Source organism: Anas platyrhynchos, chromosome 3 (assembly GCF_047663525.1).
Source record: "Anas platyrhynchos isolate ZD024472 breed Pekin duck chromosome 3, IASCAAS_PekinDuck_T2T, whole genome shotgun sequence".
NCBI lineage: Eukaryota > Metazoa > Chordata > Aves > Anseriformes > Anatidae > Anas > Anas platyrhynchos.
The window spans coordinates 23695258-23838156 of NC_092589.1; the positions used below are offsets into that span (position 1 = coordinate 23695258).

Below are 142899 nucleotides of genomic sequence, written 5' to 3' on the forward strand. Positions count from 1 at the left end.
TTTCCCAGACACTCTTGTTTGCATTTGTTGCAGGGCGTGAGGTTGCCTTTCTTCCCTTTATCCTTCAATGTGGCTAGCAGAATGCAGTATCTGATCTCCTATTGTTATTCTAAACAAAAATGGAGACGTAGGGGTGTGGTATATTACTGCATAAGTTAAGCTACAATTTTTATCTAAAGAATTCTGCATTTTCCTAAGCACACTCAGATTTGGAACATCACTGGGATTGCAACAGATTCTTAATGGCAACAAGAAACTTTGTGTTTACATAAAGTCTCTCTAGTGACTGTCTGGTTTCTTGAACATGTGGTAGCATATTTGTACTCCACACCCTGCATGAGTGATATAGTTATTGTAGCCTTCTTACAAGTGTAAATTACAGAATAAAATCTGCATTCAAAGTAACTCATAGCCCTTTCACACTGCCTGTATACCTGCCTGCTTTAGGATTCCCTTGCTCTACAGAGGTGTAAGAAGGCCTTAATGAAAATGAAACTCATGGCCTACTACTTTGATCGTCTCACTTGTCTCTCCTTGACGTCACCCTTTCAACTACATAGCCAAAGAGAAGGTGGGTGGGAGGAGGGGGGGTGTTGCGATCTAGTGTTTTGCATTGCAAAATGCTACCTAATTTGTGATGACACTTTTTGCAACGTTATTATGGTGATAATTCCTAAATAGGCCTGTCCATAAGTAATGAAATAATGACGAGCTAACGCTTTGAAACTTCCTACCTCATCCTTGGGACATTTAGAAATACTGAGAAGCTGTGTTGGCTTGTGATTTCCACGGGAATTTCCATGCTGTCTGCCTGGCGTCAGGCAAGGGAGAGCAAGAGACGCAGAGACTCCACATTTACAGATTGGTTTTCTGCTGCCCTCAAGCATGTAGGTTGCTTATAGCTAACCAAAGCAGGTAAAAACCCTGCACATTTGTTGCTTCCCTGACACATCTAGCCAGGATGTAGTCACTTTTCTGCCATTGAATACAGTGCCTTGCTTGATTCTGCCTTGGCTGCTTGTCCTACTGCAATTGTTTATGTAACTCTCCTGGGCAAAGCAATCTATGAGTTTGCTCATCATGTACCATTACGTACCATAATGAGTGAACACACTCTGGGAAAATGCATGCTGAGTACAGGGTTTGGGTCTATAAAGTGACTTTCACAGAACTTTGGGGAGTTTGGGTTAGAAATCATTCCTAATTATCTGCAACAACTTTTGACAGCGCGCAAATTCCGATGTACATGCATTAAAGGAATAAAAGTAATACTTCGTACTGCTGGGGGTATTATCATTATTCCAGATAATGTGCACCATCACAATACTGACTTAAAATTGGCTTAGCACTGAGTAATACATGACTTGGAGCAGTCATTGAAAAGTCTTTGCGAATTCTGTGGCAAAGGCTAATGTAAATAAAGGAAGATCAAAGTAAACTTTGAAGTAGGAAGGGAGCCTGACATAGCCTATCAAGACATACTGTACTCAGGCATAACCCAACAAACTGGAAATATTTCATTTTCAATTTCCTGCCCAAGATACCAGCCTTAAGCCTTACTTTTTTTATTATTATTCTTACACTTTTTGTTTTTCACTGCCATTAAGTAGAAGCTGTGCTGGCAACTTACTTTACAGGTTTTTCCTAAAGATATGGGGTATATTTTCTTTTTTTTTTTTTTTTTTTGGTAAGCACTGTTAATAGCATTTTACCATGCAGCAGAACAGTGCAGCTTACCAGCTGCAGGATGAATACAGTCAGTGCTGCCCCAAAAACACCATGCAGCAAACAAGGATTAAAAAAAAAAAAAAAAGCATAAAAGAAGGTGCCAGCATATAAGTATATCCATACATTTAGCAGTGTCCTTTCATTCACCTCCATTTTCATCTTCACGTAAACCTTTCATAAATGCTGTTTTGGAACCAGCTGTGCAGAGTCTTATTTTCCAGACCTGTCACATACACTTAATAAATTCTCAGCTTATGGTTCCAGCCTCATATGTCTGTGCAGGCTTTTATGGGAAGCAAGACCTTTCTTTGTAACCATACAGGTCTTTGCAATTCTCCATCTCCAATGCTGGAGGCTCTGCGGGACAATCTTTCTGCCTCTTAGGCTCCCCAGTGCATATGGATGGGGCTTTCTCTCCATCATTTCATTCCACTGAAGAAGATAAATAACCATTGTTTTCCTGTGTGACATGATTTAGGTGTTCCTGCTCCAGCAGGGGGATTGGACTAGATGATCTTTCAAGGTCCCTTCCAATCCCTAATATTCTGTGATTCTGTGGTCAACTGCAGAAAAATCAGCTGCAAAAATCTCCATCTACTGTAAGTGCATGCTTCCACACACAATCACACCTAAAGGCAAACTGCTGGAGTGTCTTCTTGCTGATGTGTAATGCAGCTAATCGACCACTGGGCTATAGCAATGAGCTAGTGAGAAGCAGAATCTTTCTTGGTGAGTTATGTCTTTTGGAGACAAGCCCAAGCAAGAAAATCCAAATCCTAACCTGGATTTCTCCGGAGCCCTTGGGCATTAACATCCCACAGGTTAATGGACGTCTTTTATTGCTGTATCATAGACAAAATTTAAGTGAATTGGATGTATCACTTGGCAAGCCATTAGTAATGAATTCTGATAATTTGGTGATGTGAAAGTGGCAGAGATGTCCTGCCCTGTTTGCTGCTGGAGGCCCTGCAGGGCACAGTGCTGGGGGAGCGGTGTGGCTGCTTTCATCCGAGCAAGACCATGAAGAGCAATCTGGCAGCTGCTTGCCTTCCCATCTGAAAGCAGAAGGCAGAAAACTCCTTTGTACTCCCACTGCATAGCTCTGCTGCAGCCAGCTGCACACCTGGAAATCAGGACCCCCTTTTGAACTGTTCTTGAGCATATGGTGAGAGCAATCACCATGAGAAAAGCTCTAGATCAAAGTGATGGCCAGTAGATCAGCTCTAGCATAAACACTGCCATTTCCAAACAGACCTAGCTTCTTGCAGAGATTAAAGTAAATCCCATAGTATTTCATCCTAGCTATAATCCTAAATAACAACAAATCTGGATGCTCTGTATAAAATTATGTAAGTCTTCCATTACTTTTTGTCTTCCCTGTCTCAAAGAACATCAGGAGCTTCAACAGTCAGGTAATCAGCATCGGGGTGCACTCAAATGCCAGATGCGTTGTTCATATGGAGGAGCGGCCACCCCCTAACATGCAGTGCACCACTCACTGGATTTATTTCATTACATGCTGTCTTCTAGAGAAAGAAACTACCCCCAGCTGAGCAATTGCAGGGCCTGCACTCCCAACTACAATTGCTAGGTCAGTGCTTTCATTATTATGGGTTCTTGGTGGAGGCATAAACCACCAGAGCAGAGAGCTCTTGTGGTTTGTACAGCTCAGCAGAATGCACAGGCTACCTAGTTTAGATGTGTTTTATTAACACTTGAGCATTCACTTCATGGATAGATAGCTTTTGACACTGTGGGCACATATGTAACAGAGCCCCTGTTATGCAATATATTTTTTGGGGAAAAAAATGATTTTCTTTTTTAAAGGCATGTGCCTTTGCAATGTGAGGTGTTGCTGTGTCATCTCTCTGCCTTAAGGGTTGTGGTATGACTGGTATATCACTGCTTGTAGGAAACCAGACTCTGGGGATGCAGCAGTGTTGCCAGAAAGTCTGCACACTACAGACATATCTTTTGAGCACTGCCAGTAAGCTGTGACTGTGACTGCATCCCTAAGGGTTCCTGAAGTGTTTTGGACTGTAGGTGTAGCTCTGTGCTGCCAGAAAGCTTTTGGTTGTGGATGTCTTTGTCTACAGGGCTGAGAAGTTGTGGGCTGTTGATGTATCAGGATGGGCTATAATAAAGCCTGGGTGCAGAAAGTGTCTCTGTCTTCTGCTAAAGGCCCTTGGGCCATCCTAGAGGTATTTGCCTCCAGAGAATCTGGGACACATGCTGTTATGTTTGCCCTACCATATCTACACGGTAATAACGTTCTACGTGTGATAACAAGTTTGTGGCAACTTACCCCCTCTATTAGCATATGCGCCATCCCTCTGAGGATCTTGAGACAAAACTTTTCTAATTAATCAAAAATAATCAAAAATTAATTAAATTAATTAATTAGAATTACTTACTAATTAATCAAAAAATTCTAAATTTTCTGATTAAGCTTCTTACACAAGTAAGGATTATTATTCCCATTTTACAGATGGACATTGCCATGTTTGCCAGAATGCCAGTGTGCCGCCTGCTGGTAATGTTTTTAAAACCTTTGTGCCTGTTCAGGCTGACTAGCTAGCTCTTAACCACATATAGGACTGATCTGAATAGCAGCTGAAACTAGCACTCTGCAGCAAATAATAAATCTTCAGCTGGAGCTGTTGGCAAAAGGAGCTTAGTTGGCGTGTATACAGCATACACAGAAAATACCACAGGCGTTCTTTTTCCTTTTTTTTCAGGAACAGCATCTTATGGTTCAAGGGCAAGCCCCAAATGCACACTCTTGCTCCAGATCTTGGGCAGCCTCAGCAGAACCTAAGCACCAACTTGGGCATGACTTTGTAGCACAAGATAGCGGTCTGTGCTACGCGCAGGCCCAAAGCAATGAGTTACCCTGCAGGACACAGTGTGCAAAAACCTAACAGGGATCCCATCCAAATCTTTGTACTTCTGCCTGCTGCGTACTTCCCCCTGAACAATTAATTGGCTCTAAGGCTGCAGTCTAGACAACACTTTCTTTCTGAAGTTAAAAATAAGGAAGTGTGAAAAGGTGCTGAATCTTTGCTGAGGTGGAACAGGCTAAAGTTTTAAGAAGGCTGTGGGGATTCTGCTTTTTATGTTTGCTTATTACAGTCGCACCTTATGTTTTTTCCTCTGCGCTGGAAGAAACAGAGGTTGCCTCATTCAGTAGTAACATAACGCTGAGTACTTTTTTCCCTGAGTACTCAAAAATACAGATCCTGATATGTGTTTAGCCAGGAGATGTTTCTGATCATGTGCCCAAATGAAAAATCAGGCTCCAAATACCCATCTGGATTCAGAAATAAACTCGGCACCTCAGGCTCATCACTCATGGAAAGAATGACACATACAAGCATGACTTCATGGTCATAAGGCCTTGAAAACGTACATCCAAAATGTTTGTAACAATGTACATTTTATCACTTTTGGAAGATGCTAAAAATAAGAGCCAAATGATGAAACAGTCTGGAGTATCTGCAGAGAAAAGGTGCTTTGTGCCAGTAAGTCAGAGATATTAGCTTTTGGCTCACAAGTCTGAATTATTTTCTGGCCATACACCCAAAGGTGGATCATGCAGATCCTGCAGAAATGCAAGAAAGCAGATGCCATTTGCTTCCTTATGCTCAAACCCCATTCTAAAAACTCTATCAAGCATTTCATATTGCATATGTTTTTACCTGTTTCTTTTTCCTTGAAATAAATATAGAAAAGCAGTCAGTCTTATTAGATGGACTCAAAGTGAATTTCCAGATGCTTTGATTTTTATTTCTTTCCTCGTCTGCCTTCCCCCAGGTAAATCTGCTCTATTTTTCTAACGAAACCTGCAGTATGAACTCGTTACTAATTTTTTTTTTTTTTTTTTTGCGATAACTATAGGAAATAGAGCTATTTTTTCCCCCTAGAATTGGGTGACTCTTGCAAGAAGTTTTTACATAAATATTTTCCAGTTTGAGTCTTTAAATTACCATGCTTCAGGCACAGCTGCTAAGTAGGCAACTGCACTAGAGTTGACAAGCTGGAGAAGCCCAGGAGGTGGCTTGTGAAGAAAGAGAGCGAGCAGTGGGGTTTGTACTGCTCACGGCTGAGTGCATGCTCTGTTTCACTTCCAACACCAAAGGACCAGATGAGCTGTGCTAGCCCCCTGCTTTGTTTTGAGTAGATCTCCACCCATTTTCTAAGCACTCCAGTAAATTAATTTAATGGCATTCTTGCGTGGTAACAATGGCATTATAAGGAAACACCACAAAAAGATTTGTTTTTTGTTTTTTGTTTTTTTTTTTTTTGAACCTGCAGCCCTGCCGATTTACCTTGCAAAGGTTTTTCTAAGAGCTACCTTCGTTCCATCGGAGAGCAGAGCGATACCTTGTGAGCTTTGTGTCAAGGCAGCTCAAAATGGGAGGTGCCAACATCCCAGTGAGCCATAAATTGTTTCTTCATCCTGCACAAACTCAGCCACATGGGGCACCCTCAGCTCCCCCTTCAGTTACAGATGAGCCTACTTCTCCCTCCCTGGCCCTGCTGAGGAAGGCTGGCACTGGTCCCAAACCTCCTCCAGCTCTCTCCTAAGGCTGCTGCAGCTGACCTGCCAGTTGGGCTGAAGGCCAGATTGCAGTGCTCTGTCCTCAGGCAATGAGCAGTGAACCCTGAGGAAAATGGGTGAGAACCACGGGGCTGGTTTGGGGTTTCTTGACCCACAGAAGAGCAAGATTCTCCAAACAGGGCTAAGGGCATTGTAGGAGACAGGAGAGACTTCAGCCTGTCCAGTACAATAGGAGAACCGTATTCCAGGTCACCTTCAGGACATGTAAGGGAATAATGTGGGGAGAAGAAAGGGAGCAAATAGCTTGGAGGATCCTGAGCATCTTTCAGGCAGGGAACAAAGTGAGGTGACAGCCGGGGACACTTGGACTCACTCTTCTGTGTCTGTCCCAGACCTGCTCCATCTGCTCCAACAGCTTCCAAGTGCTTTATCAGCTCTCGCAGCTGTGAAAGTGGTGTGTGAATCCCTCTCTTTAGCTTATTTGTAATCAGCTACATTTTTGATGTGCTGCCAATACTCTTCTTTCAGCAATTCTACCAGGAGTGAGGAAATAGTAAGTATTCAATCATTTACACCATGGCGATACCTGAAGAGAAAGTCACGGAACAAAAAAAGGAGGTACTTGTCTGTACCGACTGTTTTCCTCCTGCCAGATTTCAAAGCATGAGACGCATAATAAAGGTGTTGGGATTCCTCAGAAAGGGCGTCAGGAATCTTTTACCTCATGAAGCGGTGGTGGGGATCCCTGTGAATTGCCTGTGTCTATAAAGCTGACATCTGAATTTGGCCCACGTGCATTAAACAGGCTTAGAAGGTGCTAAGGGGAATTTAACCCTGTGTTAACAAAACGGCGCGAAGCTCTCCACATCAGAAACCCTTTTGTGAGAAACGCCACATCTGACAGCAGCGATGCCCCCCTCCTGTCCCAGTGCCACCCTTCTGCCTGCAGGTGAAGGTCACAGGAGCAGACAGGCCACCAGAAGGCTTTTAGCAGCTTCCTATTGCATCACACCAGGCAACCACCAACAGGAATATTAGTGCTAGGTGAGCTGCTATGACATCGGTTTTGTTCTAACCCCAAAGCCTGTCTAAACCTATTCCATCAACACTTTTTGTCATGTATGATAGGTGTAGTGATTAATGTGGAGAGACTGCGTTGAGAAGGGCCGGCCCACACCCTCATCCACGTGCTATCAGTTCCCATCTACAGAAAACATGTCCAGGCAAGACTGGCCTACATTAGTGTGGTGAGGTGTTTTCTCAGGAAAATAATGAGATTATTCACCCAGAGATTAGGGCGCTGGGTTTAACCTCCCCACGGAAGGGCAGGCTCCCCAGTGACCCAGGCCTCTCCTGATGATGCCATGCAGCTGTGTCTGCTGTGCTGGGCCTCAGCCTGAACCTCCTGGCTCAGGTGTGCGGCTCCTACCAGATGCTTTTCACTCAGAAAGCAGAGCTGGAGGCTGCACAGTGCTTTCTAAGGATGGTTGCAGTGCCCAGCTTTCTTAGAACAAGTTTAACTGATTATTAAGGTGTTTTTTTTTCTTGAAACAAATAATCACTGCTGCAGATGCATGAAGATACTTCTTACCAGGGAAGAAACTATGGGTTGAAGAAATGCCTTTACAGTACAGTTGTTTGTCATTAGTTTGTGCTACTCTTTCAGATTTACTGCTGTAGTTAAAGTGCTTTCATCTGGAAAAAAAAAAAGTTTTAATTTTTGATGGCTTATTCACTGAATTAAGCTGGCATATTTTTGAATTCCAGCATAGACATTTATAAACATTTGTTTCCTTGATGCCATCAGTTCCCTCAGCCCCAGCTCCAGCACGGAGGTATTTTTTACAGTGGGAATGTAGCTATTTTCACTTAATGTGATGTTTATTTTGACATTTCTGCCTGTGCCCTTCCCCAAACACTCACTCTGGGGCACCTTCACAAATGCTTGTTGCACAGAACATGCTGAGGTCCCAGTAAGAAAAGCAGAGCAGAAAGATTTAATTTCAAACCAGGTCTCAAGGCAGCGGGAATTTTAAAGAGGCAAGCACATATTTGTTAACTTTTTTTCCCTCTTAATTGTCTATAATTTGTCATTTTGTTTTTTAGTTTCTTAAGGATTGTTATGAGAGAAAGGCAAACGAGTAAAATGCAGTGCAGCTCAAAGCAGACTGACTGCCAACTAGATTAAAAAAAAAAAAAAAAAAAAGCTGTAATAAATCAGTGAGTCATCTGGCATTCAGAGGAAAAATGTAGGATGTACAGTAGGAAGGGAAAGTACACCACGGAAGAAGTTGCTGCAGCACGCCCCATTTTCCTGCCGTGCCCATGTTGATGACTGGAAGCAGGCCACTGGGCTTGGGCCTTAACCAGCATATAAGAAAGAAGCTGCTTCTCCAACATTTCAGCAATAGCAAAGGGAAGAGGAAAGTTTGCCACTTTCATCAAGGGTATTGCCAGAAAAAAAGGCAGAGAAAGAAAAAAACAATATGAATTACATCTAGGTATTTGTATGTATGGCATAGATTGACGTAGATCGGAAAACATTTCAGAAAGCCAAGCAGAAGTAGTTAGTGACTGTGGCAATGGGGAGACAGTAGGGCATGAAGAAAAATGTCTTCTCTTTTAATTATACTGTAGACTTTTTCCCTTGGGTTCTCTCTTGGTTAGAGTATTAATGCTTTGTAGTTAATTGGCACTTCTTTCCTTGAGAGCAATTGTATTATATTAATTAATATAGCATTGTTAACCTATTAATCCTGCCAATTCGCTTGAGGTGTTGCACAAATGGTTAAAAACAAATGATAATTAAAACGGATCCGCTATTTGTCAGAGTGTTTTAACATTGAAGTAGACGACTCAGCCCAGGAAACAGAGGCTGCGGGAGCCCTGCCTGTAGGGGATTCTCTGCAGGCACACTAAAGGCAATTTAGAAATGCAGGTTCCAGCCCTGAGATACTGTCTCAGGTGAAGTTAAGTCCTGATTCAACAAGCCTTTTCAAGTCATACATAGCTCTCAAGACGTGAACTGTCTCACAGGAATTGAAGGAATTAAAAGATTTCCAGAGACCTAAGTGGTGTATTGCAACCCCGGTGATGCTGACCCAGCTATCAAGGTTCACTTCAGAAGGATTTTCATGTGCATGTGGAGCTACAGCATCAAGGCCACTTTGGCCATCAGATGGCAAGAATTGCTCAAATTTTCGAAACAAACCTTCAGACATCATTATAAAATGGCTTCTGGGAAGATGTGGGAGACGGTAAAGCAGGAAGAAGACTTGGTTTTGAGACAACCAGTAATTTAATGTTCTGCAGAGGGCCATCAGTAAAATATAGGGAGTACTGTGGTTGAGTCTAGACAGCACTTGCACTGAGCTATACTCGTGGTATGACATATTGGCACCTCCTGTAAGCTGCTATTTTATTCTTCAGAAACTCAAGCTTCTTTAAAAGAAATATAGAAAGATAGAGAAAATATGTGTATAAATAAAAACGCACAGTCTGGGCAGAGAGCAGGGCTGAACTTGCACAGAGTTTGGGACACTGCCACGGGGAGGTCAGAGGAGTCAACTCTGCAATGATAGATGAAATATCAACATTTTAAGTGCTGTATTTGCTTGTGTAATGGCTGGGTGCATGGAACAGGCACACCCTGCAATCACACCCCCGGCTGACAGGGAACAAAAGATCTTTGGTAGTTTTAGAAGGTGTGCATGCAGCAGCAAAGCTGTCTTTTTAAACTAAAATCACAAGGTCTACCCCACTCACTGTTACTTGCCATCTTGTTTTTGATTTTTTTTTTTTTTCCTCCTGTAAAGAAGGGACCAATCCTTCAACATCTACTGGAGTTCTCAGGTCCGTTTGACACATCAGGCAAAAGCAGAGTTCTGCCCTGTAAAGCTTTCCATCCTCCCAGGTGAGGATAATTTTCCAGAAAGCTGTGGGAGTTATTTGGATGGGTCAGTTACACGTGGAATTTTATTTTGAAGAAAAGTATGTTTCTGACAGAATACTGGCAGCATTATTTTTTGTATTATATTGGACAATAACCTGTAATGCACTGCAGCCCGGTTTTAACAGAGAAGCTTCACAGTCATATTATAAACAGGAACATTAGCAGTTTTATCATCTTGTTCCAGGTAATCATCTTGTTCCATGTAATTATTAGCTTTCGCTTCTTGGATGAAGTAATCTTTTAAAATCTGTTCCTATTTAATTAGCCACATTCCCTACTGACTGCCACAGGCATCTCCTGTGCAGGTGTAGTCTTGAAGCTGTAAATTCACTTTCAGAAGCGATTCCAAAAAGGAGCTACTCAGGCTGGAATCAGCAGCAGAAAACCTTTTCTCCGTAAGTCTTGCCATTCAAGACAGGAAGGTGATCAGGATGTGTAACAAGGATTACAGCTTACTTTTGGGCAGGAAACCAACCAAGCAGTGAGACCTTGTCAGGGGTAGGTGAAGGGATAATCATTTCAAAGATGGAGCAGAAAAGAGGGCATGTTGCACTGCGTTGGATTGTACTGCAGACTGTTCTTGTAATGCTTCTGTGCTCAGTACTTAGAAAGCTTGATTTTAGCTCCCATGTTACCTTGGGTTTAGGTGTTCTTATCATCTTATCACTTACTTAGCATCATCCAAAAGTACATGTAGATCCTAATTAGCTGATCAAAAGGCAGGTCTCCTCGTGAATAGTAGCCTGGGGATGGGCTTTATATCTCCACTGACTGAGGGATAAATCCAGTGATCACACATGCACATTCATATCCTGCCCTTAGTTCATGATGATCTGCTCCATGTCATCTCAGGCTTTAATGCCAATGTAAAAGGCATTAAAACTGACAGCAGCGTACAGCCACTCCCAGGATTTCAGCCTGTTTCCTGACTGGCTGTTTTTTTTGTTTGTTTGTTTTTGTTATTGTTATTCAGGCAAAGAGGGATGGTGCAGCTCTGATTGTCGTGGAAAGAAGAGAGTGGAAAGAGAATTGAGGATATGGGAAAAAATTGGGGCTTTACTATATTGCACAGTAAAACACAAATCAGTCTTTGAGCACCTCTGCCATACCACAAGGTAGGGCAGAATCAAATATATTCAGTTCTACCAACCACAGTGATCCAGCATTCTCCAGCATTCAATGACACCAGTGTCTGAGGGGAACAAAAAGGAATGGTAACCCTCTGTCCTGGTTGGACCCCTTAAGGAGATGCTGCTGGCAAGTGTGGTATCCCTGCATCGAACACCTTGTCCATGAGTTTCCTGCTTGCTATCTCAGTACATTTGTGCCTACTCTGAAGCAATAAACATTGCCCAAACAGAGCTTTAGATGATGTCTGACTTAGTGAAGGTAATGACCATATGCTAAGAAATATAAGCCACTTTAAAAAAAGGAAAGCTGAGTCTTACTAGTGGTAATTTTTTCATCTCCACAAGCAGATGATTTTCTTTAGGTGCTACAAAAAGAGACTTCTGGGTCCTCTGTAAGGGAGAGGCTGGTAAGTCACATTCTGGTCTGTGTTCAGAGCTAGAATAAATAGCCTAAGGTAAAGGGAATCCTCCTCTGCTCAAAAAGGTTTATTCTCCTGACCCCAGGCTATAGCAATAAAGAAGTCCTTTGAAATTACTCCACAGTCCATGATAACCTTTGTGAATCCCACATCAGGAAGGGATCTGGCAGAGTTACAGCCACTGGTGGTGCCATTATACTTTCTTTGACCCCCATCCAAAGCATCTCTGTATTGCAGTCCTCGCTGAATGCCTCGGTACCACGTGGGTGGGGAGAAAGCCATGAAGGATCTCCTTCTCTTCTCTTCTCTTCTCTTCTCTTCTCTTCTCTTCTCTTCTCTTCTCTTCTCTTCTCTTCTCTTCTCTTCTCTTCTCTTCTCTTCTCTTCTCTTCTCTTCTCTTCTCTTCTCTTCTCTTCTCTTCTCTTCTCTTCTCTTCTCTTCTCTTCTCTTCTCTTCTCTTCTCTTCTCTTCTCTTCTCTTCTCTTCTCTTCTCTTCTCTTCTCTTCTCTTCTCTTCTCTTCTCTTCTCTTCTCTTCTCTTCTCTTCTCTTCTCTTCTCTTCTCTTCTCTTTGCTCTGCTCTGCTCTGCTCCTTGCTGCTGCATTTGGCTGCAGTAAGGGTAAAAGACAATCTTCATGCGATAGTATCATAATTATTATTGGTCTTGGCTGATATCCCAAAATGATATCAAGCTCACTATAACATATAAGAAGTCATTAAAAGGATTAAACCAAAGTTAAGCTCGGTCTAGTTCTCAGTATCTATTGCCTACATACTTTCATCTGAAATGGAAGAAGACTGTTCTTTGACAGAGAGCCTGTTTTTATTTCCACAGAAGGAATTTCACAGAGGTAAATCCATCAGTTTCAGGAGAGATGCTCTTGGTTGGAACTAATATAAAAAGAATGAAAATCAAGCTCATAATATTAATTTTATATTAACTTTCTTCTTGGTAACCACCACCAATCCTTATCCCCACCATAAAGATATTGATGCTGGTGTGATTTCTGGACATAGTTAAATGGAGGCTAATCAATTAATTTTCATGTAGGTGGATTGGTCACATACCATTCTGTGCATGTGACTGGCATGAGTGAAGGATCATCAGACCCCTTTTCTGCTTTTTCTACATATTTTCTTTGGTAGCCTGACAGTGTCTGAGCACTTCAAAAGCATACAGGGGTTCAACCTCACAGCAACCTTGCACAGTGGGATAGTATCCCAGTTTACAGGGGGTTACACATCCACACTGCCAAACTTTAAGCTTCTCACTTGGTCTATAGGAGCCTTAGGCTCCTTAGAGAGTCAGTTAAGTTTCAAGCCACCTAAAATAGGTATTTTTAACTATTGCAAAGAGATTAAAACCCTGACTTTCAAGCATGGTTTCTGATATGGGGAAATGCCATTTCTTACTACTCTTGAAGCATCTTGACCTTGACGTGCTCATAGGAAAAAATGTAGATCCCATGGACTTCAGCTGGAGTTGGAGGCATTAAAGGCCAAGCCGCAGGTAGATCAGACTGGGCACACACATACAAAAACAATGAAAGTAGAAGCCACTTTTGAAAACAAGCCCTAAAGCTTTCTGCTGAAGGAGGTTTGGGGTAAATAGAGATTACTCCCCTAAATTTTGAGCCAGATGGCATGCCTTCACCACAATATTGTCCTTTGCTCTTCATCAGAGAAGCTGCAGAAAAGTCTGAAAGCATGGCAGGTCAAGCCAAAGTATTTCATATATTTTTTAACCCATAATGCAGACCTCTGAAAAAGAGCGTATGGCAGGTATGGTCAAGTACTTCCGTCTGGGAAGGTACTGTCCATGTAAAGAGGGGCAAAATAATTTATTGGGAGTGGAATATATTTGGCATCTTCCTACAAATAAACCACTTGTTCATAGTGACAAAAATATGAATAAGCATGTTAGCTTCTTGATCTGCAATTATTGATTTTTTTCTGTAAACGATCTTGTGGTTGCACTGTCTCTGAGAAGTGCAGGGTAATATTGATCATTATGGAGTTGTTAACTACTCGGTAAGGTCTCTATCATTGATCTTGTCTATTATCTTTTCTCTCCTCTGTTTCAGATTTTCTTTCTCTTTCCCAGAAATTCTGCCTGTCTGCTTAATATTGTACTCTGCTTTATATTTCACTGCCTACAGTGAAACATATTTCTCAGATACCATAAGCTGTAACATGTGCTGGGCCATGCAAGTAATGTAGCTCACATGTATTTGCTGCATATCTTTGGTGCACCAAGCATCAGTCACTGCTGGAAACATGCATAGTCTAAAAGGATTTTCTTGTGATGAAGGAATAGGCAGGAAGCTAAATTTTAAGGTGGAGATCTGCGTTGTGTCCTCAGAATGCAAGGAGAATGGAATTCAGAATAAAATACCATGTAACTGCAGCAGTCAGCACTTCTGGATCCCTGTGTAGAACTGACAGTGCAGGTGAAATAGCATGAAATGTGAGAAAGCAAAAGCTATGCAATGTGCTGGTATATATTAAAGCTGAGGGAAAAAAAAAACATATTTTTATTTTTTTCCCCATTCTCTTCCAGTTATTTTATCATCAGACATTGCTACAAAGAATGGAGGGATGAAATAGACTAAATCTTGGCCTTTTCTTAAGTCATTGAATTATTAATGGGAAAACAAAACAGTAACATCCCTATTAACCTGTATGAAGCACCTCTTGACATAAACAAAACAAAAACAAAGCCAGTAGGGAATCCTGAAATTGCTAGCATAAACTACTTGATAGTGTAGAAAGAAAAGCACTTTGAAAAGACTTCTACAAATCCTCAATAAGTCCCTATATCTTATGTAATCCTGAAATGCCTAACGGAATGATATAGATGTAAACTTTCATATCAGGGATCAAAGGTAAAATCTATCCCCAAATTCCTCAATAAAAAATCTCCAAAGTCCTCAACTTCTTTTGTGAATCTGGTCCACATTCTTTAATCTCTACTTCCTGAGCAAGCAGAAAACTAGATGAGTTGTAAGTCTAGGGACAGGAGAAGATTTCACAAGTTCCAAAGCACTAGGTTTCTCCTCTCTGTTTTTAAGGCTATCTGCCTTGAAAACAAAACAAAACAAAACAAAATTAAGCTGTGTCTCTTTCTCCCTTCCTCTCCCTCTTTATGATGTTGAAAAGAGGCCTGAGAAAACTGAACCTCTAAATCATGTTGCCTTGCTTTCCTTTCACCTCATACTATTTGGATTGTTGATTCACTGTCTTTACTAGTTTTGCATGAAGATCTGTTGGCATCTTGTAAGGGTGTGCGATACATCTCATGTGCAGGAGGGTGATGCAAAAGGAAAGATATGGTTGGTGCTGAATAGCTTCATAACAGGGACTTCCTTCCACCAACATGTTAATTCAAAATCAAAAAAGATAGAAGCACCTGCAGCTACATCTAGGCTTGGATTTGGGCAGGTTAGAGAGCACCTTTCAGGTAATCATAATCACAGAGAATTAAAAAATATATATCTCTTTCAATGTTTTTTAATTCTGTACCTCAGGTCACTTTCAGATGATATTCTGTGGGCGGCACACAGACTCGTCCTGTGTTCTCACCTTCAGACGTATTTGCACTTTTTAAAGAAGGCTGTGTTGCTCATGTCTGTCATCACTTGTTGCTGTAACTTTTTAATTAAAAACTGACAACATGAAGAAGACTGAATATGCAGTTGTCAGTGATTGATTTATATGAAGTTTCTTGAAAGATTTCTCTATGAATGGAGGCTCTTTGTTACTCAACCAAAAGGAGAACGTGCAAGCCATGGACATGTTCTCAGAATCTGAGGAGGCATTATTAGTCATGACAGAGCGTGAGCTTTCATTTGAAGTGCTCATGAAATTTGGCATGATAGATTCCATTTTAAAATCAATCTGGTGGATTTATAGTTTCCCCAGGCAACTAGTCACAAGTAATGCTGTATAACTATTTTTGAGGTAAAAGTACCATGCAGTGCCCATCATTTTATCTGCTCTTCACTGGTGCAGCTAATCCTTTTTCTCAACCTCGGGGGCACAAAGTGAGACATGGAGCAGAAATTTGACATCATCCAGTTGTCTGACAAATCAGATGACTTGTAGGATTGTTACAACAAAAAGCTGGGATCGGCAAATGATTCATAGCACAATCCAGCTAATGATCTATGTGGAGTCTCTGGAATATGAAATCAGTCAGTGGCACTTTTAAGAGACCAGCACCATGCTCATCTTTAGCAGTAGCTGCTTGTATTTGCCTCCATTTCTTCTGTTAAAATTATCTGTGCAATGCTGTTGGATGACATCAACAGCAGTTGACAGTGATGTTCCTACAATATATAATGCTGTGATGATTTGTTCAACTTCCTAATTAATCTTCTTCCACTTTATTCGTTATTTGGCCAAAGAGAATTGATACAGTATTTTTGTTCTCCTAACTCTGTATGTTCGTCAAATTACTTCATCAAACGATAATCAAAGTTCTTTTTTTTTTTTTTTTTTTTTATCATAAGGAGATCAATATGTCCCCTTTAAGAATGCTAAAATGAAATTCAGTATTACTAGGTACTGGTATCACTTTAGCTTGAGATTGTGAAATACACCACTGTCTTTACTGGTGTTGCAGGCAGGGTTAGCTGGCATGGTGGTAGAAGCCTCATTACCAACCTGTAACAATTTTACTTAAACTTATGCAGTGGAGTGGCCTGAGAGATTTTAAGGGAAAGCTTAGTGAAGATGGATCATTTATGATTTTAACAAAGCAGCCAAGTTTTACCTTTTGGATCAGAGCAGGAGATGTGTGCATTGGTCATGTAGCTTTAAATCTCCAGAAAACACCCAGCATGTGAATAGCTGCATGGAAGGTTACAGAACCTGTATTTTCTCACAGAGAGGCAGGTAGCAATCTGCTATAAACATGCAAATATTTAGTCTGAAGAAATCAGAACTAGCTGCTCTGGTAACAGAAGTGCTGACTATGAAGTTACAGTGTGTGGCTAGTGACCACTGCAGGCTGTGATATGAGAGGATATATTCAGTCCTGCAGTGGTGCTAAGGAACAAATCTGAATTGATGTCTTAGAGTCTTAAAGCAGTTTTCCGAGGTAAAATGAAAAGTAGCAGAGCATTAAGCATGTGTCATACAAGGTTTGTAAGATATTTACTGTGAGGAAGTAGTTACCAAAAGCAACCAAATCCTAATGGCCCAGCAAAATTTCTGTAGTTAGAACCACATCCCCCCTACATCTGTTTCCTACATTGGCTGCTGCAGCTCGTGGGCTCGAATATGGGCCACAGACACTGCCACCACACGCTGTCGCTGTTGGCAAGCTGTGGGTTTGGGACTTGCCAGGTTCCCCAGGCTAGGCTTAGATCAGGAGATAGAGGACTTGGGGTCAGACTTCATATAGGGATAGTTTGGGGGTCCCCAGGTTAGAATATAATGTGTGAAGTTACCACTTTTTGATATTTTAACTAAGTGTCACTACCAGCATTGTACCAACTATGCCCTAGCATGTCTTTTCGATGAGCTAAGGTTTCACTGGCATTCCTCCAGACCTTCACCATCTCTCTCAGAAGAACCACCAGAACATGGAGGCCTTTAAAGAACACTTCCAAGACAAATAGGGAATAATGAAGACACTGTACTGGTTGCTCTATCCAGGCAAAGCTAGAGAACACCAGGTGAGTTACCCACCAACAAGATGGACCACCTTTTTCCAAGCATTGCAGGAAGTGACTCTGAACTTTATGTGGTGGTTATCTATTCATAAAGTACCAAAGACTGCAGATCAGGCACTGAAGGCAGCAAAACAAACAGTGTAAAACCCACTGAAAGCTCTTTTGACCTTGTGTATGCTTTGGGATTCAATCAGGAGACTTACGAGCAGACAACACTGCACAAACCTTCTGGGCTGAAAATTGCACAAGAGCACAGCACAGAGAGGAATCCTGAAGCCACTAGGCTACCACCGTGATGAAGTCCTTTCTCTTGCATAAGGCCTTTGTAAGACTATGATTCCTCAGGCTTGCCCTCACTGTAAGGTCCTCCTACACAAAAAGAAGCTGGGGTCACAAGGGAATGACTGATCTGCAGACCAATGTCCTGTATTTACATGAAATACTATGATCCCCCTCCCCCCCAACTAATTACCCCTTGCCCTGCCATGTTCCAAGGCATCTCATCTTTGCTACACGAAGCCCTAGAACAAGCACAAGCGATTTGCATTACACCTCACTACCACGTCTGGACTCCAGAGTGTGAAATGAAGACAGGGTGTTGATAAGGAAGCTGAAGCATTTTATTGCATTTGGCCTGTGACGGCACCCCAGACTGCTGCACTCTGAAGAAGGTAATATACCATTTAGGGGTAAATGGAGGGGCCTCCCACAACAAGAAACATGCAGTCCCACCCCCTGGAGGACAGAGGAGAGCAAATGCATTACCTGTATTGTTGATTCTTAACCTTTTTGATTTGCAGACCTCTTAACACTTTTCCAATGGAGGTCCTGATTTATAAAAAATTAATTTGAACCCTCTCCTTGCTTTATTACCTACCTACATAATTACCAAAAGGTGAATTCACTAGAGAATTATTATTCAAGACACAATGGGCTGCTTATACGTTTACATTTACGTTCTGTTATTATTCATCTTGAAATAAGGTTATCCTGATGCCACTCAGTTGCAAAATTTCATTGCAATATGACCTATAAATAGTATAATATCCTTCTATGCTGTTAACTCCAAATATGAGTAAATGCAAACACATATTCTTGGTTACGCGACATTCCTTCCCTCCAACTATTTTCTGGTCTCTAAAAGCAGGCATAGGATCCTGTTTCCCTGACCACATTATACAGCTCACCAATGTACCCTCTTTCGCTTACATATGTCCAGAGGATCTCTTGACCTACTGTTCCACACAATCCTTCAAAATCTTTCTTTTCCACTCACTAATGTACAAAAAACATCAGGCAGCTAGCATCACAGGCTCATAAATCTAAGACACATCAGCTTTTACTCAGCGTTTCCTGCCTATTTCTGCTATTTCAGATCATATTTATAGCACTCTGCAAATACATAGTTCAGAATTAGACCACTGTTTTCCCCTGCCCAACCAACAGGCAAAAAGTTTCAGAAAGCAGAGATGCATAGGGCAAGCTGTTTTTTTTTTTTTTTTTTGTAATGGTATGGAGCACTGAACTGACATGTCAAAAGCCACTAAGAAATAACCATTCTCACTGATGATTCCATTACATGAAGGGTGTGAAAAGAGTTAGGTTTGCATAAATAACCTCTAAAAGAAGGAAACCAGGGAGGTGATCGTCCCCCTGTACTCTGCTCTGGTGAGGCTGCACCTCGAGTGCTGTGTTCAGCTTTGGGCCCCTCACTACAAGGACATTGAGGCCCTGCAGCATGTCCAGAGAAGGGCTATGAAGCTGGTGAAGGGCCTGGAGCACAAGGCCTGTGAGGAGTGGCTGAGGGAACTGGGGTTGTTTAGTCTGGAGAAGAGCTCAGGGGAAACCTTATTGCTCTCTGCAACTGCCTGAAAGGAAGGTGTGGGGAGCTTTTGTGTCTGTGCCTGTTGCTGATGCAGGCCTGAGTGGAGCATTGAGCTCTCCTGGGGAAGAGTTGCTCTTGTTGGTCATCCTTGGAGGGTGTCCACACCGCACTCCACTCACCTCTACACCAAAGCTGGTGCTGCCCCGAGCCGAGCTGTTGCAGACGAATGCTCTGCTGCAGTACTTGCTCAGTTTCATCATGACCAACGCATAGAGAAGAAGCAGGGCCATTTGTTTCCACTTCCCCAGCCCCCTACACTTTGTGGTGGCCACCCCATGGTGTGCTGTGAGAGACATCCCCAGGTACAGGATGAAGTGGTATTATCACCACAGCAGGGGCTGTATTCCCAGAACACCATGCTGTTCATTCAAGCAAGATCATAGCTACGTAAACACAGTGGTCAACAAGGAGGATACTAAAAGCCAGCACTGTGGCTTGGCTATATTTAAACTCCACAAAGTTTAACGAGGCTTGAGCAAACAAAACAATGCAGTGCAATATCTGTGTGTAAACGTGTCTGTCACAGAAAATAACGCAGCGCTGGTTCTACAGGGGAGAACCCTCACCCAGATCCAGAGTGACTCCTGTGAGCCACTCCAGCAGCCTTCGCACAAACCTGCCTTCCACTAGAAAGAATCGCATGAATGCAGCAGGCGATATAAGTTCAGATGTAGCTCATGGAAAATGTTTCAGAAGCCATTTGGCCTTGATCCAGCCTTGAGACAGCTGAGTGCCTGTGTGAGCTCCGGGCTCCTTGCTGCAAGTGTTGTCCCAGTGCTGACAGCGCCACGACACGCCGAGGAGGCTTGGCAGGACATTTCACTTTACTCAGTTTGTGCAAAATATTGGTGTAACATACGATGTTTTGGAGTAACCATCTGAGTTATCAGTAAAGCTCTTTGAATGTGGTGATATTCCTCCACTGCCTGAGGCGTGCAGAGCCATCTGTTTATCGGATGCGAGTATGAGGGACTGGATCACGCTCCAGACATTTTTCATGTCAGCCCAGCACAGGCTGCCTTAAGAAAAAGAGAAATTGAAAAGGAAATTCCTGAATAAAAGCAGAAAGTTCATGCCATATATAGTCATGAGCATTTGAGGATGACATGACGATAAAAAATGAAGATTAGAGTTGCACAGTAGATTATTGCCAAGTGTTCTGATGAATACTTTTGGCATATCTCATTTTATGGTGTCTAGAGCTTCTAAAGTGTTAAAAAGAACTGCTCTAGAGACAATTAAAATAAGTGGGATCCGCCTTGTGACTCCTTTGGGATTTGGAACTTAAGTGCTAAACGCTGTCACCGTTTTATCACAAGCTTAGGTACTTCCTAGTGAATGTTACGTGTCTTAGATTTGAAGATCAGAAGCCTTGAACAGATCACAAGAATTCCAGAATGAGACAGGCAGAGAAACCTTGATAAATATATAGGATAGGAAACAGATAGATCCAGTATACTATAAGCATGACAGACATGGGCATAAATAAAGATGCCATCATGGTCAATATCTTTTTTTCTTTTTTTTTTTTTTGTAATTGACTAATTGACTTCTAAACTGCCAGGGATGAGACTCTTGCCCCACTGAAACCAATGAGATTTGTGTCACTGACTTCAAGACAGACAGGATTTTACCCCATGCAATTAGCTATGAAACAAAGCCAAATCCCATGTCTGCCTTGAACTTTGACTGACTTGAAATCCAGTTTTGAACTTCATAGCCCATGTTCAGCTTTGTATGTAACAGACGCAAAGCAGAGGCTGTCATCTTGAGAAATACATCCGTAGGGGAGCTAGTCCCAGAGACAGCTTTAGGAAAGAAGAAAACCACAATCAAAAAATCTGGTTTTCATGTTGGTCTTGCTACTGCAGCTAACTGTACTGGAGTGTTTGTCTCCGCTTCTCTCCAATCCAACTGAATTTTTCCTCCTCTTGAAGGGAAGCATTTGAAGCCCCCAAAATATTGCCCCAAATCTGCCTGTTAGTATCCCAGACCAGTAGGAGTGATTTTTACTAACACAAGATGATTTATGACCATATTTAGAAGACAACCAGGTTCGTGATATTTTCATGGTAGATGGGAGTTTCCCTTGGAGAATCTTCCCACATCCAAGCCCCCATTTAATAGAAGAAAAAGATTCCTCTGTTGATAATTCTGTAACATAGAAGAGCTTGGGTTTTAAAGTGCATATTTAATATATATGCATGATTTTATTTGCAAGTGTAATAGCTAGTTGTACATAAAGGAAGGTCTGTATCACCTCATTGGTGGTAAGCAATAAATTATTGACAGTAAGAGTATGTGCCCAGTGGCTGGAATTCCTAGAGGGAATATGGAGGGACCTTAGTTTCTGGAGGATGTCCCCAGGTGCAATAATTAGTCGGCTGTTTTCAGTGTCCTCTCTCCTTTCCATCATTAGTCTTCTCACGTCCCTGTTCATTGTACATCAAACTTGGTGGAATTTAATCTCAAATGAAGGGTAGAGTGACACACAATGACACCCTGCTGTGGGGAACTGGGGAAAATATGCTGCAATCAAAAATTAATAATGGATTTACTGGCTTGTCACAGCACAGACTTATCCATCTTTCTAAGCTGCTAACTGCCGAAGCGACAGTACAAGGAGCCAGCTGAAAGTTGGGGTGCATCCTGGACTCATTCCTGACTGAGAATATTAAGAAACAAAAGCTGCCTGGGATGAGAGTACTTGCAGAAGGCTGTTCATATGATTTGCTGATGGATTTTGTTATAGTCAGGCCATGACAGCAGTACCATGAAAATATTTAGCAATAATATGTTTCCTTTATACTCATAATATGCTTTAAGACAGCTATCCACACACTGTTGCTCATCAGTCGCATGCAATTATCAATATTCTTTCCCACGCATAGAAAAGTAAAAACAGCAACTTTCACCTAAATGTCATCTCTGAAGCTTTTTAGCAGTTGTATATTTCTGTTTAGTAATTTTCTGGATTTTATTAAAATCTCAGTGGTAAAAGCACTCCACAATATTTTATTATATTTTTTTTTCTTTTTATTCTGTACTCTAGAGCTCGATAAAATATTTTGCCACTGGGGAAATACAAGTGAGGTACTAATGGAAGCACAAAACTGTATCATGGATATGGTATAGGCTGTTTACCTGTGTCAAGAAGAAATGACACGCTGCAATGTGTGTTACCATGAGATAACACATGCCTTCTGGGAATTAGGAAACACTGCTTTGCTTGTGCCTTCAGCACACCAGGAGGAATTATCTCATGATAATAAAATAAGTAAACCAAAATGTCTAATTCCTGCGACAAAATGGCAAGGAAAAAATAAACAATAACTTCATTGTTATGAAAGATCACGTTCCTTCCCAATGACAGAAACATTAGTAATTGAAGATGTCTTTGGGTTTTGTATGAGCTATCTGTAAGCCTGTTGATAATATATCCATGTATGTGCTATTTATTATGCATACAGATGTAAATATATAGTATTATGTACCATTTTCAGATGTGTGCAGACATTTGAATGACACCATTTATACCTACACCTTATAAATTATGCAGATCTTTAACTTTGTAACTGTTTAACATGATGTTACCCTTTAATTGGAATTTGGAATTGTTTTGAACACATAGCACTATCGCACCTCTTAAAATGCTCTAAATGCTAATGCTGCAATAGAAGAACAGAGCTTTTCACTGCCAGGATTTATGCACGGGCTTATAATTCAGTTTTGGAAACATTTGACGATATTTAATTTTGCAAATAATTAAGTAAGCATATTTAAAAGGTGATGTCAATGTAATTGTTTCTATAAATGGATTTTTTTTTTTTTTTTTTTTTTTACAGAATGGTAGAGGGAAGCAGCTTTAATCCACAATGGAATACCTTTTGAACTCAACTTTTCTAGTTTTATAGGTACTAGTTATTGAACTTTATGTTGCTTAGAGTACCCTGCAGGATTCTGACACATTGTAAAGCTCTTAACTTTTGAGCTTACAGGGGACTTAGATACTTGAAATACCTCACAGAAAGTCAGGCACATGGCTCTCTCATTGTTCTCATCAGCTCTAGGTAAAATTCTACCACTCTGGACCATGGATTCTTTAGGAGTTTGCTGGAAGCCAAAAAACACTTGGGAGGAGAGGAGAGGAGAGGAGAGGAGAGGAGAGGAGAGGAGAGGAGAGGAGAGGAGAGGAGAGGAGAGGAGAGGAGAGGAGAGGAGAGGAGAGGAGAGGAGAGGAGAGGAGAGGAGAGGAGAGGAGAGGAGAGGAGAGGAGAGGAGAGGAGAGGAGAGGAGAGGAGAGGAGAGGAGAGGAGAGGAGAGGAGAGGAGAGGAGAGGAGAGGAGAGGAGAGGAGAGGAGAGGAGAGGAGAGGAGAGGAGAGGAGAGGAGAGGAGAGGAGAGGAGAGGAGAGGAGAGGAGAGGAGAGGAGAGGAGAGGAGAGGAGAGGAGAGGAGAGGAGAGGAGAGGAGAGGAGAGGAGAGGAGAGGAGAGGAGAGGAGAGGAGAGGAGAGGAGAGGAGAGGAGAGGAGAGGAGAGGAGAGGAGAGGAGAGGAGAGGAGAGGAGAGGAGAGGAGAGGAGAGGAGAGGAGAGGAGAGGAGAGGAGAGGAGAGGAGAGGAGAGGAGATTATGGGATTTGATTTTAGGATTAGGAGGGTTTTATGTTAGTTATTTATTTGTGTCATTTAATGTATATGCTGTCCATTGAGAATGAAAAGACAGCAGTGGACTACTTACATTCCTTCCTTCAGCTAACTGACATTGATAAAAATATTAATAACAAAAAACAAAACAAAACAAAAAAGCATTATTATCAGTAAGAGACCAAAGCACAAACCTGTAAATACATGAGCTCCATAAATTGGACCATCAAGACACATTCCTTACACTAGGGTACAGGAATCAGCTCCTGCAGCCCTTGCATTGCCTTGCCTTGCCTGGCCTTGCCTGGCCTTGCCTGGCCTTCCCTTCCCTTGCCTGGGCTTGCCAGGGCTTGCCTCGCCTGGGCTTGCCTTGGCTTGGCTTAGCTTAGCTTGGATTGGCTTGGCTTGCCTTGCCTTGGCTTGCCTTGCCTTGCCTTGCCTGGGCTTGCCTAGGCTTGCCTTGCCTTGCCTCGCCTGGCCTTGCCTCGCCTGGGCTTGCCTCGCCTTGCCCGGGCTTGCCGTGCCCGGGCTTGCCTTGCCTGGGCTTGCCTGAGCTTTCCTGGGCTTGCCTTGCCTGGGTTTGCCTTGCCTTGCCTTGCCTTGCCTGGGTTTTCCTGGGCTTGCCTGGGTATGCCTGGGCTTGCCTGATCTTGCCTGGGTTACCTTGCCTGGACTTGCCTTGCCTGGGGTTGCCTTGCCTTGCCTTGCCTGTGCTTGCCTGGGGTTGCCTTGCCTGGGCTCGCCTTCCCTTCCCTGGGCTTGGCTTGCCTTGCCTTGCCTTGACTTGCCTGGGCTTGCCTTGCCTTCGCTTGGCTTGGCTGTGCTTGGCTTGGTTTGCCTTGCCTTGCCTAGCCTTGATTTGCCTTGCCTTGGCTTGCCTGGGTTTGGCTGAGCATGCCTGGGCTTTCCTGGGCTTGCCTTGTCTGGGCTTGCCTGGGCTTGCCTTGCCTTGCCTTGCCTGGGCTTGCCTTGCCTGGGCTTGCATTGCCTTGCCTTCCCTTGGCTTGTCTTGCTTTGCCTTGCTTTGCCTGGGCTTGCCTTGCCTTGCCTTGCCTTCCCTGGGCTTACCTGGACTTGCCTTGCCTGGTCTTGCCTTGCCTGGGCTTGGCTTGGCTTGGTTTGGCTTGGCTTGGCTTGCCTTGCCTTGGCTGTGCTTGGCTTGGTTTGCCTTGCCTTGCCTTGCCTGGGCTTGCCTGGGCTTCCCTGGGCTTGCCTGGGCTTGCCTTGCCTTGCCTTGCCTTGCCTGGGCTTGCCTTGCCTGGGCTTGCCTTGCCTTGCCTTGCCTTGCCTGGGCTTGCCTGAGCTTGCCATGCCTTCCCTGGGCTTGCCTTGCCTTGCCTTGCCTTGCCTTGCCTTGTCTTGCCTGGGCTTGCCTTGCCTTTCCTTGCCTGGCCTTGACTTGCCTTGCCTTGCCTTGCCTTGCCTTGCCTTCCCTTCCCTGGGCTTGCGTTGCCTTGCCTTGCCTTGCCTTGCCTTGCCTGGGCTTGCCTGGGCTTGCCTTGCCTGGGCTTGCCTTGCCTTTCCTTGCCTTGCCTGGCCTTGACTTGCCTTTCCTGGGCTTGCCTTGTCTTGCCTGGGCTTGCCTTGCCTTGCCTTACCTGGGCTTGCCTTGCCTTGCCTGTGCTTGCCTTGCCTTGCCTTGCCTTTCCTTGACTTGCCTGTGCTTGCCTTGCCTTGCCTTGCCTTGCCTTTCCTGGGCTTGCCTTGCCTTGCTTTGCCTTACCTTGCCTTGCCTTGCCTGGGCTTCCTTGCCTTGCCTTGCCTGGCCTTTCCTTATCTTGCCTTGCCTTGCCTGTGCTTGACTTGCCTTGCCTGGGCTTGCCTGGGCTTGCCTTGCCTTGCCTCAGGTGTTAGTCCTGCCATCAGGTGTTAGTCCTGCTCTTTGAACACCAAGAATGAAGGTGAAGACACAGATTGGAAGGGATGGGATAGTTGGGGAATATCCTGTTAAATGTGTTTGGATGGAATAGGCTTGGAAAGTTGCTTCTAGAAGGTTGTGTTAGGAGCTGTGCTAGCACGAGGCAAGTATTGGCCACCCAGGCTAGGATAACCCATGAGGGCTGTGCCAGCCCCAGCAGCCTGTCTCCCCAGGCGTCACTGCTGCTCTGGGCCTGCTCTAAAGCTTCCCAATTGCATGAGATATGAGGACTGTTACAAACAAAACAGTCAGGTACCAAGGTAAAAGTAGTTGTGTAAGTACTTGGACAGGATTATATGCCTTCTCACCTTGTTAAGGAATTTCCATATTCTTTGATAACATTATCACAGAATCACAGAATTTCTAGGTTGGAAGAGACCTCAAGATCATCGAGTCCAACCTCTGACCTAACACTAACAGTCCCCACTAAACCATATCCCTAAGCTCTACATCTAAACGTCTTTTAAAGACTTCCAGGGATGGTGACTCCACCACTTCCCTGGGCAGCCTGCTCCAGTGTCTAACAACCCTTTCAGTAAAGAAGTTCTTCCTAACATCTAACCTAAAACTCCCCTGGCGCAACTTAAGCCCATTCCCCCTCGTCCTGTCACCAGGCACGTGGGAGAACAGGCCAACGCCCACCTCACTACAGCCTCCTTTAAGGTATCTGTAGAGAGCAATAAGGTTGCCCCTGAGCCTCCTCTTCTCTAGGCTGAACAAGCCCAGCTCCTTCAGCCACTCCTCGTAGGACTTGTTCTCCAGGCCCCTCACCAGCTTCGTCGCCCTTCTCTGGACCCGCTCAAGCACCTTGATGTCCTTCTTGTAGCGAGGGGCCCAAAACTGAACACAGTACTCGAGGTGCGGCCCCACCAGAGCCAAGTACATGGGGACAATCACTTCCCCAGACCTGCTGGCCACACTGCTTCTTGTACAAGCCAGGATGCCGTTGGCCTTCTTGGCCACCTGCGCACACTGCTGGCTCATATTCAGCCGACTGTCCACCATCACTCCCAGGTCCTTCTCTGCCTGGCAGCTATCCAACCATTCCTCTCCCAGCCTGTAGTTCTGTTTGGGGTTATTGTGCCCCAGGTGCAGGACCCGGCACTTGGCCTTGTTGAACTTCATGCAGTTGACCTCAGCCCATCGGTGCAGCCTATCCAGATCCTCCTGCAGAGCCTTCCTACCCTCGAGCAGATCGACACATGTGCATAGCTTGGTGTCATCTGCAAACTTACTGAGTGTGCACCAATGCCCTCGTCCAGATCATTGATGAATATATTAAAAAGGATTATTCTGAATCTAAATTAAGGAATAGTCATTTGCCAGTCATTAACATTTTCCTTGTTGCTGGCCACAGTAAATGAGCCTACAGTTAGCAAGTGATTGTTAAATATTAGTCAATTTTGTTGGATCATCCTCCCTAAACTGAACAACCTTTTTCTTGGCTTTGTCCCTTTGTATTTCATTTTCTCCCTGTTACTTACTATGCCCATTTATTGCATCATTTGCATTTTAGACTGTCCTTCCACTTGTCCTTCACATCTTGGCATGCTGTGTACTGGTGATAATAATAACCAAGATCTAGATTCTGAGCCTGTTAATAGAAGAATAAATCTGAAGCATCTGTGTTGGCCTCAGCTAAGGTTTACAGAGCTTGCAAGGACCATGATCTTGACACTGAAGTACAAATATGCATGAGCTTTTAGCACATATAGTGCTGTAGCATCGAAGCTTTTGTTTGTACGCAACCTTAAAAACACTAGGCTCCTGATCTCTGAGTGTTAAAACAAACGGGTGTTATAAAGAATTAGCAGCACTCCTAATTAGCAACACAGCTACAATGAGAGTGGAACCTATCAGCATGCACCACTTTGTTATTATTACTGGGAATTAATGCTTGCTTTGGCCTGTAAAATGAGTCACGCCAAGGTCTGTCTGCATTAGGGATGACGGGGAGCAGATTGCCTTCTGGTATATACTGGGACAGCCCCAGTGGGGTCAACAGAGAGGAGCTGTCTCACAGCCTCAGGGGTGATGGCCTTAGGGACTCTGCCATCAGCCTCACCGGCAGCAGGATGAAGTCTCCAGCGTGTTTTCTCCAAGAGTGAAACAAAATGAATAGCTAACTAGGAACAAAAACTAGGGCAAGAAAAAAAACACTTCCACAAATGTGCGGTTCACTTTCAGTGATTCAAGTTTACTGTACATGCTACATCAAAACAAACCTTTGCAATTAAATTTTTCTTGGGGGAAGGGAGGTAGTTTTTTCTGAACTCCTACACCCTTGTTAAAAGCTTAAAACAGGCCAAGTTGTGCAAGGATCTGTTGAGACTGATGTGGCAGGAAAGCGCGCTGTGACCACTCCCATCCGTGTGAAAGAAGAAAGGACCAGCTCCTGACGTGAAGTCTGCCCTCGCGCAGCTTCATCTTCCTCCCACATGCTCGTGTCAGCAGTCCTGATGCGGGAGCAGGAGCCCTATCCAGCCCTTACTCAGCAACAACTGCTATGGAAATCAGAGGGAAGGGTGCGTGCTCAGCTGCTTTTTATCCATCAGGATTAAACTACGGCGAGTTTTGTTTCCAGTAAGAGCTCTCTAACAAATGACCAGAAGGCCTTAAGATTTGGTCGGGTGGACTTGTAATGTGCTGCTGTGGGGTAAAATCAGCAATGTAGTAAAAATGCCAAACATTAGGTTTGAGACACAAATCTAACCTGAAAAATGTGTATACCTTTTTTGCAGCTGGAACAAACTCTGGTGTTCTCAAAGCTGGGCTTGCAGACCTTACTGGAAAATTGGTTTAGCACTCCAGTGAGATCTTCTGACCCATGCTTCATGCCAAGCATATCAGTTCTCTGTTAAACAAACAAACAAACAAAACTATTTTCTTAAGCAAACCATTAGTTTACTAAACTTACTCTCTTCTATTTTAGTTATTTTTTTTTTAGTGCTCATAAGATGTGCTGGACTTTATGATACTTCAGTTGGGTGTCTTTAATTTATTTTACATCACTATCACTAGCACTGCTTAGCTGTGTTTTGAACAGGATATTCCAGAACAAAGACTGGCATTTTCCTCCACCCGTGTGATCACTGGCATCACCCCACAGCATTTTCCCGGGGTCTGAATGGAGCTGATGAGTTACAGAGGGGACAATTTCTGTAGCAGCAGAGGCATACTGGGTGACAGATAGTAATGACTGGCCATGCTCGACCCTGACGGATTTGAGTCGTGACCTAGATGTGGGAAGCAGCGGATCACCTAACAACATGAAATACAAACATAATCCATTACCTTTATTAAATACAGTGTTGCATTTCTTCCTACTACAGATATATAATGACCATGCTGTGGGCAAAGATGAAAATAGAATGGTTGACATTATGCATTTATATAATACATAATAATGCTTAGCATACATATAGCACTGTTCATTTTCAAAACCCACAAAATCATTGAAAATTATATAAAAAAAAAAAAAGCAAGATAGTATATTGGTTCATAATTTAAAATATTCCCCCCACACACACTAAAACTCACATGTAAATGCATCACATGAAGGAGATCTATGGCCAGATTCTGATCAATTTTTTTTGGTGAAAATATTAAGCATCTTTGAAGTCAATGGAAAACTCCCGGCAATATAACCAAAATCAGAATCTAGATCCTATTTCTACATGCCATAAAGCTGAGCTGTTACTGGATAGCATGGCACATCTAAAAATAAACCTTTAGGTTTATTTTTAGCTCATTCTGGAATTGTGTTGACATTCTTTCTTTCTTTCTTCTCTGGCTAATTTAAAATGTTAGATCCAATGCTGTGCTTCTTTTCTTGCCTTTCATGTTCTTGTATCTGTTTCCATGCAGCCTCCCTTCCGAGACTGGGTGAGCAAGATGATGTGTCTGCGCAAGACGATGGCACTGGTTGCAGACTAAGGCCCTGCAGGGTCACTTATCACATCTCAGGGGGGACATTTTAATATGATATTTAATGCGCCCTGAAAATGCACAAGATGAGACCTTAAAGTACTTCTGGACAACAAGGCTCAAGCTAGCAGTATGGTTGCTTGCTAAATGTTGTAAGCTCTTTGAAGGAGACCTCTGGAACCTTTCCTCCTTTATAACCATCACTAAAGCCTTGACAGGCAAGGATATTACCAGCTCCGGCTCAGCTGCTGCTACAGGATGTCTGATGGCCTTTCTCTGCTCCCAATAACCTCAGAGAAGTCTGTACAAATTTCAGTCCAGCGTTCAGTCTGCTGTGAGACGTACTCAGTACGGTTCATGGCAGTAAGCAGTTGTTTGCCATTTTGTTCCCCAATCAAGTTCTGGGAGGGACAAAATTTACTTTCTCTTGTGGGAGTACCTCATTCATTTCAACAGGCCGTTGTGGTTTAACTGTTAAAAAGTCCAAGAATGCCTGAGTCAGATATTTCCTTCCAACATTTTATTCCATCCTGTCATTTTGTCAATTATCTTTACGACTATTCTGCCAATTTAATGCTGTCAGCATAAAACAAAACAGGAGCACTGCAATTTTTTCAGGGGGAGGTGGAAAAAAAAGTACCCAACTTCCCAAGACATTTGAAAATGGCAGAATGACTCAGTAAAAAATGAAACCCAGTCCACTCAGCAAGGTATCTTAACCAAATAAGATATTATAAAAATAAGAAATAATAGTAAAATAAAAGTTGTCCTGAATAGGTAAATAAATAAATTCACTCATGGAGACACACATGCTTAAATCTTTCAGTCAGAAGTTTATCTAAAACCTTAAAGCAAGAAATAATCTTAAAATCTTCACCTGTGGCACCTTCTTTGGTCAGCTTATAATAGGAGAGAAAAGACTGCTGGAAGTGACACCGGACTCACTGGAGATTGCATAGGGTTTTTGCAGTAGTTAAAGACTTCCCTGCATCAGAATAATTCATTGGATTAATTCTTACCAAACCCTGAAATTATTCGTAGATAATAATCCATTCTAGTTTGGATCTGAATACACAATGCTACTGCAGGATAGTTTTACACCTTTCTGCATCAACAAGCTCTCGTTACGCTACCACAACATGCATCTTTGGAACAATCAGATCCTGATAGGGACAGCAGCTCCATTTAGCAGAGTTTCTGTTTCCACAGAAACCACACCACTGATGTCTGCAGAGGGCAGATGCAGAGTGAGAACATCTGTGACCACTTAGGTTAATTGCCTTTCCCAACTCTTCCCCCACTTTTGGTCTCTGATGGCCCTCTGAAGATCAATGGCAGATCACAAGGCTTCTTGTTGCAGGCATTCTGCCATCCTGCCCCATCTCCTGGGGTTATCTAAATCTGGTTTTAAATCTGTATCCCGAGGGTCTCAGAGGACTACTTATAGTCTGCTGTCTCCTTTGTCCCTGGCTTCCTCTCTGCTTGTCAGACCTACAGCTGTAGCAACAGCTAGAGAAGCTTCCCTGATTCACAAGACTAATGCACATTATGTCATATGTGGCAGGCTCAGGCACAGCTTTGATACAAATCATGCAAGTACCTGCTTTAAATAGTTATTTTACTCTTTAACTTACTTTCGTAGCAAATAAATATTTTTCAGATAAAGACACACTAAAGTGTTGCCTTATGTTACAGATGTTTCAAATGCACTATATTACCTAAATTTATCTTTTCATTGTTATTACTTGCTGGATTATGTTGTAGTTTTTTCAAAGAATGTTAATGTTTAAAAAAAAAAAAAAGAAAAAAGATATAGACAGTGATGATGCATGGAAATGATTCAAGCCTTACCTCCTCTACCATTATACTTAATCTAAATCCAAGCTACAAAAAGAAAAGAAAATGAAACTTCTAAGAAGTGAGTTTGAAACCACCACTGAAACCCACAACAGTCAAAAAAGGGAGAGGAAAATGAAAACAAGTGCTTACATTCGTGCAGTTGCCATTGCCCCAGGTTTTGTTGTGGTTCTACCTCAGTGCTATGGTGGCTTGCTAGTTTCCTTTTTGAAACTCTTCAGATGTGGTAAGAAGTTGGCTGTGGCTGTAGAGACTGGGGGAGTCAAAGGAAAGATGAGATATCAAAGCTGAAGAAAACAATTTCAACTACTTACTTTTAGCAACGATTATTAAGACCCAGTACAGAGCTCTTTAGCAATGCAGGACCCATTTACAACCCTTTTCTGTTTTTCAGAGAAAACTGTTTCTCTGTTCATCAGAGGCATGCCCAGGGACAAGGGGAACCTCTTCGCTAATGGTCCTTCAGACCATTGGCAATGAACTAGGACTGCCCTCACGGCTTGTTCCTCAAGTTTACAGCTTATTTTAAGGTGCTCTTCCTTCTGTGAAACAGATTTGGTAATACTGTTTTAGAAGCTTTGGAGATTTACAAGTGCAAGAAAGCTATGTAAATACAAAGTGCTTTTAGGATTTTATTGTATTCCTCACATGGATCCAGAGCAACCTGTGATAAATGCTGCTTTTATTTACTGTTTTCACATTAAGTTCTTACATAGACATTCTTATAGCAGTTCCTTATAATGGTATGGAAACAATAAAATCTTCAGTTACCTAGAAAATGTGAAGAGACAAACTTAACTATAGTCAAATCTCAGTACAATTGACCTTGAGATGAGTTTTGGCCTGTTAAATCTGTGTAAACTTCTATTTGCATACACACAATAAAATATATACAATAGGTATGTATTCCTATTAAACTCAAAAATATTTTTTTTATTTTTTTTTTTTAGATTTGTTTGGAGGCTTAAAGTACTGGGGGCAAGTTAAAGTATAACTTTCCACCAACACTGTACTTCCCAGTGATTCTTGTGGCAAAAACAGAATCTTGACTGCAACTAATAATATATTTACAAAGCCTACACACATACAATAGTTGTCTTTCATGAAAGTAAACAATCCATGGAGCCTTGTATCTGTAGTTGGTAATGACCTCAGGAGTTAATGCTATTGCAGACTTATTACATACAGATAGAAATATATTACTTCTTACAAATTTTATCATAGAATGATTTGGGTTGGAACGGATCTTTAAAGATGATCTAGTCCAACCCCCCTGCTGTGGGCAGGGACACCTCCCACTAGATCAGGTTGCTCAAAGCCCCATCCAACCTGGCCTTGAACACTTCCATGGATGGAGCATCCACAGCTTCTCTGGGCAACCTGCTCCAGGGCCTCAACACCCACACAAGAAAGATTTTTTTCCTCATATCTAGTCTAAGCCTACCTTCTTTTAGTTTAAAACCATTGCCCCTTGTATTAACTCTACACTCCCTCATAAAAAGTCCCTCCCCAGCTTTAATGTAGGTCCCCTTTCAATACTGGAAAGCCACTATAAGGTCCCCCAGAACCTTCCCTTCTCTAGGCTAAATTAACCCAGCTCTCTCAGCTGTCTTCATAGGAGAGGTGCTCCAGCCCTCTGATCACCCTCATGGCCTTTCTCTGGACTTGCTCCAACAGGTCTGTGTCTTTCTTGTGCGGGGGGCTCTGGAGCTGAATGCAGAACTCCAGGTGGGGTCTCACAAGATCGGAGTAGAGGGGGAGAATCACCTCAATATCTACCTGGATATTGAGCCTTCAGGCATGACTGTAAGAAAGTGCGACCATCCAGCTAATTCCTTACCCACCAAGTGGTCCATCCAACAAATCCATGTCTCTCCAAGTTAGCAATGTCATGCAGGACAGGGTCAAATGCTTTGCACAAGTCCACGTAGATGATGTCAGTTGCTCTTCCCCTATTCACCAATGCTGTAACCCCATCATAGAAGACCACCAGGCATGATCTGCCCTTAGTGAAGCCATGTTGGCTGTCACCAATCACCTCCTTATTTTCCGTGTGCCTTTGCACAGTTTCCTAGAGGAACTGTTTCATGCTCTTGCTGGGCACAGAGGTGAGACTGACTGGCCTGTATAGTTCCCTGGGTCTTCCTTTTTTCCCTTTTTAAAAATGGGGGCAATGTTTCCTCTCTTCCACTCAATGGGAACTTTACTGGACTGCCATGACATCTCAGATACGATGGACAGTGTCTTAGCAACTTTACCTGATAATTCCCTCAGGACCTTCCTTTTTCAGGTCTTTCATTTTATTTTTCACTATATAGTAGATGTTCCGGTATAATGAAGGGCAATAAAGACCAAGATTTAGGTCTATTTTGTTCACATTCAAGTGGTCACACAATCACTGTGTTATTTCTGAGCCTCACTCATTTGATATTGAGAATCAGATTTGGAAAATTTGGGGGGAAAAAAAGTTCATTCAGGTTAGTGCCTGAAATTGCTAGTACAGTTGTGGATAATACTCAGGTTAAGGTGGTGGAACATCCACCCTCCAACCCTGAAGTTCAACCCAGTTACCTAATGCATTGTAGAAGACTCCAGGCCATCCCAAGGCAGTAGGCTCATGCTGGGGAGACATTTCTGTGCTTGCGCTTCCCTGTACGTGGCTCCCAGCCGGCACATCCCTGAGAACACAAAGTAAAGTGGGCCTCAGAAGCAGCCAGCTGGCTTCTTGAAGGACAAGGCATTTGGGCTTGGCTTCAACAAGACACAAGGCAATGAGTCCATTTGCCTATGAGCCAAGAAGCTGAAGCTGACTCACTGCTGGAGCTCCCCTTGGGATGGACAAGTGCCTACAGAGCCAACTGACACCTTAATTTCCTTACTAAACAAAGTTGTCTGGTCATAAATAAATGTGATATTTCTGGGAAAAATGTGGAGAATTAGCACTTTTCAGAATAATAACGGTGTAGGAGCTTACATCTTGTACTCTGCCTCCTCTCTCTTTGCCTAACAAGCAGCCAGGAATAAAACAAAAACAGGTACTCACCCAGGCTCGAGTAGGGGCCTATGCAAGTTTCTTAGAGCTTGGGCTAAAAGTTGAGATCCATCCCAAACCTGCCTATTTACACGAGTGTGTTCCTCTCACTTGTGATGGGAGAAGTAAAGACTTCCTCCAGCCTCTCAAAACACAGATCCCAAGAGCAACACTCCTTCTGCCTTCCCACTTTCACCAAATGATAGCTTTGGGCTTGCAGCGTACTGCTCGCAGCCCTCCATCCCTGCAGAGGCTGAGTGCGGAGCTCTGCTGTTGCTGGCATCCCAGCCCTGCCTGCGCTTTGTGACTCACGCTGGGCATGGAGTGGGAGTTAATGCTGCTTGGAGCAGCAATAAGTTTCTGCATATTTTAGGGCAGGTCTCTGACAGTTCAGAGCATCCTTCTTGCAGGCTATTTTTGTGCTCAGCCCATGTTGAGCTTTGTGTCTCCAGAGAGCAGGTGAGGGATGGCAGCATTACCTCTGTAGCTGCTTGCTCCTCCATACAGCTCCTCAGCTGCCCTCTCTGCATTTTCTCACTGGGGGGTGGAAAGGCCTGTAATAATAACCAACAAAAATTAGACCAAGCTATTAAACAAATGGGTGACCTCATTACTGTGAAAGACGCAGGTGATAAGAGTAACAACCATGGCCAAAACAACTGCAAAGCAGGTCTGCAGGTAACAGGAATTATTATGTACTTTCAATTTCTGATGAACCAAAATGTTCATATGTCTTACTGACTGAAACATTCAAGCTGCAAGGCAGGAAGTCTTTCGAAGCTTTCCTTCAGCCAGTGGTGCCATTAAATACATTTAGAAAACATTTGAGTTTACACTGCTTTCTTCGCTGACCACAAGCGCACAGACAAATCTATACCACGGCGGGCTGGCATCAGGGGGAGCAGTGACCAAGGAAGGGTTGCAGAGCCAGGCCCCACACACAGCCCTAGACACAGCTTTGTACTTATTTGGGATAAAAGTGAGAGCATTTTGATGAGCTAAGCAACCAAACTGGGTTAATATCCAGTTTGTCAACAAACTTGTTTTGGCTTGCTGGTGAGACCACGGTTGTTTACCCCAAGTAAACCCAATCTTGGCTTATTTTGTTCCCATAAAAATGAAGGGTTGGGAAAGTCTCCTCACAGTTGGTAGTGCCAGCAATGATCTAGGAGCTTGCTGAGGTGCTCACCAAGATTTCAGAGGCTTTGAGCTGAGGAGTAGCTGGGAAGCTCTGCCTTTCCAGACAGACAAATCATGCATGCTCAGAGCAACGTGATGCTGAGTGTGCAAAGAGAGACTGGGCTAACACGGAGATGTCCTCTGTGTGTGCGTGTGTCAGCAGCAGAGGAAGAGCTGCGCTCCCAAGCATCTGGAAAACTGGTGTCGGCTGAGCAGTTGCTGAGGCTGTTTTTAGGCTTGGGGTACCTCCTGAATGACACCAGAGGTAAATCAGCCAGAACTGAACACATTTGTAGGTAAAATATAACAAAATACCTCCTTTCGCAAGTGCACAAGGGCTTCCTGGAGATAGGTGTGCAGTGTATCAAGTGCACTCCGGAATATTTTTTGTAAATAGTCTTTGAGACTAAGGATTGTTTGCTGAATTTATTAGCATGTTTACAAACTCGGCTATGAAAACCCTGAGCCGTCGCAATGGAAATTCAGGCACACTGTTCTCCTTTTGGTTCTGGCGGTGGGGCACTTTTCCATTTTCCCGGATTATTTTTAGAGGGGCTGGTCGGTTTCCTACCAAAAGCTGCTGCCGCGTAAACACCACCAACTTCTCCAGGGACAAAAAAAATAAATAATAATAATAATAAAAAAATGCGTGCGTGTTCCTAATTTCAAGCCCATGAGCTCACCAGCTAAGCCTCCGAGGGCCCGGCCAGGAGCGGGGGGCCGCGGTGGCCGGGTGGCGGCCGGGGGGCACACACACGCCTAGATGCGGGCAGGTGCTGCCAGCCTCCGCGGGGCTGAGGCCGGGCGGCAGCAGCAGCAGCAGGAGGAGGAGGAGGAGGAGGAGGAGGGACGGGGAAGGCCGCGGCGGGAGGAGGAGGAGGAGGAGGAGGAGGAGGAGCCGCTGCCGGATGCTGCGAGGAGGCGCCGTGGCCGCCCTGCGCTGCCGGCCGCTCACCTGAGCGGGCAGCAGGCGGGGCAGGAGGGGCCGTGCGGCCGAGCTGCGCGGAGCCCGGAGCCCGGTGGCTGCGGCGGTGAAGGGGGCGGGTGGGCGGGCGCGGCCATGGCGCCGGGCGCCTAGCGGGGCCGGCGGGCGGCAGGAGGCCCGGCCCGCCCGGAGCGCCCGGCTGCCGGCGGGGCTGCGCGGCCTAGGCTGAGCGGGCGGCCCCACCGCCCCCTCCCGGCTCGCAAGATGTCCACCCGCACGCCGCTGCCCACCGTCAACGAGCGGGACGCGGAGAACGTGAGTCCACCCCCACCCCCCCTTCTCCGGCCCCGGCCCCTGCCCCTGCCCCCGGCTGCACCGGGGAGAGGCCTCCGGGCCGCGCCGCCCCTGCCCGGGCAGCCGCCCTTTGTTTGGGGCGCACCTTGGCGCTGTGCTGCTGCCGGCCTGTTGCTGCCGGGCTGCCGCTGCCTGGCTTTGTGTGGCGCCGCGGGGAGGCCGTGTGCCCGGCTCCGCTCCCTCCCCGCTGGGTTCTTGGTGCCTGCCTTTGTGCTCGGCTGGGGCGTCCCTGCGCGCCTCCTCCCGGGGTGGGGTGGTGGGCGCTTTGTGGCGGGGTTCCTGCGGGAACAGCCCCGCTGCCTCGGAGCACAGCGCCCGAGAAATCCCCAAAGTCCCGGACTTTGTCTGGCCCTGAACGCCCGGTGTGAGCGCTTAGCCAGGCGGTGGGATGGGAGGTGTGAAATGTGCCTCTTAGGTGAGGGAGCCGAGATTAAACGAGGTATGCTCGGCATGCGCCCTCGATATCATTAGCTGCCTTCGGGAGAAGTGGCAGGAGCGGCAGTCATATGAAATTTCACACAGGCAATTTTACCCGGCCTGTAGCTGGAGGGAAAGCGATCGGTGAGGAGCGCGGGGCGGCGGGCAGGTGGCTCGCTCGGGTCCTGCCAGGGCTGCGGGCTCCAGCCAGCACCAGGGCCTGGTTGTGTGCAAGGCAAAGAGGCAGCGTCTGCTGAATAGGTCACTGAATTTGGAGAAATAAAGAGTAAATAGGAGCAGAGACATTAGGAGGTGAAGGTACCAGGAATACAGTTAAAGGAACGAAGGCTTCAGTTTCAGTCGCCCAGTGGAAGTGTAATTGACGAGGCCGTGTCTGTGTGGTTCCCAGTTAAAGCTTAAAGCCAGTAGATAGATCCACTTGGGCTGTCCTTTCTATTCATTCATGGGCTGATGAGTCCTCTATTAGTGTCAGAATGGAAGCAAGTCCTTGAGATGAAAATGAATATTTAGATTTAATTAAATGACAAGGCCCAGGTTTGAGTGATGCATGTTGCTTAGGAGTTTCCATTTCAAATGTATATAGGAATGTAGACAAGGGGTAGATGACAAGAAGAGATAAGAAATATTTATGCATGTATCCAGTAATACAGTGCATAAGACTTGCAAAGTGCGTTTACAGAAGGCAAATGGAAATATTTTCAAACATCGTCAACTTCTGTAGAATGAAAACTTCAATTAAACTGTTGGTAGTTCATTTATTAAATGTGCCAGTTTTGAATGCTCTATTTTGACAACTAGATGTAAGTAAGGATATTTTTTTTATTTATTTTAGAGAAGGCAAGGGTGTCTAAAAATCAGGTGTGTACAGGATATCAAAGTCCTCAAAATTGCACATTTGCTACTGAAAATCTTGGTGTAAGTCTGTAACCTAACACTAACGAATATAATAGTTGGTCAGACAGACTGTAAAGAGCTGTGCAGCAGTACGTTCCCAAATCTGCACAGTGATTCTTGTGCTGTTGTTAGCAGGGTGTCTGCTGGGTTTTGGGGCAGGGTTCCCCCAAGGCTTTTGTCCCCTCTGTCCTCTGGGTATTGGGCAAGCCCCCTCGGGTACTGCTGGTTGCCCTTGCCCAAGAGCTTTGGCTAAAGTGGCAAGTGTGGGAAGAAGGAGCTGGCCTGTTGTTGACTTCGGGGACAGCATAATTCCTTGGTTTAAAATGGACTCTGTGAGGGTGAGGTGAGACGCTTAATTTACTCTTAATGTGCTTCCTCCTGTTAATAAGCACTAATGGACGGGCAGAGTGTTTGTGCTGATGGGCCTTGATGCTCAGAGGTTAGCTGGTGAGCTCTGGCAGCTGGGGTGGCAAGGTGCTGCATCTGCCGGGAGAAGTTACTTAAAAGAGAGGGGCTGGGAAAGCAGGAGTTAAATTAGAGCAGGGTAAGTCTGAGTGTTCTTGGCCTGGTGAACTGACTCCCTCTTTGTAGTGCATATCTGCAATTCCCAAGCACATATATTAGCGAAGCTCTCAGAAGTTGTGCAGTTAATGGTGATCTTCTGGGTAGCAATCTTTTCTTCCTTCCTTGTGGCCATCTCTCAGAAATGTTGCTCCATTGTGTGACTCTCAAGGGATAGATTGTAGCTCTGCATCCCCGAGAGAGCTGATTGATGGGTCTGAGTACAAATCTACGTCCGCGTCCAGCTGTGCTTTGCACATGGTGTGAGATCGTTGCATGAAATCATTGGGAGCTACCCTACCCCTGCCACCCCCGGGTTCTCGGCAGCTGCTTTCCCTGTTCTGTTTTTTTTTTTTTCTTGTTCTTAAGAAGAAAAGAAAAAGTTATGTGTATTTTTGTATATATTTCAATGTAAACTGTTCTCACTAAGTATGCAAGCGTGTGTTCTGTCATTTGAACGAAATAATAAAATTGGACAGAGCACCTGTCATAAGAATATACTCCCCTTGAAGAATTATGAGAGTTCCTGGCTGGATGTGTGAAAACAGCACACGGTTCCGTAACTGGTTGTGCCTTTTACACCGCAGTGCCCTTTGACAGTAGTCCAGAAGGGGTAGGGTCATGCAGCAGGTTACCTGATAAATTCTTATCAGCCAGCTTGAGTGAAAGGAAGGAGGACCAATGGCAATGGACAAACAACAGGTGGAGGGGAGCAGTCATTGTGAAACCGTCAGTATGTGTATAACTGATAGGCCTGCGTGATATAAATTCACACCCAATCTTTTTTTCCTTTTTGCTGTTCTTTTAATCTCCCAGTGCGATGTTTAATTTTTCTAACGCATATGCCCCTAAGTGTTTTGCGCTGGAAATTTTACTTCTTTCACCATAGCTATGTTTAAGGAAACAAAATACAGTATGATTGTCAAACATTTTTTCTTATTGAATGGTTTATTGGGAAAGCTGAGGAAAATTGATGGGTAGAGGCAGTGCAGTAAACATTATTTTCATGCCTATTATCAGCTTTCTTTTTTTAAAATGAGGGGTAAGAGTAGTATTGAAAGTAAACACTTTCCTGCGATTTGATTTCGTATGTGTAACTATGGTTTCCTCTTGATAGTGATGTGTAGGCTGCTGTAGGTAATGTTTCAGGGCATTCAGACAGTTGGAGTTGGGGTTAGTTTGGGTGAATGGAGCTTCCCATCTCTGCTGAGGCTGGAGGAGGAGAGGGATAGGAATCTAAAGCTCTGAGCTTGTTGTAGCTCTTTTGTTTTCATTGAGTTGCTATTGAGGCTTTTGTGTTTTCTCCTTCATATTGTACTGTATGAAGTGCTTAAATTGGGGAACATTCTTCATGAATTACAGTAAGAGAAAAGAAAGGTGCAGGTAATACATGATCTTGAATGCTTTCTGAGAGGTCTGTATAAGGAAAGACGCGTGGAGTTGCAGTGGTAGGCTGTATGCCACTTTGTAAAATTAATAAAAATGAGAAGGCTGTATTTTGCTTCTTCTGACATAAAGGCCTTGTAGGCTGGTGTATTTTTTTATTTTTTTATTTAAATTTGTTGGTAAATGTCATTCAGTCTTTGGAAGCTCTTGCTCTTACTTGTGGAAGTGTGCCGGGACTCTCTTTGTGCTGTGGCGTCACCACTCCCAGCGAAGGCCCAGGGAACTGTTTTGCCTTGTACTTTTCAGGCACGCAGAAGTTGGTACATCCTGCTCCGGAGATGGCGCGTGTTTACTGGAGGAGAAGGAACAAACAAGGCGGGAGAGCCGGCTGATAAGGCTGGCTGGAGCTGAGGAGGAGCGTAGGAACTGCAGCGTGCCTTACCCAGCCAGTGCCCTATCGGAGTGATTCAGAGATGTCATGGCAGGGGGGGGTTTAAGGCATGATAACACAGCGATTTACAGTCATGCGATCAACTACATTATCATAGAACTAATTGTGATAATTCTGACACACGCACACCCCGCTGCAGGTTAGCGAGGGCAGGGTGATGTCTGAGATGCCAGCTAAAGCAGGTGTGGTGAAGGATGGCTCGCTGATAGCGGAGGCTGGGAGACAGCTGCATTTTTAGAGGGAAACAAATTGAACGGGGCAAGAGATAAGAGGATGGAATGAAGTGGTGAGGTCAGGGAAATAATAATTATACCATGTTTAATTTTTTTTTTTGCCTGGATTTGCTTTTGCACAATAAGAACACATGGTTTTGATTTGGACGGAGGGGGCGTGGGAGAAAGTATCTGACAAGAATTCTTTCTTTCAGTGCCTTAAGCAGAAGAATGGCCTAGTTTCCAGGCCTTGTGGGTTCAAGAGTACAGCTGTATCTTTCTTATCCACAAGAGATGGGCTTTAGCAAAGTGGAGAATGTCTGTGTTTTTTCCATGCAAGATGAGTTTTCTTGATCATAAGAACTCCATTAGGCCATATGTTTGTTTGAATGGTAAGAACAGGGCATGCTCTCCTAATCTCACTTTGAAGGTTTGTGTTTTCTTTCTGCTTTTTTTTTTTTTTTGGTTCAAGTCTTGAGCAAGCTCCTACGTTGTGGGGGAAAACACATGTTTAGCTCCAGCAGTAAGCACAAGGGAGAGAACAAGGTTCATTTTATTACAAAGTGTGTTAACCGCTTCGCATTTAACCTTCTGCAGGAATCGCAGCTGGGACAGGTGGTGCACGTGTTTAGTGTCCTTCTTCTCCCTTCCTGTAAAGGCACATATTTTGGAACAGATCTGCCTGTATACAATCTCATTTCATGCTTCAGTGTTCTTCCTAGGTGTCATAACAGAACGTGCTGTTACAGTTTAGAAAGAGTTAATGCAGTTTGATTGTACTGCTGATGTCATTTCATACTTCATGGGTTTTTGGAGGTTCATAGGTAAACATAACATTTGATTGTTTGTGGCTGGTCTTCTGAAAACTGGACTTACATGGGCAGGGGAGTGAAATGCGTAACAAGAACAATGAGGTTAAGTTCCCCATAGCCTTGGGAGGGTGCCTCTGCCATCATCCTTTCTTCATCCTGCAGACTTACTGTGTGTTAGCACAGCTTTTTATTTTCTATCTCTGCACTTAAAATGTTTTAATGATCAGTATAGACAGGATTTTTTTCTAGTAGTACCCAATTCTCTTTGGAAATTAATGTTTCTACTATAAATGTGGTACGCTGCAACTCCATGACAGTTGCTCCTGTCGAGCTGAAGGAGCTCCTGCTACATCCTGATACCAATAGCTTAAACCCTAGAAAAGTAATATTTCATTTTTATTTTAAGTGCATGTTCTTGATCAGTGACTTTTATTTGCACTTGCAGGTTTCTTGTTCTCAGAATTTAGTATAGATCTACTCTTGAAATCGTACTGATATTTGAGAGAACTTCTAAAACTTTTTCAGCAGAGCAAATTTAATGAGAAACTATTGTGTAATTAGGATAGAGATTACTTTACTGTTAACATGGAGCTAGAAATCTGTTTCAGGGCTTTATTTGCACCACAAATTGCACTGCTAACAATTTGAGAGGTTGAGCAAACCTTTCAAATGTTTAGTGATATCACAGAGAAAGCATTTTATCACTGGTGTTTAGATATTATCTATTAGTAGCTATGACTCTTTTTCCCTCTTTTTAAATATACATTCATGCTCTATGCTGCCCTCCAGGTTAAATATGCTGCGACTAAGTTGCTGCAGACAGTGGTGTGTTTCAAACTTTGCTTATTTGTATTGTGGTCATGATGTGATCTGTTGATTTCTGTTGTTGGAAACAATGCTTGCTTTTTGTATATGATTTTTATCTTTCTGGAATTTCATAATCACCATTTTTTTAATGACTTCAGTAATTCTTGGTCTTTAGTCTTGAATGTTTGCTTCTCTTTAGGTAGTGGTAAATTAAGAAGAAATGGTCTCCAGTCGAATGTTTTTGAAAACAACAAAGAAAGCAGGAAAGTTCCATCGAAACATTCATATCCTTCAGCATAATGAACATAATGCAACTGAATCTGAATAATAAGCTCTTTCTCCACAGTTACTAGCAAGCCTTTGCTTGTTAACATTTTTTCACTTTTTTCAGATTGTAAATCAACATTTTTATGTTCTTTCTGTTCAGTTCTGAACTGTGAATTTTAAATGCAGAAGGTAATATTTCATCTAAGAAAGAAGTTTCCTTGCTTTTTTTTCTGTGACTTAATAGAATAAATAGCTAAAAAAAAAAAAAAGTGAAATCTAAGGATTGCTGAGATCTGTGTCAGTTTACAGCTCATTGGTGATGATGCAGTTTAGGCAAAGTTCTGGTGGGCATCCTAGTGAAGCTATGGGTAAAAATTCCAATTTCATTTCCAAATTTCATCTTGTTTTACCCAAGTAGTGACCAAAGTTGCTTTAACAATCATGGTAAAATAGTTTAAGGCAGGAGCATTGGCAAGTACTCTCTCTGCTTCTTTGTGAACTGACATGGCAGTAGAAAAACACATTTTTTTCAGGTGAGCATTTAGTCAGGGGTTTCTTTATGTAAGCTTTCATGGGAAACACCCACTTAGGCTGAAAAATGTGTGTTTACATTCGTAGTAAGGCATCCGCACAGTTAAAAATCAGCCGGGTTACAATTAATCTTTAAGGCAATGGGCTGGACGTGCTCATGGAGCAGTGCCATGGGTTAGACTGTAATGAGTGATCAATAGAGTGTACTTACGTAAAACCCCAAAGTGCAGGTTTTCTGTGCATCTGTGGAGAACATAGGATCATTGGTATTCTAAAATTCTTCATTTTAACAGGACAGCTGATCTACCAGCACTTTTACATTCACTTAAATCATTGGTAAGCAGGCTTTCTGTTCTGCTGAAATAAAGGTGTTGTCTGTGTGTTCACGTCTCTTTTGTTTTTTCTTTGCTGTTGTATTTGGATCCAGTAAAAGTCATTTTGCTTCTTTTATCTTGCCATTCCTGTGCTTGTGGAACACCTTAGGTGTAAGCTGTGGGTGAAACCATCAGAATTGGCCTGTGCTCCGCTTACCTTGTTGGCATTAATGTGGTTTTCCATCAAAATGACTTCTGTGAAGACTCCTGAGCAGATCAAGATACAAGTGCTTGGTATCCCTGTCTCCTGACCCTTTGTGTGCCAGCTGTTTCAAGTTCGTGACATTTTACAAAAAATGTAGGATGTTACAGAAACCTGCACTCATAATAAAACAATCCAATGTGTTAATGTGCTTTGGAAAACAAAAGGGAGGGGGGCTGTGTTTTCATATCTGCATGTTTCTTAGCACTGCACTTCAAAAGCCTGGTAATATATCAGAAAGGGGGGACTTCTGGTTATAATAAACTCCAGACAGTTTCTTTGTTTTCAGTTCCAAGGTGTATATCAAATCCAAAGAAGCACATACAAAAATGAGCAGTAAACCATTCTTTAAATTAAGTCATTTTACATGTCCAGTAGCTATATTAGCTGGATACGTGTGGTCAGAGTCCTGAGGATTTCTCAGGTAAAGATAGATCAGCAAGGTTGACTTGCACTGAGGAGAGAATGGAAACCCTTCCATAAAACATGATATATTATAGATTCAGTATGAGGAGCTTTTCCTAGTTGTGTTGCAGTACTGTATTTTAAACAAATATAGTTGTAAGGTTGATGGCTTGAAAAATAAGAGGGCACAACTTCTTCGCCTCTGATGGAAAGCGCTGCTGAGTTTACAAAGTTACTGGGTAGCCTATGGCAGTCCTTCGCGAGAGCAGATAATGCTGCTATCACTGGTGACAGCCTAATTGTTTTTGTATTATAAAGTAATAGCAGTGCATGATAACTTTAAAATCTCAAGTAGAGACAAAATTAGTCGAGGTTGTTAGGTGCTATCTTGTATTAGCTAGATGTGGTTGGAGAAATCAGATGAGCTTTCGGATAGATGGGGCTCCAGCAGGGCTTGCAGGAAAGGCTCTTGCCCCAGGCTAACCTCGTGGCGGAACCTGTAGTGCTGCTGCCCTTCTGGGGGAGGACCCACGCCTTGCTCGTGGTGCACTGAACACACACACACACCTTCAGAGTGAAGACGCAGCCTGAGTCACAGTGGTTGAGGGCTATTTTCAGCTGCCGTGGAGCCTTTCCTCCTGGCTTCCTCCTTTTGCTAATGTTGGGTCACGTCTTCTCCATCTCAGCCATGTACTTAGCAAAAGAGTGAAATAAAAATAAAGAAAAAAGCTTTTTACTTGCATTTAAGCAGCTACCTTTTTCAGAGTGGAGAAGGCCTCTTAATTGTCTTCTTAAGGGTTATTACTTGGAGCAGTTTTATTATTTAGTCCCTCAAATATTTGATCAGGGTCATTTTAAACCTAGTGATAGTTGCTAACCTGCTGTCACAGCCCCTTTTTCATGACATATTTCCCAATATCCATCTTTCTGAGATTCCGTCAATCCATGTTCATTAGCTGCTGGCCACTTAATACCTGTAATTTCCTATTTTTATCACCTTTTCCCCTCCCCTCTTTGTTTTTCCCTACATTTTGCTTACTTAAGTGCTTTTGTGCTGGAGCTTGCATAGTTGTTGCCAACTTCCTTGTGCTTCTCACTCTTTCTGGGACCTTTTCCAGTTTTGCTCGTGACATAACCAAAATCAATAGAGCTTTACTAAAGCCGTGTAGTGTTATCTCCTGGTTATTCTTTGAGCAGCGTCCTTTTGTTTGGATCTCAAGGAGTATAGGAATGATCTAAGTCGCAAAGTTAAAGGGAGCTTGGCAATTTCTGAAGGTGCTAGCAAAAAAAAGAGTGTTACAGCTTAAATATTTGCCTCTTAGAGGTACTGTATGTTTCCCACTTTACATTTCCTTTTGCCCCCCAGTAGAGTTACTGTGCTTTATTCTCTTAGGTGGCAGCTGAGAGTAACCAAGGTTTTGTAATGATAAGTCAGGAAGGATGTACAATTTTATAATGTCCTCTGTAGAGGGAGGTTTCCATTGTGAACTCGGTTGATATGTCAGGAATGTATTGTGAGAGAAGTGCAGAGCTAGGGGAGCTAAGTGTAGGAGATACTGCACTATGTGTAGCAGCAGCGTAAATTACTTGCGCTTAAACAGTAAATATCTGAAATTCCTTTCGAGAGTGCATGCTTGGCCTCAGTTGTATATAAGTATCTTTCTAATTCTTAGATGTTTCTGTCATTACTTAAAATAAGCAGAGGCATAGTTCAAAAACTCAGAGAACCTTGCACATTAAGAAGAGTCTGATTTGTGCCATGGAAATTATGGTTCTGTGTTAAATGTTATGTTGAGTTTTTACAGAGGATATGGTAGTTTTCCCCAAATGGATTGCATGTGCAATGTACATGTATTTGCTCATCTCTGTTTCAGATAGTATTATCGATTGAAGGCAATAGAATTCTCTAAAGCACTTGGGTTTTTATCTAGAATTATTTTTTTTTTTCTCACAGTAATCAGATTTTCTTCCCCATGCAATTACTGTAGTAGGGACTGTCTACTGGTGGTTAAAAAAAAAAAATCAGGAAAATATTGTTACTTGATGGAGTTAAAACAGTATTTTCTCCATAAGATCAGACTCAAGAAGGAGCGGCAATTGTAGTCATTAAACACAATGAAATTTATACAAAAATTATTAGCAATACTGTCTCCGAGCAGTCTTAACCATGTGTACATACATACAGTAGCTTTTCAAATTTGTTTCTCTTAATTCGGTATTAAACAAGGCTGCCTTCTTTTTAGAGTTCTGTCTTCCAGTGATGAACGTAAGATGCATATAGAAAGTATACAAGAGCACTTCACAATGAAACTCTTGCTCCGTCTGCTGCATAGTCTAGAGCAATCTTATCTATAGAAAGTTGGTATGAGCGATGAGGATCAGTCTAATATAGATGCTGGAATTGGCAATTCAAGACCTTGTTATCAGAGATGTGGCTGCAGTAGTGTTTGTGAACAGGATGAGAGAAACCCGGTGGCTCAACCTCTGCAAAGAAAAGACGACTGATGAAATAAACTGCATTTAAAGGTCCTTTTTAATAAAGTTATTCTCACTTATCTGATGGCTGCAGAAATACAGTGCTTATATCAAAATCAAGTTACACATTTTTGAAATGCTAGAGGATTTTATTTATTTTTGGTTGTGTGATCTTTTGGGGAAATTCATGTTTTGGTATTGTCTACCAGCTTTTTCAACGTTGCTCACTAAATCCTTTTCCTACTGGCATGTAATATTTTGTTTAAAAAGAATTATTTTCAAAGTGAGTGGTGTCAGGAGTAGCACAGAAGAGACAAACTGCACTTCTGTATCCATCTGTTTGTTCTTTTCCCTTTCATATAATAGTTCTTAATCTGGAGAGGCTAAACTAAATGGAACAGTTGACTATCAGACTAAAGTTACGTATAATAAAGTGAAACATGAATGGTGCATGAGCTGTTTTCCTAATATTATCTTGGTTTCATTGGAGATATTTCCAAGACTAGCTCAGTGGGAGAGCAGCAGAACAAGGAAGTGAGTGAATTGGGAGACTGGAAAGTACATTGACAGGTCGCAGTAAAGTTTTTACCTCCAGATAATTTTTGAGAAAGGACAGAAAGCTCTGCCTAGCTTCATGTCAGGTGGAACATGAACAGCTTCTTTGTTGTCTGCTTGGTGAAAAGAGAAAGATACCTAACATGAGAGTTCTCATCCCTGGAAATGGAAGGGTTAGTAGTTAATTTGGTAAATTGAAGGAAGAAAATACAGACTGAGTTCACAGTTAGCTTGCAATGATTCAGGCATTGCAACATTGTGATTGCATCTCCCTAGGGGCAAGGAGCATCTTAGGACTGCTGGTGGTAAGAGAGAGCATTACTGACCAACCCATCCTGAGGCTTGGAACAACGCAGTGATGGCCATCTCCAATGTGTGTAAGGACAGCTCTCCTTATAAAGTTTTGAGGATGGATTCCCAGTCCCTGAAAGGGGGATTGGTAGTCTCTGTGACCTGCTGACACTGTCCTCAGGTTCCCGGGATTTCTGCTTTCCTCACTTGCCCTTCCTTATGACTGAATTAAATTAATTCCTGCTTTAATATGAGACACCATCTGATCAAGCAAACCACTTAAACTGGAGAGTCCCAAACTGTAAAATGCAGTGCTGTACTGCTTGCCAAGCTGGTTCAAAGCATGACCAGTTCCAGAGATTGCCAAGAGCTGCCTCTGCTTACGGCGAGCTGGAAGCTGCCATTGCTGCTGCCAGCTATTTGCTGTCCCTCACTGTCCTGATAAAGGAGTCTGGAAATGCCTGACCTTGACATCTTGCAGGCAGGCAGTAGTGTCAGAAGGCCGTGGCTGGGGATCTGCGATTCCTCACACACAGACTGTCAAGGACTGGAGAGAGAAAGCCATAGCAATTTTTTTGTAAAATATTTTTTCTGTTGTTGGATTGGGTATTTCTTTTTATGTCTGTGTTTGTTTTGAGTAAGTGTTAGTTTTTGTTCGACCCTTTAATCATAAATTCTTTATATTCTTAAGCTTCATCCATATATATATAAAAATACGCACACATATAACATTTCTTCCAAATTTTCTTACCTATTTATTTTAATGGACAGTAAATCCAGCATATGTTGTTTTCAATATTTTCTTTGCATCCTGCAGTGTTTTTTCTTTCCTGTCTTTTGGTGAGTTTTGTAACCTGGACTATTTCATTAGTTATGCTTGGTCTTTCTCTTGGGCTTGGCTTTTGCATTTCTTTTCAGTGCTTGCACGTAACTTCTGTTCATGGCTTGAATTCAATACATTGACAGATGTCTGCAGTATATGTGTGCCTGTTAATATTCATAATCTACTGTATTACTGTATCAGCCTGTTTAAAACATATAAGGAAATACTATTTTTAGCTATAGTACGTACTTTGCAAAATCTTTGTGGTATATTGCTGTTGGCTGCTTTTTTCCTTTTTTTTTTTTTCCTTCCCTAAATTGTGGTAGCCTGTAATGTTAAATAACTGAAGCCCAAAGGTTAAAAGATACGATTGCATGAGTGTAGAAACAAGAGGCTCTGAGCAGATTGTTGTCTGAGCACTGCTCAGAGCATGCTCTTGGGTTGTGAGATATAAGCTGGTCCAAGGGGCAGACTGTGTTTGGACAGCTTAAAGTTAAGCATAAATCTGTGCAAGTCTGGGAAGATATTTGCTAAGCTGAAATGTGCTGTAGCATTACCCACATGTAGGTAAATCGTTACCACAGTCCAACTAAGTCCATGTTTTCTGATCTGATATTAACACTGCTATTAAAACAGACTAAATCATCTATCAGGGGAGCCTCCTTTTAGAAGGCAGTTGGTTTTCCTGAGCCAAAGATACATTATTTGCTCTCCTCAGAAAGTCAAACTTTGTATCAATGCTTATGAAAAAAAGATGTCTGCAGAATGCTGAGTCTGATAAAATCCTGTCTTAAAACTGCATTTTGGTGGCTGAAGGTGTCCAGGAAACACTTTGCACTTCAGTCCTCTGAGGCAAGACTTGCTACTGACATCAGAAGGCCTTGCTGCAGCGAGGTGCACCAGGAAATACTGGCAAGCCTGACGTGTAATGAAGTTAAGCTGGTAACCTCTAGCACAAAGGTCCATGAACACGCTCTCCGGATAAGGAAGGATCCTTTGCCAGTGCCCCGAAAGGCATAAAATACGCCCTATTAGTCCATGCAATGTTTTTCCTCTTCTAACTGTCAAAATTAACAGGTTGCCTAACTACTTTTGAATGCGTTTGTATTGTATTGTTTGAAGGGAAATATTAAGATCAGTCTCTGTACCTTTTAAATTATATTTTCAGGCTCCTTAAAAGGAATGACAGAATGGTTCGGGTTGGAAGGGACCTTAAAGATCCCCTAATTCCAACATCCTGCCATGGGTAGGAACACTTCCCACCAGGCCAGGCTGCCCAAAGCCCATCCCGCCTGTCCTTGAACACCTCCAGGGATGGGGCATCCACAGCTTCTCTGGGCAGCCTGTGCCAGTGCCTCACCACTCCTTTGAATATCTCAAAGGAATATTCCAAAATTATTCCAACATCCTCCTCGGTATTGGAAAACTACAACTGAAATGCGGCGGGACATGTGCATCACTCACAGAACTGTAGGGTTTGGAAGGGACCTCCAGAGATCATCAGGTCCAACCCCCCTGCCAAAGCAGGTTCCCTAGAGCAGGCTGCCCAGGTAGGCGTCCAGACGGGCCTTGAATTTCTCCAGAGAAGGAGACTCCACAACCTCCCTGGGCAGCCTGTTCCAGTGCTCCGTCACCCTCACCATGAAGAAGTTATTTTGCATGTTGGTGCAGAACTTCTGTGCTCCATTTTGTGGCTGTTGCCCCTTGTCCACTCCTCACAAACCACTGAAAAGAGGTTGGCCAAATCCCTCTGTCTCCCACACTTAAAATATTTGGAAATATTAATAAGATCACCTCTCAGTCTTCTCAAGGATGAACAGACCGAGGTCTCTCAGCCTTTCATCATAGGGGAGATGCTACAGGCCCTGTATCATCTTTGTGGCCATCCTCTAAATTAGCTTATATTGCTTTCAGTTTGGATACTGTAATTGGTCATCTTGTTGCTTTTTAGCAGTAGGCTTTATTTTAGAAAGTTAATAAAACCTTGAGGTAAAATGGTCTTTTCAAAAAAAGACGGCAACCTGTCTCGATAGATTCATCATTGGTGAATCCAGTAATGGGAGTGTAACAACTAAGGCCTACTGTCCAGCTTGTTAAAGGAATAACTTAATTTTCTCTTTTATGAAGTAGAAAAGTGGTACGATAGGTTTTATTTTCCTGTTGTTCCTGCCCAGACAGTGTGATTACACAAGAGGTTAAAATGGAGCTGGTGTGGTCCCATCCACCCGGGTTGGTGGTGGCGCTGCCTGGGGATTTCTGCGCTCAGGGGCTGGAGGTCACCCCGCGTGAGCCTCCTGTGGCACGGGTATGTGTTAGGTATCCAATAGACGAGAAAAAAATCCCATTTTATAAACTTGGAGAGAAAGAGGTGGGATTTGGAGCCTGGCGCTAGTTAGCCGTGCGGATGTTCTTCTGCCTTCTGTCGAAGAAACCTCAGGTGGCCCAGAAGGCTGCTGTTTGATCGTGATCGAGGGAGATGCTTAGCTCTATGAACTGGTCACTCTTGTGAGTAAACCTTGCATCTTGCTGTTCTTCTCATCATTTGGAGGCAAGCCTCGGGTTTCCAGACTGTAGTCTGCAGGCTGCAGGAACAGCCCTTTCCCCTCAGTTTTGAAGTTGGATATTCAAGCTTTTTCCATTTCTTGTACTACTGCAAACACTTTGAGAAGCTCCATGTGCTTGACACGATCCTGAACTGTAAGTTGTTTCATGTTTCTTTTCGCCTGCCTTTCATCAGGCCAGCTGAAAAATGACCTGGCTGTGTCCTTTATAAGCACAATAAAAGCTCCTGCCGGCTTCCTTTGCCAGAAGTTTCTCTTTCTGGGTGTGTTCTTGTTTGGTTGGTTCAAATTAACTATCAGCATTAGCTTTTCATTCCTTTTTGTCCAACTGAATGTTTTTGAGCTACCTGTGGGTGCCATGGCACTGAGCAGTAGTGTCCCGTACCTGAGGATGTCTCTGGGCGCAGGGAGCTGCAAGCGCTCGTCTGGAGCTCAGTGCTGGCAGGCTTGAAGATCTCATAAGGTAGGTCAAAAAACACTGGCAAAGCTAAACTGATCACCTCCTGAGGAAAGCTTGCGAGAGGCATTGAATGTTTTAAACGTGTCTAGCAGGCTGCAGCAGCAATAACCTTTCTGCTTCCTTCCCCCTTCCACTTCTGATACACCCTTTCTGTTAAAAACACGGAAGTCGTGTTAGGTTTCACATGTGAGGAACATTAACCATTTTATTTGGATTTGAAAAGGTGTGCTCTTTTGCTTGGTAGGGCTTGATTGTAGCATCTAGGGCTACACTGAATGATAAATAATTAGAAACTAGGAAGATTCGAAGAAAAATGTTTTTTCCTCCCCTCAGCTTTTAGCAGGTTTGTCTTGATTTCCTTTGTGTTTAAGGTGGTGGGCTCTCAGTTGATTTGCTGTAGCAATTAATGTAGGTGATAACGGGCTGACTGTCCTAAATTAGCCCTGGAAAACATTGTTTGTGTGTTTGAGATGAGTCAGGAATTAAAGTGCCAGGTTGAAGTAACTGTGCCAATTCTGAGTGAACTAAAACAAACGCAGGAAGGTGCTGCTCTTCGGCACCTGCGCGCCAGGCCGGGGGGAGGCTTCCTGAGGGGGAACGATAAGCTGAGGAAACGTGTTAGCTGATTGCGGGTTATGAGACCTGCTTTGCTGCCACGAAGGTATTTGTTTTTCTGCAATGTTTTGACTGGCGTCTTTCCTCAGAGGGGGACGTGTGCATTTTTATTTTTATTTTTTAAACCTTTGAGTAGAAAGTATCTGTGATTGCGTTTGATAATTAAGTCCACCCTTCCATATAACACTGTTGTGTTTAGAAAAAAAAGGAAGAAAGCCTGCTGTAACATGGACAGGGTTTGTTAGTGTCACTGTATAAAATTACACGTGTTCTTCAGAGCTCCGTGTGCGCGTCAGAAACGTGCTGGGTAGCTGTGCATGGCACCGTGCTCTGTCTGAGGCTGCTTGAAGCGCAGACCTGTAAACACTGCATCCTGTGACTAGAAAAACAACTCAGTCTCAGAGCTGGCAAACGTATTTCTGTCTCATGAAGCTATCTTGAGCATTTAAGACTAAAAAAAAACTGCTGTGGGACTCCAACACCTTCATAATGAGCATAGTGTAAGATGTGTTCTGTGCTCAGCAGAAGCTTGCCTGTCACCAGTACACGTAAATGCTTCCAGAAAGCAATCCTTATAGTGTGTGGACATTAATGTATTGTACTTTATCTCGCAACAGAAATAAGTTTTAGTATTTTCTTTGAACCTGTGTTTCTGAAATTGAGAAAGTTACAATTAGGGAGAAGAGGAAAGATACCCCATCAGTTAATAAAATGTTTGCATATGCTTGACTTAGACGAGCTTTATCCAAACTTGTTTCTTATCGCTGATAGCTGCGAGCTCTTTTAAAACTTCATGCCTGGAATTCCTACGTGTTATGTAAATCAGATATAAACAGAAAGATGCACATGCATGTGTTTGATTATTTTCTTTGTGCACTGCTGGAAAGCCTGTGTGAGCAGGGGGTTTTGTCTGACCCCCTTCTGTCTCTGCCATCCATCGGTCTTGGTCTCCAGTTAAAAACCTGTGTATTCCATTCCCTTACTATGATTTTGTTTGTTTGTTTTGAGCCCAGTCCTGCATATTGCCCTGTTTCAGTGGAATAGGTTGATTGCTTCATTTCTTTTAGTAACAAAATTTCTATACCTTATTCCCAGTCTAGTTTAATTGCTGGTAAAGAATGATGAAAAGAATCACGTGTGCGTACACACATTCTGTCTAATTGCTCCATCCAAAGTACTTCATGTGTGCCATATGAAAAGTTAGGGTAGAGAGTAATAATCTTTTGATTGAGATCAGAAGTGCTGCTGTCATTTTGCTGCTGGTTTGATTTTTTCCTTCAGCAGAAGGAAAAAGAGGCAGTTTGTGAGAAGCTCTTCGCTACTGAAGAAATAGTGACAGACAGCAAGCAGTTAAAGATGAAAAGAACTGGGCATACAGGACATGACTTCTAATCTTTCTCCCCTTTTCCTCCCTGCCCTGGTGTTGTGAATTAAAGCTGTTACTAATCAGAGCTGTATAGAAGGTCTTCTAAACCATTTAGACTCCTCTGTCTGGGCTAGTTATTTTGATTACCTTGCAAAATATGACAGCTGTTACAAATGCTCATGTGTATGGCACATGCTTGAAAATGTTTGGGGTTATGAATATTAAAAACTGTCTGCAAGGAACTTGAATTCAGAGCAGGAGATCACACGGAGCGAGGAAATGGGATGCTGTGCCTTATCCAGCAATGAGTGTACTTTGATTCTGGGGGTTGGCTGTACCGAGGGTTTGACTTGCAGTAATGCGAGAAGGGGGAATTCAGGACTAAGAAGTTTGCTTAATCAAATGAGGCGTGAGGGTAGGCACCTTGATATGTGGAAGTTACCATGTAACTCAGAAGGACTATCAAGCCTTACGTGTTTGCTTGAAAGAGAGTGTGGTTTGGTGGCCAGAGTATAGTTCTGGGGATTTCTTAAGACTAAGCTGTACGAACAGGTAATATAGCTGATGATATTTATGTTTATATTTGAAGATTAAAATTCAAGTGTGCAATTACTGAGAATACCACCCCAGTGGCTAGCGAAGTGGAGAAAAGATGCTGAGTAGGTAAAGCAGAGCACCCACTTGGCAGCTGCTTCGTGGTGTTAGCTCTTCGGCACTGCCCCAGAGGTGGTGTTGCTGAGCGTGGCATTGTCTTGCCTTTGCAAAGCTGCCTTGGGCAGAGAAGGGCAACGACAGCTTTGGTTCTTGGCAGCGGGACGTGGGGAGCAAGGGATGGGACTCGTGCAATGTGAGTAAGATTGGCTTGCTGCAGTAATCCTAATGTGACTTGTCAGAAACAAACCCAGCTAGGAGCAGTAAGAGTTAATCAGCTCTCTTCAGTAGTAATGATCTAAACTTGAATGCCAGAATTACTACTTTTCTGTTTATATTTCTGAAAAGGTTGTTTTTAAATACTTGGCTAATGCCAAATACCTAAATGGCTACCTTAATGTACCGTTTCAGCTCTCAACATTTAGTACTGCCACACCTTTCTGTTTAAAATTGTTACATGAAGCATCTAATTTTGTGTTGATTTTTAGACATTTTACTGAACACTGACATAAACTGAACATACAGGGAGCCTTGTTTGTGATGTACTGGGAAACAGTGCATTACTAGTACATGATACATGTCAAGGCAAATTAAAAGATATCTCCAGAAATGTGAGAACCCCTAATTAAAGCCCTGTGCAGGAAGTGCAGGTTATTAGCTAGAATTGTTATTAGGTGGCAGGGATCTTAAAGGGCAGTGGTGGTGTGGTGGATTTTTTTTTTTTTTACAGCCCATTTGTTTCCACCATCCTAAAATTCTCAGAATTTTGTGGTGGTTCTCCTGAAATAGCATTTTAAAACAGCCTCATAGTACCTGATGCATAATGAATGAACGTGTAATGGACCAGCAAGGGCTTAAAACGACGTAGGCTCCCTTAGTCTGCCCAGTCCCGTAGTCTGCCACAAAAAGCCCAGCATCCAGACTCGTCGTGGCCATGAACCTGGGGTTGTTGTTTTTTTCTTCTTCAGACAGGTTCTGTTGTGTTGTCATTGTGATTAAATATGATTAAGTAACTGATTTTGATGTTAAATGATCTCTGTGGGGAAGCTGCCTTTATCAGCGCCAGTGGCGTTGGTTTTCCTTGCCTGTCCGACTGCTTGGCTAAAAGATCCTTTCCAGTGCCCAGTGGAAGTAGGCTAACCCTATGAAACTGGCGATTGGCACTAATGGTAAATGCTTTTGGTAGGCATTATATTTCATGTCGGGGAGGTCTAATTGTGTGCAGAAATAGGCTTGGAGGCTTCTTAAAACTTGCTTGTCTAATATAGTGCGGGAGGTCTGGATGGGCTTCTAGGTACAGCTCTAATATTCATGGTCAGCGTCGTACAAATATTATTAATAAAATATAAATTACCTTGCAGGGTGTTTTCTTAGGCAAGATTTTCATTTGGGCTCTGTTTTATCGTGTGTAGGGCTGGTGTCCTACCTTGAAGGAATGTTTCAAAGCCTCTTAGCCTGGAGCTGTCCTTCTGATCCTCTGAGTCCACAGAAAGTATTTTAATTATGCGCTTCTGAGGGATAAACACTACTGGCAGCGTGGTGCTTCGTGGCTGAACGTATTCATCCGATACACAGCACCCGAACACGCCTGACTTCCTTGGTTCTGTGACAACTTGGAAAATGCTTTAGCTCTATATTAAGCAGCGGGGGAAAAGTAGTGTTTTGCAGAGACGCTCAGGTAATGAAAAGAGAAGCAGGAAATGATATTTAGGAGCGCTGTCCTGGCCACGGTGAATCATTACTGCTGATGGAGGTGATGTAAGCAGAGCTGTGCTGCCTTTGGGAGGCACGTTTGGGCTGTGCTGTGCTCCCTGTTGGTGCCGGCTTTGTTGCAGCTCTTTGCTGGTTTTCCCAGTCCTCGTGGTGACCAAAGCGCTGGCTCCGTGCTCAGCCTTTGGTCTGTGTTGGGCTCAGTGCTCTGCTCAGAGGAATGGAGACACCGCTTCTTGATTGAAGCAGTGAATAAAAGAGACAATACTAATGGATATGGAGTTGTGCTGTGCTTTATGCTTACCGAAAACTTGAGTCTTGGGAGGAGGAAGCATGCCTTTCTGTTGCAGATCTACACGTTCTTCTGGGAAGACGCTGTTTCTGCCTGCAGTACTTGCCATCCTTAAAATCTGTATCTTAAAAGACTGGAGGCTAAATTTCATGTGTTATAAGTCTGTGCCCGTTTGCTGCCAATACTGTAGTGCACCTGAAATACAGAAACCTTTAACTCCACTTTGACACCTTCTGTTCTTTTGCTTTCTACTGGGAAGGTTTCCAGGACTCCCCTGTACCTTGCCCCATGTACTTGGAAGTTGAGGAGTACAGAAGCAGTGCAAACTTCAGTTACTAACATTTAACGTTGGGTGCTGTATTGTATTAAATCTTGTATTAAAAATAACATCGTTTTAGCTTCAGACCTTTAGTCTTCAGACCTTTGAGGTTTAAAGTATATTTATGAGCTTTATGGATGTTTTTTGTTTTTTTTTTTGATAATAGATGACTTTTTAAATAAATAAGTGGACTGTTAATGACTTGACTAAGAAATCCTATGGCTTACAGAAAGATGCAAACAGGTTTTGGGAACAAAGCTTGCTTGAAAAATACAAATTTTCTCCTACTGTTACTTGAGATGAAGGAAGTTGGGGAAAAAATGAGTGAAATCTTTTTTCCTGATATGCCAAAATACATTTCTTTTGGTATTATGTATTTATAAGAGATTAAATTTGGTTATGATTGTACCAATGTATCCGCAACAGTGGTGTGTAGTGTGTAGCTTGGCATAGTTTCACATTAGAAAACAAATCTGTAATGGCTTAATGATTAGCATGTAGATGTCTGCAGTTTTATTTCTGGAGCTAGTAAAATCTTTGCTCAGACCTTTTTCTTGAGAAAAAGAAAACAAAACCCCCTCATCAAACCCCATGCAAAGGCGGCATGCTCTGTTTAGACTACCATCTAAAATTATCACTTATACTTGTGAAAAGTAAATAAATTGCTCCTCTTCACACTTACTATGTTTTAGTCTATTCAGCTGCAACAGTCTAAAATCCAAGTAAGATAATTACTAAATATTTTATTTGCCTTACAGCATACCTCTGTGGATGGATACACTGAACCACATGTCCAGCCTATCAAGTCCAGTAGCAGACAGAACATCCCCCGATGTAGAAACTCAATTACATCTACCAATGAAGAGCATCCTCACATTGGAAACTATCGCTTACTGAAAACAATAGGAAAAGGAAATTTTGCCAAAGTGAAACTGGCAAGGCATGTTCTTACTGGAAGAGAGGTAAGCCTTTGCAAAAACTAAGATAATAAAAGGCTGACATAATATTTTATATTCTCTTTGGCTATCTTTTTATTAAGTATCTCTGCTCTTGTTTTACCTTTTTCTTCTGAATATAAAAATCCCAGTTTCTGTCATCACAAAGGAAGATGCAGAGAGGCTGTTGCAGGCTGTATGAAAAATTATCCAGTGTACCTAAACTTCTTCTCCTAACCACGCTCCTCTTTTGAGAATGTAAATTCTTGGAGCAGAGATGAAAAAGTCTGCCCATCAGAGAGGGTATTTTAGGTTTGGGAAGAGGTCCATTTCATCCCTCTATTTCCAAAGCCAAAATTAGAGAAATTGATAAAGTACTTCTTGGTGCTTGGGAGGGGGTGGCTTTCTAGTGGTTAAGATAACATTGTTCTGTCCAAATGCTGACAGAGGTATAAAATGATTCATTTGTGATACCATTCAGTGGCAAAGTCCTGAACTCCTGCTGGTAGATCCTGATAGGTGAGAAGTTTTGCTTGCTGAAATGCATAAAAGCAGACATATGTTTATATGTGTCTTACAGGCACTTAAGACATATGTGTTTTATACATAGACATATATGTGTCATAAGACACATGTGTCTTAGGCACATATATGGCTTTGCTCATAGATATGCAATATATTGTTCAGACTTTTTTTTTTCTGAGATTAGTAATCCATGATTGCTGTTTTGTTTGTTTGTTTGTTTGTTTTTCTCAAGGTTGCTGTGAAAATAATAGATAAAACCCAGCTAAACCCTACTAGTCTGCAAAAGGTAAGCAAACCATAATGTCTGAAACTCTGTAAACAGTTGAACTGTGATCTTTTATTTCCTTTGCGAAAATATTTGGTCCCTTTATCTTGCTAAACAAGCATCTCTGTGTATCTGTGACCTTGGGGGACAGTGGTATCCTACTGTCTTTGCTATAACGTGCGTGTGTGATTTGTTTGCTGGCAGTTACTCTATATGGTTCCTAACTAAGCACTGCTTCTTTGCTCTTCCTTCTTCCTCCAGCTTTAGATTCTGCTGACAATAAAGTTCATGTCTAATTATATACACAAATAACTTGTCTACATACTAAATCAAAATGAAATGCTATAAAGGACAGTGTTTTTCTTGGATTTTTCTTTAATGTAGTAATTGGTTTTTGTGGAGCTGTAAGAGTGCCAATTTCTGCTGCTCTAATGTTTTTTTACCTTTGTCTTTGTTCTTTCAACTTTAATAAAATATTTGTTAACTCAAGGGACCTTAGACAATTACTTTTTGTGTATAGAATTGAAGAAATGGCTGAAGGTAATCAGAACATTCTGATTGGGTTTATTGCATTGTCAGTACCTGTAGATTGAAATTCAGAATCCCTTTATAGGCATTGTGATGCTGTGTTCAGTGTTTTACCAAAACCCTGGATTGTATTTTTGTTTGTTTGTATGATTTAACCATGCATATGTTTGGTTGTTAGCTGAAACATGGAAATCTTGTATTGTCCTGCTGGAGGTTACTTGTTTACAAACAAAAATATATTTATTTTTTTAAAGTACTTGACTCCTGTTTGTAGGTGTAGAATAAGAGAAGCTCAGGCTTATTACTGCTCTTTTATCTCTGGCTGCTGTTACATTAATTTTATTGTGTAGCTTTGGTTATGGGGAGTTATGAACAGCTTTGTTTTATCTTCCTTTATCTTTAATTTCTTTGAGCTCTTTGATTTGTTTACTTTAATTTCTCTTCCGTGGTAGTTTTGTTTGTGTGTGGGTTCTTGAGGATTTTCTTTAATTCAACCTGTTGTGCAGGGTCTATGCAAAAGCTTTGCTGTCCTTGAGTCCTGTCCTGTATTAAGCAAATCTCTTTGCTAGTAATGAGCTGGTAGAAAGGGACCCACTGAGGCTGTACTTGACAGAGCATATTGGGGAAATCCTGTGCTGCTTGTGCAGCTTCCTACATAGCCTGGAATTTGTGCTGGGAGAGTTAGATGAGCTTGTCTCATTGTTCAGCAATAAGAGGGTGAAAGACATACTTTCCCAGTGTGTTTTAATTGAGTTGCCTTTCAGGGTTGGGTGGTTCATCAGCATGCTCCAAATTACTAATTCTACTACTGTTTTGATATGTCATCTGTGTGTATATATGAAAAGTATGAGTTCTGTTCTATGAACTCTCTAAGTTTCACAGGACAAAAATAAAAATATAAAAGTTTGTTTCTTTGTGCATTATGTAGCGTCAGTATAATGGGAATTCTCAGAATTCTATCGTTGGAGTTGTACTGTGCATAAGACTTTAGCAGTCAGGTTTTTTTCAAGATATGGTAGAAATGGGGAATGGTGATGAGTACTATGGTTTTAATTGGAACAGGCACTTTTCTAATGAATATTCATAGACGAATGCTGAAGTAAGTTACTGAGTAGGGTACTGAACTACCACTCCTGAGTTTTTACTCACTTAAGGTAGTGGTTGAGACTGCCATCTCTAGAACCTTGAAGCTGATGAACGGTATGCAGGTCAGCAAAACTGGTAGGCCGTCAATAACTTTTTGACATACATTATTCATCAGACATGACAAATACGTGGTGATCTTTTTTGGTTTTGTGAATGACCCTGTGCCTTTCTATTTCCGTTCGCTACAGTAAAAGGGATACAAAGGGCAAATAGGTCTCACATGTCGTGTTCTGTTATAAACAGAAAAATTTGAGCATATAACCTCAGTTGCTAACCTCAGTCATAAAAGCTGGGTCTGTTGAAAGTTTACATTGTCCTTAGCTACTTTCCGATGTTATTTATGCTATATAGTATGGACAGGCTACTTTGCAGGCATAGTAGCGACTTGAACTTAAAACATCAGATGTTAGGAGATGACAGAAAAAAGCTGTGAATCTTTTCACTTGGCATCACTGGACATACAATGTGAAAATTGGTCTTAAACTATAATATACTTCCATCTTCAGGACCTCTCCCTCATTAAATAAATAAGCAATGTTGAATTACGGGCACTGTCTTTTACTTGGTTTTCTAGTTGTTCAGTGTGTGGTTCCCGTCTTACTCTATGAGCACCTGGTTAAGAGTTAGAACTGTCCTTTTTTTTTTTTTTTTTTGGTAGACTTTTGTCCTGATGGTAGTGTATTGTACTGACAGAGCTTTTTCCACTGTCATGATGGTAATTTTTTCCCAAATGTAAGAAATAGCTCTTCTATTTTCTGCATGTCTACTACATAAAGGTGTCTTCTTGTATTGACTTCACTGGTGACGTTTCTGAAACAGCATTGTGCTGCTCTTATTAAAAACACTGATGAAACAGAAGGTGCTCTTTTTTTAATAGGTTTGATTGCTGAGTGACATTTCCAGGTTTTCAGGATGGTCAGTGGGGCTTTTTTTTTTTTTTTTTTTTTTTTTTTTTTTTTTTACTCGCCAAACACATCCTAGGCCTAGAACTTAGGTTGTGTTATTACTAAAACTAGAACAAAAGTAGTAGAAGTAGAACAATTTCAGTGTTTTACCTATTCAAAGCTCTGGGTTGTTGTTGTTGTTGTGTTTTGTTTTTTTTCTCTTTTTTTGTGCATGCACCATCCCTTCTCAGTAGTTAATTAGGGACTAGATTGACTCAATTAACTTAAGATTTCTAGTGATTTTTTTTAGTGACTTATGGTAATAAATCTTAAATGTAGACGTCAACCTTACAGCAAGCAGATGTGGTAGCAATAGTGTGACAGAAGATCTTTTGTATTTTCTGCAGCCTGTGCCCTGAAAAATGAAACTGCAAAAGCAGGAGTCAAATTTTCAGGCCTTCTGCCTTTTCCACAGGTACAAGTACTACAAATTGAGTTTGATGTTGGCTGTCCTCTTCTATAAGTAAAGCCATTGAGGCTATAACCTGTTTGCAACAAGGAGATGCTTGTTTGAGAGCTTTTTTAATGGTAACACTCTGAGACTGAAGAGCAGTTTTATACATGTGTGGCAAGCAGGGGAAAGGAAGTCAGAAAGCACTCTCTTCTTTTGAGACAGTAGTATGCTGGTGCTCAAGAAAATCTGGTTATGCTTGAATTCTGAACGAGCTTTTTTTCTTTTGACAGTAAAGTAGATCATTATGTAATCCTGTAACTCAGTTTATAAGTGAAAGGAGACCTAATTCCATTATTTTGTCCAAATTTCTGTAAAATCAACAAACGTAGCTTTGTAGAAAATAATTATGGTCTGGTTGCTTTAACACATCTCTTCCTTTGCATATACAAGAATGCTAGGTATTACTGAGGGGTGTGGTGGCTGTTGTTCAAAGATATATCTGTTTGTAAATACTTCAGTATTGACGTAAGTAATGCTAATGACCAACATACTTCTGCAAGGGGAGGTGAGAAAAATACAGGATTATACTCCATGGAGCACTAATTTGGGATAAGATTTGCAATATATATTAATCTACCCTAATACGTGTTTACAGTTTTATTCAGCTGTTATTTATTGTTCAAAGATTTTCTAGATTGTTTACTTCATGGGAGAGAAAGCTGGAGGGTGGAGGAGTTCGTGTTGGCATTTTCTTAGTTTGTTTAAATGTTCCTTTATACTGGACCACATCGAATCCTGAATATACACCAGGAATGTAGAGAACAGGGGTGTTTTTGGTTTTTTTTTTTTTGCATTACTTCCATCCCATTCCCCTCTGTTTTCTTGAATATCTGTATTCAAATAAGGTTCCCTACTCTTCCTTCCAACTTCTTGAGACACTTCCCATGTCCACTTGGGTCATATGGGCCAGGAACTACGCAAGCTGTAGCGTGGCTGTGTTTGTTGTCCTTTGTGTAATACTCTTCCCTGATTTCAGTTGTTTGTCCTGGTTGGAAGGTATCTGTCAGGCCAAGCAGCTTTAACAAAGCCATGTGGCTTAGTTGTCTGGCAGTATTACAGAATAATAAATATGGTGATCTGAGGTTCTGTAGTTTCAGTAATGGACAGTTGTTTAGGTGGGGAGTCTTACGAGAAGTACAACCACCAAGGTGTTCTTCATCTTTTCTCAGAGTGAGGAATTTAGTTATTAGATACCTGCAGGTAGGTTCCAAGATCTGAGTTGTGTATTTCAAATAATGTTTTTAATTTTATCAGTGATGTGACTCATGTTTCCTAAGAAATGTGAAGCATTTCTAGCTTCCCTCTGTAGGACTCTGCCTGTAATACTAGAAATGACTTACATTCTAGTGAAACTGTCCTGGTTCACAAGATTCCGTTTCCTTTTGTTTATTCAGTAGCTGCCAACTTGACATTACTTACATTATTTTCTTTTCGAACTAGTTAGATTATTTTCTTAACTAAGTTCTTCACTGTATAACTGTGACCAGAAAGAATGAATGGATGCAGGTAGCTAGAGCCATGCACAGAAGATGATGTCAAGTTGTTGGTCAGAGAGATAAGCAGTGGTTTTGTTTCAACAGCAGGTTAACCTTCTCCATTTTTTCAGCCATAAAAAAGTGTTTTTGAGGTAGCTTTATCAATATCAGCAGCAAAGTGAGGCAGAAGAACATCAGAAACTGTACACACAAGTTTGAAAACTTGTCCCTTTCTGTTGTGTGCAGACAGGCCCTAATTTTGGCCTGGTCAGAGTGGTGCAACGGGGAATATGATTATAGGGAAAAGTCATGAAAATATTTGAAAATAAATAGTTTAACAAAAGGGAAATTATTTGCATGTGCAACAGGAGGATTAGTATGCAAGTACCATGTTGGGAAAATGTCTGTGTAGCAGCAGTGGGCTGTAGAGAAAAGCAGAACAGAATTTCCTTAGCCTAAGAAAATGTCATTAACTGAGACACCATCATTTCCCATGGGTCATGGAAATCTCACAGCCAATAAATTACCCTTTTTCAATTCTTTCTCTGCTGATTTCTCACTTTACCTGCTTCCATACAATTGTAGGGTGGCAGACACCATCCCAACTGTGAAATAAAATATCCAGTTTCTCTTCAGCTTGTGCTTGGCCTAATTTGTGTGAATGAGTATCATCCAAGATAATTTCTGCTGTTTCAGTCTCATCTAGTTATTGCTGTAAGCATGCACACACATCTCAACCAGCAGGAGAAATGCTTTTGAGTCACAAAAACAAACAGTGAAAGCACCAAAACAAAACAACAACAAACCCACCCAGAAGTGCCCTTCCTGCCAAAACCCACCTCAGAGACATTCTCCAAGAAGGCATTACTCAAATTTAATTTGAGTTCATTCAGTTCATTTAGAATTTGCCTTAGAACAGCTCATTACTTTTAAAAGGATTGAAACTATACTATCCCTACTTGACATGTTCTTGGTGACTACCAGGCTTGCGTACCAGCTTTGATATGAGAACATATGCTTTAGTTTTCTGAAAAATGTCGGTCAACAGGATATCTAATGCATGAAGGTGGGGGTGGTGGTGGTGAATCTGTTGGAGTTTGTATGGAATAAACATAGGCCCATACGTTGGGTCTTGGTGATGTCTTCTAATCAGAACCTGAGCAAGTCAGTGTTTCACATGACAAAGTGTATGCATCAGGCTAGTTGTCAGTAATGTTCTGTATAGAGGAAAACAGACTTTTATGTCCGTTTCCTTTCTGAATGAAAAAATTACATATGTAGAATGAAAGCTGTCGTCACTATGAAATCAATTTGAATCTTAAACCAATTAGTAAACTTTTAAATCCAGTGAAAGTATTGAATAGAATAATTCCATGTAAAATTGTGTTTCTTAATGGTGTTTTTTGTAGATTTGAAATTATTTATAGAAATTTAATATTTTAATCCTACTTATTAAGACGTGTTCATTGCTATAACTTTTATATCAACTGTGGCACTGCTAAGGTGCGAAATAAGTCTGGCAGGGATTGCAATTTTGCATATATCTGCTTAGTATTTCTTCTGAAGCTGTCGTATTGTGCAGTCTGTCGATTTAGATTTGTTAGCTTCTGATGAATTCATTTACCTGAAGAACCTTTTTATTTTTTGTGCAACAAATTCAAGTACTGAGAAAAAAATAATGCTCAAAGAACAGCCTGATGTGATGTTTTTTTAACTGGCTTTGTGAACAGGGAAGAATATTTGCTAAGGTTCATACTAGCGCATTGCATTACATTTTGAACATGAGTGAACTGCATCATATTGCTCGTGTTGTCCCAGAGGACTGCCTTTGTAGGCATTACAATATACAAACTAAAGTGCTACTCTTTCAGGACGTGTTCGGTCTGTAGCTTGCATCATCGTGCCCTTTTGCAAAGGTAGCATCTGAATCAACGAGACTAGTCTTGAAACCAAGAGGTGTCCTCTGAGACATCAGACGAGCATAACAGCCACAGCACACTTCTCCGTTGAGCCAAGTTTCTGTGTAAGAACGACGTGTAGTGCTAATACATTTGCAAAATAGCTAAACATTATGCTGAAGACAGTGAGCTTTTGTCCCTGCGTTTCAGCATCCTACTGGGATTAGAGAGTGTGCAGCATAGTGAATAACGTAGACAGTGGGGATATGCTGTTCACTGAAGTAAAACAGTGCAGGGTTGCCAGTGTTTACAGCTTCAAACACAGGGTAGCAGAAATATGTTGTTGCTTTCGGGTTGCTTCTGTCTTCCCTTTGAGCCCCTTGGTTACTCTTGCTCCGCGTCTTCTTTAATTGGTAAAACCAAACTCAAAAATGCTAAAAATGCAAGAGCAGAAACCTCTTAATGCTCTATCTTCTTTCTGGTCTTAAATGTATATATCCAGGGCTGTAAGTTTTTCCAGTTGTTTTTAATTATGTGACTCAGGATCATCAAGCAGACTTCAATAAATAAAACCTTCCTGCCTTGGCAGGAAAGAGAAGGGAAAGGAAAGATGTCTGTGACCCAGTGTAGGATCGGGCACTTGTGAGGAAAGGGAATTTGCTCGCTTCACCTCTGGAGCGTAAGGACTGGGATATCAGGGTTCCCAGTCTATAATTCTGTTGTAACGTTGATGTATGAGACTTTGTAGCAGTAGTAGTACACCTTGTACGTGCACCCACACTTATGTATGTACTCAGGGTAGTTAACTGAGCTTGCCAGGAACCAAAACTATCGGCGCAAAATTCAGTTATTTTTGGTCAATGGAAACTCTAAAAATTGTTACTCCAGGAAGGGCTATAAAATTTATCTGTGTCTGTGTAAAGCTTAAAAATTAGTGTGGCTTCGGTATAGATCTGGTAGTAATTTATGGTCCTAGCTATTACTGGTTATTACATAATTTATAATATGTGGATTTCATTTTTTGGACTTCAGTGCATTATATTTATGTACCCATAGAAATAGAACATTTTATGCTAATGTTAATCCCTATGGTTTATGCTTTTTCTTTTTAACATATGGAACATATGGTTTATGCCACTCCTTATAAAATTGCTTATCTTGAGTAACTTTTCCCTAATAAACGCTCTTTAAGAATGTTGTCTTGCTTCCTTAACAGTTGTTTCGAGAAGTACGAATAATGAAGATACTGAATCATCCCAATATTGGTAGGAGTCCTGCATTTCTGCAGACTTTTTTATTCTTATGCTGTTTATACTTTACTCTTTTGGTTTTATTTTGAGTATACTTCACAGCTATGCTTTTTTTTTTCCTTAAAGTTTTTTGAGATAATAGGACAGTAAGTGTTCATTGCCTCACCTACCTCATTGTCCCTGTTTGAAAGAAGAGTTTTGATGTGAGGAGATAAGTTGTTCAGTCAAGGGAAACAGCATCACAGAGCACTCTGGTCCACTGAGGGCCCAAATTCCCCTCTTTACACTGAAATCACATGAGTTCCTTAGGTGAAACAAGCAAAGCTCCACTATTTCAGCCTAGGAAAGACTCCTGCCGCCTGATATTTCCAGAAAATTAGAATTGCCAAGTATGTAATTTTCCCTTTCTGCTTTAGTTCTTTCACCTGCCCCACAGCTTCAGGGCCTTACTTTGTGATGACAATTCTTCTGGCTGAGGAGGGCTGGACAGTCTTGTTCCAGAGACACTTAATGCTCCTGAATCGGCCAGAGGGCTTGTTGCATACAAGGTATGGACAAGGCATACAAGTTCCTACATGCTAGGCACTCCCCTTTCATCCCTTGAGTCGTTTGTTGCTTTTCCAGCATTCTCAGCTTCTGCTGGTTTTTGTGTTTTTGTGGGGGGTGGTGATGAGATTGTGTTTGTTTTAAGAGTGGTTACTGGTTGGCATCTGAGGAGAGACTGAGAACTCCTAACAGTTCTGGTACCTATTCAGCTTTTAGTTGGTCAGCATCTCAAGTTTCTAACTGGGAGCAGTTTACTAGTAGAACAGAGAAGGCTTGTATGATCTTGCAGAAGTCTGTCAAATTAAACACTAATTCCAGCATGAACTTGTTTGTATAGTGTGCATAAACTTCTGAGGAAATCGTAAATTAATATGCTTTATTATCAACCCTGAAATTAATTTTGCTTTTTTTTTTTTTTCCCTCAAAAGAATGCTAACCTAAAGGTTATAGAGTTTTCTTACAGTGCAGTGTTCTCACTGGCAATAAATTATACTCACTTCATGAATAAGGCTTTTTTTTTTGTTTGCATTGTGCGTTTACTCCCTGCTGCAATCTCTCTCTCATTCATTTTTCTTGCAGTAAAATTATTTGAAGTTATTGAAACAGAAAAGACATTGTATTTGGTAATGGAATATGCCAGTGGGGGTAAGTGGATTCTTAATTCTGCTTTAAGGATAAACTGAAATACAGAAAGCCATGCCGGTTGCATGCCTAGGAACAATTTAAGGATTTTATGATTAATGGGCTATTCCAGTTTGCCCTTCACAACGATACTAGCAGACCTCCCAGGGCAAAATCTTTTTTGCTTGCATAATGTTCTGTAAAGTAGCCTGTTAGTTTTGTGCTTAAGGGTAGTTACTGATCTGAGGTTTACTGCAGAAAACTTGGTGCCTATTCTGGGTGAAAACTTGACTTGGTACTGATGTGCTATATTTAGGCAAGCAGTAGTCCTCATTTTACCTTGAAAATGCATGCTAAAGCACTTGGAGAGGCAGGTCCAGGGGATGGAAATAAGGAACAAGAGAAAGGGATCATAGAGAGCATGATGGACAGTGGGTGCATGCTTGGGAAGCTGCTTATCATCTGAATGGGAATTGTTTGAATGTGCAGAGGGAGTCTAGCACAAGGCTAATGATGTTAGGAAAAGCTGTGTTGGTCACATAGTGCAAAGATGAGGATCTGAAAGGAATTTGAGCAGCTTTATTGGAAAGAGAACAATGAGGAAGAAAAAAAGGAAGTAATACGTACGCTGTGAAGTGAGATGGCTAGAGATAGGTGAAACAAATCTGATATATAAGAAGTGATTTGTTTCCTGGATTATTTTATATCTGACAAATATTTTTCATGACCACTTTTTTTTATGTTTTGCAGTGTTTTTAAAATAAATTAATTTCGAAAAGTTGAGGAAGTTTTAGTATGAAAGTTTCAATTTTTGTATTTCTTGACTCATACACGTGTGAAAAAAAGCAAATGAATGCAAACAGTAAAAAGGATTTTTTTTCCCGGCTGCTTCCATTTCTCTCCTCTCTGGAAAAGGGAAGGGTTTGTTTTCAAGCATTGCTTGATTGTGCTTGACAGTCAAAAATAAAACCTGAGCACTAGAACTGATGTTTTATCCTTCTCATGTTTAGGAGAAGTGTTTGACTACTTAGTTGCACATGGAAGAATGAAAGAGAAAGAGGCTCGTGCAAAATTCAGGCAGGTATGAAATTAACATTCACTCTTTCTTTTGTTTCTATTTATGGTATTTTTAGATAGACATGAGTGTGTGCATACTTCTTTTGCTTAAAGAGAAGTTCATTGTTGTGGTAATGTTTATTAAAGCTGGAGTGGAAAAAATCCCTGAAGAGAAAAAATATCTGCTTCCTACGTAGTATCTAAAAATAGTAATAGACTGTCTTACATTCTTTTTAGTGGATGTTCCTAGGAGCCACATCTTTTATTGTGACTCACTTGAGGCTTTAATTCTTTTCTGAATATTTTAGTATTTAACAGACACTTTATCTACAGGTGTTGATATTATCGCACGTATATTGCTGTATTATGTCACATTGTTTTGTATGACAGATATTCCATAACAAGTTTTTAGATTCTTACTTCCAAACATTCACATCCTAATCTTTTTCTTGAACTGTTTTTAGTTATTAAAACACTTTTTGTGAAAAGCTTTAAGAAAGAAACAAACAAAATTTGGTATTTTCCAGAATTAACGTATATGGTTTACATGTAAAGAACCTGCTTTTTACTTGCTGTTTCAGACTTGTTTATATTATACATGTGTAAATATATATATATATATATGTACACATATATATGCAAAAGATATGTATGAAAACGTGTAACAAACTATTTTGCTAACAGTTTAATGCACAGGTATGCTGCTATTTTGGAGTATAAAATGTAAGGTGGAATATACATCTCTTGTTTTTCGAAAAAGAGAATTTTGATTTCTCTTTATAGCTATTGGAATGGTGTGATCAGCATTTAAAATAGACGTTTTTCTTGTTACCTTGAGGAGTATATATAGAACTTTTTAATAACAAGATGAGCTGCTCTTAGGGATTTTCTAGTCTTAATATTTGAACTGTAAAGAAACTTACATGAATATTTTTCTAAAATGAAGGCTTTATGTTTTAACTTTATTATGTTTAGCTGAATCATATCAGGAGCTAAAATTACTTGCTGATACTTAAAAACTGATGCTGAGGTTGAGCTAAAATATTTCACTGATCATCTTGTTTCAGATTGTATCTGCTGTGCAGTACTGTCATCAGAAATGCATAGTTCATCGTGATCTTAAGGTAGGCTGTTATTCATTCTTAGCTTTACTGATTGACAGTGTAGACTTAATTTCATCCTATATACTTCTCCTTGCCATAGACTCTGAACATGTGAATGTTCTATCACTTGTTTGTGTTTTATTCCTGATTTTCTAAAGCACAAATGTAATGTAGTTTGCCTGCTGAAACAGGCAATACAAGAATAGAACATGTGTTACTTTCATCCCAGTTTTGGCTCTAGGAGAAAAACGTGTTCTCTAAAGTATTATACCTGCTGGCGTAGATATCTACACATTGAAGCTGCAGAATTTCAATGACAGCAGTCAACACCACTTAATTAAAATATTTTCAATTAAAAAAATATATCGCAAGATATGTAGACCATACATTTCTTAGTGATTAATAAGAAATATATTAGGTTTTTAATCAAAATCAATTTGAACTTCTGGTTTATACTTTATTGTTTAATTTAGGCCAGAAAATAAATTGAAGGTAAACCAAAATTACTGCTACTGTATGTGCAACCTAAGCCTTTAGTCTGAAGTTGTCTTCATGCCAAACTTAGATATGATAAGACTTGGACACAAGATCTTCACCCATTTAAAAGTTTGCTTGTACTCTTGTTTTAATGTCTCTGTGTTTAAAAAGAAAACACTGGTATAGTTGGTTTTTGTTTTTTTGTTTGTTTTTGCTAATAAATCTAAATATTTGTGAAAAGCTGAGCTTGAGTTATTCCTAAGTTTTTATTTCACCAGTGTATTTTCTCTAAATTCCTTACAGTATACCGCAGCATGCTTTCAACCTCTTTCTTACAAATCTCTTGTTGAGTTGTCTTCTCCTGCATGTGCATATGGTGCTGGATAATGCATCGCTTTCTGCTGAGTCCTCCTTTACCGGGACTGTTAGTATGTGGCATCGGAGGTACTATTGAATGGCCAGTGCTTCTAAGTGAGGATGGAAGGAAAGGGATGGATCTTATTAAAAGTGTTGTTTTTGTTTTTGTTTTTTTTTTTTTTAATTAATTAATTAAATTAAAAAAAAAAAAAAGTACTCTTCTTGCATGGGGGTTTAGCATCTGCAAATATTTTGTCAGCTCTCTGGAGCTTGCTGCCACCATTGCTTTTGGGCTTTCTAGAAGACTGTACTTGGAGATGTGTTGGTTGAGCTGAAGAAGCCCCTTTTCGCTGGCGACCTCTTACTACTTATGACTGTGGGTAGGAGGGAGGAACCGGCCATCTCCTCACCCTTATGTGGCGCTTGCTTGTTCTGCCCAGCTATGTAATTAACTCTTGCTGCATTTATTTAGCATCCTGCATCTTGCTCTTTCTCATAGAGCCCGTTACAGCCTCCACCCTTCACTCATTTCTTAGTTGCACAGCATGCATACGCTTCTCTGCAGAGCTCACAAGACTATAGAAAACTGCTCTGCAGTATTCACATGATATCCCTTTTACCATCTGTCCTAAGTGACCTGCTGCTGGTCTTCTTCCTTGTTGCAGAGCAGGCAGGCAGGCTCCAAAATAATTTCTTTGTTTGCTTTCCTCTCTCCACTTTCTCTTGGATGGAGTTATGCTAGACTCATTTGAAAAGTTCAGCGCTAGGTGTGATTAAGAGCTAGTCAGCCTAGCCAACGGAAAATACATTATCCAGAGTAAAAGGACTATACGTATGGTTTTGAGGATGTGCTCTCACTTCCTCTCTCCTTTCCAAACATTGTGTGTCATCTCTGTCTCACTTAAAACTCTTTGCATAGAGCTGGAGAGAAGGAAGAGGCAACTTTAAAGTTATCTGCTTCTGTTGCTTTTCTCCAAGTTACAAGCATGACTGACCAGTTTACTTCATTAGCACCATCATGACTGAGGTCTAGCACCATGCTGGAGATTTGATAAGCTTTTTTTTCGCTTTTATAAGAGAAAGGGTAAGCTCTAATAAATGTAAGTTACTTCAGACTAAAGTGGGAAGAAGCATAAGAAAATCTGCAATTTTGTCCAGCCTATTCCAGCAGAAGAGGAGAACAAGGCCCCTTGCTACTTAACCTGTCTCCCTTCAATTTGTTTCAGTGATCCTAAACAGCTTGCGTACAAAGTGCTATAAAGGAACCCAGCTTTGCTTGTACTGTGATGGACAAAGCTTATTGTGCCCTTTCAGTGTTAACGCTTTTGCTCTGAACATGTAACCAACAAGAGCATAGTCTTGTTATTTGGCATATTAATAAGGGTTCTTTTTGGTTAGTTGTTTTTGATGTTTTTGTTTAAGAAAGAAACCTAAAAGTGCAGGGTGTTTGAGTAACAGAGTACTGTTGAACTAGGAGGGCTATTGTAATCGCAGAGCAGCTGCACTGACAGTAATGTTTTCACCACAAGGAAAATGAAGTCTTTGTGCAGTAATGTAGAAGGCTGTCAAATCTGGAAAATAGCTCTGTGGATCTGTCTGCAGGCATATCAGCTGGAACCAGCTGAGATTACAGGTCATGAATTGGGAAAATAAAATATTTTTCAGGAAAGTTGGTTGGAATTTAACCTTTTACAGGAATAAAATATAACTTGTTCTGTTTCATGTCTATTGGCTTGATATGCTGGTTGTTGATTCTCCTTTCCTTTTTTTTTTTAGTAAAGTAAGCAACAAATTGCTGCTTCAGTGATCCTAAACTAAGATATTTGCGGAATTTGTTTTCTTGTCTTTGTTTTGTTTGTTTGTTTTTCCCTTCTCTGAGTAGAATGAAAGAACAGTTTTCCATCTGTTTCAAAGAGGGCTCAACTCTGAACACAATATCCAATGAGAGACTTCCGTGTTTGCTATAAAGCTGATGTTTGCCAATTAAGAGAATCCTGCACTTTGGCTAATGTCTGTCCTCCTATTGAAAGAGAAGGATTCTTGCACTTCTCAGTTACTGAGAAGTAATTGTGCTGTTGATATGTACATCTGGAGCCTGGACACGTCAGGAGCCTGGATACAGTTAGATGAACAAACATTATCCAGTTCTGCTGTGCACATTGCATTCTTGTATCTTAAGAAATGCACTTTATTCTTTTCCAGTAAAGTATTAGTATTTCTCTAACCACACTCTTTTTTATCTTCTGATGTTAAGTGTAAGATGCGGTTCACTGATTGTCCAGGTTCTTGAGTGATTGCATAGATGTATATGTGATGCATTCCATGCACATGGTGGTTGCTGAACAGCCATTAATATTACGAGATGTATAATACATGCATTTTTCATGTGCAACGTAATAGAGTATTAAATACCTTGGTGATGTTATTGCTAAAGCAAATGCTAGCAATAAAGGAGGGAGAATTTTTTTGGCACGGGATGCTAAGTTAAGGCATGTGGTGTGAAGTGTTTCATCTTGCAAGCAGAAGAGATCTTCTTTTAAATGCCTTTTATCGTCTATCCCACCAAAATGGAAGAGATCTGAAATTTAGTACATGCTCCTTGGTGTCAGAAGTTGGCATGAACCTTTCAAAAGCTGAAATTGCTGTTCTGAGATGTCTAGATGCTTCAGTCTTAAACCGAACAGTTCTATTTTCCTGGGTAAATATAGTCAATTTTCAGTCTTAGCCATATATTAAGGAGGATTAGTTCCTTTCTTTCTGCAAGAAAGATACAGAAAATGAAACACTTTTGCATTTATTGATTAAACGATGTACTGTAGTGTATTGATCTTATACATAGCTTGTCCTTTTCCTCTTTCACTTTCCTTTTAGGCAGAAAACCTTCTACTTGATGCAGATATGAACATTAAGATTGCAGACTTTGGTTTTAGTAATGAATTTACAGTTGGTAATAAACTGGACACATTTTGTGGAAGCCCGCCTTATGCTGCTCCTGAACTTTTCCAAGGAAAGAAATACGATGGTCCTGAAGTAGACGTGTGGAGCCTTGGGGTGATTTTGTACACACTAGTAAGCGGATCATTGCCGTTTGATGGTCAGAACCTAAAGGTAGGGTTACAATATGAAATCTTGACTTTTATTGTCTTTAAAATCTTCAATATCGTTTATAGGTTCATCTTTTAAAACTTTATTTTACAGGAATTGAGGGAGCGAGTACTGAGGGGGAAGTACCGTATTCCGTTCTATATGTCCACAGACTGTGAAAATCTACTTAAGAAGCTACTAGTACTGAATCCAATAAAACGAGGCAGCTTGGAAGTAAGTAATTTCGTCTTTAAGAAAAAAAAGGTTTTGAAATTTAATAATGAGCAAAATGCAGTAATTGCTTAATGTTTCTATATTTACTCATGATCGGTATTTCCTGTTTTAAGGGCTGAAAGTTTTATTTGTGTTAACAAAACAAACAAACAAACACAAAACTTAGGAAACATACCAGAAACAATGCAGCTTGAATATAAAGGTGTCAATTAAGGTATCTTTATTGCAGCTGACTAAAGACTGTCATTTCAGAGTGTTTCAAAGCGCAAAGTGCTCACGCTTGTTTGGATCAGATAATAGACTCGAAATGTGGGGAAAACAGGACAAGATTGTAAATATCTTTATCTTTGAGGAGTTTTTCAGGAACAGAAAAATAGCACCCAGCTGTACTATAAGCATTTCTGAGAATAACACCTACTTACCATAGAGATGAAAGTAGAGCAGGAGATAAACAGAATGCTTTTAAAATAGTATTTGCATGAGTTAATCACCAGTGACCTTTGTTTCTTCTTTCTGAGTACAGTTGTGCAGCAGTGGATAGTGTTCCAGAGATTAAATCCCATTTAAGCAGCTTTATATTTGTTTTGGTGTGACTTCTGCTTCCTGGCATGGATGCTACCTACCTGTTCAAGGAAGCATACATTTACTGAGCTCTGTCTGCATGCAACTTCTTTGAAGCTGACAACTCTTTTTTGACTTGATATAAATAGTTCTAAATTGAAAATAATCTGTATGAAGAGAGCAGAGTGATGACGTCTGTTTGATGGATATTTATTAATTATGCTGTACTTATTACCATCTAGAGGACAGAGTGATAAGAGTTAGATCACTGCAAGATGGTGAAATATTTTATTTTTTTTCCCATGTTGTTTTTCAGTTTTAGGAAATAAATTTTCTTTTTCTCAAACTTCTCTGGACTTTCAGCTGTTTCTCTTCGGCTCTAATTTAACGTTAATTCTGGATACTATGGTGTCTTCCAATTCTTTTAAATTTCCCTTTTATCCCTGGAGAGAGGTGTTACATAGCAGCCTTACACGAAACTATAGTTGTCAGATTGTATGGAAGAGAGTAAGTAAATGTTATGTGGCTCAAGGGTATCTTGAGTCAGCACTAGAAGTAGTGATGATAATTGTCAGTACACTAATGCAAGGGGAAGAGATATCACAAACTTGTTTTAAATGAGTGCTCATGAACTCACATTTGTTAAAGTAGAAAGCTATGGTACGTGGTTTAGAAAGAAATGGCTATTCCTTCTGTATAAGCACTTTTAAAAATACATAGAATGTATTTAAAACTTTTGAGATAGAACAGGCAAGATTTTTATTAGCCTTGAAAGTCAAGGAAATCTTCATCAATAATATCTAGTTGGATGGAATACGGTTTGGTTTGATGACAGTCAGATCTTTAAATACCCTGACCAAGGCTGCTGTTCTGTAATCAGCTAAGTTGAACTTACGTAGATGTAATATTGATCCCAGAACGGGATCATTTGTGTAATTTCCAAATGCTTGCTTGTAAGAACCTGTTTGAACAGTTGCACAATAACTCGGAATGTCTGTGAAATCTTGTGTTTCAAAGACAGAAGATAGCAAGAAGATAATGTTTAAGAAATGTAAACCTAGAGTAGCTTACACTGAACTGTAGAACCATATACCTGAGACATGAAATACAATAAATGGGAATTGCTGGGTTTGCCTACTCAAGAAGGATGAAGAAAAGGAAGTAGGATTTGAGCAGTGTGATATGTCATCCAAAAATCCCATTGTGCTTCACTCTAGATTTAATTAACAGCATTTAAAAACAAATAAAAATTGCCGATCGTGTAGCATTACTCTGGGAGCCTATCATGTTGCCACGAGGCTACAAGTAAATAACAGAATCTATTGTCAAGTAAGCTCGTGATATATGTACCAGAAATGCAATATAGCAATAAACATTCACAGTCCCTTCCCTCTGGCCCCCTCAAAAGCCCCCAAATCAGTTCTGTGGCAGAACTTTGAACAAATCTTTGTCATCTTGTAAGCAAAATGCTAACTGGCTCCAGTACAAAGTTTTGTATTGTACTTGTAAGGATACAGCTATTTGGGTCTGTAATTTGGCAGCAGCACTGCATACAAAGAATTTGGTTATATCAGTGGAAAATTGAGTCTTTCGCTCTTTGTGAGAGATAACTTAATTCGGTGTTTGCGAGTCATATTTGGAGCCTGTGGGAAACTTGACTTGTTGGCACTTGTTTCTCTCTTCTGTCAGTCTGGTGAGTGATATTAACATCCGTCCCTGAAGAGACATGTATGCCTGTTGCTGTAGGAGGAAAATTGTTTTTAGCTGTTTTTTTTTTTTTAAGGAAAAAAAAAAGATGAATATGTTCTTAAGGAGAAATTGTAGTGGTGGTTAGATGTTCCAGCTGCTCATTGTTGCAGGCATACAAAAGGTCCAGCCACAGTAGGAAATTTTCCAAGGAATGCAGGAGAAATTTTTAAAGTAAATATCTGCGTGGCATAGAGAGAGTTAAGAGGCATTTTCCCCACTGGCTGAACTGTGAAAGTCTTTAGTTCAAGTGCAGTGAGAAGATGCATAAGAAAAACACGAGCAGTTGGGATCAGGGTCTTGAAATGAATGACTCTGGGAAGCGTAGGCGTGCTTCTGAAATAGTCCTTAGTTTCTAAAATCTCAAAATCTCACTTTGTTATTACTTGAAGAAATTATTTATTGTGATATAGTTTGTATTGTACTAATGTCCAGAGGCCTTAACCACGATTAGGGCATGAGTGTGTCAGTCTCTAAACTAGACAAGATTAAGGGACCAATGGAAGTGAAATGAACAAAATGAAAGACTTGTGTTTGTTGGAAGTGCAGTCTTCTCATCGTTTTTCTGATGTTTCAGCTGGTTGCTTTTGTTGTAAATGATAAACAAACAGTATAGAGAATGAATTAATGGGAAAAAAAAAAAGAATGTGAAAGGTCAAAGGAGAAACTGTAAAATGTTAAGGGGGGAAAAGGTGGGAGGGAAAAAGCAACACTCAAATTATTATGAATTTCAAGTTATCTTATTTCCCATTGGCTAGCACAGTTTTAATTGGGTACAGTAAATGGCATATTGAACTAATGCTTATTTCTTTACTTAGCAAATTATGAAGGATCGGTGGATGAATGTTGGCCACGAAGAAGAAGAATTAAAGCCATATACTGAGCCCGAACCAGACTTCAATGACACCAAGAGAATAGGTAAGGCTTCATCAAGGATGTTACACATGGCTTACACAGGCAATTTTATCTTGGAAGTCAAGCTAAATTCTTATACAGAATTTCAGATACAAGCTCATGAAGCTCATCATACAAGTAATATGTTTTCTTTTTATTTAAATGAGAAACTTTATTACAACGCCTTCCTTATAGCTAGTCTTGTGACTGAGCTGACATGAATCTACACGCGCAGGAAAGAACAAATAGGATTACAGAATTCAAAAGGCAAAAGCAAACAGGCTTTTTTATGAGGGCAACAATTTTTTATCTGCCATGGTCAGAGAAAGATACTTTGGCACTATAGCTGTCATGGTTTCTATTTGCCAGTGCTTTATTTGTTGAATTACATTTAATAATGTTGAGATTTTTCAAGAAGCAGAAAAAAATAAAACAAGGAGTTGTAACTTTTTTGATTTTGCACAGCAAAGATGCTCAATGATTTGAATTTTAGTTACCTTTTACGTCACAAGTTTGTTGATTTATCGTTTGTTTATTTTTAATGTTCTTAAAATTGAAATGTAATCCCAAATGCATAATTCTGCTAATGTCCCTAACTCTCTTTCTAGACATTATGGTCACTATGGGTTTTTCAAGAGAAGAAATCCATGAATCTTTAGTAAATCAAAAGTACGATGAAGTCATGGCTACTTATTTGCTGCTGGGTAGAAAACCACCTGAAGTAAGTGCTTGCATTTTGCATCTTAGCCTTAAAATATGTCTGGTTTGAATATTCTGATTGTCAATGATTTCATCAACTATTGTGGAAAAAAAATAAAAATAGTAATTTGGAATTGTTAACTTCAGTAATTTGTTTACCTTGTTTTTAATATCCTCTTGGATATCTAGTTAGTTCCCATATGAAGGAATAGTCTGAACATAGTATCTTGGCATTGGCTTTTAAACATGTTGAACTGCTTTTTAAGGAAGTTAGCTGTTAATCTGGAGTGGTGTGACTTTTAAGTGCTGAGCCTTCCTGTTATGTCATAGTTTACAGTTAAAATCTGAAATAGTTAAGAATATGACTAAATCACTTATTTTTCTAAGTTGTCATCCTTTTTTCTCAGAAATATACTACTCATCCTTTCTCACTTATACTGTTGCAATATATATATATATATATATATATATATATATATATAATTTCATTATAGCAATTAATACATAAGCGATAGAAAATCATTTGGCTTTTTGGATCTAGAGGTATCTGCAGATGTTTTTGGACCACAGGTATTTGCAAGAAATCCAAGCTGAGACCAAGGGTTTCTTTTTTTGAAGGATTTTTCTTCCTGCTGCTTCATTGACCTTCCTTCATTTCTAAGATAGTGTAGTTCTGATATGAGTATGTTTTTCCCACAACATCTGTGAACCGGAATTCCCTTGTGATAGCAGAGCATGGGGAGAATAGGTCTAAAATGATTTTAACTGCGTGGAAGAAGAGATTTCTTTTCCACTGCTCTTAAAATTTATACTTCTTAGGTATCATCAAACCAGCAGCTGAGTTATGTACCTTATAAAGACATCTCAAAGGCTGTAAAGAACCCCTGAATCGATAACACTGGCTTTTTTAGACGCTGTGACTCAGTCCTACAAATTCTCTTTGAACTTATTAAAAAAAAGTTGGGGGGAGGGCAGGGAGAGCAATACTTTGGCTTAAGTTTTGAAGCAACACAACTTTTGCTACTGTCAAGATTCTTCTAATTTTTTATTTTGACCATTTATTAATTTAGCTTTAGATACATTTTCTAAAATACACAAAACACTGAAGTGATAAAATTCATCTTGAAGAAAGCTGAACTCCAAATACAATTTTAAATTTAAAAGATAGCATTTTTGATTGGAACTCTTCAACTTATTATGCTGTAAAAGTACTGGTAGTGATGAATTCTGTTTATGCTTTGAAAAAATGTTTTTGTTGTAGTTTGAAGGAGGTGATTCCCTCTCCAGCAGCAACTTGGGTCAAAGGTCTCGTCCCAGCAGTGACCTCAACAACAGTTCTGTACAGTCTCCTGCTCACTTGAAGGTCCAACGGAGCATATCAACTAATCAGAAACAACGGCGGTTCAGTGATCATGGTGGGGATGACATTCCAACAAGTAAAGTAACATACACAATTTAAGTCTGAATGTGCAGTGTTTTGTGAACCGGGCAGGTCCACCACTCTGTGCATTTGTTGTCTTGTCATGCTCCGCTGTGATGCTTTATCTGTATGAACGTTTCTATGGTAAATCTAGGTCAATGTAATTTATGGATTTAGTTTTTTTGGATTTGTTATTTGGTTGACTCACTAAATAAGAGTTTGAGGATGTTTCCTGTTTAGTAGGTAGTGGCAAAATACCGATCTGAAGCAACTCAAACTTGAAAACCACTATGTTTAGCAGTACATTTGGAGTTTGTTTGTTACTCAAAGACAACAGTTTGACCAAGTGTGCAGGAAACATTTTCAGATGAAAGTGGTTACATCAAAAGTGAGTGCATTATATATAAAACGTTAAACGAAAATTTTCTTTCTCATAGAGAGAACTGTCAGATACTAGAAACATTTTAAAATTGTTTGGCCCTTCTTTTTGCCTATTTTATATTGTTCTAATTTTTCCAGTATTTTCCCTCTGCGTTAGTGTGGCATTTAAAAAAAAAAAAAAAAAAAAAAAAAAAACAATATTGTGGAAGAGATCATCAGCTGATGTGAAACTACTAATACAAAATTAGTTTCCTCTGATTTCTCTTTAAAAATGATATTGCAGGAATTGCATTGGTTTAAGGTTGAGAATTAAAACTACTTTAAGTTTTACATATTGATATGAAATGTGAACTAATTCTGAACTGCACATCAGTAATGTAGAGAGTGGATAACAAGAACTTAGACTGTCAAAGCTCAGTTTAATAGGTTGGCATATGTTCTGAGTTTACAGTCATGGTTGTTCAGATAGGGGATTATATTTAGACTGAATCAAAAAAAAAAAAAACTATTTTGGGCAAGAGATTATTTTTAGGTATTATTAATATTGTTTTTCTTTGGCAGTTGGTCCATCAATTCCTCCTGCTGTGTCATACACAAAAAGGGCTCAGGCAAACAGTGTGGAAAGTGAACAGAAAGAAGACTGGGACAAAGATGTGTCACGCAAACTTAGCAGCACTACAGTGGGATCCAAAGGAGAGATGGCTGCAAGTCCACTTGTGGGTCCAGAAAGAAAGAAATCAACCACAGTTCCCAGTGTGAGTGTCTGCGCGTTTGGTTTGTTGTGTTTATTTTTCTCTATTTAAACAGAATCTGCAGCATAATGTTACTATAGACATAATGGTTACTGAATAAGCTACTAAGCCTATTTCTGGTAACTTCTGTCAGACAGAAGTAGGCTACAGTGAATGTGTCTTAAAATAAACCTTTCCCTTCCCCCCTGCAACTTTTTGTAACGCTAACATAACAGTAAGCATGAGAACGTCTGGATTTGGGTAAAAAGAAGGTCTGTCAAGACAAACTGTGAATATTTAGGAAAATAATGTAAGATCAGAGCCAATATTGAGTGTCCCTGGTTTCTAATGCTTGTGTTATCCACAAGGAAGGGACTTTCTGAATTGGGGATTTCATCTGAATGATCTTTTCTAATAATATGCCTGTTTGTGAAACCACTTTATTTTGGACTTCAGAAATGAGATGAGGTGAGGGGGAACAACGCATTTGTTCCCTTATTTGTGTGCCTGCTGATGTCATAGAATCATAGAATATCCCAAGATAGAAGGGACCCAGAAGGATCATCACATCCAACGTCTGGCTCCACACAGGACTACATTAAACCAAATATATGAGAGCGTTGTCCAAACACTTCTTGAACTCCAGCAGGCTTGGTGCCGCTTCTCTCGGGAGTCTGCCCCAGTGCCCGACCACCCTCTGGGTGCAGCACCTTTCCCTAACCCCCAGCCTGACCCTCCCCTGTCCCAGCTCCATGCCGTTCCCTCGGGTCCTGTCGCTGCCCCCAGAGAGCAGAGCTCAGCGCCTGCCCCTCCGCTCCCCTCGTGAGGGAGCTGCAGGCCGCCATGAGGCCTCCCCTCAGCCTGCTCTGCTCTGGGCTGAACAAACCCAGGGACATCATCTGCTCCTCGTACATCTTCCCCTCCTGACCCGTCACCATCTTTGTAGCCCTCCTTTGGACATGGTCTAATAGTTTTATGTCCTCCTTATCTATTGTGGCACCCAAAACTGCACACAGTACTTGTGGTGAGGCTGCACCAGTGCAGAGCCGAGCAGGACAATCCCTGCCCCTGACCGACCAGCAATGCTGTGTCTGATGTACCTCACGGTACAGCTGGCCATTTTGGCTGCCAGGGCACACTGCTCGCTCATATTCAACTTGCTGTCAACCAGAACCCCTAGATTCCTTTTGGTGTGGCTGCTCTGATGTCTTGTTCTTTTCTTAATACTTTCATTAGGAAATGATCAATTTGCTAATTCTTCTGTTATCGTATCATGTGTTGTTTCATAAACCACTGTCATATAGTTGCCTTAGACATCTTTGTTCTAAGTAGGAGAGTCTCTCTCTCCTAATGTGAAAGCATTTACTTTGTCTTTTGGAAGTTCATGTATAGTATTATAAGTGTTTGGAACACAAATGATGAAATGCTGCATAGGAGCAGGTATTCATGTTCAAAAAAAAAAAGTATGCAGGGGCTATAATGTTAAGTAAGATTGAAGTACAGTTTTTGATATTTAAGACAAGTTCTACTAAATACAAAAGTTTTGGCCACCTTTTAGTACAGTAGGCAGGAAGCAGGAATTCTCATTACCTTTGGGATTGTACTTGCTGTCTTCTATCTTGGATATTCTGTGAAGATCACACACATTTCTACTAGGATTCTCTTTAAACAAAATAAATACTGAAGTTCATTTGACATCCTGCAGGCTTTGTATTCAGTGCATCCAGAGATGCTTTAAGTATTTTTTTTCAAATTTTTACCATTTTTTTCCTGCACAGAACCTTTGACATAAAGGCTGCATAGATTGCGTGCAGAAATTTTGCATCTCCTAAGTTTAGATTTCATATCTGAACTTTCCCAAAACTATATTGCCCCAAAGCTTATTAGTCATGTCTGTTACAACTTGGTATGTCAAAAGCATTTCTCTCCTTTGTGAGGTCTGGTTAAATAGAATATCTTTGCTATGAAGATTGAGAAATTGGTTTTCTTACAAATACTGAAGTTTATATTGGTATAATTTACATCTTTTACTATTTTGAGGGCTTTGTGCTAAGCTTTGTGATGGGCAAGATTAAGGAATAAAGATGTTTGGTTTTGCAACAGTAGTTACGGTTGAACAGCTTACACAGAAAGAAGTTATTTTATTCTTTGAAAAATGCTTAAAGTTAACATATAGTTATAACATGGAAAATCTGTACGCTTTTTTGTGCAGCTTTGAGGGTAGTATAGTGTAGGGAAGGCAAGCTTTCTCAAGATATTTATCACCTTCAGTCATATTAACAGTCATATTAGTCTATGATTCTAGTCTGACTTCAATTTCAAAAATATTTATTGCCTTTGTTAATTTTCCTTATGAAATGGCTTTGAAACAGTTTATTCAAGAATCTCTGTGGGAAGATACTAAAGCAGAAAAGCTGTTGATGAGGGTGTCATAAATCCACAATAGATCTTGCAGTTTTTGATGTTCTGTCAAAACTAGTGTATTTTGGAATCACACGAGTCTTCAACAGCTATTTTATGATTAACAGGGGGAGGAGGAGAATGTTTGCAGATATTTTATGAAATACACACAAACTAAAATTAGTAGTGGAGGGAGAGAAGGTCCCATCATTGTTCATTACTACAAGACATTTACCACATCTTATGTAAATTCTTACAGTAAAATTCCTCTGTGTTCTGCATGATAATTTCAGGGTTGACTGACATAGATTAATATTATTCTAATTTTTCTCTTGAAATCCATTTTGACAGAGTAACAACAAACCATAAGAGTGGAGCTCTAGTTAGCAACTTAATTTGCACAGGAAAGCCTTGAAAAGAGCCAGATGCACGTGTTCTCAAGGATTTCAGTTAGTTGCTTCAGCTCTTGATCGCAGAGTGAAATAATTCAGCAGTGCAGGATGTGGGAATTGGATAGTAATACTCAGAAACTTAGTTGTGTTGACATTTGTTTCACTGTGCTTTCTCTTAGTGTTCTTTCAATGGCATAGTAAGGAGGTGGTGAATGAGGTATGGGGTGGGGAGGAATACCTGTTGATGCAACTGATTTGTGTTGACGGATTAGTACATTTGAAAGCATTAGGGGTGGCTGAAATTCTGTTTTAATTTTGGAGTCTCAGGTTTGTTGTTTTTGTGTTTGTTTTTTTTTTTTTTAACATAATACGTAGTAGAAGGCAACAAAGTAATTTAATTTTGGTCTTAATTTTCTTCTAGAACAATGTATTTTCTGGCAGTGGAATGACAAGAAGGAACACTTATGTTTGTGAACGTTCTTCAGATCGCTATTCTGCAATACAGAATGGGAAGGACAACAGGTATTCCTCAGCTTTTCTTGCGTTGTTAATTGGGATATGCAGACTAAGGCATAGAAGTAGGTTATATAATAAATCAACACAAGTGTGAAGCATGGTGTAAAATACAAAGTTTACTGTGTGTTTTCATCTTTGCTTCCACCACAGCTTCTAGAATTGTGATGAAATTTAAAATTGTAAGTGTAGATCTGTCTTTGTCTTGTTTTTTGGATCCTCTTTCAGTTCCCCATTTAATTGCTCAAAAAGTGCTTTTTTTAAAAAAAAAAAAAAAGAAAAAATTCTTTTTTTTTTAAATCTTTTAAAAAAGACTGCAGTGCTTTCCAGTGGGTTTTTATTTTGTTGTTGTTGTTCTTCTTTTCATCAGTGGAATGAATATACTCAGTTCTTTTTGAAAAATGAGGAAGAATTTTTGTTTCAGTTGTTTGGTGTAGCTGAACATCTTGTGCCATCATCAGAATAGTCTGAATCTGAAACCTTTACTTGTTTGCTACAGATATGGTTTAGCTTTGGGACTGTTGTTGCTAATACATTATTAATGCAACTTCACTTATGTTTATGGAGGCAAAGCTGTAGTTTGGCTGAAGTCATTTGACTTTGTTTTTAAAAATTCATAACAGAAGAGTTCTGCTACTTTCATCCTTTCCTTGCCACTTAGGCAAAGCAGAAATACAAATACTGATGGAAGGAACTGTTATCGTGAAAGGTTCAGCTCAGTTTAGCAGTGGCTGGGGGAAAGAGCTGATGCAGAAGGTGAATATTTTGCTTGAAGCAGAGTAGCCTGTTCTGTTCTCTGTGGAAGGCAGCTGGAGGCGCTGCTCTGTGAGACTTGGGAAGAGCCTTTCTGTGCCTGAGGGATTCTGCAGCCCCAGGGGGCAATGCAACTTTCTTCATGGGGATTTAAGCTAGCATACTCAAATCTTGTTTCAGTCAGACCAGTAAGCTCCCGAGTGAGCTTTTACAGCTTTTTAAAATTTTATTTCACTTACAATACTTATTTAACGGTAGGTTTGGGGGTTTTAGTTATCATTTGTCTGTAGGGTTTTCATCTCTTGGAAGATAGCCAGCACAGCAGCCCTGGTACTGATCACCAGAGGGTTTTGCAAATTCTAGTGCTGTCGTTGTCAGAGGCGTTTTTGTGGCATATTGATATTCTCCAAGGTATTGAAGATGTCTTTCAGAAATAATACATTTTTGTGTTGCTTGAGAAGTGTAGTACCAAACTTTATGGTACACATAATTCCAAATGCATAGCTTTCCAGAGTGTGTTACCATGACAGAAAGCAAAGTGATAAAAAATATGGACATGAGGCTAACAATGTCTTAATTGCTCCGTGTAAATGTAATGCCTTTGTTTAATGGCTAAAGACATTTTGGCTAAAGACACTTTCGAATACTTAATCAGAATTAAAGGGAACAACTTTCTCTCCTGAGAATATTTTAACCACTTGCAGAAAATGCAAAATTTTGAACTTTTTGGTAAACAAGTTGGGGGGGGGGGGGGTGCATAATTCAGAATTGCTTTCATGGCTGCTGGGTGGTTGCTGCAGGTTGCTATGAGTTGATTTCTTCCACAGATCAGAGCTTTCTAATGAAGCCACCTTTTCCTTAATGCGCCATGCAAAAGTCCAGAGGAAAAGTAAACTTGGAAGTGACTGTGTTTTTAAAGAACCAAGTGACAATGTGACAGCAATTCCAAGTAAAACATGCTTTGAGTTTTAGGTGTTTGAGTTTTAACTGAAAATAAGGTATTCACTTGGCAAAAGAGATTCCATTTAAGCCTTTTATAATATTTTTTCAGCATTTTTTGACAATTTCCATGTAGCTGGCATAGTCTTTCTTTATCACTTCAAATAACACATGTGTAAAGCTTTATTTGCGGGAGGAATGAAAAGGCCCAATTTAACATACACGGTAGTTTGATTTACACTTTCTTGTGTACAATACTGATGAACATTTAATGGTTTACTCACGATTCCATATTCTTTACTACAGTTTAGGAGGCAGCTTAGTCATGCTGTCTTATGATTACTTAAACAGCACTTGCTATGTTTTAAATGAAAAAAATGACTAATCGCTTTCCATAGGGTTTTACTCTAACTATTCTTTTCCCCTTTTGTTTATCTGACCATCCTGCCTTGCTGCTGTGATAAAAGTCTAACAGAAATGTCTGCAAGTAGCACATCTTCTGCAGGCTCTGCAGTAGCTTCGGCTGTATCAACACGGCCTCGACATCAAAAGTCTATGTCTGCCTCTGGTCATCCTATAAAAGTTACACTGCCAACCATCAAAGATGGCACTGAAGCTTACCGGCCAAGGTAACAGATTGTTATTTCTTTAATGCTTAAAAAATTGTGTTCCTCAGTTCATTATATACTCCCAATATGTTTGTAATCAATTTAAACCTGCCTTGTTGCATTCTGTTTCGAAACAGTAGGTTTCTTAAGTAATATGGTGTGTTACAGATGATTTCAAGAGTTGGACTTGATGATCCTTAAGGGTCCCTTCCAACTCAGGATATTCTATGATTCTATGATTTAAAACTGATTTTGATCATCACACTGTTTGTGTACATTTAAAGAAGTTCCTTGACTGCCTCCCTCTGGAAGCTCCTGGAAAACTTCTCTAGTTTTAAATTTAACTAGTTTGGACAGGACCATACAACATAGACCACTGTAAATTCATATGAAATACTGAAATGTTAACCATTTGGTTTTGGAGATTACTAAGCTTATTTCTATCTGAAAGCACCATAATGTAGCTGCTCTTGCTATTAACTGCCCAAATAGCTTTAAAAATTTATTTGTGCCAGCTGGTTACTTCTTCAGAAATATTGAAGTTTTTGGAATACTTGTATGTTAAAGGTTTTGATTAACATGTTTTTCAGGAAGAGGGCTGGGAAACAGTTTCAAATCTCACTAAAGACTTTAACCTTTCTCCTTTGTCCTATTACTTGTGTGTACTTTTCTAATTGCTCTTAATACATGAGATAGGTGGATTCTACACTGAAAATCTCTCTTGATTTTTTTCCAAGCATGAATCTTAACAATCAATAGTGGGTTCAGGTTTGAAAAAAGGGGAAAAAATTGAGAGCAGGTTTTTTTTTCTATCTTTGAGAAATGGTTGTCATGTAGGAGGGTTTCTAGCATAGTCTTTCTCTTTATTTATGCTTCTGTTTTCCCAGCAGTGCAACTCAAAGAGTGCCTGCTGCTTCCCCGTCTGCTCATAGTATTAGCACTACTACTCCAGACCGAACCCGCTTTCCTCGGGGGAGTTCAAGTCGAAGCACTTTCCATGGTGAGCAGCTAAGGGAGCGGCGTAATGCCACTTACAATGGACCACCTGCCTCACCATCACATGAAACCGGTGCTTTTGCACATGCTAGAAGAGGGACATCAACTGGTATAATAAGCAAGATAACTTCCAAGTTTGTTCGCAGGTTAGTACCTCGATTTCTAAGAAAAAAAGTGCCCAGCCTATAACTAGGGCCATATTTGCAAAGTCATTGAGAACTTCCAGTTTAACAGTCTGAATTAAATGTAAATTTAGTCAGAATACTGCTTGTTTTGTGTTCCTTCCAGAACCTGCCTTGTACTTCCGTGTCTACAGTTACCATTCATGTTTGACCAGCTATTCTCCTGTTCCTTTATATTAAAAGAGCAAGAGAATGCTTCTCAAATGTTTTTTTTCTTCATGCTTTATAGATAAAAGATGCTACTGTTAAGTTAAAATGAAATGAACTTAAATACTGAAAGCAGTGACTTAAAAATGAGTCATTAATGTTAATGATATTTTACTTTTAATGATTAACTAGTGAGTCTGGGTGCAGTTTGCTGCAAGGGCTGTATTTGCAATGACTTTATTGCTGTGCTTAGAGGGATTTAGTGTTTACAAATTATTTCAGGGAATTACATTTCTGTGAATAAATGAGAAGCTTAGAAGTGGGCAGAAATCTGGATATCTGGAAATACTAATATTTCAGTATCACGCAGCCTCTCATATCATGTTACTGTGATGCAATAAGAAGTCTTCGAAACTAAGTTCAGGATTCTGAAAGAAGAGAAAGGACACATGCAGTGGAGGCTCCTGGAACCACATTCATTCCAGTGATGATGCTGACAGTAATAATAACATGAGGAGAGGTGTTGGGGAAGATTTTTAAATACACTGTTTGATTTCAAGTGACTGTTCACTTAGCAGTCATAATAGCTTTCCCAAAAGAAGATTTAATTTTTAGTTTTCCTGTGACAGCAGTTTACCTGTAATTCTTAAGCCTATTCATGGATGTGTCCTTACTGCTCTGCTGTCAGTTTTGCAACAGAATTGTGTTTTGGAAGCATCTATTTTCTTTGCAGAATCATACTGTTATGTACTGAATTCTCTAGTTTGTGCATAAAAGAAGGATAAATTCAAAGCTAGTTTAAGCTTGTAGTTGCAAATCCATACGTACAAGAACATGAATTGCTTAAGGTGATGTTACACAGAGAAAAAAAGAAGAGCAAAAGCTAGGAATGCAGAGATGTTCCTTGTAAAAGTAACTTAACCAGGTCTGCAGAAATCATGTCAATTACATCTGAAGTAATACCTCCTACGATGACACTCCCCCTCTCCCCTCCCCCCCCCCCCAAAAAAAAAAAAAAAGAAAAAAAAAAGTATGTGAATAATTTTCTTGTTTCAGAAACCTGAAGATACAGAACTATGATTCTCCACTGTTGGTATCTCCAGCACTCACATAGTTGTGGGGAGAGGGTCTGTTCTATGAAAGATACAGTGAAGTTACTTAACTGTGTTATCAGTTGTAGATTTCCAAATATGAAGAAATGTATTTTCTGATAAGTAACTCATCAGTTTCATGAGCAGAGGCTGGTTTTTATGTTCGAGCTCATTGCTTTCTTATGAAGAATAGAATCTTAATTTTTTTTTTTGAAGAGGGATGGAAGGATTAACACAGTCATTACGTTAAACTGCAACATTGCAATATTATTGTAAACTGCATATTTAAAATTAGCATAAAATTAGCATATGATAAATTGTGTTTTTTAATTGAAACAATCTGTTCTATAGAACTCTATGCAATTTACTGGTGTGCTACTGCTAAATATGTCAAATGACAAATATGTTTGCTTATAGTGAAGGCCTCAGTATTTTGCTTTGTTTTTAAATTTGCTGTTTGAGACTTACAATGTCTGGGATTACATACGTGGAGGTTTTGTTCTTTCAGTTGGCATCACGTAACTTGCATGCCTTTAACATCTGTACTGTTTAGGAAATAATGATTTAAAGCATATTTTGATTAGAAGGTGTCATGAAATATTTTTTTTACTTTATTTTTTGACAAATGTGAATATGTTTTCTGGTAAGTATGTAAAATAAATGCATAATGGGGATGTTTAATGGATATTGAAAATATTTTGTATCAGTGTTTTATAACAAATGATACTTCTCTGATGTTAGTTCCTAAGGTATTTGTTTTGAAGGTATTAAATTAATTAGCTAATTATAATTGTGTTCTCAAAATGTTTGCACTGCAGCATTAGGAGCGTACCTAGGTTGCTTGTACAGCCTGTGAATGTTTTTCAAGCTGCTCCAGACTAAAAAGGCACAATACAAAGTAGTTCCTTTATAAAGTACAACCTGTAATTCAACAAGATGGAAAAGATATGTTTAACTTACAGCTCACCAGTAATCCTACTGAAATCAGTATAACAGCTGATGTGCTTAAAGTTGAGCAGATGTTGAAGTAACCTTTCTGAACTGGGCCCCAAACATTTGGTCTTGCAAACTCTTAGGCATGCCTTATCTTTAATGATGTGAGTCTATTTAAGCGTGGGCATGCACCTAAGTGGTTTCGGGACTGAAAAGCCTGGCTCAAAAGGGTACAGAGCGGAGCCCCCCTGGACCACCCTGGCTGACTGCTGTTCGTGCTTGCTGGACTTACGTGTGGCAATTGCTCTGTCTGCAGTAGGTTGAGAACAACATGTTAATTTTACCACAAGTTTAAAAAAAAAAAAAAGAAAATTAAAATATTAACTATTACATGTCAGAGCTGAAAGAGGTGAAGGTATCATAAAGGGAAATTAAAATTACAGATGTGAAAAATACTATTAAACAGTATTAGGCTTGACATTATTATGCTGATTTTTTTTTTTGTTCAGTAGCTATTTAACATTGTACTAGATGTAGGTTATTCTTAACTTTTTATTTTTCACCTTTATCATTGAATCTCAACCTTAACTTTGTTTTGAGGGATCCAAGTGAAGGCGAAGCCAGTGGCAGAACTGACACCTCAAGGTGAGGAGCCACTATTAATACTTCGCTCCTAGATCTTTTGCATCAAGCTTTAAGTGATTTCTTAAAGATTTTAAATCAGGATGTAAAATAGAATAGAACTCAAGTAATTTGCATTTTAAAAATGTTATGGATTGGGGTGGGAGGGATTTTGGTGAGGGCCTTTACCCATCATTCTTGCTTTTTTGCAAAGTACTTTAATATTAAACCTAATTTAAGTATATTCTTTTGAATAATAATGCCCCCTGTAAGAGTAAACTAATTATTTAGGCACTTAAAATCATGCTTTGGCTTATAAATATTTCATGGTGTTTACTTCTGGTTTCAGTAGAAAACATAGTATAATTTGTGTGTGTTTGTATATATGTGTATATTAAATTTTTACTGTAGTTACATATTTTGTTTATTACTAAAGCTGCTGGTTGCCAGAAGTAAAGATCCTACAGTGCCTGAGAAATGAATGCCACTTTGCACTGAGAAACTAAGTGACATTCAGACAAAAAAGGGTGGTGATTGCTAAACATTGAATTTGTATGGCAACTGCCTAACACAAATCTGTAGGTGATTCCTTCATATGCTCATTTTCCAATATATCTGCTCCTTTGCCATCTTTCAGCATTTTATTCTGCATTTTTGGTGTGCTTAGCATAGTGCATAACCTTTTCTTTTTATGCTATCTGAAGAACAGGCATTGCAGTTTGCATTCTAAACTGGTCAAGTACGCAAAGTCATTGACTTAATTTTCAAAACAGAGCCAGTAAATGTTTATTTAAAAAAATAAAAGCAGATTATTAATGGGATACATTATTTAATGCCCAGCATGTTTTACCTCCATTAAAGTCTACTAGCTGTATAGTCTTGAAATGGAAAGGGAAAAGAGATCAATCAAATGTTGAAATAAAATTAAGTGTGAAGTTGCTTTCAGTTCTTGCTTTCATTCTCTAGCTTCCTCTACTTTTTCTCATCCTACATTGTCTGTTTTGGGCTAAAAGTTGTTTGAGATCCTATCCCTATCATGCTCTATCCCATAGTGTTGATGTGGTTCTCAGGGGTTCACGATGAAAGTTAAATTAAAAATGTTTATTTTGGCTCCTCTCTGAATAGCAACAGCTTATAGACAAAATGAGAGCAGCACCTTTCCCCCCTCACTTTTCCCAGTGATGGATGGGGAGGCATCAGGCATCTGAAATACCTGGGACAAGAACAGAAATAGTTGGCTGTAGAATAACTTGAAACTCTAAAATAATTAGTGCTGTTTCTCAAAATACTTTTTACAATGGTAAGGAAGTGTTATTGCAAGAACACTTACTGGGAGTTACGTACTTGGAATTTTGTCCAAGTCATTTTATCAGCTAAAAAACTGTCTATAAGACACTGTTCCTTCTGCGGGGGTTGGGAAAAAAAAAAAAAAAGCTGTTGGCTGGGTATCTCGGTGACAAGCAAAGTGTGTTTGTGGTGAAGCACAAAATTCTGCTTCATCAGTTGAAATAAAGCACATCATAATAAGGTTTCTGAACCAGAGAGAGGTCAAAAATAGACAAATGAGAAAAGGGGGAAGAGTGAAAAAAGGTGAGGGGAAATTAAGTGAAGACTTGTGAATTGCAGGGTGGGGTTATTTCCTCTGCTGCTTTTACAGTATGATTTATGCCTCAGGATTGTGTCCCTCAACTTCAGTTTTGTTGGTGTATGGCATGCTGCAGATCATGAAATCAGCAGAACTTCAGTCATGCTTTACATAGATTCCACTTTCTTTGGAGCAGTATGGAGTAATGTTTGTCTGCAGTTATCATTACATATGTTGTCATCAGAATGCTTTAGAGCAGGGGTTTCCAAACTCGTATGTGTGCCATTTGCTCGCGTGCCACCACTGGTAGCTGAACCAGTGCTGGCAGCAGCTCCCAGTGCTGTGCCAAATTGCACTTGAGTGCAGGAGATGGTGCACAACTCTTCCAATAGTACCCATTTAATGCTTTGGATTAGCTTGCATGTGACTAGTGTAGTGGTGTGTCAGTTGCAGTTTAGAAACCCCTGTTCAAGAACTGTTTTTCTCTTCTTTCTCTTGGTTGTACTGCTTTCACTTTTGACTGTTCTATATGTCACTTCTTCCAGGAGTGTTTCTGGAGAGCCAAAAGACAGGGAGAAGGAGGATAGCAAAGATTCGAAGCCACGTTCCTTGCGGTTCACGTGGAGTATGAAGACCACTAGTTCTATGGACCCGAACGATATGATGAGAGAGATTCGGAAAGTGTTAGATGCTAATAACTGTGATTATGAACAAAAAGAGAGGTTCTTGCTCTTCTGCGTTCATGGTGATGCACGACAAGATAGCCTTGTTCAGTGGGAGATGGAGGTCTGCAAACTGCCACGATTGTCACTCAATGGAGTTCGTTTCAAGAGAATATCTGGGACTTCTATTGCATTTAAGAACATTGCATCCAAGATAGCAAACGAGCTTAAGCTGTAAAGAGAAACTAAATTTTCTGGGATCAGGGAAGATTCATACATGATCTACACTTTGAATGTACTGGTTACGCCTAATGTGATTGGCCTGTGAAACTCCCCATGTAGAAATTGCCCTTATTGCAATAAGGTTATACATAGTTATTCAGAATTGTAAAGTTAAATCCAGTATGACCTATATTAAAAAACTGTAGCTGAAGAAGTTATGTTCACATGTACAGGTAAGTATATAGAGCATTCTGTTCATTTTATGTTCATAGAGTTGTATAATAAAAAGATGACTGCTTAAATTCAGATCTTGTATAGTTGTCTAGATTTCTGCACAGAAATGTATGTTTGATGCTTTGAGTTGGAAAAGTTCTTCTCTATCATTTACATTTTTGGTGGTTTTATAAGTCTTACCTTTATCATGCGTTTGTTTTTTTAAAAAGAAAACAACAAAAAAAGAAAACAAAAAAACAAACTTGTGTCCTGAGTCAAATGCACAAAAATAGTTTTCACAACTGTAGCATGACCATTTTTAATTATTTAAAGATTGTTCGTGATTTGAACCAAAAGTCGATGAATAAATCGGCTTTTGTTCTACACAAGACTGTTCCTGCTTATCTTTGGCTCTTATCCTTGTTATTGGACAGTGTTTAGTTGAAAAATACAGACGTTTACAGTGTTGGCACTTACAGTTTAAAAACTTTGGTTTGCCTTGGGCCAGCTCAGAGCTCTGGGGGAACAGAAACCAGGCATAAGTGATGTTCTGTCTGCAAATTACAGTGCTTACTCCCATGGCCCATTAACAAATGTAGCACCAAAATGCAGAACCGTAATTATTTCATTTGAATATCATGGTGTAAAATATCACTCGTTTGCTGCCTTCAGAATACTATAAATTCCATTTTATGGAAGTATATTAATATTGGGACTGTTTAATAGCACAAGATAATCTGAAATGTTGACCAATTGTATAAGTTAATAATACCACCTCAGGAATTAGCTTGGCTTTTGGAATATGTGCCCCCAAAGAGTACATGCAATTCCACATAATATTTTACAGCTAAACATACATTGTTTATAATGATAAATTGTTGATTTATGCTTTTGTGGTTGTACAGTTTGTTCCCATGTAACCTGTTTGTGTTTAATATTTTACCAGATTTCTTGTATTTATTCCACATCATTATGCCTGTAATGTGCAGCTTTGTAATTAGGCATTTGCCTACAGAAAAGAAAAAAAAAACCACATTTTTTTCCTTCATAATTAACGATTATAAACTATGTAAAACCACTAGTACTGGTACATTTTAATACTTGTTATTTTGTACTGAATTAACCATAGAGGTTGGTTGTGCAATGTTATTTAATGTCGTAATTACTGTAATATCAACATATGGGCCCCATCTGCACACTCTTGTGAAGAATAGAAAGTTCATTAAGAAATTGTCACTTTAAAAAATAAAAATTAAAAAAAAACTGTGGTAAACTCTGTAACCCTAAGTTAGAAGGCTGTAAGTGTAGTAAGTGTGCCATTCAGTAATGGCTTCTTGACCGAGATGGACTTTACATGCTGTACTGTGATGTAGCTTTCCTCTGTAACAGTTATGTTCTGAAATGGACGTGTATTGTTGCCTTAGAAAAAGGGTGATGTTTGGAAAGAAAGAACTGTAGCCCCCTTTTTTTTTTTTATCTGATGTTCATTGAAACAAAATCCAATGCAAGTCATCTTGATTCACTGGTGCACTCTATTAAAACTTACTTGAACAGTTCTCATACTAAAGTACTTGGTGTTGGCCCTTTATAAAAGTGCAATATTTACTGCAGTTAGCCAGTGTAGTCTAAAGGTTTCTGATTGCAGGTGTGCATTATGTCTGCGAGCGTTTTAGTGTGAAGACTGCCTACCCTCCATGGTATTAGCGCCTGACGTGATGGAGGAGGTGAGCCCGAGCCTCAGGGCTTCCTACCGAGCTCAGACTTCCTACCCTCCATGGTAATTCAGGATTAGCATTGCCTCAGTTCTGTGCTTCTGCAGTCTCCTGGAAATGTCAGTGGCTTACTGCTGCTTAGAAAGGGATGTCTGGGAGCCTTTCCAGAAATTCATCAGAAGTCGGTCTCAGGAAGGGTTTATGTATCTGCTCAGTTGACCCGCAAATGTTCATTTATCCTTGAAAATACACCACTAGGGTATAACCATGAAATGAATCAGAGATCATGTCTGAACTTAGTAATGAAACAAAACCCTCTGCCTTTTCAGAAGGTTCAGTGAAAAAAAAATGTAGGTCATACTCTGAGACGGTAGATTAAGTGCTTACGACAGCTTCCTGCTTTGCAGGCTGTGTTTTCACCGGGCTGACTTGGCCCCAGATTGTTACTGGTGTTCATCGCTTCATGTAACAGGAGATGGGCTGATGTTCCTTACAATACAGGTAGCACTTCAAGAGGACAGGGATTACAAATCTTAGTTCTGCTCTCCCATGAAACGCTTACAGCATCCCACTGCCAATTTAATATTTCTGTATGGAAAGGGACAGTTTTGCAAATAGTGTTATTGCCAGCAACTGCCAGCAGCATGAAATTGTGCTGATTCCCAAATCCCGTTAAATACCATCTTTTTTTTTGTGCCTTGTTGGAAGTTACTACTTTGGTCGTGAGCCAAGTTTTGTTCTCTACAGCATTTTGTCACGAAATTCCTCAGCAAGGGCACAATCTGAGTGCAGAAGTTGTGACTGTGCTGCACCCAGACGTGTCATTCAGCTTGTCCTGTTACTGGCAGGAATAAGATGCAAAGGTCCAAGGAAGAAAATTATCAGAACTGCTGATTTTATTGGCAAGCAGTGTGTATTTAAGTGTGGAAATCAGTAAGGCACTGCATATTGTGTCCTCAGTGTTTGATTTTTGAGCCCCTCAACAGCTGCTCTGTTATGTAGATACTACATGAGTTATTCTTTGGGTGTGGGAGGGGGGCTAAGACCACCGGGATCTGAAATGTAGCTTGACTTTCCTGGGAGAGAGGATCAGTGTGGCCTTTTATCAGCACGGCTTTAACTTGAGAAATCTGGATGTTAAATGCCACCTTGTTCTGCAGACCTAGGAGGGTGTCACGAGTAGATAATGCACACACAACTTTCATTTACCGGCAATTTATTAATATTTTATGGTAAATCACAAGATTAGATTAGGCTTAATCATTAGTCAATTTAACACAATGATTCAACATAAGTTACAATTGAAAGTAACTTAGTTAAAGATGGGAGAATGGCAAGGTTCACATGAGACTTACTGGAGGGTATTGAGGGGGGGGTTCAAAATTTGGTTACACACTTCCGGCTTCCCTCACATTCTGGTGAATTCCTCACCCTTCTTCTTCCGTGTTTGTCAGCGGATGATCCTGATCCTCATGAAATATACCCTGAGAGGCATCCCAGCTCAGGGGGAGACCGAGGGTCACAGCCTACTGTGATCCCTGGAGAGCTCAAGGGGCTCTTTGCTTAGCACCACTATTTATAGGACCACAAGACGATTGTTGGTCAGTACTTTTCCATCCTGGCCATGGTTCAGATAAGGCAATTTTGCTATTTTCCTCCAACTGCGCCATTCCCCTACCTTCCAGAATGTACGGTTCTGGTATTTCCCAGGCCCCTGGCTGCAAAGTGAGATCGGGGAGCCCCTGTTTGTACTCACCTGTTATGGCTGTTGCCCACTGGTGATAGAAGGGTGGTGTGATATCAGTTAATCTTGGACCACAGCTGAGCTGGGGTAAGAGCCACTCCACCACAGAGGGGATAGGGATCTCTCAGCTCCTCAGATGTCTTTGATTGTACTTGTGTTTTGGGGGGCAGGTTTGGTTTGGGGAGAATATGGGGATTTGAGCAGTTAGACTACAGTGTGGTTCCACTCTTCTGTTTTGGGGTTGCTTTTTTGCTTGCTTTCTTGATGTAAGGCATGCAGATACTTTCAAACTGCATATGTCCTTTTTCATGCAGCCCAGTTGAAAACTTTAAAATTTCTGCAGGTCCATTAAAGGACTCCTGCTTCTGTGGACAAAAAATAATGCTTGAGAACTAAGTGCCATCAGTAACACCACCTAGTTACAATGAAACCCTAGGAGCTGTTGGATGGGAGACTGGATACCCAGTGGCCTACACCCAAGAGGTGCCTTGGAGCTCCTGATCTTGGAGAACATGCTGTTGGGTTTCCTCTGCTGCCAAGCAACCTGAGACAGCGCATCCTCATTGAGAGGTGATCGTTCTCTGAGCTTTTGATGCCTGAATTCAGGATAATGAAACAAACGTGGTGGTTGCAAATGTGTGGAAGGGCCTTCCCCTCTCGAGAAAGCAGGTGATCTTTTGCTATCTTTGCTCAGTAACAGGTCTATAAATAATAATAATTAAATGCAAACACTTTTAAAATCCCCAGGAATATATTCAATGCTTTTTTTATTTGTTTGTTCTTCCCTGGAGAATTTTCAAGGCAGCTTGAGGTTAGCAAGACGACAGATCCCGTTCAACAGCTGCTTCTGTGTTTTTGATATTTTATTTCTCAGCGCTGGCACTCCAGCATCAAACCTTACTTCATCCCTCAAGCCACGTCAGGATGCCCAGAAGCACATTAAACGCTAAAGTGCTGTATCGAAGCATGCGGTGGCCAAGTTTCAGGCTCTCTGCCACGCGAAGGCTGCTGAAGCTGGCACTCGGGAGGGAAGCTGTGCAGCCGCTGTGCCTCACTGCCCGCAGCGCCGGGGCTGTCCGGGCACACACACAACCCCGGCACCTGGCTGCAAGCCCTGCGGGGAGCGAGGTGGCCTCACCACGGGCCCTGGTGGCACCGACACGGGGCCGGGGCCGGGTCCTGGGCCGGGTCCCGCCCCGGGAGGGGCAGCGGCCGCCTCGGGCCACACCTGCGCGGCGGCGGCGGCAGCACCATGACGGTGGGGGCGCGGGGCCGCTTCTCCCGGCGGGGGCCCGGCGATGACCGGGTCCGCATCCTGAGCGGCCCGGAGGAGGACGAGGAGCCGGCGGGGGTGGCAGCGGGGCCCCCGCGGGACCCGCAGCGGGACCCGGAGCGGGACGCGGAGCTGGCCGGGGCGGGCGGCAGGACGGTGCGCTTCGCCCTCCTGCCCGACGCCTACCAGCCCCTGCGGCCGCCGGCCCCCGCGGGGAAGCGGCCCTACAGCAAGCGGCTGAAGAAGTACGGCAAGGTGAGGGCGGCGGGGGGAGCCTGGGGGCCGGGGGAGGGCAAATCCAAGCCCAAAAAACGCGAGGTGTTGCCGTCTCCCGGCCGCCGTTTGGTCAGGGTTGTTGCTGCCTTCCTGCGTGGAAGGGCGGCCGGCGGCCCCGCAGCCTCCGCTCCGCAGGCTGTGGTTAGGAAAGGGCTGATCAGAAGAGCTTGTTTTGATTATTAATTTGGTTATTTTCCCTTGTTCGTGTTACTTGAATACTTCTACGACTTGTGCAGTTGTAGCAGCAAATAGTTTCAGTGTGCGCAGGGAGGTCCTGTCCTGGTGTCTGGGATCATTTCCCACCTGAGCGAGTGCAGACGTCCATCCGACAACAGGCTTTCTGCCCCGTTCTTTAAAAAACCAACATGATTTTGTTAAAGATATGCTTGTGAAGTGAGGCATCCAAAGCACTCCAGTCAGCTTGGCAAAGTTACGTAGCTCTGAGTCTCCTCAGACTTCACAGACGGCAGCATAGCTGCGAGCTGCCCTGCAAGTATTTCAGCTTCACGGAGCGGGGACGGATGGGAACCGCTTACTTCAGCCTCTGGTGATGGATTTGCTGCTCCGAGTTTGGCTTCCCAGTCGCAGGAAGCACGCTTCGAGAAGCAGCCTTAGCTTGGGAGGGCTCACAGCACACGTCTGGTTCCCGCAGAGGGGCTTTGGGAGCGTGCGGCCGTGCTGCGGTGCTCTGGTGTGAAGGAGCTGGTAAAAGTGCTCAGGGCACACGGCAGCTCTGGGGTGCTGCCTCTGTACTGCCCAGGCTCCAGCCTCGCCGAGAGGGTTTGCAGGGCTTAGCTTTGCCAGGAAAGAACAAGTTGTGTAAGCGCGGGTGAGGCCGGGGTAAGTCAGTTGTGTGCGGTGTGGGAAGGAGGAAAGGAGCCTGCGGTGCGACACAGCGGGGCAGGGGCGGGTGGAGACAGGAATGGCCCCACGTCTCCTCCTCCAGTCCCCTCCATTTTGCTGTCTTGACTCCCAGTAAGTTTCCAGAGATGCAAATACAATGGCATTTGGCATTGCGGAAGGCTTTCCTGTGTCAGTACCGTTGTACAAGCTTCAAGAAATCTTGGGCACATAATAGATACTGAGTGGATTTCACTGATTTCATGATGTGTGAAAATATATCTCCCATTGCAGTGTTTTTCAGGTTACAAGAGGCAATTCTGATCTAGTCCCAGGCAACCACAAAGTGGAACTGACTAACAGTTAGATTGGATTTTTCCCCAAACTGACTCACCTTGTATTAATTCCCCAGTCATGAGTAAAAACCATTGAAAGTGAAACTTAAATTAATCAGGTTTATAGTTTTAATAATCTGTTGCAAGTTTTCTCTCAGGCACATGTGACTTTTTAAACACAGAGGTGAAGGTGGGTCAAAACATTCTTATTTTGACATATTTTTTGTAACTTAAAGCACACAAAGTTACTCAGGGCATGTGTTTGTGGGACACACATACTAGGTAGGAACTTAAACTTTTTATATTCCTGAATAGAAATCCACATAAAAGCCTTACTTCCTGCGGAGTCTGCATCCGCTCTGCTCTGTGGGTGTGTATTTATATGTAAAAATAGATGGTAAAACATTGCTCCATGCTGAAGCCCTCATCAGCTGTGAGAGAAGTCTATTTTGGGGTTGGGGACACTGTGTGAAGGAGGCTGTTGCAACAATTTTATGGCAAGCTATTTTCCATTACCTGTCCTTTTTTTTCCCCCTCTGTTCCCGCACCTCTCCCTGCAGAACGTCGGCAAAGCCCTGCAGAAAGGATGTCGCTACTTGGTGGTCGGCTTGCAAGGACTGGCAGCAGCCTACTCTGCTCCCTTCGGGGTGGGCGTGCAGGTGGCATCGCTCGTCCGCTAGAGCACAGGGTGAGCACGAGCCTTTTCCAGAAGACTGCAGCTGTTTTGGCTTTTTTAGGATTAAATCATCATCCAAGACCATATCTGAGAAACCTCTTGGACATGCACAGCCCCGACCCCCTCCTGCAGCCCAATTCCCTGGACCCGGTGCTCTTTCCTGCAAAAATCTCCTGTGCTTTTCAACCTTTAAAATCGGATGGGGTCAAAGAAATGCAAGGACACGGAAGTAATTGTGGATTAACTGAGCTGAAGAGTGGTGACAGACATGCACTGGTTGTCTAAAGTTACGTGTGAAAAGGAGCCGAGGATGGATGGAAAAGCAGGTAGATGAGGGACAGAGAAGTGAAGGGAAGTAGAGGGTGAGGGTGGTGGTTGGGAGGTGCATGAGAGTTGAGTTTGACAGGGGGAGCTGAGTTGAATCTCAACATAAGAGTTGAGTCTGACAGTCAAAGCTGTGGAGGAAACAGGTAATGAAGGATCAGTAAGAGGTAGCCTTTGGCTTCTTGTGTCTTTTTCTGAGATGGTTAAAATTGAGTATATGTAAAGATATACATGGATATAAATGGGCTGTGATCTGAGACATGGTGAGCTTTGCTGCATCACTGTTGTTCATCTCAAACACTGGCAATCGTGAGCCCTTAAGTCTTAGCACTGCTGTAAAAATCCAGAAAGGAAACAAGGTGTGTTTGTCTTCTGATTTTGGGGCATTAGAGGTTCACTGTGATTAATATGTTAAAACTTCCCTCTGCTGCTGTGAAATACACATACTGTTTTTTAGACATGGTTTATATCTAATGTACCTGAGTCTAGAAACTGAGGCTTTAAGAACACCTAGCTCTGTGGTGTTCATTGGGAGGGGAAAAAAAAAAATCACAAGCTGCATCTGAAAAAACTACACGTGCCGTTTAGGGCAGCGTGTTTTGTACAAGAGTGGGGCCAAGTAACCTGCTGGCTCCGTTTCCATATGTGGAAGTTGTAGCCAGAGAATGTCAGTGCTGAATGGAGCAGCTTCCATGTCACACCCCGAGGGATATAAATCTCCTGTTGATGAAACAGGAACAAGTGTTTTTAAGGGCCTTCAGGATTCTGTGAATTGTTTTTTTTTTTTTTTTTTTATTCCCTCCCACATCGGTCTTTCATGGTAGCAGTAAATGATTTCCCCGCTAGCACTTTCTCTGTATTATAGATCTTTGTAGTCTTGATAGTTTTGTAATCAAGGAATTGAGATGTTCTGGAAACAAATGCTGCTCGGTTGATTTCTTTGTCTTTTCTGAATGGAGGGGAACTGCATGTCTTAGCACACTGGACTGTATTTCTTTTAAATGTAGCAAATGGAATGGATTTGGAAAAGAAGGATGGAAAAGAAGTATTTTTTCAGTGTTCTTTTCTAACTGGACTGTAAATAAAAGTATGTGATCCTTGTGCTGTGATTAACTAGGCACATAAGCGTGCACACAAGTGAGGAGCTTCTCAGCCGTGGCCCGAGCAGAGAGGGGAAGCTGCCGTGTAAACTTCCCTGCATTGTTCTGCCTGTGGCCTCAGCCCTCTCCTAGGGGGACAGGGCTGGAGTCCAGGCTATGAGGAAACAAACGCTCAGGAAAGACAAGGTATAGAAAGCTGACTGTAGAGGACAGTGGTGGCTTCTAGTTGCAACTTTCTTGAGCTTCCCTGTGTGGGCAGACCTGTGCCTTTGATCTGCCCCACCAGTGTGCCAGAGGGTATGGATAACTGCTCTGTATTCTGCACTGGGAACAGAGCAGTCCTAAAACCCACAGGTCACAACAGTCAGCATGTTTGGGGATTAATTTTAAATTTTGTTATACCACTATATGTTTTGTAGTGGTCTTTAAAAAATATATATCTGATTCATATTTTATGAATAAAGCAATGTTGGAGGGATCACAGAATGCTTTGAGTTGTAAGGAGCCTTAAAGATCCCATAATTCCAACCCCCTGCCATGGGCAGGGACACCTCCCACCAGACCAAGTTGCTCAGAGGCCCATCCAGCCTGGCCTTGAGCACCTCCAGGGATGGGGCATCCACAGCTTCTCTGGACAACCTGTTCCAGCACCTTACCCCCCTTCTGAATAAAGATTTTCATCCTAATATCTAATATCTCTCCAGCCTGACAAGGTCCCTCTGGATGGCATCCTTTTGCTATAGTATCCAGTTTGGTGTCATCAGCAAACTTGCTGAGAGTGCACTTGATCCTACTGTCCATGACATTAATAAAGATACTAAACAGCATCAGTCCCATCACAGAGCCCTGAGGGACACCACTCATCACTGGTCTCCACCTGAACACTGAGCTGTTTGCAACTCTCTGGATGCACCCATACATCCAGGATGCATCTCCATTTTCTTTGTAAAGTGCATGCCCACCTATTTGTCCACGTGTCATTATAGAATCATAGAACGACAGAATGGTTTGGGGTGGAAGGGACCTTAAAGATCATCTAGTTCCACCCCCCCTGCCATGGGCATGGATACTTTCTACTAGACTGGGCTGCCCGAAGCCCCATCCAGCCTGGCCTTGAACACCTCCAGTGATGGGGCATCCACAGCTTCTCTGGGCAGCCTGTGCCAGTGCCTCACCACCCTCTGAACAGAGATTTTCTTCCTAGTACCTAATCTAAATCCCCCCTCTCAGCTTAAAGCCATTCCCCCTTGTCCTATCGCTATACTCCCTGGCACGAGTCCCTCCGCAGCTTTTCTGCAGGCCCCCTTCAGATACTGGAACGCCGTTATAAGGTCTCCCTGGAGCCTTCTTCAGGCTGAGCAGCCCCAACTCAGCTTGTCTTCATAGGAGAGGTGCTCCAGCACTTTGTGGCCCTCCTCTGGACTCACTCCAACAGGTCCCTGTCCTTGTGCCGGAGTTCCCCAGCTAAGTGCAGTGCTCCATGTGTCCTCTACACAGAAAGAACCCTCCCTCACTGCCCCATGCAGGGTCCAACCCTTTCAGGGCAGGGACTTTCCACAAAGGTAAACATGAACTTTAGCTCATAAATTGCTCAGCACAGAGCTTACCACTGACTTTTTTCTGCTGACGTATGGCCTCTGCTCACATGGTGCAACTTTAAGGGAATAGTTTTGTTGCCATCCATGCAGGCCCAGAATGATAGGTAAAAGTAGTGAGCCTGAGGAAAGAAAAACTTGGTGCATATTGGTGAGCCACCTGCAGAACACTGTCTCTAAAATAGACCAAAAATGAAGAAAGAGAATCACAGAATTAGAGAATCATTAAGGTTGGAAAAGCCCTCCAGGGTCATCTGGTCCAATAATCCCCTTACCACAAATGTCACCCACCAAACCATGTCCCTAAGCACCACGTCCAACCTTTCCTTGAACACCCCCAGGGACTGTGACTCCACCACCTCCCTGAGCAACCTGTGCCAGTGCCTGACTGCTCTTTCTGAGGAGAAATGTCTCCTCATTCCCAACCTGAACCTCCCCTGGTGCAACTTGAGGCCATTCCCTCTAGTCCTGTCACTGGTTACCTGTGAGAAGAAGCCGACCCCCAGCTCCCCACACCTTCCTTTCAGGCAGCTGTAGAGAGCAATGAGGTCTCCCCTGAGCCTCCTCTTCTCCAGACTAAACAACCCCAGTTCCCTCAGCTGCTCCTCACAGGCCTTGTGCTCCAGGCCCTTCACCAGCTTCATAGCCCTTCTCTGGACATGCTGCAGGGCCTCAACGTCCTTGTAGTGAGGGGCCCAAAGCTGAACACAGCACTCGAGGTGCGGCCTCACCAGAGCAGAGCACGGGGGGGCGATCACCTCCCTGCTCCTGGCTGCACCATCCCTGACACAACCAGGATGCCGTTGGCCTCCTTGGCCACCTGGGCACACTGCCGGCTCATGTTGAGGTAAGCATCAATCAGCACCTCCAGATCCTTTTCCTCTGCACAGCTTTCCAGCCACTCTGCCCCAAGCCTGTAGCACTTTATGGGGTTGTTGTGGCCAAAGTGCAGGACCCGGCACTTGGCCATGTGGAACCTCATCCCATTGGCCTCTGCCCCTTGACCCATCCTGTCCAGGTCTGTCCGAAGGGCCTTCCTACCCTCTGGCAGATTGATACTTCCCCACAACTTGGTATTGTCTGTAAACTTACTGAGGGTACACTGAAGAGAAAGAAAGAGAAAGAAAAAGTAAGCTGTGGCAATAAAGCATGGTGATTCATGCAAGACTATTTTCTTCCTCAAAGTGAACTCTGTCTCACTGAGGCTACCAATTACTGCTGCTTATCAGTGCTGCTTAATCAGTAATTCACTGCTCAGTGGGTGCAGTGCATTTGTGAAGCCAAGCTGAGGCCTGAGGGCTTGCTACTCCCTTCACCAGCCCAGCTCCAACAGCAGAACCCAGAAAACCTGTCTCACCAGGGAGCTTTTGGGCATAGGCAGGCTATTTTATTAACGGGGGTTGCCCTCAGCCTTGTTCTCCAAGATCCTTTTAGCCTCTCAAAGTGGGTGTTGGACCCTCTCATAGAGAAAGGTGGGACATGGTGGCACTGGGGAAGATTTGCTTTGACTTTGGAGCTGGATGAAGTGCATGCCTATCTTCAGGCCCTTGCTTTGCAACTCTACCCATTGCTGCACCAAACAGGTGTAGATTTTCAGGGGTATGGTATGGTGCTATCTGGTTCCCTTCACATTTCCACCCCTTCCACCATGTTTTATAATGCACGGCAACATAAATAAGTTCAGGAAGTTGGATATATATATACAGGAGTGGCAAGGAGCACCCACCTCTCCCAAGTTTCTCTCAGAAATGGACTCCACTTCCCGACAGCCCAGCAGGTCGCTTGTAAAATGAAAATCCCCAGCGCTGCTCAGTGAGTCACGGAGCAGAACAAAGCTCATTTCTGCTGTTTTTTGCCAGAGCATTTAATTACTGCTTCAGCTTACCATAGGTTCTGAGGAAATGGCAGAGGCCTAACAGCTATTGTCCTTTGTCCCGCAACGCTAGCAGTGAGGAAGTGCTCTGGCACAGCCTGCTTTTGAAGTGCCGTGACCAGGGAAAGCTGTACCACACAGCACCACCTCACTCGGGTGCTCCCAGGACTTTGCCAGCCACAAGCCAAGGTTCACTGCAGGGGTGAATGGCCTTTCTGTCCTCCACCCTTCTGTGGGACTGGCAGGGGGGCAGGTTTTGTCAGCCGCCTCTTTTCTTTGCATCCCAAGCCCCTGTCCTCTTATGAGGTAAGACTGGTCTTAAAATCTGTGCAAAGCTGCTGCAGTTACCTGTACATGGAGAGCTTTGGAAATTTTTTTTCTTCAAGGAGCAATAGAGAGCCTAGATAGCATGTAGAATAATGGAGATGATTAAAAGAAGAAAATGGAAGAAAAATCTCCCTTTCCTTGTCCTTGCAGGAGGTGGTATCAGGCTTCCAGAGCTGTTTTGGAGTAAGGTGCAGGCTGAGCTCAGCAAGGGTGATGCTCCTTCCTGGATCCTGCACCTCTGATGAAAAGCTCAGGGCTCTGGGCTTGTCAAGCTGGAGGAGAGAAGGCTCAGGAGAGACTCACCAGCATCAATACCAAACCCCATCAATACCAAAGATGGGGTTGCAAACAAGACGGAGCCAGGGTCTTTACTGAGGTGCACAGCTGGACAGCAAGGGACAATGGTCATCAGCTGGATAAAAGAAAACAAATTAACGAATATGATAATTAAGCATGAGAAGAGGCTGTCCTGGGAGGCTGGGGGGCCTCTATCCCATGAGACTTTCTAGGCATGACTACAAAGAGCAGAGCAACCCAGTCTAAATTCCACGTTGACCCCACTGTGAGCAGGTTGGACTGGAGGAGACCTGGCAGCTCTCCCAGCTTATATTTACCTCCTGTATGGAGATGTAGAGGAAAGGTATCCTCACCCTTCACTATCCCTTCCTAAAAACGCAGAATGAAATTTTGCTTCGGATAACAGTGAGGAGCTCGCAAAGATGTCAGCACAAACTGCACGAAAGTTTGGCCCTCAGCAAGGTTTCCTCTGAACTGAACGCTGCTGGCTGAAAGGCAATTGTCCTTTAGTGCCATCTCCTGGGAAAAAAGAGATTTCCACCCTTGTTAGCCTCACTCATTGTTCTGCCTCACCTCCTCCCGGGGAGGTATCCTGCCCTCCCCTAAGCAGGCCACACAGTTTGACAACAGCGATCTTCAGGATTTTCAGTCCCAGCAGTGCAATGTGCATCTATGCATATCAGCGTTTTCCACCCCGTTGAGTCCCGAGGCTCTGAGTCCCGTTTGCAACTGCTTCAAATGTAAAGACATGGGAACATTGTTCTTGGGTTTTGTTTTGTTTTGTTTTTCTTTCAAAACCCCAAAACACATTGCATTTTCCTCTGATTCTTGCAGTACCTTAAAAACACTTATGAAAGATGCCTCACTGGAGGAAGGGGGATGAGCCCCAGCCACTTTTTGTTTCTGAATCTCATCCTCCACTGGAGAGATCCCAGCTGCTGAAGACAGGACATGTAATTTCAAACACAGGAGGAGCAAAGCCCAGCAGACTGGAAGGACCTGCCCCAGGAGTCGCCAGCTCCAGCATTCATGCATAAGTAGCCCACATTAGTGGGATTATCTTCCTATACAACTGGCCAGTGAACAAAGCACCCCACTGACCTGCCTGGTTTTATGTATTTATGATTCCTTGTGTAGGAAAAGCCTCACAAAAAAGCCCCCCTTACCTCATTGCTCTGAGTCCATTAAAAGGCATCTCTCATTAGTGAAACTATTTTTAATTCTATCATCGCCAATTATTCACCTGAAATTTTTCCCTACATTTAATTTCAGTGAGCTCATTTCTAGTGCATGACTCACTGAACTCTGATTTCCTTGATTATTGTAAGAGGAAAGAGCAATGCTTTTATCCTCCCCTCTTCTCTACGAAGGAATCTTCTGAATTTATTTATTTTTTGTTCTGACTTTGGAAAAAGGACACAATTTGTGTGTGGGTTTGAGTGTAACATATTTTTTATTGTATTTGGCTTAAACCATTGTTAGATGACTGCATACTCAGCTGTGTCACCCCCTCATCCCCACCTTTTGTGGAATTACCAGTAACTGGAAAAATAGCTGGCATGTCCCTGGTGTGGGACAATTAACTCCTTCACTGGGACAAGCCTAGCTTCCACTTAGCTCTACCCTAACACCCTTTCTCCTCATCTAGGCCAATGTTTTGCTGTCTTTGTCATTGCACATTTATTTGTAATGTCCACCCAAATCTCCCAAGTTCAGCATTTCCAAATGCGTACGTCGAGTCTATGCCTTTCCAAATACTGCACTGTTCACATATCTGAAGACCTACAGCATCCCCAGTCACTTGTAATTTTTCACTTGAAACAAGCAAAATCCTTTAAATATTTCCTCACAATTCACCTTTCTTAGACTTCTGACTGATCCATTGCTACAAGAGAGTTTAGATCTGCCTCTAGAAGAACGATCAGTGCATCTAAATGCACTTTTTCATTTGTTTGACTTTATCAATTTGTCTCATGGATGCTTCTGAGCTGACCACACTCGTTTGCAAGATCCATTGCCTGCTTGTACAACCAAGAAAGCCCCAGTTTGCCATGGGATTGACACCACAAATCCTCCAACTGAGCAGTCACATTTTAAGCAAATTCAGCCCGAGGCAAGGATCTGGTGCAGAGAATTTCAGCACAGACGTCCTGCAGTTTGAAGAAGTTATAAGCAACTGAAAACAAGGTTGTTTCCTGTTGAATACAGGCTTACAGTACCCACTCTGGCTATGACAATTCTGCTGCATGAAATATTTGGATTTTAACAAAAACATATATATATATATATATTCTTTATTTTTTGATTCTTTTATTCTTTATTCACAATGCTTTATAGCAGGAATTAGTTGCTCCTAGGTAAGCACAGGTGCACCTGATGTGGAGGATAAAACAAGCCTGCTGATTAAACAACTTACAAGAGGTTTTTGAGAGAGCCTGTTGTATGGGTGAAGAGAGCTTTTCTCAAAGGCTGCAGTCTTTACCTGAAACATTATGCCATGACCATGCTCTCTGCAGACAGATCTAAATTTACATCCCCTGCATCGCAACAGGAGAGATTATGCAGATGCTGCCGCCTTCTGTTATTCCTCCTTAAGCTCCTCCATGTCATAGTTCTCAAGAAGAGTCAGAGCTGAATGTGACAGCTGCTTGTCAGAGCTGGTCTGAACAAAATCTCACTAGGGACCAGGTTGGCAGATTTAGAGAACAAGTTTAAAGTCCTTATTGGACTTAGAGATATTTTTTTTCCTTCAAATTCATATGCAACCTCTAGGAAAGGCTAGCTACATCCGCTGCTGCTGTTTCACATGGGCACCAGTGATACAGCCCAGAGCTATCTGAGGAGTATCAAGAAGAGTTACAGTGGCAAGGGACTCAGGAGCAGGGGTAGTTTTTTCATCAGTCCTCATGGTTAAAGGGAAGGGGTTTGCAAGGACCATTTAAACCTGGCAAACCAACAAATGGCTACAGGACTGGTGCTGCAGCCGGGGTCTGACTACTTAGACCATGCTTAGACTTGCTTTGAGAAACCCGGTCTGCTGGGGGCCAAAGAAGGGGAAGAGCATTTTTGGTCACAGGCTTGGCAAGCTGGTGAAGAGGGCTTTGCAGTAAAGCTGCTGGGGCAGGGGAGCCTTTAACCATCCCACTCCTCGCTGCCAGTGTCAGCGATAGATGCCTAGAAGAGGGTCATGGGTCAGCAGGAGAGCACTGAAGAGCAGCACAAGGGATCTCCATCGGTGGTCGGACTTTAAACGTCCCTATGGAGAACCAACATCCTCCCAGAGGGCCCTGCAGGGACCAATTCCCTCAGCGAAGCACTGTGAGAAGGACTTTCAAGGGATTTAGCAGAGCCCTGGGAAGGGCACACACAGCAGGGGGACGCAGCCCCACAGCGGGAGCAGCGGGCAGGGGAGGCGCTGTGAGGGCTGAGCGGCCCCATGGCGGAAGGGGGCGGCCCCGCACCTCCCCTCACCGCCCCCGTCCCGTCCCCGTCCCCGTCCCCGTCCCCGCGTGCGGCCTGGGCGCCATGAGCGGGCCGTGGGGGGCTGCGGGCCCGGTGCTGCGGGGGCCCCGTGCGGGCTGGCTGTGGGCGGCGGCGGCCGCCCTGGCGCTGGGCGCCCTGCTGGGGGCTTGGCGCTGGGCCGCGGGGCGCCGCCGCCGCCGCCCAGCCCGGCTGCAGCGTGTGGGGACGGTGTCGAGCCTCTTCGTGTACCCCGTGAAGTCGTGCCGGGGGGTGGCCGTGCCGCGGGCGCAGGTGACGCCGATGGGGCTGCAGAGCGGGGAGCTGCGGGACAGGTAGGGGGGAGCGGGGCGGTGCGGGGCGGGGAGCCGCCGGGCAGCCCGGTCCTGAGGCTCTGCGCGCCCCCCGCGCTGCAGGTTCTGGCTGGTGACCAAGGAGGACGGGCACATGGTCACCGCCCGCCAGGAGCCCCGGCTCGTCCTCGTCTCGGTCGGCTGCGAGAATGGCTGCCTGGCCCTCAGCGCCCCCGGCATGGAGCCGCTGCGGCTGCCCGTCAGGCTCCCCAGGAAAAACCCGGTGCGGAACTGCAGGTACGGGGGTAGGGAGGCTGGGGGGGCTCCTGCTTCATCCCCTCTCCCTGGTTATAGCCTGCCCCTCTCTTGTACGCCTTGCCTTTAAAGTCTGGGCAACAGCCGGTGTTTTCTTATTCAGGAATTTGCAGGTGCTGCCTGTTACACCAAAGGCTAACTGCTGTAACAAGCGCTTTAATTTTAATCTGCTACGCGGTGGCACAAATAAATATTGGGAGAGATAACGCAGTAGTCACAGACCATAAACCGTGATCTCCAGTCTCTGTGCCGCGTCGTGTTTGCTCACCGATGTTGACTTCCCGCTTGGGTAATTGCACCTCAGAGCCTCGGTCACACGTTACCTCTGTAACGTGCGTGTGCCAGGCAGTGACACGCGTGTCAAACGCATACACAGCTTTCTAAAACTTGCTAGGAAAAGATTTAAGTAGGCTAAATATATTTTAGCAATGAAAAACTGCCAGGCCTTGGTATGGGTGCTGGCTTGTGCCCAGGAGTTTGGAGCTGAGGCAGTGTGACAGGGTGTCTGGCTGCAAAAGGCTGTGTAGGCTTTATCTGTAGCCTGTAAGTCCAGCTGCAGGTTTTACTTGGGTGTTTAAAAGCCCTGTGTTTGGGGGAGGTGAGTGTAGGACTGAATCCCCTGAGTAGGCATGGTTTCTATTCACGCAGATAACGCATTAGGGATATTTTGCAGCTCTCTGGTTAAGAAGCCTCTGCGTTCTTCATCTGTGCCTGTTGGTATGTGGCGTGATACTTAAAGCTGTGATTGCAGTGTTCCCATGGATCCTTAAACCCCTGAGTTAATCAGTATAGATCTGCTTCTGAGGTGGAAAACAGTGCTGTTGGAAGCTGCTTCGTGCCAGCCCCCAGGTAGGCAGCGACTGAGAGAAAGGAGGGCAGTGAAAGGCAGCCAGGTGCTGTCTTGGGCAGTGGTATTTCACTGCCACCTGTGCCACAGAGCCTGTGTGAGGATTCCAGCAAACAGAGCAGGGATGTGGCTGTTGGAGTTAGTGGGTGAGAACAGATGTCATGCAGACACTGCTGAGCGGCAGGGCTGCCTTACGGGTGCTGTGCTGAGAGTTTGTGACAGCCACAGGAGTACCCTAAAGAGCTGGGGGCTTGGCTGAGCAGGACACACAGCCATTTCAAGTGTTTGGGTGCCTGCACACACCTGGGTGTTTCTGAAAAGACAGAAGGTAAGTAGGAGTGAGCTGTCAGTAGCTCCTTTTGCAGGGGCAGTTATACTGTACGTGAAACAAAATTAATCTTTCTGGCAGCAGAAGCCTACTGCTAGCCATCACTGCATGAAACCTGCAGCCTACCCATGGGTGAGGATGGCATGCCCGTGAGATGCGAGCAGAAAGAAAATGTACCCTAGGAGCTGGGCCAAGCTAGATGAGCTGCCTGGACATCTATGTACTTTAATCCGTGCAGCACATAATCACACAGGTAGAAGAAACTGCAGTGTACTTGGGTCAAAATCACTACTGTGAAGACCGTATTAACTTATCCATAACTGTTGTGGAAGTTTAGTGGAAGATTGAGCTGAGGTTTACCTTGTGTGCCAGGAGAGTGTTCCTGGCGTAAACTTGTTTTGCATTGTGCTGCCAGTGGATTTTTGTGCACCATGGACTTTGCTTCCATTATAAATCTTTAACCTCTCCTAGTGTATAGCTCAGTGTCTTAGGCTTGAGCTTTGCTTGTTGGATTAGTTGCTTGTTGCTAGTTCTCACTGGGGTGAGGTCTTGCCAGCAGCCTTATGCAAAGCTGACATATATCCTTTTGTTGTTATTCTTAACATAGATTAGTGTGGTGTGGAAAAAAAAAAAAAAATACCCCACACCTTCCAGAGACTTTTCAGGGGATGGCTAGTTTTTGGGGAAGCGTCTTGCTGAGAACAAGGACTGAAATTTACACTGCTGTTTGTGCTCTGCCTCATGTGCTGACAGGCTGATCCTCAAGTGGTCTAGATGTAGTGTGTGATTTGCTTTGGTTGGATTTTTTTTGAGGAATGTGTGAGCACCAGGTTTTAACATCCTGTTTTGCAGCCTCAGCAATAAGGTGTTCATTGCTGCTTTATAGTAAAAAAAATAATTACAGCACATGCAAATTTATTAATCGGTGTCAGAATGTAAGCTGAAGCGGTCTGTTAGGCAGCAGAGTTTCACTCAGCTCTGGGTAAATTTTTACGGCACTAAAATTTGAACAAAAGCTTCCTTAACAGTCAGGGACATCAGCAAGTGCTAATTACAGTGACTAACCTCACCACAGTGTTCATTTTTGCAAATTAATTACATTTCAGTTGATTTCTGGGCCGAGATCTTTTGTTGTTAGTCACACACAAATACAAGAATAGACCTTTTTTTTTAAGCTCTGAGCACCTAGTCTGTTCATGGCTCATTCTTTCACCAAGTGTTGCTGTCTGGCCATGTCCACGCTACTTAGCTTCCAAAACAAGTTGCCACAAGATTGCACGCTGGAAATGATCCTTGTTCCAAATCCAGAAACCAGCTTCTGCCTCACTAATTCAGGCAGTTTGTTAAATGTGTCTAGCTTATACTATTAAAATGGGATGCTTACTTTTAAATAATAAGCATGCTTGAGTCTTTGGTTTTACAACTAGATTGCTGATATGTCTTATCCTTCAGGTTGTTTGGACTGGATATTCAAGGCAGGGACTGTGGAGATGAAGTGGCTCGGTGGATCACCACTTTCCTGAATTCGGAGCCTTACCGACTGGTGCACTTTGAGCCTTCCATGGTGCCAAGAAAGTCAAAGGATGTAATAGACCTTTTCCGAACCACAGATGAGGTAAATGAATGTTCTTGTTCTCAGAATTACTTTCTTCTCATTGTTTCCTTCCCCAGCCACCAAATCCGCACATTCAGTTGTTTGTGATGAGCCCATTTTAGCAAGGTTTATATCATGTACTTAAACCATGTGAATGTTTTCCTTTTTTATGATGAAATTACTTGCTTTAATTTTACCTTAGATTTGTTCTAAGCTGTTGACCACTCACAGCTAGAGTTTGACACCAACATTTAAAGAAGAGCTGCAGATTTAAATACCATTCCTTTTGTGACTCAGAGAATGGAAGAAAATTATGTTTTTAAAGGTGTTTTGGAGTTATAACCTGTATTGTATAGAAAACTTCCATTTAGTATCCCTTGTGAGATCTAGGAGTTTACTGATATACGTTGTATTACCTCATAGTTTATTTAAAGGGACAACATTCAACCCCGGTGTCTATAGTTACAGTCCTAGGAATTACCATCCAGAAAGGGTTCCAGAGGTTTCATCTCCATCTTTCTGTGGTAAGAAGGTTGAAGATGTGATATTAGATAACGATAACATAGGAAGGGAGTTACCATGCTCAGATGTCTGTATCATCGGAGCTACTGATGTCCTTGTCTGAACACAGCTCCTGTATGAGGATGGAGTGAATTCTCCCTGATGAGTGCATACTTTTTAAGGAAGTACAATTTGTGAATGCCTTACATTATTCTCGTGATGTTTTTATCTATAGGACATTGGTGTAGTGCTTGTTGTTGCACAAAGAAGAAAAAGTATATAATCTGTTCTGGATTCTCATGCATATGCATTTATCATGTAACTGAGACGGGTACAGAAGACTAATGGTTTCAGCATATGGTGTGTCAGATTAAGAGGGGTGGCATTCAGGAATCCTAGCATGAAGAATAGAAGAAGCAGAGAAGAATTCAGTTAGGCAATTATAGTCGACCATGTAAGTTTAGCAGATCCATAAACAAATCGGTATCCTTCAAAGCTTGCCACAGCATGCTGTACTGATATATTTAGCTCTGTCTGTAACACCTAGCATAAATGTCTGGGGTGTGCATACAATATCAGTTTGTAAGAAGTTGCAGCAGCTTATATAATTTCAGCTTCATTCTATAAACAGAAGTTTAATTTTACAGTTTGAGCAAAGAAAAGTGGTGGCAGTTACTGAAATAGGAAAGGGCAAGTGTTTTACTTGCTAACATCCTTCCATCAAAATTAAAATCTGAATGCAGCAGCCTAACACTGCCAGGCTAATATGTGGTCACCGGTTCCAACATATCAATCCTTTTGCTGTTCAGTAGTTCTGCCAACTTCACACCCATGTTCTTACAGCAGCCTTACATTTTTTGGTGTTTGTTTATGTAGGTTGCCTATCCTGACTGTAGCCCGGTCTTGATCATCTCAGAAGCTTCACTGGACGACTTAAATACCAGACTGGAGAAGAAAGTTAAGATACAGAACTTCAGACCGAATATTTTTGTGACAGGTTGCAATGCGTTTGAGGAGGTAAAATAACTCTTAAATGTCTTTTTGAAGGTGTGGGTGTGTGTTTTTTTTTTTTTTTTTTTTTAACGGTTTCCGTGGGGGATGTTGCCAACAAGGATGAGGAAAGCTGCTGTTTGGTGATATACAGCTGGATTCCAGAGAGATACTTCTGCTCACTTGCATGCGAAGCACAGAGGGAGGAAACAGGTCTATGAATACTTAATTAGTTTAGCAAAGGAAGAAATAAGTGGCAGACTGCTAATGAAAGCTCACTTTCAAGTGTGAAGTAAGGAAAGCTATGCATGCTGTCATTAATCAGATTAAAGATACAAATGAACAGTTAGTAAATTGTGAGTGTGATGTCCGATAGTCTTTGGCACAAGAGTAAAACCGACCATTGTGATTCTGCAGCACCAACACTACACCTCTGACTATATTCTGGTAGTTCAAAAAGCCCCATCTGTGAAGGTATCTGGTGATAAAGTGAACAGATGACAATGGCATTTAGGTGTTTTGACATCATGTTCCCTTTTTCCAAAGAGCTTGCTCTGGGTAGATCTGGTAATTCCCCAATCTGTGAAGTTCCTAAAAATGAAAATGGGTCTCCCAAGAAGGGTTGCAATGTTAAGCTTGTGCAGAGAAGTGAAAACTTAATTTCACTAAAAAATTTCTTACTGCTGAAGTAGTGACTTGCAGAGGTCACAGATCAGATTATCACATGCACAGTTTCAATAAACTTGCTTTAAGTTCAGGCAAGTGCATGCTGCAGAATGGGATTTGTTACCTACATATCTTTCTTTCCAGATGTAATTACTGGTGGGTCATGGATTGGATGAATGTCGGGACAACATTGTATGTAGATTTTCATTAAAATTGTCCCATAATATAACTGCACTTACTTGAAGGTGCAAGTGAAGGTGACCATTTGGAATGGTACAGCCTCTTTAAGAATGACTGTGCCACTCCTAGAAGAATGGTTGTATGTGCATGTGTCTAATCTGTGCTTAATATTTTCTTTCCCTCAGGACACGTGGGAGGAAATTCTTATTGGCAGTGTGGAAATGAAGGGGACAGTGTGCTGTGCAAGGTAAATATTTGAGACCGTTACTTTATATAGGTGGACAGAGATTTATAATCAGAAGCTGTTACTGATGTGGTGCTGTTTGTAATTGCAGGTGTATTTTAACAACTGTTAACCCAGACACTGGGGTCCTGGACAGGAAGGAGCCCCTGGAAACATTGAAAAGGTTGTAAAAATACCAGTGTGTCTCAGGCTGTGGGATTGGATTTAGGTTAGATCCAACAGATGCTGGGCTGATGTTTTAAAAGTGCTTTGAAGTATGTGCAGGATGTAATAATGCAGTGTAAAGTTATGTGTGTATTGGCTTCTGTTCTACTTTATGCAATTCTATATAGTAAGAAAATTCAGGAAGTTCTCTCTTCTTACTTGCAAACTTTACATTCTCTGCCTCTTTCATCAGTACTAGTGAGAATGCTTGGCGTAACAGAAATTTAAGGTATTTAAAGGTCTAACTTAGCAACTTCAGCATTTCTTTTTAAAATATCTTCTGTATGTGTATTATATACGTGGACCCGTGAATTCAATCAGGTTCTTTCTCTCTATTTGAACTGCTTAGTTCTCTATAATTATAGTATTTATTTAGTTTGTAGTGTAATATGGTGACTGTTCATATGTCCTCACTCTCACCACTGATACCTTGATATTTAGGATTTGCTACCATTGATTCTAAAAAAGTATTCTCTCTCTGCAGTTACCGCTTATGTGATCCATCTGAGCGACACATTTACAAATCCAGCCCTCTCTTTGGAAGATACTTTGCTGTTGACAAAACTGGAACAATTCAAGTTGGAGACCCTGTGTACAAGATGGTCCAGTAGTGAGGGATGTTTTTATCAGAAGATGACTTTTCACTTCAACATATTTTTCTTTTTCTTTGTGAACAGTCACTGACATAACTTTTTCTTATCTCTTGCAATATTTTTAATACTATGTTCCTTTGTAAGGTGCGGGAGGTCTTTGAGGCTATGAGCTGTCAGTCACTTCAGATCATTATCATCTAGTAGCACACATGTAGCAAACAAATCTTTATTTTTTCTGCAGGATGTGTTAGAGGAGAGTCTAATCCAAGACAGACTTGACAGCACTACTTTATTACACCTCATAAAATTTTGTGTCAAGCTTGATGTCAGAATCCAAAGTTACTTACAAGGGCTTTGCATCATGTATTAGATACATTCAGTGCCTATAAAGAACCACAAAAACAGTCATTGCAAGCATAAAATGCATATGTTGATCATGGAGCTCCCGCGTTACTTATTCTGCAGTCGTTTCCAGAAGATTGCTTTTGTCTTTTGAGATTGGAGCAATATCAGAAGGAGAAGCTTTGTGAGCTGACTGAACGCTCCTCTGGTCTATAGGTGGGAAAACTGTAAGACTATAGGCTCATTTATTTTATGACTTGTGCTTGAAAGAATTTGAATGATTTTTTTTTTCTCCTGTGAAGCATACTGTATCGGCTCAGCTGTAAAGTAGTGATTTGTTTGACTAAGTGAATCTCTTTCTATAGAAAGTTAGGCTGCTTCTGCAAGATTTAGACCAAAGGGATCTGGATGTGTAGAGAAGTAAAGCTTTATACATCAGGGGAGAGGAAAAAAATAGATTTTCAGTGCCAGATAGCACTGAGCAGACATTTGGGAAGCTGCAGTTTTAGACGGAGTGTGTTAACATTATGCATAATGCATTTGGATTTCTCCCTCCCTGTTCTAACCAAATGTCAAATAATTATGTTTTTTACTATATTTTATATTGCATAAAACAAATAGGGGTTGGTGGGAAGAAATTAATAAAAGAAATAGGGGTTGGTAGAGGGAAGAAATTAGTAGGGTGATGGCAGTAGGATCTTTTCTTTAAATATAATTATGAAGAAAACAAAATCCAAGCCTGCCATTTTTCAAATGCTTGGCTCCCTGTTGCTTTGTTATGGGTTGCTAGGTCTAGAAAGATTGTTGAACTAGCAAAAAAGAGGAATTTAATTGAGTGTGAAGGACAAATAATGACCTAATTTGGTGTTTAGAATCTTTGTTTTGTACTGTGAATATGAAATGGGAATTTTGCTGCATGTTTACAGCTCAGACCTGTAAAATGAAAAGCTCTCGTGCCTTTGAGCAAATTCAGATGGGTGTATGTGGTAAAAACATGAAGCAAGCATATGGGGAAGGTAGTTTTCTATTATTCGTGAACTCAGAGTTGCTCCAAATAGCCTTTTATTAGCAGTGGACATACAAGTGCCCAGCTAGGTCTACATGTTGCATACTTGTGCGTTATTATGCCTAATGCAGCAGCTAGTGGGAGAAGCGAGAGAACAAGCATCGTCTTATAAAAGGAAAGTAATCCTGAGGTTCATTTGAAAAAAGCATATACTGAAAATCATGAATATCAGAGGCTGAAACATTGTGGAATTCCTAATAATATTAATCAAAGACAGCCTGCTGGCCTGCCAAAGCAATTAGTTAAGACTGTGTCTTTTTCATTAAGTCAAAGAAGTGGAAGGAACAAGAGCTGAATATAGCCTCTAGCCAAGTGTACTTCTTCGTCCTGGTTCTATCATCACTTTAGGAGTTACGTAATGCATTGTGTGGTATAGATTGCATTGCATCTTGTTGATTGGACTTTGATTGTTCACTGATTGGACTACTTTTCAAATGGGGCTGTCTTTTCAATGAGAAACTGCATCTGTGTTCCTATTAGGAAAATGCCATAGATCTAAAACCCCGATTCACCCTGTAAAAGGCCCTTAGAAGAATTTAGAATCCTAAACCACGTATGCGTCTGAGTATAACAGATTTGACAATTGACACTGAAATCAATTATGTGATGAAAGAGGGACATAGATGGGAGCTGGAGAGGGTACCTAATTAACATTGCAATATAAACATCCTCATATGAATGTTGTACTGTTGTAACTTTAGAAATTGCATTTGATTTCGCTAAAGCCATTTAGAAATTTGAAAAACATGTAAATCATAAAACTATTTTTTTAAATTGTGCACTTAAAGATGTTTGATTATTTTTTAACTGTAGAGAAAAAAACACAAGTATAAACTTCTGTTGAATTGTAACCATTGTAAGGTGTGAAATTTGTGAATGTTTTTTCTGTGTTTTCCTTTTTCATATTTTACTTCTGGTGCTGTTTACCGGATCTCATACATAATTGTTTTTTCTTTCAATCTTTATTTTTTTAATCTTACTGCAAAGTTCAAGAAAATACCCAGTTAATCAGAGGAAGCCACCCCCATGCATAAGAAAGCAGAACCATGAGATGTGAGTAGTCAGCAGGCTCAGCTTCACAACCCTATGATTTTAGATGATGGAAAAGATGTTTACAGACCATCATCTTTTCTCCACAGACATACAAAAACAGGGCCAATTCATTTGAAAGCAGGAAAGTAGTATACTCAAGTCAAGAGATGTGAAATAGGAAATATGCCTGAAGCATGAAGTCAAATCCTGGTTTACAACATTTTTTGGGCTAGTGTAATTCTTGCAGAAAACTGAGATTGGAGAACATTCCTTGCAGGCAGAAATTTCGTGGTTGCTTAGGGTTCGATTTGAGTACATCTTAAGTTAAAACTTGACCAGGAAAAGAGAAAGAACTCTATTTCTGCATCTTAAGGAGGGAAAAAAAGGTCCTTTAAAGGCATTGCTCCAGTTCCCTATAGGAAGAAAAGAGGTTCCTGGCTTTTGCGACTCTTAAGTAGCAAAGGTTTTAAAAAGGATTGCCAGAAAGCATTCATTCCCTATCTTTTCTAGCACCTTAAATTGTCTTATTCTCACTTGGAGATCTGTAAGAAGTTCCCTGTACTAGGCGGCTGCAGGGCTGAAGACTAACTTCAGACTTAGCTAAATGAATTTTCTCCTACCTGTTCAGATATAGACTCAATGAAGGCTGTGGCATGTCTTTGTAAAGAGCTGGGGTAGGAATCAAATTTTTCTGACTATGTAAGGCTAGAGCATCTCCGTTTGCTTTTGGACCATATGCGTTAGGCTCCTAGCTGACTGAAATCTCGCTTTTCCTACAGCATTGCAGAGCAGTGCTGGTACTGTGCTTCATCAAAGCACTAACCTTCATAGCCTCTTTGCTGTTGAACTCCAAAAACAATAGCTCCATTTATTATTGATTGAGGTAACGTCTTCCAAAGCTTCTGAAGGATGATGCGTGTTGTGGTTTAACCCAGCTGGCAGCTAAACACCACACAGCCGCTCTCTCTCTTCAGTCCCTGTCCATGCAGCAGGATGGGGGGAGGAATCGAAAAAGAACAGTGAAACTCACGGGTTGAGATAAAAAAAGAGTTTAATAGGACAGAAAAGAAAGGGAAAATAATGGTAATAAAGGATGATACAAAACAAGTGATGAATACCACAATTGCTAACCACTTGGCCAGTCCCCAAAAAGCAACTGCCCTTCGCTCCCATATTAATTGTTCAGCATGATATCATATGGTATGGAATACCCCTTGGGCCAGTTGGGGTCAGGTGTCCTGATTCTGTCCCCTCACAGCTCCTTGTGCACCCCTGGTCTCTCTGACCAGGGCAGTATGAGAAGCTCAAAAGCCTTTGACTTAGTGTAAGCACTGCTCTGTAACAACTAAAACACTGGTGTGTTAGCAACGTTATTTTTCTCCTAAACACAAAACACAGCACCATTCCAGCCACTCCAAAGAAAAGTATCTCAGCTGAAACCAGGATAACGCTTCAGTCACAGCGAGCACAATTATACGGACTGACTCATGGATAGTTATTTTTGACAGACCTCCCTCTCCTGCCTTGGCATAAATCAAAAGTGATGGCTGAATCTCTTAACTTCATTTTACCAAGATTTCACTCATAGAAGTGTAGGGCTGAATTAAAATCAGCTGGGTCACAAAGTATATTTTTCTCTGTCAGAAACAAAGCAATAGGTATTAAATTCAGACTCGGGGAATGCGTGCTTCATCTGTGTCCACGTACCACTGGGCACTGCCCACTATGCTATGAAAACTTCAGGTTTGTAGTAAACGATCAAAGGCCACAATGAAAAAGATCATGGGAGAGATCAAGAGTGCCAACAGCATCCTTGATCACTTCAAAGGTAAAGGTGGAGCTCCTGATCTGGTCCCAGAATAGGAATCTTTCACTGTGATTACACTTGTGTGGTTTGGTGGTCAATATTAACTCCATGCTCCTTGGACAGAGCAGAGTAAGGCAGAGCAGAATATCACTTTAATTCCAATTAGCTCAAGTGACAGGAGACATGAACTTTCTCTCAGCTCTCCTTTATTCCTACATTTGTTTGATAGGCCTAAAGCTGTCAGACAATGGTTTACCACATCCCAAGCCACCCGGCCTTTAGCAGAACTTACTCTCCAGCTCATGCTGTCATGTTCAGAAATGTACCCTGGTGAGTCACAAACATACTAATGGGGTGGCGTGAGAGCTGCTATGTGAGAGCTACTCCTGGAAGAGTACCAGGAAGCCAGATAGGTCCATCAAGCTAAACTTCGCTGTAGAAAGTCTGGAAAAACATTTGATCCTTTCAGGCTTCTGAGAAAAGTATCTGCACAGCCCCAGAAGTGATTGAAGAAGCTGCATTTACTGTCTCCAGCTGCACCAGAGGTCATTTAGGTTGGACATTACAAAAAAATTCATTCACAGGGAGGGTCAAGTACTGGAACAGGCTGCTCAGGGAGGTGGTGGAGTTCCCATCTCCAGAGGTGTTTAAGAGGTGTGCAGATATGGCACTAAGGGACATGGTTTAATGACGGGACTCAAAAGGTCAGGTTGATGGTAGGACCTGGTGATCTTGAAGATTTTTTCCAACGTAGATGGTTCTATGATTCTGTGATCTCCCTCCTTGCGAAGGAACCCTTCATCTGCTAAACAAGGTGGCAATGCTGGCTGCGCCTTCAGGGAGTGCCTGTTCTGGGAGCAACTGTGTTTTGTTTGATTTATTATGAAAAAGTTCCTAATGCCTCCAAGCAGTAGAAAAGCCTCATTGCTGATCAACAAGTTGAGACCTATCCTTAGTATATGTAATTATAACAGCCATATACCAGCATCTTTGTACCAAAATTGTGCTTTCCTAAGAAGTTCTGAGCATCTTCTGCAGTCCTTGGGATACCAGTGCTTGTCTTGCATTCCTCTGACTGTCCCCCTCCACTGAACTTTCTACATAAATAAATATAGTTGATGCCAGCTACTTCTAAAGGGAAGAGACTATATTTAAAGCTATTTGCTACTATAATAATTTCTGCCCTCACTGGTCCCACTGGGATTGTTTGCCCTTTTTAAGTGCAGTACATTTGGATAAAGTATACATGTATGTCTCTGCCCTTTCTGAAGGGTCTTCTGACAGATGCTATTTAATATATCCTCCATAAATCCAAGTGGGAGAGGTCAGCGTATTTTAACCAGTCATCTAGAGGGATCTGTCAAAGTGGATTTGGAGCCAGATTAGAAGACATCAAGATGCATAAATTGGAAAGAGGGGTAAGCATGCCCAAAAGTGAGTCTGAATATAACTGCAGTTATACTAAGTGTGTTTATTCTAAATAAAAATAAAATAATAATAATAAAAGATTATATTGCAGTGTTTATAATAGGCCTCAGACAATGTTTTTGGATTTGTCTGGGGTTTACTTGCAAAGTGTCAATGTGTAGTCTACGTGATCTCCCATAAGTGACAAAATCAAAAAATTCTCCACAAAATGCATTTTTGAAAAAGCAATTCAATTACCCCCCATCTTTTTTTCTTTCTTCATCGGGGGTAATGTAATAGGGACATTGTATTTCCTTCACTCTTAAACCCTTGTTGTAGTCAGCTGTTTATACCGTGTGTGCCTACATATATACGTATGTATGCGTATTTAGCATTGCATGCACAAGCAATCAACTTTTATATCAAGATGGCATGGTTTGCATTTATAATCAGGTACTTTGTTTTTGTCAGGCTTGCCAGCCCCAAACAAATCTCAAGTTGGCAACATAATAATAATTTCTACTTTATTTCCATTCCTGATTGCTTACTTTTTCCCATGAGAAAATCCTTTTGAATGATGTTTAACTTGTGTAAGGACTGGAAGCTCCATTCCTGCAAAATGTGAAGGTTCCCTAGCTTGCTATTATTTGATTCTCACCACAACCTATTATAGATGCCTCCATGGATTATTTTTTTTTTAATCTTCCCTGGCAGATTTCCACTCAAAATGGAGTCATCACTTTTGGTCAGTCTCTGGGACTAAAAGTGTGCTGGTGTCAGTGAAATACAGCACAATGGTACATCTTGTCCCAGCCCTGTATGAAGTTGTTTCCTTGTGATAATTAGCTTTTGAAACTTTAGAACAAGTCTTTTATTTTTCTTTATTATATTTTTCTTGGCGTAATTTTCCCCTTAATTTGTTTCTCTGGCCTTAGTAACCAGAAAACATCTGGTGCAAAGGACCTTAAAGGAAGCTTTTTCTAAATGTCCAGCCTCAGACACACTAACGCATCCCTTAGTGCATCTGAGTATTCAGTCATCATTTTTGCAGGTTGAGCACATGCCTTGGACCTGTGGTGGCTCTCCATCCAGTTGCTTGTGTAGCTCCTGGGGCAGTGGGATGTCACGGGGACCCTCAGCCCTCCTGTGTGTCCCTTCTGCCCCAGCTGTGCTTCAGCTGCAGCTGCCTGAGCAGTCTGGGAGAGGAGCTGGAGATACAGTGCTGGTGCAGTTTTAGGCTGAGCATGCTAAAACAGCCAAACTTTTAGCATATATTATCACTGTTAAGACACCTGTTTCTCAACAAAGGCCTTTGTGAAGCAAAGGGTGAGGCCATGGTCATAAATACAGCCCTGTCCTGAAATGCCAACCACCAGCAGGTTTCCACCAGGCTCCTGCAGGGACCTCCCCTGGCATAACCTGAGACCACTGAATTTCATTGTTACAGGCTGTGGTCCAGGAGATCATTAACAGATGGGAAAGTGCTACATGATGTACTCTTCAAGCAGACCTGTACACGCAGCAGCCTTGTATGTGGGTAGCCATTTGTCCAGGTTCAGCATCAGTCGGGAAAACCATTGAGTGGCAAAGACAGGGAAGAAGCTGGAACGGATTGCACAGGCTTTGGGAGAGGTTTTGCTGTTGGGGATATTTAAGGACAAGCTGGACAAGCCATGCTCTGAAACAACGTATTCCCTTGCTGCAGACAGTAAATTGGATGATTTATCTTGGTCCTTTCCAGCCTCCTTGTTCTGTTCCTTTTGTTTGTTTGCTTGCCTGCTTGTTTGTTTGCTAATTTAGCCTATAAACTTGCTGTGTGCAGCACCTCCTGTCATGATATTCTCTCCCATGGCTGCTGGCAGAACAGACGTGGGAGCCTCCTAGAGAACATCCCTCTTCCCTGATTATAAAAACATGTCATCCTGTGCTAATGCATCCTCCCACATAGAAATGGTCTTCAGGGGATGTAAGTAAAATGCAAACATGGGTATTACACAGTGGGCATGGCCTGGAAAGGTGCTTAAAGCATTGTACCCTATAGGTTCAGCCATTTACACGATACATCTGACATTTTACATCATTAAAGCATGCTAATTCCTGCCTATGCTGGAATAGATAACTTTGGATACAACATTCTGTGCAAAGAATGGACAGGCAAAAGCAATTTAGATTGTTGTTGAAATCTTCTTTCACCTTCTGGAAACAACAAAACACAAACAAACAAACAAAAATACTAGGGCATTTGTGGTCTGTGGAAACAATGAAAAACTGAATTAGTCTAACATATTCAGAGAGCACAACAAACACATATTGATTCATTGCAGTTTTCATTTGTACTTGTCAAAACTCGCAGCACAATATGGTACATTTTCACCCTCAGTTTTCACTGGAAATTACTTTTAGAGTGACTCACTCCTTGTTTGTGTTTTCTGTGATTCCTGAGATGTTCCACATTTCAGTAGCTCTTCATTTGTCTACTCTCTGCCTTAATCACTGGCATTTTTAGTTATCTTCTTTGAACCATGTCATTTTAAGTTTTGTTAGCCCTAAGAAACCCTATGTCTAATATATGCAAGAGACCTGGAACTAAAGAAGCATTTCACTTGAATAAGGTGAGTAGAATTTGACTTGAGATCTCCGTGTGCTGCTACAGGTGTTCTTTGCCTTTCTCCTTTCTTCAGCATCTTTTAGGTGAACAACACTGCAGGGATTTGTCACCTTAAGCCTGGTTGCTTCCTCTTCCTCTTCCTCTTCCTCTTCCTCTTCCTCTTCCTCTTCCTCTTCCTCTTCCTCTTCCTCTTCCTCTTCCTCTTCCTCTTCCTCTTCCTCTTCCTCTTCCTCTTCCTCTTCCTCTTCCTCTGCTTTTTGTTGTTGTTGTTGTAGTTTTTTTGTTTGTTTGTTTGTTTTTTAATGTGAGCTGTTTAGTCTAAAATTTTATGATAAGCTTTCCTCTCAGGAGCATCCCTGTTTTTATTAATATGTTGTGTATATACACAAATGCAGCACTGGAAGAGAAATTTGCTGCAAGACCTGTTCCAGCTGAGGTCTGCATCCACAAAGCATCGCTATGGTCTGCTGCCACTTACTATAAGGGTCTTATACATATGTCTTTGAGGGACTCTAATGCAAATCAGCTGAATTCTGCCCATTTTTGACCATCTTAAAAAAATCAAAAATTGAAAGAATTCAGCATGAACTCTCCAGCCAGTGTTAGGACTCTGTGCATGAAGTTCAAGCTACCATAAATACAACAAAATGTAGGTTTCCAGGAAAGGGAGTCATTAATTTGAGAGACGGGTGTCCTTTGTAGCATCCCAGAGGACAGATCCAGCTGAGCATCCTTCACTCTTGCCTGGAGAGGCTTTGCATTTGGCAGCACTGGGTCCAAAATCTGTGCTAGCTCTATGGTTGTCAGCAAACTATTCTCCTACCCCTATGATTTTCCAGATGTTCAATAAGTAAAGCTGCATTTTATTCTTATTGTCAGCTGTTTGACAGTGCTTCTGCTTTTTAAATAAATACAAGAGTTAAGATCTTAAATCAGTGATGCAGTATAAATACACTTTAAAACCACATTTGAATAGAGTTGCTGTTGCTCACCTGTTAGGACTCTGGCCATTTCTGGAGCTCAGATCACCCTTGGCTGAATGTTTCAGGGAGCTTTGCCACCCTTGCTATTTAGGTGGAAGTACAACTCTTTCAGCTGGGATCCTGGGGGAGAATTCCCTCTCCCTTGTGCTTGGAGAATCTTTTACTGTGGAATTGCCTACCCCATGTATCAATGGCAGTTGTGCCATTGTTCTCTTTAGAAAGAGGAACAGACCTTGAATGGTTTAAGAATTTATGTACTTCTATTTAAGAGCATTTTAGTCAACCATAGAAAAAACAAACGAAATATCTGTTGAAAGAGGCCACCCATACTAGGCAGCCTGTAGACATACAAAATTTCCCAAACACACCCCAAATATTCTGAAAGCACCCAGCTCTTTTGCTACCAAGTGTGTGGTTTCTAACATTGAGCTGCATATCCCCAAACAGGCACGGCACACACATTGTACTGCAACATATGTTGCCCTCTTTTGTTGCAGGGGGAAAAAAAGGGCTGTCATAAATCTGTGTTTTCGAAACAGTACTTCTGCTTTTCTGATGGTGAGCCTAATTTTTGCTGGTGCTTGAGGCACAACTTAAATGGTCCTGCTCTGATTCATTTCAACAAACGGGTTTTGCTTTCAGTGAGGGTCTTTCTTATAGCATCAGCTGAGACACCATCCTGAAAGCTTCATCCCTGGCTGCAGGCATCTAGCAGAGGATCCTGCTGTTTGCTGGGATCACCCCCAAGGGGATGCTTCTGTCTTTCCCCTAGCTACGGAGGAAACTAAGGTAGACAATCTGGTACCGGGAGCTGGGAGAGAAGCATCCAGGATCCCATTCACAAACTGAGCAAGGGAATGCATTTTCTCATACAGCTGTCTGATATTTTTTTTTTTTCCTGAATACAATTTTATGAAACAACTGTTCTATCCCCTTCTTATTTGGATTATGCATTGCATAGATCTCCAGAAAAACATTATCTCTATAAAGATCTTAACAACTAGCCAAATTTTATTTATTCTTTCCTCTCGTGTCACCAGGTGATAGATTGAAGTTCAGCCTCGAAGTTTTCTTTACAGAATGAGTTTACTCCTCCTAATAGCAAAACAGTCCCAAAAGGAATATGAAGTATATTTTAGAACATATGTTTTATGTTGTCAGTAGAGTAGTGAGAGAGAAAGAATATGACATGCAAGACTGCTCTGTTGTACTGTATTTTTTCTAGCAGACCAATGTAACTCACAAAAAGTTAGTTTAGATGAGAGGGATAGGATGTCTTTTCTGTGCAATTACAGCTTAGGGAATGACCCTGAGAAACTACTCTCAAGCAAAAGGAATTCTGTAAGATGGTAAAGGCAAGCCATCTAGTAATGGGCATCACAAGTTGTATTGTGATAGTCTATATTTGTGTGCTTCCTTCACCTGTCTGCTCTCTGCAGTCCGTCCCTGTGGCTTTACTTGCCTTTGCTCACCGGTGCTCATGTGATTATTCCATGCCCTTGCTCTCTTTCCTAATCACACCCATGAGTTCTCATGCCTGGTGATGTATATAACTCCTGGTCAGACTCCCACTGGCTTCAAAAAGACCTTGCTTTCACCTGTTTTTCCTAAAGGAACAGATCCACCAGTAAGTGCTAAGGTGACAGAGAGCAAACACCGCACAACTGGGTTCTGCCACGCTATTAGCAGCACCGAGACACTTTGCCAGGTAGCTGCCCCTCTGCAAAACGCTAAAGCAATGAATGTGCCTCTACCTGTGAGCATGACCATGTGAAGGTGAAAGGAGGGAAAAGGCAGCGTGATTTATCAACAGGAATTTTAAATAGGCTGCACCCACATTTGAAATCTAATAGTTCTGCTAGGAACAGCTTTTAGCAAAAAAGGGCTGCAAATTGTTCTGGGGAGGAAATTCAAAATTAGGGATCATGCACTTAGGATCTCCTAAAGTTAAGAACTAGCACACAATGCAGTAGCAAGTGCCAGAGTCGGTTTCCATAAATGAAGAAAATGTTGGCCAGCAACTGTCTGCTGCTGTATTGCTGCTGTGCTGTGTATCACTGGCACTTTCTGACACTGGGCTGCAGGAAAAGAGTGCATTCAAAGTATCAGAGCAAGTTTAATACTATGGGGTTTATTAATCTAGGACAAACACTGGGTATAGGAAGGTGAAAGAAATCAAAATTTAATTTACATTAAGTTTTAGTTGCATTAATTTGCAAAATTTAATTTGCGTTACTCTCAGTCAGCATTTTTGGGCAAAGATAGTGGAGGCAGCAACTTTACCTTCATATTACTCTAGCTACATTGGTGTAGCACTATTGGTTTTCATTAACTTATTAGAATTGTATTAGAAATAATATTGTCCAGTCTTTATTACCCTTGAGAATGGATTAATATATGGGGCCAATTTTCCAGCTGCATGAAACATTTTACTGTCTGTTGCAGATGGGACCAGGACAGTAAAAGAAGCAGGCATTGTTTTAGGATACATGGCCTTGGAAAGGTTCAACCTGTTGTGAGTGATAGCTCTTACTTTTTACTCACAGCTGCTTCATTCTTTCATTGGAATAAGCACTCAGAGCTTGTGCAAATGAACCATGCTTCCAATAAATCTGTATATTTACAGCACAGTTCATACTGGAGAGATTAAATCAACTGAAGTGCTAAAAAGTTTACTTAAAGCAGTGATATTTATTTTTCTGAAGGAGTCTAAATATATATGACTTCATGTTATGGATTTTCATTTTGATAAGCTCCTGGACTTTATTTTGTGTATTTTGTGTACCTCTACCCTTAAACTCATGTATGTAACCACATGCACACACATACACAACATCAAAGATGTCAAAGCCATACACTTGAATGAAGAAATGATTGCTTTTAGAAGTAAGTATCAAGAGCAACATTGACTGGATTCCTTCTACAGACTTTTTATTAGATGATTGAGTATCTTGAGAAATAGCTCATGGTTATAAAAACAAATGTAACATTGAAAGGTGGTGATACACTTTTTATTCATGCATTTTGTGGCTGTAGATGAGTGATGGGAATCAGGATTTCCCTGTTATTCCAAATTTCCTCTTTGCAGCAGCTCTTGCAGGAGAGGTGATACTCTCAGTCACTTTTTGCTTTGTTAATGGTTATCTCTTCATTTGTCTGTCAGTGAAAGTACATAGGTGGGATTTTGCCTATAGGCAGCCTATAGCTTATAGGACTGGTATGATACTCAGAGGTGAGCAGCGGAGTGAAATGGATGAGACTTTTGTTTAGATGGGGTCTGCTCCTAGCTGTGCCTGAAGTGACCCAACACAGCCTTCCTGAGCCTCATGCATTTTATCTCTGAGATGGGTGATTGATATGTACTTTCCTCATAAAGGAGGAAGATGGAGCTGTACTTAGCAATAACCTTTCTGAAGAGTTGGCATCGTTCGATGAAGTCAGTGGCAGAAGTAAAGGAGGAGCCCCCGGGTCCCCTACCAGCCTTTCCCTGGCTGCCAAGGCATTGGAGCAAGCCCAGGTTTTCTTACACTAAGTGGAGGGGTTGGCTGCTGCTCATTTGGTTGTTTTTATAAACAACAGAGGAGGGACAGTGGGTTTAATAAACATGCTCAGAGTGGGTAGAGAAAGCCTCTTTAGAAGTGCTAAAAAACATACAAAGAGTGAGATACATTTTTTTCACGGTACATGGATTTCACAACGTTCCCCAACACCTCTCAAATCTTGTTGGGCTCTTTTCTTGTCAGAAAGTGAATTCTTATTACAAACCCTAGAAATAGCAAACCTTTAAAAAGCTTATGTTATTGTAAAACAATGTAGCTTTTACTGCCCTTATTTCTAGAAGTAGACACACTGCACTGAGTCTGAAAGAGAAAACAAAATTAAACCCGGGCTGATTGACTAGAGTAAGTGTTAAAACATTACTGTAGGGATTTTGATTTGCCCCTAATTGTGAAAAATTAAAATCTCTTTAACTTCATAATCACTTTTTTTTGGTATTGCAGATGGCATCTTGAGAATCTAGCCTGAACACAATGGGAATGTCAGCATGAAATATTTTACTGTTTCAGGTTTTTCTCAATTTTGTTTCATCTAAAAATATTAATGGAGTTCAGATGTAAATTGATGGATTCCCATGTATAAACATCTTTCTGCTGTCTGCATTTATTTTAAGCTTTAGTGTTCCTCTCCAGCTTTATCACGTAGAAGAAACTGTTTGAGAAACAAGTTTTTAGCTCCACTCAGATCAGCTCATTTTATGTGCTTGCTTTGCACTTGGTTGCACTGTGTTTATACACAGTTTTTCTCAGTTCCATTTGTGTGGTGATTTTCTCTAGTTTTAATGGATCTTTTAAACAAACAAACAAAAAAAAAAAGGCAAAAAAAAAAAAAAAGAGCATAGGTTAAAGTGGGCTGGAGATGTGCTATTTAAACCTCTTTAAGTCTTATTCATTTATGGTTGAAGAAGATTTCAGTGCAACATCTTCATTAGGACCTAGGGTAATCCATCACTACAGAATGAGAAGAATGTAATTGAATCAGTTAGAGCAGATTATTTCCATGTATTAATATACATGGAAATACAAATGTGTATATGTATCTGCAGTAAGTCATGTACAGAAAAGCTTACTGGGGTCTTGGAATGTCATGTACTGAATTTTGAGCAAGAGCTGGCTCTTGGTTGCTTGATTGCCCTTTCCCTGCCCCAGTATCCCATCTTATCATCACCCCAGCCCTGGGTCTTTGCTATTTTGACACCTGCTGGGTCTCAGGTTGAACCCAGTTAATTAGTCCATGTGTTGTTGTTTATTTCAATAAAAATACTAGATTATTTACAGAGAAATTAAGCAATCTTTTCAGCCTCTGAGCACAGCCTCATGGGACATCCTAGGACAGCTGTAAAGTTCTTCTTTTTAAGAAGTTCTGGTTAATGTCAGCTGAGAAAGCTCTTGGTAAACAAACGAATAATTGATTGCTCAGCTTTCACATAGCTACTGCGTTTCTGGGCTCACATGACTCATTTGTGAACCATTCCTGTCGTCCTAATGCCATAACATTGGAGAAATGATGATTGTTTCTTGGAGGATTCTTCTGTGGACATAGTTGCCAAGACCAAAGCTGTAATGGTTTGTTATTATGACCTTTGTTATTCCATTAGGCTCAATAGCTTTAAAAAAATGATGTGTGCATACTTTAGGAAAGTTTTTACCCTTTACATTGACCTGACATCATAGTTTATACTACAAAATGTATTAATGACAAAGTAGTGTTTTCATGTCAGGAGGACAAATTTTAACAACTATAATCTGCCCTTACTCATCATAAATATAAATGTATTGGTAAAACAGACCTTGTTAATGCAGCCAAGACAAATGCTAGACTATATTTCAACTCAATTGAAACACTAGTCTATACACTCCATGATTTTTTTGTGTGGCTTCAGATACATTACTGTCAAACTGCAGTTAACGTGCATTTTCCAGTGAGTATTGCAGAACAGTAATGACCCATCAGACGCAAACAATCTAGGTCATTTTTCTCTATTACTCAAAGATGTGTAAATGTCTTTGAGGATATAGAAGGGCATAGGGAGCATTCAATTAATATTGTTTTGATGGGGTTTTAATACTTGAAAAAATCAACAGTAAAAAAACCTTGTGAGCATGACAGTCCTTGCAAATTGCTTTGCGCAGTAAACAGTTTAATTTGCAATAAATTCTGTGCATTATGGTTAACTGAAGCACGCCCTGCTCAGTACGCTCACAGCAGAGATGATATAAAGTAGGCTTGCTGTTTGTGATTGCTCTAGGTTGCTCTGTGTTCTTCTCAGATGGATGAAGCTGCTCTGAGAGGTCCTGAGGAAACTGGCAAGACATTCTTGGTCTCTGTTTTTGCAACATCTTTCTGGAGGGGACATGCCCATCACTGTAACCTTCTCTGATGTCTGTGTGCTACCAATGCTATCTACTCTCTTCTCATGGAGACTTTGCTATAAGCAACTCCTGCAGAGGGAGAAAGTAATGAACTTTCAAGTCTTTCATGGGATTGGAAAGGAAGCAGAATTGAAACAAATCTGGCTGTTCTTGTACGGGGTTTGGGTAAAGTTTCTTCGCAGTTAAAATTTGTTTGCAGGAGATACTGAACTGATGAAGGAGATGCTTACAGGAGAAATGCACCAGAAGGTCTCACTTCAGCTAAAAATGGTACTGAAGAAATCCTTCTTCCACTTAAATATGACTGGACATTAAGCAAATTTAAGAATTCTTGTCCTATCCAGAACGTAAGCTGACAAGTAGGATCAGGTATTTACTGCTACAAAAACTGCTAAGTAATTTTTAATGTCAGAGAGCAAAGTAAGACTTTGCTCAGCTCATCTCCCTGAAGGAGAAAATGTGCAGTGCATGTTGTTACCCCATGCAAATGGATAAGCACATATTTAGAGACTCATCTTTCTGGTTTTAGACCTAAATCCTCATGGAAAACAGTATGCCTCTCAGGAATCCTGGATGCAAAGCTGTCGTGCTTCTGCTTGGTGCTGTTTAACTGCAGAGTTAATCAAGTACAATTGCTTAAGGCCCTGAAGGGAAGGATGTAATAAATCTTGGAGTATTTGTTCTGGTTTATGGCTGAGAGAAGCTGCATAACATTAAATCAGATGTTATAAACATTCGCAGTGGCACATTTTCCTTACTTAGGGCATTGTGGCATGAGTCTTGAGAAACTAGAGAGGGTATGTCCTAAGGGCTGGATGCATTTCTTTTCTTTCTTTCTTTCTTTTTATTTATTTATTTTTTAATAATTGAAGGCATTGGTTGCTGAGGGGAGGGATTGGGTCCCATCTCACAGTGAGCTGCTGGCTGTGCATCCCGCTCTGTCGGGTAGAGGGCAGTCGGACACAGGGGACGGGCTGAGCCTGCTCCTGCTTCCCAGGCCTGCCTGCAAAGAAATGCTCGCTTCATCTGGGAGAAAGAGATGTGGATTTGTTGTACCTGGGCTTTGTATTCCTCTGGAATTGGGGGCATCCCATGTGCAGTTTGGAAGAGATTTGATGCTGCAAGTGGTGCCTATATGGACAGTGAGCAGCCACGTGGTTAGCAGGATCAAAGCAACCACTGAAGGAGCCTTTCTGCAAAACACAAGTCTCTGATGATTAGATATCTTGCCAATATCACACAGCCCTTCTGAATCTGCAAAGCCTGCCTCAGATCAGAGGATGTGTGTTGTCTCTCTCAAGATGTTCTACCCCTGGGGCTGAGAGGACTGAGGGTGGTTTTGCTGGTCTTATGTAGAGCTTCTCTTTTGAGGTGGAAGCAGAGAGATGGAACAGATGAAAAGCCATCCTCAGATATGAATCCTCCTGGGTTTAAAATTGAGCTGCCCCAAGCTGCTTTGCTGCTGTACCTGGGGACAGTCCCAGCACACTGCCTTGCAGAGCCTGCACTACTCATACCGGTGGCACATCGTGCCCTTTGGGACTTTGGTTGCTGGAAGCAGAGCTAAGAGCTCAGTCATGTTCCCCCAGCAAGGACACATGTCTGCCATTCCCATTTTGCCTCCTCTAGGGGACAATGTCCTGATGCAGTTGAGTTGCTTTTCTCCTCATTTACAAGCACCTGAACTTTGGACCTTTGGAAAGTGTAAATGTTGTCAAACTTGACGAGGGGCCAAGACCAGACACTCTTGTTCCAGGGAGAGAAGGGTGTGCTTACAGATGAAAGGCATCAGGCTTCAAGTGCTTCGTTGTTTCATGGCCATGTTGTGAGCTGTGAGGCAGACGATGGGCTGAGCAGCCAGGGATGGGTGCTGCTGAGCAGGTACCTGTCACCCGTCCCCTCTAATTTAAAAATCCAGCAGGGGCTGCAGCCATACAGATTGCCTCGCTGGTGCCAACCCTGCCTACTAGTGTGCCCTTGCATTGGCCTCAGCTTTCTGCTCGCTGGTGCCTGACCTCCCCATGCCGGGACGTTTGGGATGCCTGAAACGTGTAGGGCCATGGGATTGGGCTCTGCCTGCCTCACACACAGTCCTGACAGCTCAAAGACACAGGTTGTTGGGTTTTCTTCCGCAGTTGTAGAGAGCTACAAGGTGACACTAAGAAGTATAATCATTTGGGAAGATGGGAAGGAAAATAGTAAATAGTCTAGAGAAAATAGATTGGCAGGACGGTGTCATATAACAATGGAACAAGGGGAATTCAAAGAAATGAAAAGGTGGCAAATCTGAAACAGGTTGGAGGAAACAGTTTTATATGATATGTGCTTAATCAGAGGAGCTCCCTGCTGCAGGCAATAGGATCTAAAACAGGATGTTTACTTCAGTGTCTTGAACTCTAGGAGCTGGTCTGAACATCCCAGAGACAAACCAGTGATGGGGAGGTGGCCAGCAGCATGGAGAAACAGCAGAGAGCTTCTGCAGGGAGCTTTTGGCAGTGCCAACACTTGAGCCCAGATCTCCTCCATGTCATCCTTCCTCCTGGAGTGGAGTTCTGGCTTTCAAAGGTGTTGTTCATGGGAGCAAGGTGAGCAGGGCTTGGCTGCAGACCCTGGTGAGAAATTGTAATTTTGAGTGTCAAGAAAATTGGCTTTTATTCCTTTGCTCCAATGTTGTTATAAAAATAAATCTCTTTGGAGATATTCATAAAAGTTAATGGAAGTCTTGAATAGGGCTTTTTTCCTCCTACCAACCTAATAAAATGTATTGCTTTTTCTCCTAAGTATTTTTATATTAGCAGGCGGTGGCTGCCGCTGGAGGAGAACCACTCCAATGCCATAAAATGACTCCAGATGGAGACCCTCTTGCCATCCGCTGACTTCAGGCCGAGCAAAGCTGAAACGTAATGCTTGTCCTGATGGTCACCATCCTCGACCAGGAAATACGGGAATGTGTTTGGCTCAGGGAGCGGCAGCGTGCTCCCCTTACAATATCTGATTTATGGCATGTCTGTTAAAACAATAGTTTTGGAATAATTTTTAGATTTTCTGGAAGCAAAAGCAGAAAATGAAGATGAATGAAATGGGACTGGTGCTCTGGGCTTGACAGAAATCGGTCCCCAAAGACCTGGCGCTAAAAGTCACACTAGCAGCCTGGACGCAGGGCTCCTGGCAGATTGTTTTTCCAGCTGCTTGGGAAAGTCACCGCCGCCCTCTCCCAACAGCTGACGTGGGGATGCAGCCAAAGCCTCCTCCCTTGGGACCACGACCAGGCACTCCCCGACGGGGCCATCGCAGCCACCCCACCACAGCCGGCTGCTCCGGCACTGGGGAAGACCTGGGGATGTGCATCCAGCCTGCTGCTGGGTTGCTGGAAGCTGGGAAGGGTGATCGAGCCCACCAACACTGGGACAAAACGATGTTCAAAATAGTTAAAAATAAGAAAGACTAGTGGTGCCTGCTGTTCAGGGAAGGAAAAGAAACATTTTCACTGTTCTTAGAGGTACATCACAGCTATGGTAATGGCAAGGCAAGGCAGCTGAGCAAGCCCAGGGTGAGCTCAGCCCTGTTCAGGACGTCTCTGCAGAGCACCCAGTGCCCGAACATGCTGTTGCAGCACCAGGAGGGCACCAGGGCTTGGACACGGTGCCACCACCCGGAGGCATTAGGATTTGCTGTGTCTTCATGCTGAAATGTTTCAGGGTTTACCTGTTGCAGCCTCAAACCTCAAACCAAGAAATTCTGGCTCTGTTGAGGCTCACGTTCCTCCTGTGAAGGAGGTTATCTATAGGAGGTATCTAGCAGGAGGTGAGCTGAGCTAAGGCATGCAGTACAAAGGAGCTTCGCATCATCCAGGATTTTCACTCTTGTAGACAGAAGAAACACTGCCCTTTCTTGCCTAGCAGACAATGTATTTTCTTTTGAAATTATTTTTGTGATGCTAAATTTTGATTCTCTTTTTCTGTCTCCCGCCAGGTTTCCTTTGCCTAAGTGGTCTGCACTGTAACACCTCCTACCTGCTGTGCCATTGTCCTGCACACTGGTGGCACCACTGCCCAACTGCTCACCTCATGATTATGTGGGGCTTTGATAATAAGGCTCAGTGAGCCAGCACTGAGAGGATCTCATGAGTTTTCCCCTCCTGCAGTAGCACAACGCGGCAGGTGACCTGGGCGTCGTGCAGTGCGTGGCTGCCTGCACACAGAGGAAGTTCATGGGAGAGGTTTTCCAAGCTTTCCTTTCCTGGCGAGTGATCCATGAACACGTTCTCCAAGCCAAGCACTCGACTTTCTGTTGTCTTTGTGGCAGCACACCGCGGATCAGCTGTGCACCACGTTTTTCCCCCTTCAGAAAACTCGGAGGCTTCAAGGAGGTGACTCGTAGTCCATTGTTGGATACCAGCTCTGGCGGGTTTCCTTCTCTGCTGAAAACAGCCAGCAGGAAAGTAATTACAGGAGCAGATGTGATTTGTGACGTAAATGTTCCTTCTGGCTTTTTTTTTTTTTCTTTTGCCTTTTTTTTTTTTTTTTTTTTTTTTTTTAATTTGAGGAAGTCCAACAGGGTGATTCCAAAGCAGCAGTCAGCTGGTACAGGAGATGTATGGACCTGTGGTGGTGACTTCAAGCTTTCCCTTGACAGAATCAGGTCTGGGGACAATTTGCAATACTGTACAAGTCTCTTTTTAAGAGGAAATGAGCATGTAAGGCAATTTTTCAGAGTAGATTCAATACGTGTATCCTGCATAACCCTGTGTGAATCCCAGTGCTCCATTTGCTGACTTACTGGTGTCTGTCCTGAGCAAGACGTAGGAGCATTGCCTGTAATTCCTCTACAGTGATAAATCAGTCAGTATTTTGCATCTCACATTTCTCTTGCAGACAAGTTAATTCCACAGTTGGATTAACTTATTTAGGCCCTTAAATCACTTCATTTTCAGGATGCCATGTAATTTCAGCTGAATCAGATGCAGCCATACAACATAGAGCTGTAACCTTTCTAGATGCTCGCTAGCCTGGCGTTTTGTAAGGATGAGGCCAGTGATTTACCACGTGTTTGGTCCTACAACACGGGGCTATGAATGGTACCCGGGTAAAATCTGCAGTCCCAGTGCTTGCAGCTTCATACACCAACAGCTGACTGTGCCTCCGAGCCTCCTCAGAGTAAACGTGGCAGCCTCTTGATGCTGGCCTTGAACTGTGTGCCAGAAATTGGTCACCATCACTGCTGGTGCCCAACGAGCAGCCCCAAGGATGCTCAACTCTCTGCGCACAAGGCTTACTCTTCCAAAACTCATCTGGCAACATTTGACCAAAGCAAGGTCTCAGGGAGAGAGCTTTGCACGGCTCTGCAACCAAAGCCTAGTCAAGACTAAGGTCCAAGGAAAAATGTGATTTTTGCTGACAGGGTCTAGTTTCCATCCAAACAGATACAACTTTGGTGATGGGGCACCCAGACATCAGGAATAGCAAACGTTGTTCCTTCCCCTGAAGTGTGTCGCTGTTAAGCTTAATTTATTTCATGATCTTTGAGGGGTGGCAGAGAGCAGGGGGTGGCTAGCTGGCCTGGGGCACAAGACTGTTGGACCCGCAGGCAAGTGGCAAAGCTGGCCAAGTGGCACCTGTTTAAATGAGGGCTGGCTTCATCTCACAGAAGTTATTTATATGCTCTTATTTCTGGCGAGAAAAGCGCTCCTCCAAACGGTGCCCTGCCTCATTACCGATCCCCACCCAGAGACCTCTTTTCAACTCAGCCAGGCTTCCCAGCAGCTCGCCGCAGGATCTGCTCAGACACAATAGCTCCAGCGGGTTTTATTGCATTTCACTTTTCCTCTCTGCTTGGCCAGCTGCCAGCAGAGATGTTCTATGCAAAGATAATGGCTTCGACTTAATCATTCACCTCTCATGTGTCTAAAAGGAGTTAAGGACACTGGAAGCTTCCAAGAAAAATAAATGAACAGTGCTTGTTCAAGGGGGCCTCTTTAAGGCTGTTTCACTGACTTGAAAAAAAAAAAAAAAGAAAAAAAGAAAAAAAAAAAAAGAAAAAGAGAAGCAGCAAGCTATTCCTGCACATCACCCATGCCCTATTTATTTTTTAAATGTGTGTTTAAATTTGGCGGAGCAGACATGAATAGAAGGGTTATAAAGTGTTTCTCGTTTTCTTGTTACGGAGAGATTTGCAGTGTGTTTGGGAGATGGGTCCAAAGTGAAATTCTAGTCAGGCTCATTTCTGGGGCTGTAAATCTAGATCCCAGCCTTGGGGGACTCCATCATATGTCTGCGTATGGGTGACATGCAAACAAAAATAAAAAATAAAAAAACTCGACACCTCCCAGTTTTGCTGAAAACCCCCAAAATGGGATGTTCTCAGGGAAAATATTTATAGTGAAGAAGCAAAATAAATCATTGTTTGCTTGTAGTTGGGGTGGATCAAGACACCGGCATTGATCCTGAACCTGAGGAACGAGCTCCTAAGTTGTGCAATGTCAGGAGAATCTGACCTCATTTATCCATGTAATTAAAAGCAACATTATGGTTGATCATACATCATATGACTGCCCTGAGAAGTGGATGCTATCTAGAAGGGCATGGGGATGCTTTTTTCCCTTCTCAGGTATCCTGGAGCAAGATACAGGTGGCTTCTCTGGAGCATCTCCTAGAGGGCGAGCTCTTGCCATGCCTGTTGTTTCCTCCAGAGACGGGAGAGTCCACAGTGGGATCTAGAGTAATCCACTCAAACAGGTAATGCAGACAGATCCCTTCTTCCGTATGGCATTGCTCTGTGTTGTTCTCAACCTTCAAAGAAGCTCAGTTCTGGAAAAGAGAAAAATATCTGAATCCATTCCTCCCTATTCCTTGTCCCACTTCCATTTTCCAGGCAACATGTGCATGCCTGTGTGGTGCTGCTTTGTGCCCACACGTGCACGTAGGTATGTGCATGTGCATGTATGTGCATGTGCATGTACATATATGTGCACCTAGCCCACCCTCCCCACAGGTATGGGAGGGTCTCTGCCTGCACCCATCTTTGCAAAGCAACCTTTCTGTGAGTAGTACAGATTGGGACACTCACTTAAATCTCCTTAAAATTGTGGAAAAAGGAATAAAGTTGTAACTGTCATCACCTATTCAGAAAAATTCCTGCAGTGCAGACACCCATTTTCCAGCCTTTGAAGGCTAGGGGAAAAAATTATCTTGCCAGGTGGAGTGTGATGTCTAGTTCTTCCCTTTGGCAAATGCAGGGGTGAATTTAGCAAGTTTGGAGTGAGTTGGAGGTGAAATGTCCCTTCCTCTCCTCCCCTTATATTCCCTCTCCTCCTGGGCAAGCAGCACTCATCTCATTAGAGAACACATTTCCAAAGACATGCTAATTTTGATGAGGTTCTGATGAGACACTAGACGAGGAGCTTGTTTCCCCTCCCCAGCCATGAGTTCCCTGAGCTGAGCGCTCTCTGCATGACTCAGATTTTTTTTTAAGAACTGGAGCCCAATAGACGTTGTCCTTACTGATACCACTGGGACCAGAAGGTCTTTTTTTTCCCACCAACCTTAAAAACATGCTGATATACTGCAGTTTTTTTTTTTTCTCAATATTTTGTTTTTATTATTATTAAAACAGCATCAAGTCCCAAAGCACCAAAGGATGGGATCTCTCCTGCATTTTCTCCCTTCATCACCAGCTAAGAAAAAAAAAAAAAGGGCAATTATCCATAGGAGAAAACATTAAAGGACACTTCAAGCATCCCTGTTTTCTCGCTGGCTGAGAAGTTGATGGTGATGATGAATTTGGGGTGCAGGATGGGGCCACATCATTGGTGTCCCACCACCACCACCATCCCGACAGTGGGCTGTGCTGGACACAACCTGCACTCCCCTTCGACCAGAGGTGTCCAGCCGAGGCCGTGTGTTTTCTTGTGTGAATCCTCCAGAGTTCAAAGGAGCAGGTTTGGGGCCAGGGTTCCTGCTTGCCCCCGATGGCACCGCCCTGCTCCGCGATATTATTCAACCCCGAATTCCTTCAATTGACAGCCGCGCTATTTCCAGTCTCTTAGTCAGCATACGCCGCTCTGCTTCCCAGTCTGATGAGACCTGGATTTTCCCACACTCCCCCGTAAATGGAAACACATTGTTCATCTTCACTTTATTTATTTATTTGGTACAGAAAAACAAGATACTGATATAACTTTGAAGTGCTGTCTCTACAATGGTTGGTTCCTTTTCGGAGCAATGGGTTTTCCTAAAAGCCGCTCTCAGCAAGATCCTTATCAAACTCGCCTTAGCGGGAGACAATGAACATTTCACAGCATGAAGAGGAAAAAAATAAAAAGGTCGGTGAGAAGACAAATGCTCCATGCGAGGAGATAGCCAGGGTGCAGATGAGCTCCCCCAGCCTTGTAAACACAGATTATTTTCTGCCTGACCTCCGGTTTGTGAACGTTTTGCTTGTTGAGTCAGCTCCGGAGCTTGTTGCGGGGTGGATGTTGTTGGAGCAGCTATGAAAACAGGGACCCGAGCTCCATCTGAACACCTCTCTCTGGCACCCACAAGCCTCACCTCGACGTGCCCAGGGGGGCTGGCTGCTGGGGCTGGCAAAACTACGGGGTCTGGGGAGGTGCACGCTTTTCTGCAGGCTGCTGGGGTGGTTTTCCTGATGGAGCAGCTCCAGGCAGGCAGGTAGGGGAGCAGCTTTGTGCGGAGGAAGCATGTTGGCTGGTGTCTGCTGTATTTTTAATTATTCGGTGGATGGTTCAAAGCCAAGGCTCCGCAATCAGTCAGTGTTTGTGGGTTAAAATAGAAACAAACAATAGGTTAATGTAAACCAAAGAGCACTCTGGTTTAGAGCCCGATGATAACGCCTGCATTGTGGAGTGGATCCTTGTCCGAAGGCTTTGAAGATTGCTTGCTGTATTTATTTTCCTAAAGATGGGTAACTTTGGTCTATTTGCTCAGCTTCTTACGGGTTTGAATAGACAAGGGTCCAGTAAAGGTGGGTCTGGCTCTGAGCTCTGAAGGAGCCTGGAGGGAAAATGTGTTTTTGGATCCTGATCTCATCCAAAAAATGTACCGCATTTCACTACCCTTAGATAGCTTACAAGTTGGAAATGCCAAGTAACCGGAAACTTTTGCTCCAAAGTCAACTCTGCTTTCATTAATAATTATTTTAAGACTGCATTCATAGAACAAAACAGTACTATATGGAGGAAAAACAGACCTGGGGGGAGTTCAGGGCTAAGCAAGAGTTCACTCTGCCATCTCCACTCCCACACTGGTGTTCAAGGAGCGGCAGCCTGAGATGCAGGAGAGGTCATGGTGAGAGATCCAGAAGAGGAAAGGAAGGAGTGAAGGGGATGAAGGCTGCCTTGGTGGGGTGAAGACCCCAGCACCCACCATGACAGGGTACAGAGTGCATGTCCTCCAAAATCCTTTGGGTAGCTGAGATGTGCTCTTGATCCATTTTACAGATGAAAAAATGGAGCTGCAGGAGATGAAAATGCATATTATATTGACAAATGTGGTCTCAGCCTTTTTCTTTGGGATCTGATCTGGCACCCCTTGGCTTATTTTCCTGTCATAATGATGCAGCCTGTGCCTGTAAACCACTTCTCCAAGTCATGTAAATCATTATAAATATTATTAGACTTATCACCTCTGTGCCTAATATACCAATACTGGCAGCAATTTTTGAAAACACAAGAGCAACAAGAAACGTATGTTCTGAGAGTCAAGTTAGTGGGATTTTTTTTCTGCCAAGGACAATAATTTTTTTCCTTTTTTTTTTCTTTTTTTTTTTTTTCAAAATAAACATCACGCTGGAATGTGCTGCAGCAAATGGCTTGGGCTCTATTATATTTCATGCAGCTTTCTAAACAATTTTCAACCCCACTGGCACGGTGTCAAACAGAAGGCAACCAACAATAGCAAAATCCCATTAAAGCTGAGAAGGTTCCTTCCTGAGGTGAACACGGCCAGAAATAGTAATCTTGGCTCTCTTTTCAATTTGGCATTGGGGACTAATAATGCATGTTCTACTAATGGAAATTATCTAATTTCATCCAAGTGCAGCTCCAGAGAGAGCTGGGCTGACGCACAAACAGTCAATATAACAACATTCTTCTTGAAGAGCTGAACAATAGGGCTTTGGTGGGACTGTGATTAACAACGTCAAACTAAGAACAAACAGAAGGTGTAAAAATAGGCATCTGAGGAGTCGACACAACGGACTATTTTTCATCTGTAAGGCCAGAGGAGAATAGCTTGTTAAATTGTATGCTCGGAGCACTTCATCAGATGTGTGGGGAAGGACAAAAAAAAAAAAAAAGAAAGAAAAGAATCCTATTTCCCATCTGGGTCTGAATGTACTAAGGAACTGCACATGCCTTATTAATATAAATCATGCTAGGAGCATAATTCCCATTAGCATTAAAGAACCATTTTTCAATGAAATACTCCTGCACCAGGAACACCTAACGGGAAATAATGGTGTTTGCTTCATTTGAAGAGAATAGTAAAACACAGTGTAGAGACCAAGAAGGTGGAGAGCTGTTTCTTCTCTCCAACACTACGGGTTTGGGGGGTTTTTACAGCCACCCTAAGCCCTCCCCTTCCCACTCCAGCAGGGCCGTATCCAGATGTGGTGCAGAGAAGGGGCTGTCCAGCCCATGGAGGTGGCAGGGAGCGGGGCTGGGCTGCTCGGCTGTGTTGGGGCAGTGCTACAGCCCTGGGCACAGCCTTGCTGCCTTATTCCCATGCTGCCATGGGTGTGCGAGGGATGGTGCCTGGTGCATTAAAGCACAGAAGCATTAGGGGTAGGTGAAACCGCTGCATAGCTCATTAGCCCTGGTGCCTTGCCGGCTTTTCCCAGGGCTGTGGCTCTTGGCTGTCGCAGCGCGTGGGGCCAGCGCTCTCACCCCAGGGTTTGCGTGGGCGCACGCTGGCTCCCCAGCCCCAGCGTCACCTTGGAGGGATTAATTCCCTTTCCTCGGCTAAGCGCCACAGCTCAGTCCGAGGTCTCAACGAAAGGAAGCACTAGCCTTGAAACGCTAGACAAAATTTCCACCTCTGGTTAAGCAGGTATGTTTATTTTTAATTTTTCCAAAATCTCAAGCAGCTGCTTACTCACGGTTATTTTTAGCGTGAGAGGGGAGCTCTGTGTTTTCATAAAATCCCTCGATGTACGTTTGGTCACTGGGATCTGGGGCATGACACAGCACTGCTACTTTGCCTCTGCATCCAGGAACGGATGGACCCCCTGCTGGGGGTCTGCCACAAGCGTGTCCTTCGTGTTCTCCCTCCTTAAAACACCCAGAAAAAAATTATGCGAACCATGGAAACGACTAATAGTGAACGAAAAGCCGCCTGGGTCTGCTGGGGACCCGGCTAACATCCAGCATCTCACGGGCACACGGAGGTGATCCTAGGGAAGGAAACCTGGGAAAGCTGGGAAGAGAAAACCCCTGCAGCTGATCTCCCCCCCAGCAGCCACACACGGAGGCTGATCGTAGCCCCGGGGTCTGCTCCTGTTGCAGATCTCGCTGTCGGCGTGCACTAGAGGGTGCTGCTCCGTTAGCGATGGGCAGGGCTCGCCGCCCGTGCTGGCGCTGCTCGGCTGGGCTGAGCGTGGCAGGGCTCGCGTTAGCGCTGGCCTCAGTGAAACGGATGGCTTAGCTGGGAAAAGGAGAATTTCTTGGCCTGGAAAAGCTTCTATACATCTGGGGTCAAGGGTAAACATTTGGGTTAGTCACGGTGACAAATGAAAGGAAAAACTGGCCAGACTTTCCTTTTTCTTTTTTCTTTCTTCTTTTTTCTTTCTTCTTTTTTTCTTTCTTTCTTTTTTTCTTTTTCTTTTTTTTTTTTTTCCTTCACTCTCTGTTTCACAGTTGCAGGATGAGCGAGTGCCTTGAGAAGCCAGCTGAGACATGAGACAGCAAAACAAGAAGAGGACAGTGACCGTAGACGCCGAAGATAACAAACCTTTGGAATTCACCGCTGCAGGACAAATAGCCAAAACCCCGTGGCAACGTTTTCGTGCAGGAATAAAAGCAAAGTACACTTTATGACTGCTACAGTGTTTTGGCTAAGATAAGGCTAACCAGACCACAGGCATCGAGTTATAAAATGATGTGTTAGAGGTATCAGTAGGAAATGACTTCCCTCGTGTGCTGCCATGCTCCATCGACCGTGCCTGCTCTGGTTTTGTTTCCATTTGCTGAATGTGCAGAGCAAGGGCTCTTTCTGCAGGCAGCATCCCAGGGCTATGGCAGTGCCTGCCATGGGAAAGAAAGCATCTCCCTTGGGCCAAAAGGATTAAATTGGGATTTTTGTTATTATTTTTTTAAGGGTTGTGATGGCTTTGTTCTGCTGGGATTTTATATATGCTCCTAATAAAGAATGAACTGGTTTTAAGCTCACCAGGCTGGTACCCACTGTGTTCAAGCCCACTCAGAACATGAAAGGAGGGCTGGAAGAAGCATAGTAACTACTCTCAGATCCAGGTGAATTTTACACAGTTCTTCTAGAACATTGTGTTCCTTCATTAGTTGACTTTGCTTTTTATATGCCTGCATTCTGATAGTTTTATTTCCAGTTTCCCCACATTTTTGACCGCTGTTGTCAGGAAGGTGGAAACTGTTTCTTATTTAAAGCATTTCTATGCAGTTATTAGTGTTTCCTTCTTAGATGCTGACTGGCTTTTCTGCACAGTGACTTTAAGGTACTGTTGCTGCAGGGGCCAGAGGCCTAATGCATTACTGCACAACCCAGCTTGGGTCTGGGGAAAAATGGATGGGGTTCCTCTGACAAAACCATCAGGGGATGACCCACTATGGGAATGGAAATTCTCCAGTTAGACCTAGCCATGGGTGTGCGTGCAAACGCTTCTCTCCCCAGCAGCTGCACAGGAGCACAGTAAGTCAGCA

General features: G+C 42.0%; 3 protein-coding genes and 2 long non-coding RNA genes across 15 annotated transcripts; 4 read left to right on the top strand and 1 right to left on the bottom strand.

Annotated features, from left to right (window-relative positions):
• Positions 1-28089: 28089 nt before the first annotated feature.
• On the bottom strand, positions 28090-37529 carry LOC101793305 (uncharacterized). 5 transcript variants are annotated; one of them, XR_011808082.1, is made up of 9 exons: positions 37272-37529; positions 35208-35282; positions 34269-34375; positions 31830-31950; positions 30718-30825; positions 29454-30311; positions 29208-29261; positions 28644-28767; positions 28090-28505 (listed from the first exon to the last, which is right to left on the bottom strand). It is a non-coding gene; the product is annotated as an uncharacterized lncRNA (long non-coding RNA). The 5 variants fall into 5 exon arrangements; XR_011808081.1 differs by having other exon boundaries at positions 28090-28562; XR_011808083.1 differs by having other exon boundaries at positions 28090-28767; positions 30072-30311; positions 37272-37527.
• On the top strand, positions 36809-93798 carry MARK1 (microtubule affinity regulating kinase 1). Of its 7 annotated transcripts, none has more exons than XM_038176178.2 (18): positions 36810-37147; positions 57403-57606; positions 58337-58390; positions 66031-66079; positions 67190-67255; positions 68242-68312; positions 69355-69411; positions 73096-73332; positions 73423-73542; positions 76668-76767; positions 77352-77464; positions 78704-78878; positions 79805-79998; positions 83188-83288; positions 85439-85600; positions 86467-86721; positions 89529-89573; positions 91680-93798. In XM_038176178.2, the coding sequence occupies exons 1-18, from the start codon at positions 37097-37099 to the stop codon at positions 92032-92034; spliced, it is 2409 nt and encodes an 802-aa protein (XP_038032106.1). In that variant the 5' UTR covers positions 36810-37096; the 3' UTR covers positions 92035-93798. The 7 variants fall into 7 exon arrangements, with proteins under 7 accessions (XP_038032110.1, XP_038032106.1, XP_038032107.1 ...); XM_038176179.2 differs by having other exon boundaries at positions 36811-37147; positions 86470-86721; XM_038176180.2 differs by having other exon boundaries at positions 36812-37147; positions 78704-78857.
• Positions 93799-96826: 3028 nt separating this feature from the next.
• C3H1orf115 (chromosome 3 C1orf115 homolog) lies at positions 96827-100512 on the top strand. Its single transcript, XM_027453114.3, has 2 exons — positions 96827-97215; positions 98972-100512. The coding sequence occupies exons 1-2, from the start codon at positions 96940-96942 to the stop codon at positions 99089-99091; spliced, it is 396 nt and encodes a 131-aa protein (XP_027308915.1). The 5' UTR covers positions 96827-96939; the 3' UTR covers positions 99092-100512.
• A 7574-nt stretch (positions 100513-108086) lies between these two features.
• MTARC2 (mitochondrial amidoxime reducing component 2) lies at positions 108087-117076 on the top strand. Its single transcript, XM_027453113.3, has 7 exons — positions 108087-108397; positions 108479-108652; positions 111298-111460; positions 112817-112957; positions 113962-114023; positions 114112-114183; positions 114709-117076. The coding sequence occupies exons 1-7, from the start codon at positions 108129-108131 to the stop codon at positions 114833-114835; spliced, it is 1008 nt and encodes a 335-aa protein (XP_027308914.3). The 5' UTR covers positions 108087-108128; the 3' UTR covers positions 114836-117076.
• A 20495-nt stretch (positions 117077-137571) lies between these two features.
• LOC119716636 (uncharacterized) lies at positions 137572-142392 on the top strand. Its single transcript, XR_005264992.2, has 2 exons — positions 137572-141055; positions 141862-142392. It is a non-coding gene; the product is annotated as an uncharacterized lncRNA (long non-coding RNA).
• Positions 142393-142899: the final 507 nt, after the last annotated feature.

Excerpts from the sequence above, each read along its gene's own strand:
- MARK1 (XM_038176178.2), top strand. The coding sequence starts at position 37,097 with ATGTCCACCCGCACGCCGCTGCCCACCGTCAACGAGCGGGACGCGGAG. Across the intron at positions 37,148-57,402 it reads ACGAGCGGGACGCGGAGAAC|CATACCTCTGTGGATGGATA; the intron begins GTGAGTCCACCC and ends TTTGCCTTACAG. Across the intron at positions 78,879-79,804 it reads TGGGGATGACATTCCAACAA|TTGGTCCATCAATTCCTCCT; the intron begins GTAAAGTAACAT and ends TTTCTTTGGCAG.
- C3H1orf115 (XM_027453114.3), top strand. The coding sequence starts at position 96,940 with ATGACGGTGGGGGCGCGGGGCCGCTTCTCCCGGCGGGGGCCCGGCGAT. Across the intron at positions 97,216-98,971 it reads GGCTGAAGAAGTACGGCAAG|AACGTCGGCAAAGCCCTGCA; the intron begins GTGAGGGCGGCG and ends CTCTCCCTGCAG.
- MTARC2 (XM_027453113.3), top strand. The coding sequence starts at position 108,129 with ATGAGCGGGCCGTGGGGGGCTGCGGGCCCGGTGCTGCGGGGGCCCCGT. Across the intron at positions 108,398-108,478 it reads AGCGGGGAGCTGCGGGACAG|GTTCTGGCTGGTGACCAAGG; the intron begins GTAGGGGGGAGC and ends CCCGCGCTGCAG. Across the intron at positions 108,653-111,297 it reads AACCCGGTGCGGAACTGCAG|GTTGTTTGGACTGGATATTC; the intron begins GTACGGGGGTAG and ends CTTATCCTTCAG.